General features: G+C 56.4%; 3 protein-coding genes across 9 annotated transcripts; 2 read left to right on the top strand and 1 right to left on the bottom strand.

The window, feature by feature from the left end:
• The first annotated feature begins 294 nt into the window (after window positions 1-294).
• On the top strand, window positions 295-78304 carry LOC105496715 (cilia and flagella associated protein 74). 3 transcript variants are annotated; one of them, XM_011767287.3, is made up of 39 exons: window positions 295-451; window positions 13999-14084; window positions 15934-16018; window positions 16202-16345; window positions 17801-17899; window positions 19155-19259; window positions 27971-28144; window positions 29102-29212; window positions 30198-30300; window positions 31126-31283; window positions 32648-32849; window positions 35116-35271; window positions 36556-36729; window positions 38724-38842; window positions 42566-42632; window positions 43391-43480; window positions 45864-46028; window positions 46790-46949; window positions 56502-56566; window positions 57119-57241; window positions 58978-59099; window positions 61037-61165; window positions 62475-62562; window positions 63151-63324; window positions 64385-64518; window positions 70743-71019; window positions 72001-72099; window positions 72860-72999; window positions 73555-73689; window positions 73821-73930; window positions 74075-74130; window positions 74240-74359; window positions 74648-74803; window positions 75475-75604; window positions 76335-76489; window positions 76765-76897; window positions 77119-77279; window positions 77541-77675; window positions 77875-78304. In XM_011767287.3, the coding sequence occupies exons 2-39, from the start codon at window positions 14018-14020 to the stop codon at window positions 77974-77976; spliced, it is 4923 nt and encodes a 1640-aa protein (XP_011765589.2). In that variant the 5' UTR covers window positions 295-451; window positions 13999-14017; the 3' UTR covers window positions 77977-78304. The 3 variants fall into 3 exon arrangements, with proteins under 3 accessions (XP_011765589.2, XP_070923987.1, XP_070923989.1); XM_071067886.1 differs by having other exon boundaries at window positions 77879-78304; XM_071067888.1 differs by lacking the exons at window positions 77119-77279; window positions 77875-78304 and having other exon boundaries at window positions 77541-77646.
• Window positions 78305-80954: 2650 nt separating this feature from the next.
• On the top strand, window positions 80955-82668 carry LOC105496716 (transmembrane protein 52). 3 transcript variants are annotated; one of them, XM_011767288.3, is made up of 5 exons: window positions 80955-81064; window positions 81154-81197; window positions 81308-81349; window positions 81811-81989; window positions 82080-82667. In XM_011767288.3, the coding sequence occupies exons 1-5, from the start codon at window positions 80999-81001 to the stop codon at window positions 82358-82360; spliced, it is 612 nt and encodes a 203-aa protein (XP_011765590.2). In that variant the 5' UTR covers window positions 80955-80998; the 3' UTR covers window positions 82361-82667. The 3 variants fall into 3 exon arrangements, with proteins under 3 accessions (XP_011765590.2, XP_011765591.2, XP_024653351.2); XM_024797583.2 differs by having other exon boundaries at window positions 80984-81057; window positions 81126-81197; window positions 82080-82668; XM_011767289.3 differs by lacking the exon at window positions 81308-81349 and having other exon boundaries at window positions 80959-81064.
• A 274-nt stretch (window positions 82669-82942) lies between these two features.
• Window positions 82943-85990, bottom strand: LOC105496718 (calmodulin like 6). 3 transcript variants are annotated; one of them, XM_071067893.1, is made up of 5 exons: window positions 84508-85990; window positions 83634-83808; window positions 83351-83495; window positions 83173-83273; window positions 82943-83100 (listed from the first exon to the last, which is right to left on the bottom strand). In XM_071067893.1, the coding sequence occupies exons 1-5, from the start codon at window positions 84508-84510 to the stop codon at window positions 83054-83056; spliced, it is 471 nt and encodes a 156-aa protein (XP_070923994.1). In that variant the 5' UTR covers window positions 84511-85990; the 3' UTR covers window positions 82943-83053. The 3 variants fall into 3 exon arrangements, with proteins under 3 accessions (XP_070923994.1, XP_070923990.1, XP_070923997.1); XM_071067889.1 differs by having other exon boundaries at window positions 83351-83510; XM_071067896.1 differs by having other exon boundaries at window positions 83052-83100; window positions 83173-83253; window positions 83351-83510.
• Between the last annotated feature and the right edge of the window lie 17648 nt (window positions 85991-103638).

The raw sequence follows: 103638 nt of genomic DNA on the forward strand, positions 1-103638 counted from the left end.
TCCAAACCATGGTCCTCTGAGCCACCGCGCCGGTGCTGAGCCCCTCCAGGCCCCCCAAGCCTGTCTGTCACCTCCAAGGCTGGGCCCTGGGCCAGGCCTGGACGTCTGGGACCCCGGAGACGTCCCCCCACCCGCGGCCTGTAGCCTGCCCCTTCAGCCGTGCCTCGGGGCCAGCGACCGCCCCGCTCCTGCCTGGAGAGCGGGCCCCGCCCCGCGCCGCGCCGCGCGGTGGGTGGTGGGTCGGACCAAGCCACCCGCTCCAGTCGGGGAGCAGCACGGGCGAGGCTCCCCCTCCGGCCACGATGGAGTCTTCCGTTACCATGGAGCTCCGCGCTCCAAACCCCGCCGCTGGCGCCGCGGACGGCCTTCGCCGAGGACCGCCTCCTCCCTGAGCAGCCCGGGGCTTCTGTGCCCCCGGACCCCGAGAACCTGGGACCCAGGCCAGCCAGAGGTGGGTGTGGGGGCGGATGCGTTTGACCCTGGGGCTGAGCTGGAAGCGTTTGACCCCCGCCCCCCAGGCAGAACTCCGTCCCATATTAAACCCCTTTCCCTGAAAGCTGTGCCAGAGAAATGACTGTTAATACTTCTAGTCCCTGGTTCGTTTCAGGGAACCCCGGCGCTGGCACAGCCTCGATTGAGGGGCCCGCACCTGACTTTGCAGCAGATGTTATAATAATGTATTATTATAACACATTTACAAAAACATTAAACAAAAATCAAGGGCCAGCCTGTCTGGTAAAAAGTTAAGACTCATGAGTGTCTGCCTAGCTAAAAAGGAGAGCATGGTCCATAGCCCCAAAGTCGTTTGGTTTTAGTATGTATAACCTGGTTTTGGAAGCTGATTTGCCTCTAGTTTTTTGTTCTCCTAAAGGAATACTCCTTTTATCTGCATAAGCCAAGTATTGAGGTAGTCAGCAGGCCTGCTCTAGGGCCCACAGTTCGAAAGAAATTGACTGACAGCGATTCTCTGGGTAAAGATGCATCAATGCGCATGTTCAACTTAGAGATTGGTTATAAAGCGAACATCAGTAGCTACTACCCAAGTTAAGAAATAGAACATCAGCACCCCAAAGTCACTCCCCCTTGCCGTTCACAGACCCACTCTTCTTGACCATGTCTGACTTTTTCTTCAGTTTTACTTACCTATGCATGCGTCCCTAAACAATATAGTTAACTTTCACTTATTTTAAACTATATAAACTTTATATATATATAAAATTTTAAAGATAATATATAATTTTCTTTAGTTTTACTTAACTATGCATGCGTCCCTAAAAAATATAGTTAACTTTCACTTATTTTAAACTTTATATAAACTTTATATAAAATTTTAAAGAATGTATGTGGTATTATATAAACAATATATAATATAAATGTAGTATACAAACTATATATAAAACCACATATAATTTTATGTAAGTTTCATAATATATACTAAACTTTATATAATACTACATATAGGCTGGGCGCGGTGGCTCCAGCCTGTAATCCCAGCACTTTGGGAGGCCGAGACGGGCGGATCATGAGGTCAGGAGATCGAGACCATCCTGGCTAACACGGTGAAACCCCGTCTCTACTAAAAATACAAAAAACTAGCCGGGCGAGGTGGCGGCGCCTGTAGTCCCAGCTACTCGGGAGGCTGAGGCAGGAGAATGGCGTAAACCCGGGAGGCGGAGCTTGCAGTGAGCTGAGATCCGGCCACTGCACTGCAGCCTGGGCGACAGAGCGAGACTCCGTCTCAAAAAAAAAAAAAAAAAAAACAAACTACATATATTCTTTAAAAATTTTTTTTTTTGAGACAGAGTCTCACTGTGTTGCCCGAGTTGGAGTACAGCGGGGCGATCTTGGCTCACTGCAACCTCTGCCTCCTGGGTTCAAGCGATTCTCCTGCCTCAGCCTCCCGAGTAGCTGGGCTTATGAGTGCCCGCCACCATGCCTGGCTAATTTTTGTACTTTTAGTAGAGACGGGGTTTCCACATGTTGGCCAGGCTGGTCTTGAACTCCTGATCTCAAGTGATCCACCCACCTCCGCCTCCCAAAGTGCAGGGATTACAGGCGACAAGCCACCATGCCCCGTTAACTTTCACTTATTTTAAACTTTATATAAATTTATTTATATAAAATTTTAAAGAATATATGCAGTATTATATAAATCTTGTATTATATAAAGTTATATAATATATGTATAAGGTTTATGTAATACCACATATACGTTTATATAAGTTTAATAATATATATAAACTTTACGTAATACCACATATATTCTTTAAAATTTTTGAAACAATCCCAAACTTGTATAAAAGTTGCAAGCTCAGCACAAAAAAATTTCTCGTAAAGTATTTGACAGTAAGTTGCTTTCTTTTTTTTTTTTTTTTTTTTCGAGACGGAGTCTCGCTCTCTCACCCAGGCTGGAGTGCAGTGGCCGGATCTCAGCTCACTGCAAGCTCTGCCTCCCGGGTTTACGCCATTCTCCTGCCTCAGCCTCCCGAGTAGCTGGGACTACAGGCACCCGCCACCTCGCCCGGCTAGTTTTTTTTGTATTTTTTTAGTAGAGACGGGGTTTCACCGTGTTAGCCAGGATGGTCTCGATCTCCTGACCTCGTGATCCGCCCGTCTCGGCCTCCCAAACTGCTGGGATTACAGGCTTGAGCCACCGCGCCCGGCCATAAGTTGCTTTCATGGTGCTCTGTCGCCCCCACCCTTGTCGAGTGTATTTTTCCACAAACAAGGACATTCTCCAACACAGCCACACAGGAGGACACAGGCCTGTTGCTGTGTTTACCCCACAGTCTGTCAAACATGCTTTGCCAGTTAATTGCATCAGGCCCCCAACGTGGAAGGATCCAGCCTGGAATCACTTTACACTGAATTCTCACCATACCTCTTTATTCCCCTTCGGTCCAGAACATTCCTTGGCCTTGCTTTGGCTGTCATGACCCTGACACCTTTGAAGGTCATGGGCCAATTACTTTGTAGAAAGTCCCTCCGTTTGGTTTCGTCTGCTGTGTCCTGGTGATTAGATTCCCACTGTGTGTCTCGGAAAGTCACAGAGGTAACGCCATAGCCTGTTCGTTCCATCCAGTCAGTGACTCACAGTGGTCACGCTGTCACGTTACTGGTGATGTTCACTTTGAGCTCTTCATCAAGGTGGTATCTGCCAGCATCTCCACTGGGAAGCTCTTTTTTCCTTCGTAATTAACAAGCATTTTGTTGGAGGTACTCGGAAGCTATGCAAATATGTCATCACTCCCAGGCTTGGCCTAGGAGGCTGTCACGGTGGACACCTTCCTCCCCTGCCTGGGCTCTGATACACTCTGCTGGACCACACCTGGGGCTGCCCTCTTCCCTGTCAGGCTCTGCCATCCAGCTCTGAGCCTCAGCCGCACACACCCCCACCCTCCTCACCCAGCCAGGCGCCCGCATCCAGCTCTGAGCCTCAGCCGCACACACCCCCACCCTCCTCACCCAGCCAGGCGCCCGCATCCAGCTCTGAGCCTCAGCCGCACACACCCCCACCCTCCTCACCCGGCCAGGTGCCCGCATACAGCTCTGAGCCTCAGTCATACACACCAGCACCCTCTTCACCCAGCCAGGCGCCCGCATACAGCTCTGAGCCTCAGTCGTACACACCAGCACCCTCCTCACCCAGCCAGGTGCCCGCATACAGCTCTGAGCCTCAGTCATACACACCAGCACCCTCCTCGCCCAGCCAGGTGCCCGCATACAGCTCTGAGCCTCAGTCATACACACCAGCACCCTCCTCACCCAGCCAGGCGCCCGCATACAGCTCTGAGCCTCAGTCGTACACACCAGCACCCTCCTCACCCAGCCAGGTGCCCGCATACAGCTCTGAGCCTCAGTCATACACACCAGCACCCTCCTCGCCCAGCCAGGTGCCCGCATACAGCTCTGAGCCTCAGTCGTACACACTGGCACCCTCCTCACCCAGTCAGGCTCCGACAGCCCAGCCTGGGCCACTGTGGATCCTGCTGCACCTGCCCCACCCAGGGAACCTACTGTGACAGTGAAGGGAAGGGGGAGAGGAGGAGTATCAGGCGTGCCTCTCTCTTTTTCTCCTCGGGGTTGTGTGAGAGATTCATTCACACAGTGGCACCACGGCCATCAGGGCTGTCTCTAAGCCTCAGGACCTGAGAATATGACCTTACTTGGACTTAACGGTGATGCCTGTAAGTAGCTAAGAGGAGGACATACTAGAATAGGGTGAGCACCTCATCCAGTATGACCGGTGTCCTTATAAAAAGGAGAAATTTGGACATAGACATGCACACAGAGAGAATGTCCTATGAAGATTGGAATTTTTCTGCCACAAGCCACAGAACTAACAGAAGCTACAAGACAGGCCTGAAACAGGCTCTTGCCTCGTGCCTTCAGAGGGAGCATGGCCCTGCCAGCAACTCGGTTTTAGACGATGGCTTCTAGAACTGTGAGATAACTTCTGCTGTCGAAGCCACCTAGGTTGTGGTACTTTGTTATGGTGACCCCAGGAAGCTAAGACAACGGGTGGGATTTTCTGTAGGGTGTGCTCCTGGGAGCGGAATCGCGGAGCTAGAGGGTGCCGTAGGCAGTCTGAGCTCCTCTTTCCCCAAAAACCCCACGTCCTGATCCTCCGAACCCGTGAGCATGTGAGGGGACATGGCACGCCCTTGACTAGGACTGTGAAGTGCCTGTTGAAGTCTTTTGCCCATTTTGGTGTGGGGCTGTCTGTCTTCTTCACTCATTCATGGATATTCCTTACGTGGTCTTGACAGTAAACCTCTGGGTTATGTGCTGTGATTGTCTTCTACTTTGTAGGTTTTCTTTAACTTTCCCTAGGATGTCATCTGAACAAAAGATTTGGTTTTGTTTGTTTGTTTGTTTGAGATAGAGTCTTGCTCTGTCGCCTGAGCTGGAGTGCAGTGGCACAATCTTGGCTCACTGTAACCTCCGCCTCCCAGGTTCAAGGGAGTCTCTTATCTCAGCCTCCCGAGTAGCTGGGGTTACAGCTGCACACCACCACGCCCGACTAATTTTTGTAATTTTTGTAGAGATGAGGTTTTGCCGTGTTGGCCAGGTGGTCTTGAACTCCTGACCTCAAGTGACCCACCTACCTCGGCCTCCCAAAGTGCTGGGATTACAGGTGTGAGCCACTGCGCCTGGCCTGAATGAAAGTTGTTTTTTGGTTTTTTTTTTTTTGGTTTTTTTTTTTGGTTTTTTTTTTTGGTTTTTTTTTGAGATGGAGTCTTGCTCTGTCGCCCAGGCTGCAGTGCAGTGACCGGATCGCAGCTCACTGCAAGCTCCGCCTCCCAGGTTTACGCCATTCTCCTGCCTCAGCCTCCCGGGTAGCTGGGACTACAGGCGCCCGCCACCTCGCCCAGCTAGTTTTTCGTATTTTCAGTAGAGACGGGGTTTCACCGTGTTAGCCAGGATGGTCTCGATCTCCTGACCTCGTGATCTGCCCGTCTCGGCCTCCCAAAGTGCTGGGATTACAGGCTTGAGCCACCGCGCCCGGCCTGTTTTTTTTTTTTTTGAGACGGAGTCTTGCTCTGTCGCCCAGGCTGGAGTACAGTGGCCGGATCTCAGCTCACTGCAAGCTCCGCCTCCCGCGTTCATGCCATTCTCCTGCCTCAGCCTCCTGAGTAGCTGGGACTACAGGTGCCCGCCACTTCGCCCGGCTAGGTTTTTTTTTTTTTTTGTATTTTTTAGTGGAGACGGGGTTTCACCATGTTAGCCAGGATGGTCTCGATCTCCTGACCTCGTGATCCGCCCGTCTCGGCCTCCCAAAGTGCTGGGATTACAGGCGTGAGCCACTGCGCCCAGCCCTGAATGAAAGTTTTTAATTGAAATGTGGGCAACTCTACCAACTTTTCCCTTTGTGCCTAATGTTTTTAGTGTCTTATTTAAGAAATTCTGAGGTAACAAGGCTCCATTCCTACCCCCCATTGACTCCTCGCTAACACACACACCGTAGCAGAAATTTGATTTTTCCCAAACGAGTCTCTAATCCACGTGGGACCGATCTTCAGGTGGGTGCCGACAAGGACGTCCATTCCGTGGCCACTGCTCAGCAACCCGGCTTCCATCCTGCATAGCGCTAGTACTTGAGGGCCGATTTCTGGCCTCTCTGATCTGTTCCTTTGGTCTGTTTGTCTTGGTCAAAGCACTCTACTGTCTTAATTTTACAGCTTTAGAATCCATCTTGATATCTGGTGGGGCACCCCTTCCCCCTTCAAAACTATGGTTCCATTGTTCTTCCATATACATTTTACAGTTCACCAGACGAGTATCTCTCTGGCATGCAGACACACACACACACATTTCTGTTGGGATTTGGATGGGGGTTTTAGGGAATCTGCAGAGCACTTTGGAAAGGACTGACTTCCTGACAACATTGGGTTTCTAGTGCTTGAACATGCAGCTGTTTATTTATTTATTTATTTTTATTTATTTTTTTGAGATGGAGTCTTGCTATGTCACCCAGGGTGGAGTGCAGTGGCGCGATCTCGGCTCACTGCAAGCTCCGCCTCCCGGGTTCAAGCGATCCTCCTGCCTCAGCCTCCCAAGTAGCTGGGACTACAGGCGCCCGCCACCACACCCGGCTCATTTTGTTTTTGTATTTTTAGTAGAGACGGGGTTTCACCGTGTTGGCCAGGATGGTCTTGATCTCCTGACCTCATGATCCACCCACCTCGGCCTCCGAAAGTGCTGGGATTACAGGCGTGAGCCATCACGCCCGGCCTATTTATACTTTCTTTTAGAAAAAACTTTTATTATGGAAAATTGCAAAGTCAAAAAAGCCCCAGGTGTCAGCCTCACAGCGTTCCTCTCCCAGTACCCCTCCCTACTTGTAGTTCTGGACCAGTGTGTTTCAAAGAAAATCCCAGGCGTGATATCATTTCTCCTGGAAAAACCTTTGTAGATGCCTCTGACAGATAGAAACTTGTTTTTAGCATAACCACAAAATCATCAACCCCAATACAATTAATAAGTTCTTGGTTTTTTGTTTTTTGTTTTTTGTTTTGAGACGAAGTCTCGCTCTGTCACCCAGGCTGGAGTGCAATGGCGTGATCTCGGGTCACTGCAACCTCTGCCTCCCAGATTCAAGCGATTCTCCTGCCTCAGCCTCCCAAGTAGCTGGGATTACAGCCACGCACCACCACACCCGGCTAATTTTTGCATTTTTAGTAGAGACGGGGTTTCACCATGTTGGCCAGGATGGTCTCGAACTCCTGACCTCAAGTGATCTGCCCGCCTCGGCCTCCCAAAGTGCTGGGATTACAGGTGTGAGCCACCACACCCGGCCCACATTAATAATTTCTTAATGGAAATAATGCCAGTTTGTGCTCATTTTCAGGAATTGTCTCAAAAATGTCTTTCACAGCTAGTTTGCTTGAATGGAGATTCGAACAAGATCCCCAGGTTGCATGTGGCCAACTTGTCTCTCGAGGCTCTTTTGACTTAAAGACCCCCCCCCTTCCTTATCTTCCCCCAGGCCATTTATTTGTTGAAGAAACGGGGTCATTTGTTCCATTTATTTTTATGTCCGTCTCCTTTAATGTTGCCTGAGGAGGCTCCTCATTTTCTCTGTGGAGGTCTGTGTGTCTTTTGTTGTATTTATTCTTGAGTACTAAATGGTTTTTTATGTAATTGTAAATGGTAGCTTTTCTAAATCTTATTTTCTCATTATTTCTTCTGATAAATAGAAATATACTTGGTTTTTATTATTGAAGTTGTACCTAGCAACATTACTAAGTTGTTTTAATTAAATAACTTATCTGTATATTTGTTTGGATTTTCTATGTATACAGTCATTTTATCTGAAATAATGACCATTTTTCCCTTCCATTCCTTATGCCTTTTATTTATTTATTTATTTATTTCTTTTTTTTTTTTTTTTTTTTGAGGCAAAGTCTTGCTCTGTTGCCCAGGCTGGAGTGTAGTGGCATGGTCTTGGCTCACTGCAACCTCCACCTCCTGAGTTTCAGTTTCAGCAATTCTCCTGCTTCAGCCTGCTGAATAGCTGGGATTACAGATGTCCCCCACCACACCCGGCTAATTTTTGTATTTTTAGTAGACCCGGGGTTTCACCATGTTGGTCAGGCTGGTCTCGAACTCCGGACCTCAAGTGATCCACCCGCCTTGGCCTCCAAAAGTGCTGGGATTACAGGCGTGAGCCACCGTACCCGGCCGATATTTCAGGAGCCCTTCTTTCTGTTATTGCCAGTCCACTTAGACACCCACATGAGATCACACACTTAATTTGATTTTTTTCTCTATTTTTTCATATGTTTAAAGTAGCACCCATAATGAATAATTTGATCAATGAATAATCTGATCAATCAACATTAAATGCAGATTTGAAGCTGCTGAGTCTTCCTGGTGAATTGAACATGCGATTATAATGTGTCCCCACTGCTGTTCCTGCTTTTTGCCTAAGTTTTTTGTCTGTTTCTAGACAACTCCAGTAACTTCCTATTTATGGTACTTGCATTTCTTTCTGACTTTTAAAATGCAATGCTTCTTAAGCTTGTGTTTTAGATGTCTGTTTCTCTCTTTTTTTTTTATTTTTTTTTATTTTTTGAGACGAAGTCTTGCTCTGTGGCCCAGGCTGGAGTGCAGTGGCACAATCTTGGCTCACTGCAAGCTCCGCCTCCTGGGTTCACGCCATTCTCCTGCCCCAGCCTCCCGAGTAGCTGGGACTACAGGCACCCGCCACCTCGCCCGGCTAATTTTTTGTATTTTTAGTAGAGACGGGGTTTCACCGTGTTAGCCAGGATGGTCTCGATCTCCTGACCTCGTGATCCTCCTGCATCGGCCTCCCAAAGTGCTGGGACTACAGGAGTGAACCACTACGCCTGGCCTGGATGTCTCTTTTAAATTGTAGAGAGTTTGGCCAGGTGCAGTAGTTCGCACCTGTAATCCCAGCACTTTGGAAGGCTGAGGTGGGCGGATCATCCGAGGTCAGGAGTTTGAAACCAGCCTGGCCAACATGATGAAACTCCGTCTCTACCAAAAATATAAAAATTAGCTGAGCGTGGTGGCCCGTGCCGGTAATCCCAGCTGCCCAGGAGGCTGAGGCACAAGAATTGCTTGAACCCAGGAGGCGGAGGTTGCAGTGAGCCAAGATCGCACCTCTGACCTCCAGCCTGGGTGGCAGAATGAGACTCTGCCTCAAAAAACAAAAACAAAAACAAAAAAAGTTAGTTTGATTTGTTTTTGTGGTTCTTGGTTTTGTTGTTGTTGTTGTTTAGTTTGTTTGTTTGTTTGTTTGAGACGAAGTCTCACTCTATCCCCGAGGCTGGAGTGCTGTGGCGCGATCTCGGCTCGCTGCAAGCTCTGCCTCCTGGGTTCACACCATTCTCCTGCCTTAGCCTCCTGAGTAGCTGGGACTACAGACACCCGCTACCACGCCCGGCTAATTTTTTGTATTTTTAGTAGAGATGAGGTTTTACCATGTTAGCCAGGATGGTCTCGATCTCCTGACCTCGTGATCCGCCCGCTTCAGCCTCCCAAAGTGCTGGGATTACAGGCATGAGCCACTGTGCCCAGCCTGTTCTTGGTTTTTAATGCAATTTGATAATATACTTCCCTTTAGCTTGGTTATTTAATCTATATTTTTACCTTTACTTAGGTTTTAACCTGAAAGTTTCTTATTTTGTTCGTTCTTCAACTTTTTTTTTTTTTTTTTTTGAGACTGAGTCTCATTTTGTTGCCCAGGCTGGAGTGCAGTGGCATGATTTCAGCTCACTGCAACCTCTACCTCCCGGGTTCAAATGATTCTCCTGCCTCAGCCTCCTAAGTAGCTGGGATTACAGGGACACGCCATCACGCCTGGCTAATTTTTGTATTTTCAGTAGAGATGGGGTTTCACTATGTTGGCCAGGCTGGTCTCAAACCTTAAGTGATCCACCCGCCTCGGCTTCCCAAAGTGCTAGGATTATAGGTGTGAGCCAGCTCACCTGGTTTGTTCTTCAACATTTTTACGAGAATTAAAGTACAGTCCTATCCAGCATTTCTGATGGTTTTCAGTGTGATGACGGCACACTGGCCGGCCACGTTACCGCGGTGGAACTTCCGCACTTTCCTGGGTCTCTCGGTTCCCGATCCCACTGCTCCCACCGGAGGAGCACCCGGAGCTACCCGTTCCTGAGCCTTTCACAGCTGTGTGGCAACGTGGGGTTTGTTCTCAGCTTCCCCTGCAGAGGGTCAGCCAGCGCCTCTGTCTGCAGGGACAGCCACCCTCATCCCTCCACCTCCCGCTTCTCTTTGCTCCTGTTTCTCCCACTGGCCCTTGCCCTGGTAGATTGATGTACTGAAAACAGTACATCTACCCCCTGTTGTTAGTGAGGACTCAGGAGAGATCAGAGGTGACTGCCTGTTGGAAGTGCTGTCTTTAACGGATGCTCAGTGTATGTGGTTTCGTGTGATCATCTGAAATGGAACTGTGTGTGCGCAAGGACACCTTCTATAAGACTGTCACCCACTGGGTGTCCAGCAAAACGAGGTCACGGAGGCCACAGGGAATTCACGAGCACCGAGCTGAATAGGTTTGGCCATTTTCTAAATATCTTCTGAAAACCCTGCCATTCAAAACTAGCAAGTTAATCAGTTCCTTCAAGGGGAAAAATATTGTTGGAATTTTACAAGATGCCTTAAAATTCTGCCTCTCCGGACTTTAAAATGCAATTATTTCTTTGTAAGTTTAAAAAATTGCTGGCATTGATATATTAATAATTCATCCAAGAAACATTGCTAGGCACTGAAATATTTTTAGTGAATTATTCTGAAGCAATTGCTAAGTTAAGCAATGAAAAACAGCCCTCTACAATTTTACAGTTTTAGCATCTCATACATAATGTCAACATTTATGTACATTTCACCTGGAATTACTCATTGCAATGTGAAATAGTAATGCTAATTCCCAATGGAAAATGTCTGTCTCTATGATAGATATGTTGACTTGTAAGCCTTTTTTTTTTTTTAAACAACTTTAGAGTCAGGATCTTGCTCTGTCACCCAGGCTGGGCTGCAGAGGTACAATCACGGCTCACTGCAGCCTTGACCTCCTGGGCTCAAGTGATCCTCCCACCGCAGCATACTGAATAGGTAGAACCACAGATATGCACCACCACGCCTGGCTACATTTTTTTACTCTTTTTTTTTTTTGAGACGGAGTCTCTCTCTGTCGCCCAGGCTGCTGAGATGCAGTGATGTGATCTCAACTCACTGCAAGCTCCGCCTCCTGGGTTCACACCATTCTCCTGCCTCAACCTCCCCAGTAGCTGGAACCACAGGCGCCCGCCACCACACTGGGCTAATTTTTTGTATTTTTAATAGAGATGGGGTTTCACCATGTTAGCTAGGATGGTCTCAATCTCCTGACCTTGTGATCCACCCACCTTGGCCTTCCGAAGTGCTGGGATTACAGGTGTGAGCCGCCGCCCCTGGGCGCTTTTTTTTTTTCTAGAGATGTAGGTCTTACTGTGTTGCCCAGGCTGGTCTCAAACTCCTGGCTTCAAGAGAGCCTCCCAGCGCAGGCTGCCATGTTGCTGGGATTACAGGCATGAGCCACTGTGCCCCGCTGATTTGTAAGCATTTGACATTAGCTCTTTTGTATATTAATCATGGTACATGCATGATGTGATTAATAGGTGTTAAAACCAATCACATATTTAAGGTATAATAGAAAATAGACACTGTCTGGGCGCAATGGCTCACGCCTCTAATTCCAACACTTGAGAAGGCCAAGGCAGGTGGATCACTTGATCCCAAAAGTTTGAGACCAGCCTGGGCAACACGGCGAAACCCTGTCTCTACAGAAAATACAAAAATCAGCTGGGTGTGGTGGTGCGTGCCTGTAGTCCCAGCTCCTTGGGAGGTTGAAGCAGGAGGATCGGTTGAGCCCAGGAGTTCGAGGCTGCAGTGAGCTGTGATCGCACTACTGCACTGCAGCCTGGGCAACAGAGTCAAACCCTGTCTCAAAAAAATAAAATAAAGTTAGACATTAAATTTGATTCTCACCAGAAAAAATAAGTAAAGAGTTTGTGATTTTGTGATTTTAACATTGTTTCTTTTTTTCTGAGACAGTTAGAATGCAGTGGCACAATCTCAGCTCACTGCAACCTCCACCTCCTGGGCTCAAGCAATTCTCCTGCCTCAGCCTCCCATGTAGCTGGGACTACAGGTGCCCGCCACCATACCTGGCTAGTTTTTGTATTTTTAGTAGATACGGGGTTTTACCATGTTGGCCAGGCTGGTCTCAAACTACTGACCTCAAGTGATCCACCCACCTCAGCCTCCCAAAGTGCTGGGATTATAGACAGGAGCCACTGCGCCCGGCCTGTTTCTTAAGTGAAATTATTTAGTTCCAACATACGGACACAGAAGATTCGGTACCAAGAGTTCCACACGAGCAAGCTCCTAACATCCCCAAAGTGATAACCAAAGTGTAATGATAATTTTGAAATTATTTAAGAATTGGTTTCGGTGCCAGATGTAGTGGCTCAAGCTTGTAATCTCAGCACTTTGGGATTGAGGTGGGCGAATTGTGGCTGAGACCAGGAGTTCAAGACTAGCCTGGGCAACAAAGAGAGACCCCCCCCCATCTCTACTACGAATTTAAAAATTACCTGGGCATGGTGGTATATGCATGTAGTCTTAGCTACTTGTGAAGCTGAGGCAGGAAGATTGCTCGAGCCCAGAAGTTTGAGGCTGCAGTGAACTATGATTGAGTCGCTGCACTACAGCCTGGGCAACAGAGTGAGACCCTGTCACAAAAGAAACAAGAAACTGCCCAACAGTATTCCCCAGTATCCCTTTACACTCCCACCAGCAACACGGGTGATGCCAGCCCCTCCACAGCCTTGCCAGTGCTTACTGTTGGCGTTTTGATCTCAGGCATTCTTTTTTTTTTTTTTTTTTTGAGACGGAGTCTCGCTCTGTCGCCCAGGCTGGAGTGCAGTGGCGCGATCTTCTTGGCTCACTGCAAGTTCTGCCTCCCAGGTTCACGCCATTCTCCTGCCTTAGCCTCCCGAGTAGCTGGGACCCCAGGCGCCCACCACCACGCCTGGCTAATTTTTTCTATTTTTTAGTAGAGACGGGGTTTCACCGTGTTAGTCAGGATGGTCTCAATCTCCTGACCTTGTGATCCGCCCGCCTCGGCCTCCCGAAGTGCTGGGATTACAGGCGTGAGCCACCGTGCCCGGCCGATCTCAGGCATTCTAATCAGTATGTAGTAGTATCTCGTTATGGCTTGATTCATATTTCCCTAAAGATGCTGATGTCACACGGAGTTTCACATGCATATTGGCCATTTGTATATCTCTTTTCTTATGGCTATTCCAAATCTTTTGACTTTTTTTTTTTTTTTCCTTGAGACAGATTCTCGCTCTTGTCCCCAGGCTGGAGTGCAGTGGCGCGATCTCAGCTCACTGCAACCTCTGCCTCCTGGGTTCAAGCCATTCTCCTGCCTCAGCCTCCCGAGTAGCTGGGATTATAGGCACCTGCCACCACACCAGGCTAATTTTGTATTTAATTATTTTAATTTTGTATTTGCTGGTGGGAGTGTAAAGGGATACTATGGAATACTGTTGGGCAGTTTCTTTTTTCTTTTGTGACGGGGTCTTACTCTGTTGCCCAGGCTGGAGTGCAGTGGTGCAATCACAGCTCACCGTGGCCTCAGCATGTTGGCCGGGCTGGTCTGGAACTCCTGACCTCAGGTGATCCACCTGCCTCGGCCTCCCGAAGTGCTGGGATTACAGGCATGAGCCACCACGCCTGGCCTCTTTTGACCTTTTAAACTGGAGTTTGGACTTTATGTGGTTGATAGGAGCTCTTCGTGTGTTCCAGATGTAAGACCTGCGTCAGAAATGTGTGTGCTGCAAATATTTTTTCCTAATCTGTGGTTTATTTTCTTAATGTCTTCTTTAAGAGAAAGTGTTAATTCATCGTTTTTTTAATCTACGGTTTTATTGATCTATACTTTATGGTCATCTTTTGTAGCTGATTTCTACCTCCCAGCATGGAGGACGACGGCAGCCTGCTCTCCGAGGACGGGCTTTTGGACGATGCCCCCCTTTTGGAAGACGGTAATAAAGTTTCTGTCACAGTAGCACAAGTTTCACCAACAAGAAAGACAAATGATACGCTTCGTAGTCACCCTTTAATTCCGTTTATTTGTGGGAGAGGGTATCTTTTACACTCACATTTTTCTCTCAAAGAGGGAGCTTATATTATTGTCTTTATTTGAAAGAAAGATAAATTGTGGCTGAGATGTTGAAGGCAGCAGACCGTAGTTTTCTAGTTTCCAACATCAGTATTGAGAAATCTGATGCCATTTTTATCCCAGTCCTTTGAATGTGACCTATTTTTGTTTTCTTTTCCTGGAAGCTTTTTTTAAAAAATCTCTGATGATCTGAAATTTTTCTGAGACGTGCGTTGATTTGGTTCTAGTTCTGGGCACAAGCAGGCCATCGCAATCTGGAAATGCATTTCCTTCCCACTCCCACCCCACTCCCCACCTCGTTTTGGGTTCTGTAGTGTGCTGAGTCAGCTGCCCGTCCCCTGGCGCTGGGTGGCCTTCTCCCCCCCGCCCCTCACCACCGTCTCCTTCTCCTGCCCCGCTTGCAACTGTGGCTTTCTGCCTTTTCCATCATTTTGACTGAGATTTAATGAAGGGAAGAAAAGCTGTGTTCCATTTGCCGTGTTTTGCCGGAAGTCCACTGTAATCTTCCGAGATAGTGACCTTCAGCCTCTTTTGTCTGCGAACCGCTTTACGTTCTTAAAAATTATTGAAGAGCCAGAGAGCATTTGTTTATGTTGCCTGTATCTTTCAATACTTACTGTATCAAAAATTAAAGCCAAAACCATTTTAATACTTAGCCACTTAAAATAGCAATAACAAACCTATGGTGGTAACGTAAGAGTCCGGTTTAACAGAAGACAGCTGGCGTCTCAGAGCTGTCTGTTGTGACGTCACCTGTCACACGCGGCCTCTGGAAAACGCCACTGTCCTCTCATGCGAAGACAGTGAGGAGACAAATGTCGTGCGAGTGTGATCATGAAGACAGTTTTCACCTCGCAGGCCCTGAAAGACACACAGGGATTCTCAGGGTTCCCTGGATTTTGCTTTGAGAACCATCAAGTTAGAGCTTGTCAAGATTTATCCTAAAACTGGCCGGGTGTGGTGGCCCACACCTGTCATCCCAGCACTTGGGGAGGCTGAGGCAGGTGGATCACTTGAGGTCAGGAGTTCAAGACCAGACTGGCCATGACGGGGAAAGCCTCCTCTACTAAAAATATAAAAGTTAGCCGGGTGTGGTGGGACACTCCTGTAGCCTCAGCTACTCAGGAGGCTGAGGTGGGAGGATCCCGTGAACCTGGGAGGTGAAGGCTTCGGATAGCCAAGATCGCACCACCGCACTCCAGCCTGGGCGACAGAGACTCCGTGTCAGGTTCACGACTACGCCGAACGTCATGTTGAGGTCCAAAGGGAGTGGGTAGATGAGCGGAGGGAACCCTCGGGGGGCCGTAGGCAGGTGAAAAAGGATTTTATTCAGCAGCAGCTCTCACCAGTGGCTTTCTCTCACACTGTCCGCTCTGTCCTGGCTGCTTAGTCCGGTGGCTCCCACACACACAGCTGCATGGCCGGCTCTCCCTTGACTTCAGGGTCAGCAACTTAACTCTTTCTCTGGGCACGAGCCAAGCAGTGCTGAGCCCGTGCTCCCCTACATCGGTCTGCAAAATGGACGTCCCTGACTCTCTCTCTCGGGGCGCCAGTGCCGCAATCCCACTGCGTCACCCAGGCTGTTTACCTGTGCCTTCTTGGCTGATTCCTTACACTCTGTCCCAAAAAAAGAACAAGATTTATCCTAAAACTTCAGACACAAATGTTTGATCTACTTTTTTTTTTTTTTAACCTCTTGCCTTGATTTCTAGAAAGAGATGAATTAGAGGATCCGGAGTTTGACATCGGATGTCCTCTGCAGGAAGCTGAGGATGACATGGACCCAGGACACAGCAGGTAACTCAGAGGGTGGGGGGTGAAGGGAACAGGGCGGCTGCCTCCTCCCTCCCACAGGCTGTAGCTCCCGCAGCTCCCTCCTGAAGCAGATCTGTCAGGCACCTACCCCGGCAGGCCACACGGAGGAATGAGTCCTGAGCCTGCGGCCAGGGTGGTGGTAGCTGGTGTCCTTTTCATCCTAAGCTCAGTGAAAGAACTAGATACTGATGCTGATAAATTGAAGAAGAAAACAGCTGAGGACAGAATGCAGGCATTTCACCTGCGACAGAACCTGAGCGCCCTGGATAAGATGCGTGAGGAGCAGGAGCTTTTCATTGAGAAGATGAGGTGAGCCGGGGCTGAGGCCACTGCACCTCCACCTCTTGCTGCGCCCCGGGCCGTGACGCGGGTGCAGCAGGGGTGGTCCTGTGCCTGTCATCACCCTGAGGGCCTGCAAGGGAGGGTCCCACAGGGTCTCCATGGAGGAGCAGTTCTGCAAGCCCCACTCAGGAGCTGGTGCCCAGCGCTCCCAGCCCCCTTCCCACAGAAAAGGCGGTAAAAAGCGGCCCCGCCGTCCCCAACGCCAACCAGAGCTGCCAACTGTCAACCTTTCACCGTAGCTTCTTTCTCTGTGTTCGTGTGTGTGTGTATTTTATATCTATGGGTTTTTTTGCTAAATTATTTTAAAGCAAATTACAGACGTGATACTTCACTCCTAAATATTTCAGTGTCTCCTAAAAAATAAAAGCATTCAGCTGAGAGTGGTGGCGCACGCCTGTGGTCCCAGTTACTTGGGAGGCTGAGGCCAGAGGATCGCTTGAGCCCAGGAGGTCAAGGCTGCAGCAAGCCTGGGCGACAGAGCAAGACCCTGTCTCTAAAAATAAAAAAACTAAAAGATAAATGTTCTTCTGCATAACTTGGTCACCTAACCTGGGTACTTCGCTCAGGGAAACTACGGTTTCCCTCCTCGGCTCCTGCAGCACCTGTGTGTCTTCCAAGTGACCTTCATGGCCGGCGCGGTGGCTCAGCCTGGAATCCCAGCACTTTGGGAGGCCGAGGCAGGTGGATCACCTGAGGTCAGGAGTTTGAGACCAGCCTGGCCAACATGGTGAAACCCCATCTCTACTAAAAATACAAAAATTAGCCGGGCGTGGTGGCGCATGCCTGTAATCCCAGCTACTTGGGATGCTGAGACAAGAGAATCACTTGAACCTGGGAGGCAGAGGTTGCAGTGAGCCGAGATCCCGCCACTGCACTCCAGCCCGGGTGACAAGCAAGGCTCTGTCTCGGGAGGAAAAAAAAAAAGTGACCTCCAGAGCTCATGCTCTGGGCTTTGCTCCACTGTATGTACCTGAGGCCAGAGTCTCCCCCAGGAGCTACCGTGTGAACTGGATTCTGACCCAGTCCATGCCCCGCTGGTGATCTGGGCCTGCCTGGCCCACACTCTGGAAGATGGTGGAGGAGCTCCAGCTCGTCCCCTCCCGTGGCCCCAGACCTCCCACCACGTGCCCTTCACAGGCAGGAGCACGCTTGTTTAGGGACTCAGGTTCCTTCCCGCTCCTGAACTGTCCTCGGCCCCAAGAGCATGTCACCTTCGGGTGGGAGCCACACAGTTGCCCCTGGGCAGAGTTTTCCAAAAATGGACGACAGGACCCTGCTTGTGTGGCTGGAAGGTGTTAGAGAGACCCCTGACCTGGGCAAGGGGGGCTCTGGGGGTCTGGCTCTGCCTCACCTGGCCCCACTGCCACTTTGGAGGCTGGAGTTTCAGGGAACCATCATCTGACCCTTGCTTCCCTGTTCCAGAGGGGAGCTGCGCGCCTGTCGGCAGAGGCGGGACCTGATCGGCAAGCAGCAGGAGGCTGTGGCAGCCGAGATCGCCACAGAGGCAGAGGCGGGCAACATGTAGGTGGCCCTCGACAGAGGGCAGGGAATTGGGCATGAGGTCAGAGCAGAGGCTCATTCGTTCACCCACAGTGGGGCGTGAAGCACCTGCTGCGTTCAGGCCAGTGAGAAGCCCCAGTGTGAGGCCACAACACACACACAGAAGCACGTGAGGTCGGCAACGCTGGGGCCTGCAGGGCGCCAGGGCTGGATCTCTGGGAGGCAGGACTGCGTGGATCAGCAGTTGGGGGAAGGCCCCTCGGGCCACTCTTGCCTGGGGCAGCAGGGCGGAGCAGCTGAGGGCGGGGTGAGAGGTGAGAGGCCCACATGGGTCCCACACTGCCAGGTGGGAGGGCCCGTGGACGCTGGAAACGCCAACACTCACCGACAGGCACTCCCAGAGCTGGCTCCACGGCTGCCGCTCCAGCCTCGCCTCACCCTCCGGGGACCGGGTGCCTGCAGGGCCTGCCGAGGTCAGCCCAGCCCTGGGAAGGCCCCAGCAGGTGCCCGTCCTGGCGGCGCTGGTGCAGCCGTGGGGAGCAGAGGGCCAGCAGCCAGGGGCAAGGGAACCAGCAGGTCCTCCCGGCCCTGGAGGATGAGGGGCTTCTGGTCACTGTGGGCTGGGGGGGCCTGAGGGTCAAGGAGCAGACGGGGCTGCCCAGGTCTCTGCGGGGTTTTGACCTGCCTCATTCCTGGACCGTGGCACCCAGGATCTAGGGGTGACCGCTGAACCTGGCCAGCTGCTCAAAGCCCACCCCTTGCATCCACACGGCCGGGACCTCCGGCCAGCATCACGCTGTGCCGCTCTCGTGGGCAACCACCCACTGCCAGGGAAGTGGTCTCCAGGAGTGCGGCTGGGCTGGTGCTGGATGTGCACTGTGTGGATGATGCCCAGGAGGGGAGCAGGAGGGAGGGAGGGGACTCAGGGCACCCCAACGCCAGGGCCTGGGGCTTGTCACGTGTGCTGGGTCCTTCCCAGGCCAGAGGCCTGGACGTCTGCTGCCCCCAGGGGCTTCATGCAGGGGCGACTGAGGGTCCAGGGCAGGCTCCCCAAGCCCTCACTCCTCCTGGGGCTGTGCCATGTGGGCACTGCCTGCCCAGCAGAAAGTGGGCACGTGGAGAGCCTGCCACCAGCCCCACACTCCACCAGCTAGGTAGCCCAGCACCAAGATTTCCCTCCTGAGGGAGAGGAGGCCAGGGGGTGCCAGGTGAACCTGGGTGGCCCCTGGGTGACTGAGGCCTGACACACGCCCGGCCTGTGCCTTCGCCCCTGCAGGGCCACTGTGGGCCGTCTCCAGGCCGTGTCCAGACGCCTGTTTGTGGAGCTGGAGAATGAGAGAGACCTGCAGTCGAGGACTGAGGCCGTGCTGAAGGAGAGCGAGTGAGTCAGTGTGGACTGGCAGCGGGGCCTTCCCACCTGGGGGTGGAGAGCAAGATCCGGGGGGTTGCACCTGACCGGGAAACTGCCGGGAAGTGGAAAGGGGACTCGGCGAATGCAGTGCAGTGGTTGGAAGGATCAGTCTTCACATCGCCTTTTTCCGTTTCTCTGGGTTTGTTTATGTTCCTAGGAACTCCAATATCAGGTTATTTTTCCTCTTTCCTTGTTTCTCATGCTTTGCGCTTCCACAGAACAGCGAGCTGGGTTTTCAGAACCCAGGAGAGAGACGCTGCCTCGTCCTAAACGCTTTCCTGTGGAGCTGGGTTGGATGCGTCGAGTTGCCTCTGGCGAGTTTGGCAAGAAGGGGTTTGGGAAGGTGCACGAATTGCTCAGAGCGACTGAGGGGACCCTGAGCTGGCCTCAAGTAGGACTCCCGAACCACATGGCCCCCAGCCCCGGGAGCTGCAGCCAGGTCCATGGCGTCCACAGCACTGACCCTGCACGTGCCCAGGATGACCTAAGCTTTCCAGCCTGGGCAGGGCAGGGGGCACAGAGAGGGCTGAGCGCAGGCCTCAGGCCACCCCGCCCACAGGAGTGCTCATGCCACCGGCCCTTGTGCAACCTAACATCTCGGTCCCACCCTAGTGAAGACACCACTGGGCTTTGACCCAGTCTCTGACCCGTGCTCGCTGTGATGTAGTCACGACCCAGTCTCTGACCCACACTTGCTGTGATGTAGTTTCTTTTTTTTTATTATTTTTTTTTTTATTTTTATTTTTTTGAGGCGGAGTCTCGTTCTGTCGCCCAGGCTGGAGTGCAGTGGCCGGATCTCAGCTCACTGCAAGCTCCGCCTCCTGGGTTTATGCCTTTCTCCTGCCTCAGCCTCCCGAGTAGCTGGGACTACAGGTGCTTGCCACTGCGCCCGGCTAGTTTTTTGTATTTTTTAGTAGAGACGGGGTTTCACTGTGTTAGCCAGGATGGTCTCGATCTCCTGACCTCGTGATCCACCCGTCTCGGCCTCCCAAAGTGCTGGGATTACAGGCTTGAGCCACTGCGCCCGGCCGCTGTGATGTAGTTTCTGACCCAGTCTCTGACCCGTGCTCGCTGTGATGTAGTCACGACCCAAGCTGGTGTCCAGTGCCCTGCGCCGTGGCCCCACCTGTGAGGGCAGCGGGAGGGGTGCAGGGGAGGACACTGAACCCAGCTGCAGCTGAGCGTGGAGGAGAGCACTGTCCGTGGTGGCTCTCCTTTGACGATGGCTCTGTCGTGCCCTTCTCACTGCTCAGCAGCACCTGTGCCAGGGCGGGGGCTTCACAGGGCTAATGAGCCCCAGAAGGCCTCACTTTACTAGGTTGCTGTGATTGTCCAGTTCTTTAAAAAAAAGAAAGAAAAAAGTTTTTGGTCTGGGCACAGTTAGTGGTTCATGCCTATAATCCCAACACTTTGGGAGGCCAAGGCAGGTCTATCACCTGAGGTCAGGAGTTCAAGACCAGCCTGGGCAACATGGCAAAACCCTGTCTCTACTAAAAATACACAAATTAACTGGGCTTGGTGGTGGGCGCCTGTAATCACAGCTACTCGGGAGGATGAGGCAGGAGAATCGCTGGAGCCCAGAGGCAGAGGTTGCAGTGAGCCAAGATTGCGCCATCACACTCTAGCCTGGGCAACAGAGTGAGCAAGACTCTGTCTTAAAAAAAAAAAAGGGCCGGGCGCGGTGGCTCACTCTTGTCATCCCGGCACTTTGGGAGGCCAAGGCGGGCAGATCACAAGGTCAGGAGATCGAGACCGTCCTGGCTAACACAGTGAAACCCCGTCTCTACTGAAAATACAAAAAATTAGCTGGGCATGGTGGCGGGCGCAGGTAGTCCCAGCTACCTCTCTCGGGAGGCTGAGGCAGGAGAATGGCATGAACCGGGAGGCGGAGCTTGCAGTGAGCCGAGATTGCGCCACTCACTCCAGCCTGGGCCACAGAGTGAGACTCTGTCTCAGAAAATAAATAAATAAATAAATAAATAAATAAATAAATAAAGTTTCATTTTGAAACAATTCCAAACTTACAGAAGAGCTGCAAAATGGCAGCAAGACCCCCTGTGCCCTGCGGCCCTGTGCCCGGAGCCGTGCCCGGAGCCGTCCCCAGAGCCCATGTGGGCGTTGTGTCCAGGGTGACCCCTCGCCCCGCCCCAGTCAGGGGGAGCCTCGGTACTTCTGTGACAGGCGGACCTTGCATTTCTGAGGATCGCAGACCAGGGGCTGTCCCGCACTGTGACTGTGCTTGATGCCTCTGGGGGTGATGACCAGTCCCCTGGGTGTCCTCTTGTGGGACACGTAATGGCTGCCAGACCCGCCGTGGGGCCACCGGCTTCTTCAGCGCAGCAACGCCGTTCCCTTGGAAACTGATGCGTAGCTTGTGGGGAGAAGCTTTGAGGCTGGGAAATCCTGCTCCATGTCCCTTTTCACACGAGCACGGCATCCCTCCGTGTTTCTTGCCAGAATTAATTCCTGCTGTGATGGCTTCTAAGGGGTGACTTTCCAGTTCCACCATCCCTTCTTATTAGTTGGCTTTCCACTGTTAGGAGAGCGTTCCCCCTCCGTGTTTGTCCGCCGTGTAGGCTGGGGGTGCTGTGTCCCTGGCAGGTCTGATCTGGCCCATCAGGATTTGTCCGGGTGCTGCAGCCGCCTCGCATCTGGCAGTGGCATCCTTCCGCATCCTGCGTTCATGTCTGTCGCTCTGTGGGCCACGGGTGTGTGCGAGGGGCAGCTTGGAGAGCACAGCCCCCGCTTCCAGTGTCGGCCCCGGGAGTCTTCCGTTGTGGCTCTGGGACAGGTGGTGGGCACGAGGCTGGCCGCTGCTTCGGGACCCAAACCACATTCTGGGAACAGCTCCTGAATTTCCCCAGCACACGTCCCTGCTGCCACACCATGCGCGTCATCCACAGCCACAGAACAAGCCACCCTAGCCCTTAGCCGCCTAAGGCAGCGGGCGTGAGGGTCTCGGTGCCTGAGGGTCTCAGTGCCTGAGGGTCTCGGTGCGTGAGGGTCTCGGTGCCTGAGGGTCTCGGTTCCGGAGGGTCTCAGTTCCGGAGGGTCTCAGTTCCGGAGGGTCTCGGTTCCTGAGGGTCGTGGTCTGGGTGGGGAATTGGGCTCGAGGTGTTCAGGCCAGCCCAAGACCCTGTGGAGGGGCTTCAGGCGTGAACAGCCAGGGGTCCCTGGAGTCATCTTGGAGACGGGATGCCACACGCATGTGTCTCACACGCAGCTCAACCAGGTCTAGCAGCTCTGCACGCGAGGGGGCCACTGGCTGGCAGAAGCGTCTGTTGGACTAGCCTCACGGGCACTTTCTGGCCAGCAGGTCCCAGGAACCGCCAAAGGAAGCCCTAGAAACGACCCTGCCTGCTCACACCACCTCCCGGTCCTTAGCGCCTGTGCTGGGCCTGTGCGTGTCCCATCCCTGTGCCTGGGGGGCTACTGCGAGGTGCCTGAATCTGTGCTGGTGGCTTAGATACACTCTCTCATTCGCCCGTCCTCCCCACATGGTAAGAGGGCGCCCACTGCGTGCCAGACACCATCCAAAGCCTTTGGGCCTCTCCCGTGAATGAGGCAGCAGAGGCCTGCCTGGTGGAGGCTGCTTTGGTGGGAGGCAGGCCGTGAGTTATCACACGCGTGTTCTGCGCAGCCTCGTCACGTGACACTTTCCCACGCCCAGCTCAGCACGAAGAGGAGGCTTTGTGTGCCCCCCGCTCGGCCACGTGGGACCCACAGCGGGGCCCTGGTGCTGCGGCCCGGCCTGCTCTGAGGCTTCTCTGACTGCACGCACGTCGCATCACTGCAGTGACAAATCCACAAACGTAACAGCTCAGCAGGACGCGGATTTATGAGCTTGCAGTTCTAGAGGTCATTGGCCCGACACGGGTCCTACTGGGCTAAAGTCAAGGTGTAGGCAGGGCTGGTTCCCCACGGAAGCCTCTGGGGAGAATCCATGTCCTCGCCTTTTCCAGCTCCAAAGCTGCCTGCGTTCCTCCTCCATCTTCAAAACCAGCCAGGTCCCACCTCTCCAGCCTCCAACCTTCATCATTACCTCCGTGGCTGACCACACTGAATCTTCAGATAAACTGGGACCTGAGTGGGGTCCCCATCTACTTCAGCCCTAGGGACCCCAAAATCAATTAACCGCTGCCCAAAACCGCTTCCACCCATCCACGCTGAGACGCACTGCCCTGCTGCCCACCCAGGAACCAGCACGACTCCCTCCCAGGCCCAGCAGCACCCCAGGGCAACAGGGAGCCCCTCAAAGGCAGCATCCCTGCCCGGGCCCCCGCACATTCCAGAGTGCACCTCGGTGCTTTCAAAGGGCACAGGACTCTTCTCACTGAGCCGCAATGAAGAGCATGTCTTCTATATGTGGTCACACTCGCCGTCACACTCGCCGTCACACTCGCCGTCACACTTGCCAACAGCTGGATGCAGCGGCTCACGCCTGTAATCCCAACACTTTGGGAGGCCAAGGTGGGCAGATCACTTGAGCCCAGGAGTTTGAGATCAGCCTGGGAACATGGTGAAACCCCATCTCTACAAAAGATGCCAAACTTAGCTGGGCGTGGTGGCGTGCACCTGTCATCCCAGCTACTCAAGAGGCTGAGGTGGGAGGATTGATTAAGCTCAGGAGGTCAAGGCTGCAGTGAGCTGAGACTGCGCCACTGCACTCCGGCCTGGGCGACAGAGCGAGACCCCATCTCAACAACAGCAACAACAAACCTTCCAACAGGCTGTCTCTCCAAACATTGGGAGTCCTTCTTCTGCATGACTTTCTGGCATCTAGCTTTCCACAGTGCAGGTCTCTCTTGGGTCCAGGTTTCCTCAACCCGCTGAGTGTGTGACGGGAGCTGCCTGTGGTGGGCAGGGTAGGCTGGTGGCACGTCCACATCAGACGCCCAGGCCGGCCTCGGACAGGCTGTTCCCTCTGTGGCCTGGCAGGGTTGGAATTCATTCCCACTCACCTTCTCCCAGGTCCTGCTGTGGAGATTGGCTGCTTTCTTCCCCTCTGGGATCCTTCTCCTCTCAGGTCAGACTTTGTTCCTGCCCCTGGGAGCATCCGGGCCACAGGGGATGGCAAGGGGGTCACGAGGAGATCTGGCAGCCCCTCAGGGAGGTGTTATGGGGCCCCCAGGCAGCAGAGCCTGCCTTCGAGGGAGGGGAAAGCTGCCTCCGTGTGGACGGATATGCAGAGGGGCTTGGCGGTTTGGGGCGCTCGCTCACATGTGTGCAGATACCCTCAAATGTCCACGCTCCCATTCTCAAAATCCCAGTCATTCCCAATCAGCCTCTGCTCTGCTCTGAAGGCCAGTGCCCCTGAAATCGGTGTGCTGGAACCCAACCCTAGTGTTCGTCAGTCTTTGTGTCACTGTGAAGAAATGCCTGATACTGGGTCATATAAAGAAAAGAGGTGGACAGGCGCGGTGGTTCACACCTGTAATCCCAGCACTTTGGGAGGCCGAGGCGGGCGGATCACGAGGTCAGGAGATCGAGACCATCCTGGCTAACACGGTGAAACCCCGTCTCTACTAAAAAAATACCAAAAATTAGCCGGGCGAGGTGGCGGGCGCCTGTAGTCCCAGCTACTCGGGAGGCTGAGGCCGGAGAATGGCGCAAACGCAGGAGGCAGAGCTTGCAGTGAGCCAAGATCACACACTGCACTCCAGCCTGGGCGACAGAGCTAGAGTCCGTCTCAAAAAAAAAAAAAGAGGTTTGGGCCAGACGCAGTGGCTCACACCTGTAATCCCAGCACTTTGGGAGGCTGAGGTGGGCGGATCACCTGAGATCAGGAGTTTGAGACCAGCCTGACCAACATGGTGAAGCCCTGTCTGTACTAAAAATACAAAAACTAGCCAGGCATGGTGGCGGGCGCCTGTAATCCCAGCTACTCAGGAGGCTGAGGCAGGAGAATCGCTTGAACCCACGAGGTGAAGGTTGCAGTGAGCTGACATCACACCACCGCACTGCAGCCTGGTGGACAGAGTGATACTCATCTTAAAAGAAAGAAATAAAAATAAGAAGAAAAGAGGTTTGATTGGTCAGGGTTCTGCAGGCCGTACAGGGAACGTGATGGCATCTGCTTCTGGGGAAGCCTCAGGAAGCCTCCAATCACGGTGGAGGGTGAAGGAACCGTGTCTCCCACGGTGGGAGGGGAAGCAAGAGGGTGGAGGTGCCACACACTTTCAAATAACCAGATCTCCCATGAACTCGCTCGTCACCAAGGAGGTGGCCCACCCCTTCATGAGGGAGCCGCCCCAGGACCCCAACACCTCCCACCAGGCCCACCTCCAACACCGGGGGGGTCCAGTTCAACACGAGACCTGCGGGGGACACACGAGACCTGTGGGGGACACACGTCCAAACCAAATCCGTCCAAACCGAATGGAGGTGACGGCAGGAAGAGGTGAGGTCTCTGGGAGATTCAGCCATGGGGGCTCTGCCCTCGTGGAGACGATTAGTGCCTCATAAAAGGGCTTGAGGGCTGGGCGCGGTGGCTCAAGCCTGTAATCCCAGCATTTTGGGAGGCCGAGGCGGGCGGATCACAAGGTCAGGAGATCGAGACCATCCTGGCGAACACGGTGAAACCCCGTCTCTACTAAAAAAGTACAAAAAAACTAGCCGGGCGAGGTGGCGGGCGCCTGTAGTCCCAGCTACTCGGGAGGCTGAGGCAGGAGAATGGCGGGAACCCAGGAGGCGGAGCTTGCAGTGAGCTGAGATCTGACCACTGTACTCCAGCCCGGGCAACAGAGGAGACTCCGTCTCAAAAAAAAAAAAAAAAAAGGGCTTGAGGGAGCCCTTCTGTCCCTCTGCCACGTGAGGACACAGACGGGCACCGCCTTCAAGGAACAGGCTTTCATAGGACGTCGAGGCTGCTGGCACCTTGACGATGGACTTCCCGGCCTCCAGGACTGGGAGGAATGAATTTCTGTGGTTTGCGAAGACCCAGTCATGGTGTTTTCCTACAGCAGCAGGAATGGGCGACGGCCACGTCTGAGACAACGTCTTGCCTCTTACCTAAGAGACCCCGCAAGCTGTTAGCTCACGTGGCCGCTGGAGCACTGATCACCGGGCAGGGGACGCGACATCCAGCAGAACATCATTTCCAGAGCTGGTGGGAGCATGAATCCTCAGAGTAAAGAATTTCATGAGTCATGCGAGGGAGGAATAGAAGTAACCCCACACGTGGAAGCTCCACAGAGTCCCCCTGAGTCGGGAAGCGACGAACGTACCGCGTGGCAGGACGCCAGCCGGAGATCCGGTGACCCATGATCCCTGGAAAGGAGCCAAATGTTTAAAATTACCCCAACAGATAACATGGTATGCCCAGTTCCTAAAATGCAGTGACACAACCGCGATGTTGACACCAAGAGGGCATACGACAGAGGGAAAGTAGAACCCAATCTCAGGAGGTAAATCAGAAAACCCTAAATAAAACCTTAAACATTGAAATCCAGCCATGTGTGAGACACGCACACACACCTCCCTTGCCAAGTTGGAGTTTAGATCCTAGGAGCCCCAAAAAAGGTTCAACATTAGAAATTCTTGACATTAACACGTTAAAAGAGAAAACCATTGAGTATCTCAATTCAACATATATTCATGATTTTTTTTCAAAAAGATGTAAAGCAGACTTTATTCACGGAGGGCCACGGTGGTGGGACCCCTGCCCCGGGCGTTGCAGTGGGGAGAGAGACTGGACTCCGCCCCACAGGAAAAGCTTTTAATGAAAGAGGAAGTGGAAATTAGCATGATCAAGGGTGTCTAGGAAAGAGCTGCGGCACACGTCGCGTGGAATATCAGAAATGCAGGGAGGATGCCGGCTAAACTCCTGTGTCTGACATTGTCCAGGGTTCCGATCCTCGTGTGGCCGGCCCCAGCCTGAGCCGCATCTCCGGGTGGCACCGTTCGCACGTGTCCAGGAGCGGCTCCTTGCATCCCTCCACTAGGCATCTCTGGCCAGGCCACCTCCCCAGCAGCTGCATGCTCTCACCTGGCCGCTGTTAGAAGCACACTGTCCACATCCTCAGAAGGAACTTTCCCGGCCTGAGCCCCCACGGCACACACACTCCTCCAACTAAAGATTCACCGGAAATTTCCCTGAGTTGTGCCAAGAACCAAGGGGCACCGTGTCATCTGGGGCCACCATAGATGCCATATCACTCACAGTCGAGGACAAATTCACCCAAGACCAGGGGACAGCAGGTCCCTGTCATCCAGGACATGTGGACCCAGCAGGGCTGGCCGAACCTGCTCCACAGCCCCCACCCCAGGCACATTTGAAGACTGAGGGGTGGTCTTGGGTGCTGGTCAGTTCACACCAGGGATCCTCCAGCCCAGCCAAAGAGTCACAGCTGTCCCTTCCCAAAGGCCTCCCTCAGGCTGGGCAGGGCCCGCCCCAGGCCCACCGCAGCCAACGGACACGGCCTCAGGCCGGCGGGTGGCACACGGGAGTGCAGGCCAGGCTCTGCTGAGTTGGATTGAACCGCTAGTGATTTTCCTGAGGTTGGAGGCAGGCAGGGCGGGCCTCAGTGTCTGGGCAACTCAGAGCGGAGATGGCCCCTAGAGGAGGGAGTGTTCGACGTCCGCCTGGAGGATTTGTCAGGAAACCCCCCCCAGGATGCTGGGAAACCCCCCCCCAGGATGACCGTGGGGCCGTCTCCAGCTGCTTTGCCTCCTGTTTGAAGGAACGCCATGTGGCACATTGAGATCCAGGAGGGGCGGCTCGAGGCCTTCCGGACAGCTGACCGTGAGGAGGCAGAGGCTGCGGGGCGGCGGCTCCAGGTGCGAGCAGCCCGGCAGCTGTGCAGGGAGCAGGAGGCCCTGGGGAAGATGGAGCGGAACCGGCTGCTGAGAATCCGGTAAGCGGCACCCAGGCCCACCCATGCCCGTCCCAGCAGCTCCTGTCAGTCCGTCCGCCCTCTCCCCAGGGGTCTCCTCACCCTCTGCATCTGTCCAGCTCCACCTCCACCCTCCCTGCCTCCTCCCAGCTTGCTCCTCTGCTGGACCCTTGAGTCCTTCCCAAGTGTCAGGCGCCCCCCTGCACCTGCCCAGAGCCCCAGCCCTCCCGAGATGCCACAGCCACGATACCGCCACTAAAGCCGGCCACTAAAGCCGCACTCCAGCGAGACTGCCCCTCCCCTTTCCCTCCGGCAGCCCCATCCTCTTCCCAGCCAGGCCATTCTCTGGGCTCCGTCCCCGCCTCTGGCTGCTCCTTTGCACCCCTCCCATGGCCCCCACCCCCCGCGGCCATGGAGCACTCAGGCCCGTTCCCCACACGTCCCCTGTCATGAGTCTCCTGCTCAGCCAGGGCCCAGCAACCTCCTAGGCCAGTCCCCAAGTGCTTCACAGGCCATCAGGCCAGCTGTCCCAACCTGCCGTGAGCCTCTCTCCTCGAGACCCCCTTCTGGCCTCCATCCCCTCCCCCATCTCGTTCCCTCCCTTCAGCTGCCCAGGCCACAAACCCCTGTGGAATCCAGGCCGTGGCTGCAGACACGAGGTCCCCAGCGCATGCCTCCTTCCTCCCCACAGCACTGCTGTGCCTGCGCCATCCTCTTCCCAGACCCCTGCCCGGCTGGGATTGAATCTTGCCTTTGGTGGTTCCCTGGCACTGGAGCCACAGTGGCGTGGAGAGTGTGACATCTGTGTGGCCCACGGCACCAGCTCTCCAGGGACCCTCGCTCCTCCCCAAGGGAGGCTGTGCAGGGCAGAGCTGAGCAAAAGGGCCCACGGTGTCTCTGGGACACGAGCTCCAGCTGTGCAGGGCTTGGGGGCAGGTGGGACGTGTGATGCCCTCTGATGGCCCCGCGTCCCCACAGGAAGTCCCTGCACACCCAGAAGGAGCTCGGGCTCAGGCACCAGAAGCTGCTGGAGGATGCCCGGAAGAACCACAAGGTCGCCGTGCGGTTCCTGAAGGCCTCCCTGGGAAGGTAGGGCCTCCCTTTGATGTCCTTAGGGAGAAACCCAAGAATACACGTCACTTGCTTTTGTCTTGACATTCCCTGATTTTATTATTTATTTACTTTTAAGATGGAAGCTTGCTGGAGTGCAGTGGCATGATCTTGGCTCACTGCTCTGCCTCCCAGGTTCAAGTGATTCTCCTGCCTTAGCCTCCTGAGTAGCTGGGACTACAGGCGCCTGCCACCATGCCCAGCTAATTTTTGTATTTTTAGTAGAGACGGAGTTTCACCATGTTGACCAGGCTGGTCTCGAACTCCCGACCTCAGGTGATCTGCCCGCCTCAGCCTCCCAAAGTGCTGGGATTACAGGCGTGAGCCACCGCACCCAGCCTCCTGGTTTTATTATTGAATCACCACCTTATCATCAAAAACCAATAAACATGTATTTTTAGTGTGAGGTGCTGTTTCTTTTCAGAAGAGGCCCATGAGACGCGCTGGGCACATTCCTGCTGTGTTCTCGTGGCCTGGCCCCCCAGGGCGTGTTCCTGCCGTGTTCTCGTGGCCTGGCCCTCCGGGGCGTGCTCCTGCCATGTCGTCATGGCCTGGCCCTCCGGGGCACGTTCCCGCCGTGTCCTCGTGGCCTGGCCCTCCAGGGCGTGTTTCCGCTGTGTCCTCGTGGCCTGGCCCTCCGGGGCATGTTCCTGCCGTGTCCTCGTGGCCTGGCTTCTACGCCAGCACCATTTGCCCATCCCACCTCTTGTGTTGTCCCCGTTAATCATGTTCCTGGTGGAAATGACAGCACCGAGGTTCCTTTAATTACACCCCACACGGCATCGCTGTGTCACTTCCTCGGTTAAAAGTGTGGCCGTTTGTGGTGGCGCACGCCTGTGATTCCAGTGCTTTGGGAGGCTGAGGCTGAGGCAGGAGGATCACTTGGGCCTGGGAGCTGTGATTGCACCACTGCTCGCCAGCCTGGATGACAGAGCCTCAAAAATGTTTAAATGTCCTTCCTCAGAATCCGAGAGCAAGAGAAGAAGGAGGAGATGAAGTGCCAGGAGCACATGAGGCGACGCATGGACGCGGTGGTGGCGCTGAAGGGCAGCATCTCCGCGAACCGGGTAAGCCCCCACAGCCCCACCCAGCCTCTCCCTCAGCCCCTGCCAGGGTCCGTCCCTGGGCCCCTGCTCCTTGGGTGCCAGGCCTGTGTCCTTGGGTGTCCAGGGTTGACCCACACACTTGGTGGCCCCTGGAGGCTTCCCAAGCCTGTGCCACAGATTTGCCCACGGGTTCTATGTGGGTCAGGGCCAGGCACTGGAGTCAGGCAGGAGCAGGCAGCCCAGCCCTGCTCCCATGGGGCCTGGTCTTGTTGGAAGAGACACATGGAGGGCCTGGGCGCCTCGAGGCCATGCCCTGGGCCCAAGGCTGGGGGTTCAGGCTGGGAAAATGGTGGGAAGGGTGGGAACAGAATCTGCAAAGGCTCAGAGGTGAGGGGCAGAGGCGGGCAGGTGACGTGCAGGGACAGCCCCAGCCCCATGCTTGGGTTGTGCAGGCAATTTGCCAGCTGTCTCCCGCGGGGTCTGCAGACGTCAATGTTGGTTTAAGGCCCAGTGTGTGAGCATGTGTGTGTGCACGTGTGTGCAGGTGTGAGCGTGTGTGTGCACGTGTCCAGGTGTGTGTGAGCATGTGTGTGCACATGTGTGTAGGTTTTCATGTATGAGCTTATGTGTATGCACATGTGTGCATGTGTGACCGTGTGTGTGCATGTGTGACCGTGTGTGTGCGTGTGTGAGCATGTGTGCACATGTGTCCAAGTGTGCCTGTGTGAGCACGTGTGTGCAGGTTTGCATGTATGAGCATAGGTGTGTGCGCATGTGTGCAGGTGTGGGCATGTGTGTGTTCCCGCGTGTGCTGACGCTGTCACCTCAATGCTCTCTATTTCCAAGGACACACTGCGGAAGTTCCAAGCATGGGGCCATGCCAAGGCAGAGCTGGCGGAGCAGAGGGTCCAGGCTGAGAAGAAGGCGATTCTGGCCCAGGGCGGGGATGCGTTCAGGCACCTTGTCCACCAGCGCCGGCGCCAGGAGCTGGAGGCCCAGAAGAGGTGAGGGTGGTGGCAGAGGTGCCACTGGGAGGCACCTGCCCAGTCAGTGGGTGCAGGGAGAGCCAAGGGGGCTCAGCTTTACATTAAGCAAAGCTGCTCTCTCTCCCAGGGCCCCCACTCAGGCGGCTGTGGGGCACGGGAACAGGGGCTCCAGGCCACCACCCTTGCCCTGCCTGGGCCTGACTCAGCCTGCCCAGCCCTGCCCCTACTCCAGTCCATGCCCAACCCTCGGCCCCTTCTCCCCTCTGAGACCCTGAAACCCCGGCCCCTCTCGAGAGCCTCCGGCTCCTGTTCTGACTTCTCAGGAGGAGGGACTGGCGGGCTCTTTCCTGGCCCACCCAGAAATCTCCAGGGAGCCTGTCCTGGGTTTTGCCCGAAGCTGCCTCATCCCGGGAGCCTGGCTCTTTCTCCCCATCCCAGTCCCCCCGTCCACGGCCCTGGCCAATCACTGCTGAGGATGTGCCTGGGCGGGGGCTCCTGGCCCTCTCGCTGGGCAAGGCATCCTCCTCTGGGTGCCACAGAGCCCTGAGTGCGTCCTCCCCACCCCTGAGTCACAATCAGAGTTCTCCACCACCCATCAGCCTGCCCACCTTGTGGGGGGGTCCTGGCAGCGACGCCTACACATCCCTTAGCCTGGCGCAGGCCTGGCATGTAGGAGGCACCGGGGAGGTGCAGCTGCAGTGAGTGGATGAACATCTTCAGCCCTGGGGCTACCCTCAGTGGCAGCCCCACGCCAGCCTAGAAACAAGGGCTGGGAAGAAGCCTCGGGGCGGCCAAGGCTGCTGGGGGACTGGGCTGCTAAGTGGGCAGGGCCAGGCTGGGCAGGGCTAGGCAGGGCTGGGCTTGCAGGGCTGGGCTTGGCAGGGCTGGACAGGACTGGGCTTGGAAGGGATGGGCTGGGCTGGGCAGGGCAGGGCTAAGCTGGGCAAGGCTGGGCTGGGCAGGGCTGGGCAGGACTAAGCTTGGCAGGGATGGGCTAGGGTGGGCCGGGCTGGGCTGTGCAGGGCTGGGCTGAGCGGGGCAGGGCAGGGCTCTGCAAGGCAGGGCTGGGCAGTGCTGGGCTGGGCAGGGCTGGGCAGGACTGGGCAGGACTGGGCTTGGCAGGGATGGGCTGGGCAGGGCTGGGCAGGGCTGGACAGGGCTGGGGTTTAAGCCTAGAACCTCCGGCTTGGCCTCTGCCCATCTGCTCCCCACTGGAGCTTGTATTTAGCCCCAGGACCAGGAAGTTCCCACCCCAAGAGCCCTGCTGGGCAGGATGGAGCCCCTAGGATGGCGCTAGGGAGGGGCTGCCGGGCGCCGTCTCACCTGGGGCAAGGTGGAGGCAAGGGACCTCTCACACTTGTCTGAGAAGTGACTCCACGCAGGGCCTTTGAGGAGGAGCAGAAGCTCAGAAAGCAGGAGATCGTCAGTCGGATTCTAAAAGAGGAGGCTGAGGAGGAAAAAAGAAAGAAACAGCGTCCCCCGACCAAGGCCACTCACCGGCCGACCCTGAGGGGCAAGACCTGGAACTACATCTCCGACTATTGCGAGGAGAAGACCACAGCCCCAGCCAACACGTACACACTGGTGAGCAAACGCCACACACCTGTGGAGGGCAGGTGGGGCCTCAGGGCTCAGGTGTGGTGAGACATCCTTTGAGGACCTCAGCACCACGGCCACCTGCAGGGGGTTGCTGAGCCCGCTGAGTGGCCGCCACTCAGCTCAGGGGCAAGGGGACAAGACCCACCACAGACCCACCACATGAGAGAGGCCCATGGCCGCAGCATCCCCAGCAAGGGTCCAGTGTCCTCCTGGCCTCACCCCCAGCAGTGTTGCTGCCCACCAGGCTGGGACCACCTTGCCTGGCCCTGTAGAGAGCTGGGTCAGCCGCCTTGCCAGGGAGATGTGCACAGCCGTTCAGACCACATGCCTGGGATCACCCTGCTACAAAGCCCTCCTGATAGCACCCAGGGGACAGCTTTCCTGTCACTCATTCATTCACTCAGTCATTCATTCACTCACTCATCCTTTATTCATTCATTCTTCATTCATTCACTTATTCAGTCATTCATTCACTCACTTATTCACTTATCCTTTACTCATTCATTCACTCGCTCATTCATTCACTCATTCACTCACTGATTCACTCATTCACTCATTCATTCATTCACTCTCTCATTCGCTCATTCATTCACTCACACATTCACTCATTCACTCACTCACTCACTCACATCCAGGGCCTGCTTGGTGTCCACTGCTGCTGCAGGCAACTGGCTTCAGTTGGGGGAATGTATTTCTAGTTTACCTTTCCCTAAAGGTGTGGGGTAGGGACGATGGTCCTCTCCTGAGTCTGGCACAGTGCTGCAGTCTCTGCCCTTGTGTACCCCAAAACCTGAAGGTCAGGGTCATTGCTCCAACAGGTGCCCTGCTGGGAAAGAGCAAGCCTTGGGCCGCCTCAGCTTTGGCCTCTGCAGGGTCTCTGTGGTGCCCCTCAGGGCACCAGAGAAGGTCCTTTCCTGCTCCCCAGGCTCCCAGTGCTCGGGCCGAGCCTCTGCCCCATCCACCCCTCACTGCCCGTCTCACGCCGGGGCCTTGGCACCTGCCGATGCCTCTGCCGGGAGCGCCCTGCTGCCCTCCTTGCTCCAGAGAAGCCTCCCCTGCCCCCAGGCCCCCCGTGAGCTGCTCCCGTGATTTTCTGCGGCACCACCTGTATCACTGTGCGGGTCACAGCAGACAGCAGTGCGCTGCCCCGTCCAGACTCCCTGTCTGTCGCTCCATAAGACGGTCCCCAGGAAGAGGAACCCTGTCCACCCGGCTGAGTGCTCCCTTCTCCGGCAGGCCTGGGACAGCGCCAGAGCAGATGGGCAAGGCCCAGTCCCCAAACTCATTCTGAGGAAACCACCACAGCCATCCCCCCGGGGTCAGCCTGGGGCTTTTCCCGGGCACGGCTTATATCCCCAGAAAGGAGAACCAGGCCAGGTGCGGTGGCTCACACCTGTAATCCCAGCACTTTGGGAGGCTAGGGTGAGTGGATCATGAGATCAAGAGTTCGAGACCAGCCTGGCCAACATAGTGAAACCCTGTCTCTACTAAAAATACAAAAAATTAGCCAGGTATGGTGGCGGGCGCCTGCAATCCCAGCTACTTGAGAGGCTGAGGTGGGAGAATCATGTGAACCCGGGAGATGGAAGTTGCAGTGAACTGAGATCACGCCACTGCACTCCAGCCCAGGTGACAGTGCAAGACTGCATCTCAAAAAAAAAAAAAAAATGAGAACAGATGAGTGCCTGAGGACCAGCGCCAGGGATTCCAGTCCATGAATTAGAACATTTTCCTATCAAAGGACGTTTTTTGCTTCTTTTTTTTTTTTTTTTTTTTTTTTTTTTTGAGACGGAGTCTCACTCTGTCGCCCAGGCTGGAGTGCAGTGGCCGGATCTCAGCTCACTGCAAGCTCCGCCTCCCGGGTTTACGCCATTCTCCTGCCTCAGCCTCCCGAGTAGCTGGGACTACAGGCGCCCGCCACCTCGCCCGGCTAGTTTTTTGTATTTCTTAATAGAGACGGGGTTTCACCGTGTTAGCCAGGATGGTTTCGATCTCCTGACCTCGTGATCCGCCCGTCTCGGCCTCCCAAAGTGCTGGGATTACAGGCTTGAGCCACCGCGCCCGGCCGAAATACTTATATTTCAAGTAGAAAAAGTTACAAAACCGTGTGCACCGCTGTCTCTATGCAGAGTACACGAGGCAGAAGAACAGGGGCAGGCAGCGGGCCGTACCAGCGGGAGCTGGGCCGAGTTTCTCTCCCCTGTTCTCTGCCATGAGCGTGTCTTCATGACGTTCCTCTCCCCGACTGCAGGACTACGAGGCTGCTGCAGGCCCCGGGCCCTCTCGGTTGGTGGACGTCATCTCCAGTGAGCTCATCCAGGGGGACGCCGGGGCCAGCTCAGAGGAGGAGACGTTAGCTGAGCCCGAGATCTCTGGGCTTTGGAACGAAGACTACAAGCCATACCAGGTACCAGCTCCTGCTCCTTTAGACGCCTGCAGATGGATCCCGGCCCTCTGTCGCCGGCTCCCCACCTCCCACACCTGCCCCGCCCACACCGGCTGCTCTGAGGCTTCTCCTGGCTGTGCCCGCCATCTCCTGTCACCCCCTCCTGCTCGTCGACGCCCCCCGCCTCCCTCTCCACACTCATGCCTTTCCCTCTTCACAGAGCCTGGAGGGCACCACACGTGCTCGATGACAGACAGCTCTGTCACCGTGGTGTAACGGGGTGGGACGGCGGGGCTCCGAGGCTGAAAGGCTGAGGGAATGACTCTGAGCTACTCCACGTACTGTTGGAGAAGCGTCTTTCTGGAAGAAATGTGCAAACTTTCATTGACGGCCTTTTGTAAGAAACGCGCCCCATCTGGCGCCGGGGTTCCTCCGCCTCTGAAAGAGCAGGTGCAGCAAGACACGGTCTCCGCAGCAGCGTGGCTCAGGCTGTGGTCCTGTCCCACATGGGAGGGCAACGCCCGCCGCCCGGTTTCTGTAAGCGTTGGCCACCTCTACTGTCAGGGCAAAGGCCACTTGGTTCTGCTGTTTCTGAGGATGCCGGGCTGACCAGGGTGGTGAACAAGACAGGCCAGGCGGAGCCACCACCCACACACTGGGGAACCCCAAGGGAGAAGGCTGCCTCTGGACAAGAGGAGGGTCCCAGGTGGCACCCCCCAGGAAGCCAGGGAGGAGGCCGCCCGGCTGCCGGGCACGGGCACCGGCACCAGCAGGGGCAGCCCAGAGCCAGGACCCAGGCAGAGTCCACGCAGCTTCCAAAGGGACAGTTCAGGGCTCTTCAGTTCTGATCTTCCTGGTTGCTGGTGTTGGCCAGGGAAGCGGCTTTTCATCTTGAGAAAGCCCAGTGTGTGCTGACACTGCCCGCTCGAGAAACTGCTTCCTGCAGAACCTTTCAGAACCTTCCTCTTGTCCTGATTTAGCAATCTGGAAAGTTCCCCTCCACATCTTTCCCAGAAATCCACCTGAATCCGGAGCCGTCTGCTTTTCTTTGTTTCCTGGTTTCCCTTTTTCGGAAGTGAGGGCTCCGCACCTTGTCAACGGAGCAGAAAGTCAGTCGGTCCATCGGGGTCTTTCTGAGCAACTCAGAGCAACTCCCGGGCCGTGGGGCTCTTCCCGGGGCTGGTGGAGGCTGGTGGGGCTGGGCCGTCCGTGCTCCGCTAACCGCTACCCTCGCCTCTGAGCTGCCACCAGCGCCGCCCGGGTGGAGCCGCTGACAGCCCCAGCCTCCGTCTCTGTGACCCCCAGGTGCCCAAGGAGGACGTGGACCGAAAGCCCGTGGGCGGGACGAAGATGGACAAGGACATCCTGGCGCGAACGGTGGAGAGACTGCGGAGCAGGGTGGTCCACAAGCAGGTGGTGCTGGGGCGTGAGTTCCAAGGTCGCCCCTTCAACAGCAAACCAGAGCTCCTGCACTTCAAGGTGAGCCCGAGCTGGGCCAGGAGGAGCAGGGGACAGGCAGCAGCACGGGACGGCGGGGGACAGGCAGCAGCACGGGACGGCGGGGGACAGGCGGCAGCGCGGGACAGGCGGGGGACAGGCGGGGGACAGGCGGCAGCGCGGGACAGGCGGGGGACAGGCGGGGGACAGGCGGCAGCGCGGGACGGCAGGGGACAGGCAGCAGCACGGGACAGCGGGGGACAGGCAGCAGCACGGGACGGCGGGGGACAGGCGGCAGCGCGGGACAGCGGGGGACAGGCGGGGGACAGGCGGCAGCACGGGACAGGCAGGGGACAGGCGGGGGACAGGCGGCAGCGCGGGACGGCGGGGGACAGGCGGCAGCGCGGGACGGCGGGGGACAGGCGGCAGCGCGGGACAGCGGGGGACAGGCGGCAGCGCGGGACGGCGGGGGACAGGCGGGGGACAGGCGGCAGCGCAGGACAGCAGGGGACAGGCAGGGGACAGGCAGCGCGGGACAGCAGGGGACAGGCAGCAGCGCGGGACGGCAGGGGACAGGCAGGGGACAGGCGGCAGCGCGGGACGGCAGGGGACAGGTGGCAGCGCGGGACAGGCAGGGGACAGGCGGCAGCGCGGGACAGGCAGGGGACAGGCGGCAGCGCGGGACAGGCGGGGGACAGGCGGCAGCGCGGGACAGGCGGGGGACAGGCGGCAGCGCGGGACGGCAGGGGACAGGCAGGGGACAGGCAGCAGCGCGGGACGGCAGGGGACAGGCAGGGGACAGGCGGCAGCGCGGGACGGCAGGGGACAGGTGGCAGCGCGGGACAGGCAGGGGACAGGCGGCAGAGCGGGACAGGCAGGGGACAGGTGGCAGAGCGGGACGGCAGGGGACAGGTGGCAGCGCGGGACAGGCAGGGGACAGGTGGCAGCGCGGGACAGGCAGGGGACAGGTGGCAGAGCGGGACGGCAGGGGACAGGCAGCAGCACGGGATGGCGGGGGACAGGCGGCAGCACGGGACAGCAGGGGAGCCCCGCTGCAGCCCGATCCCTGGCGCTTTTTGCTTTTTTTTTCTTTTTTGAGACAGACTCTCACTCTGTTGCCCAGGCTGGAGTGCAATGGCACAATCTCAGGTCACTGCAACCTCCGTCCACCTCCCAGGTTCAAGCGATTCTCCTGCCTCAGCCTCCCAAGTAGCTGGGATTATAGGCGCCTGCCACCACGCCCAGCTAATTTTTGTATTTTTAGTAGAGATGGGGTTTCACCATGTTGGCCAGGCTGGTCTCGAACTCCTGACCTCATGATCCATCCGCCTCAGCCTCCCAAAGTGCTGGGATTACAGGCGTGAGCCACTGCGCCCGGCCTGCCTTTTGCTTTTTAACGCTGGAAAACCCAGGGGCTTCCTCAGGAGGCACAGGCCCAGGTGTGGACCTTCTCTCCAAGGAGGTGGAGGGAGAGAGGGCCTCATCTCCATGGAGGGCTGGACGCCAGTCTGAAGGGCAAATCCTGAGCAATGGGAGTGCCATGGCCCCAAAAGCCCTGTGCCACTTGGGGCAGAGGGGGCCCCTGAGCCTCGGGACAGGGATGTAACAGGGACAAGGTGGGAACATGCGAGGCTGAGGTTGGTGCCTGGATGCCTCCGCCAAACTCTGCGAGACACAGCGGCCCGTGGGCTCCGGTATTTTACCCCAGTTCAGGTCCATCCATGGAGTCAGGGACCCACCTTGGAACCCACAGTGTCTGAGCATTCTCTCTCACTCCCACCCGCTGGGCCCCAGCAAGGTCCCATCCTGCCTCAAGTCGCGAAGGCTCTTATGAGACAGGTTCCACCCCATACCCTGTCCTTCGTGCACCCCCGGGGCCTTCTCGATTCTGGGAGAAACCTCGGACATTGTTCCCTGGGAACCTCTCCCTAGTTGGCAAATGCTCACCAGTGGTTACCCTGAAGCAAAGCTGCCTCGGTGCTCACAGCACAGCCCCCTCTGACCCGCTCTGAAGCTACTGCCTTGACCTTTCCCAGGACTTTGATATTGGCAAAGTGTACAAGAAAAAGATCACGTTGGTAAACACCACCTACACGATCAACTACTGCAAGCTGGTGGGCGTGGAGGAGCACCTCCGGGACTTCATCCACGTTGAGTAAGAGGACGGCTCAGGTGGGGACGGACGTGATGCAGGGACAGCAGGAGGTTCATAGCTCCCTTCGTGTTCAGAACGGCTGGAACAGGCTCTGTCTGGGCATAAGCCCTCAGATCCGATTTTCACAAAGATTTTGTAGAGGGGGCTCCTCTGTCTTCTTGTGTCAAAGTCATCTGAGACCAAGCCCATTTCCCTTCACGAATGGCTGGAGGTTTGCCTGGCTGCCCAAGTTTCCTTTTGTTTTTCTTTGTTTTGTTTTGTTGCCTTTTTTTTTTTTTTTTTCGAGATGGAGTCTTGTTCTATCGCCCAGGCTGGAGTGCAACGGCGTGGTCTCGGCTCACTGCAACCTCTACCTCCTGGATTCAAGAGATTCTCCTGCCTCAGCGTCCCCAGTAGCTGGGATTACAGGCACCTGCCACCACGCCCAACTAATTTTTATATTTTTAGTAGGGACGGGGTTTTACCATGTTGCCCAGGCTGTTCTTGAACTCCTGACCTCAGGCAATCCATCTGCCTCAGCCTCCCAAAGTACTGGGATTACAGGCATGAGCCACCATGCTTGGCCAGAGTTTCCTTTTGTATTGTTAGGTTTTGATGTTGACCATTCTGATAAGTTTTCCCTGACAGCCAGTGTTTTCAGTGTCAAGGTGAAAGCTGTCTTCATTTCAGCACTGCTTCCTTGAACTATGGTTGTGCTTTCACTCAAACAATGTTTCCATTTGCTTTCTTGCAGACCTCACGTAGGTGTGTGTTGGATCCTCCTTGCTGGTCTTTCCTGTCTACTGTTTTCCTTCTGGTTGCCTTTAATGCTTTCTGCTTTCCTTTTCTTTCTTTCCTTTTTTTTTTTTTTTTTTTTCTTTTCTGGTTTTGTTTGTTTGTTTTGTTTTGTTTTGTTTTTGACAGGGTCTTGCTCTGTCAACCAGACTGGAGTGCAGTGGCACGATCTCAGTTCACTGCAGCCTCAATTTCCCGGGCTCCAGCAATCCTCCCACGTCCATCAGCCTCCTGAGTAACTGGGACCACGGTTGTGTGCCACTATGCCTGGCTAATTTTTCTATTTTTTGTAGAGACAGGGTTTCACCGTGTTTCCCAGGCTGGTCTCAAACTCCTGCACTCAAGTGGTCCACCTGCCTCAGCCTCCCCACGTGCTGGGACTACAGGTGTGCACCTGTGGGGCCTGCTTTCTTCTTTTCTATTTTATTTTTCTTCATTTTTCCCTCCGACGGCCTTTTCTGTGTTTTCTGCAATGTTTCTCTTTTCTTCTGCTCCTTAACAACTTTTTTTTTTTTTTTTTTTTTTTTGAGATGGAGTTTTACTCTTGTTGCCCAGGCTGGAGTGCAGTGGTGCGATCTTGGCTCACTGCAACCTCCGCCTCCCGGGTTCAAGCGATTCTCCTGCCTCAGCCTCCTGAGTAGCTCGGATAACAGGTGCGCACCACCACGCCTGGCTAATTTTTTGTGTTTTTAGTAGAGACGGGGTTTCACCGTGTTGGCCAGGCTGGTCATGAACTCCTGACCTCAGGTGATCCAGCCGCCTCAGCCTCCCAAAGTGCTGGGATTCCAGGCGTGAGCCACAGCACCCGGCCTGACTGACTTTATTTTTAAGAAAGTTCTTTCTCTTCTACTTCCTGTTTCCTGCCAGTTTTCTCTTTGTGGACAGGTTTGTAGGTCCAGGATGGCTTTCAGATTCCCAGTTCAGGAGTCTCCACTCCTGGGAGCATTGTGAAGTGCAGCTTCTCAAATGAGGGTCAGCAAGGGCAGGATCCTAATTCCCCCCTTGCTGTCCAGGTTGCAGAGGGGCCTCCTCTTCTCCCACCAGGCGTCTTCCTGAGGCTGCCCCAGGGGCGAGGGGTGCATGGGCTCTGATGGCCCCTCCCTGACACCAGCACTGGCTCGCTAGGACTTGGTGTCTTCCCGTGGAGGCTGTGACGTTCTCTTTGGGGAGCTGATTTTAGGTCAGCCTTAGCATCTTTGTTCCCACCTCCTTCCTCGCTTCCCTGCAGTTTTTCAGATCCGTGTAGCGCTCTGTGAGGGCGGGCGTGGAGAGTGCATGCTGGGGGTCGGTGTTTGCTTTTCACCTTACGGTTACTTTTAAGTCTGGGGGTTCTGTGTCCTCTAGTCACGCTGAAGGCCTGGGATTTCTGCGGCCCACCTGTTTCTCTTATTGATCCATGTGGCTTCTGGGGGCCGCATGCAGAGGTGGGTTTAGGTGGTCGCTGTGCTCTCAGCCACCGAGGCACTCCTCCCCGTGCTGGGATGAGAACTTCTTATGGACAGGCTGAGGCCACCAGTCTCCTGACCTCTGTCTCTTGTTGCTGGAGTGAGAGGTGGCCTCGGTCCAGGTGCCGGGTTTTTGGAGGATGCCTGGCTTTCCTCCTGCTTGCTCCGAGATTCTCTCATCCTTAACGTCCTGCAGCTCCGCTGTGTGTCGGTGTGGGCTGATTTTTCTTAGACCTCATTGTACTCTTGAATCTGAAGATTCAGATCTATGAACAATTTTGGGAACTTCTCAGCCCCAGCCCCTGCGGCATTGCCCCTCCCCTATTCATTCTCCGGCTCTGCCCTCCTGCTCCTCCTTTTGAAACCTCCCCATCGGGTGGGAAATTTCTTGTCTCTTTTTCACATTGGGTGGTGCTCTAGGTGCCGCTCGGTTCACCCCTTGTCCCCTTAGTGCTGCTAATCAACGGTTGAGATTGCTTAGTGAGCTTCTTACTCAGCTGCCCTGTCTCTCATTTCTAAAAATGCCAAGCTCTGTTTTGGATGAGTCTGCATTTCTTGACAGTGTCTTGTTCTTTTCTCACGTCTGGAATTCTCTATTTCTGTCTCTAACCGTTTTATCCACACGTCCTCTAACTTCTCCACTCCACACTCGTGTCGTCTGAAGCGTCGAGCTCGGCCCCGCACTCTGCTGTGCTGGTGTGTGTGAGGCGCGCACATCCACCCTCGGATTCGCTGCTCTCCCCGGCGGCTCCGTCCCGGGCTCTGTGCTGTTGGCACCGAAGCGTTTCCCTCCCAATCGGAGGAGCTTCGGGTTTTGCTTCTCCTGGTGCCACAGGAACGTTGCCAGCCAGGGACACACTTTTACACTAAAACTGTAGCTTGCGCATTTCCAAACCAAGCACATTAGGTAAAATCCAACCTTGTGAAATCAGTCTGGCGTCAGGAATTCCTTGGGGAGATGCTCCCTCACCCTGATCTGGGCCAAGACAGACCAGCTCCCTCAAAGGGCCTGTGCAGTGGGGGCTGTTTTTCTGGTTCTTTCCCTGAAAGAGGCTGAGAGAGTCGAGGGTCCTGGCTGTCTCAGGGCTCCCAGTTCCAGCTCTCTTCCTGGCTCCTGCCCACAGGCCCCTGGCCCCATATTGGTATCAAAGCCCTAGAGCCCTGGTCCCAGGCCTGGCACCTGTGCCCAGGGGAACTGTGGCCCTCACCGAGCCACGGGGTCCCACTTCCTGGCAGTTGGCCTGGGGACTTGCCTCACGCCTTCATTGATTAACTCCCTCACTCCACAAATATTCGCACACACTGGAGCGTCCCCTGCCTGCCAGGTACCGGGGTCAGCAGAGAACACAGCAGACCCAGCTCTCCCCCAAGTGAAGGTGGCAGAGGTGCAGGGCTGGGGCGGGGAGGAGGCCGGGAGACCCAGCCTGACTGCGCTCCGGGTGGCGAGGCGAGTGTTCACCCTCTGCAGCTCTAACCCCCGTGTGCTATGGGTCATGTCCTGCAGCTTTGACCCCCCGGGCCCCCTGTCCGCCGGGATGTCCTGCGAAGTGCTTGTCACCTTCAAGCCCATGGTGAGTCAAAGGGGTCGTTCTCTCTCAAAGGAGAGGTGGCGGTGGGTGGAGCCCATGATCGGGCGTGGTGGTGCAGACCGTGATGGAGGAAGGATGCACTTGGCCTCTCAGTGAGGATCACGCAGGCCCGTTTTGCTGTTTTAGTCCCAAAAATACACTCGACGTATTCCTGAAATGTCGGGCAGAACCGCAGCGCAGCTCCTCTGCGTTAGTGGCCGAGGGCATGCACTCTCGGGTCTAAGTCGGGAGGGCTGGGATGTTCTAGGAAGCCCTGCCAGTGTGCGGCCCTCCTGAAATGCCCTCTGCGGACTCCTTCCCCTGGGGTCACCCGAGCTGGGCGGGTGGCAGGTGGCCCCGGCCCAGGCAGCCACAGCACGTGTAACGGGCTTAAGTTACAGAAGAGCCGGGAGTGGTGGCTGATGCCTGTAATCCCAGCGCTTCGGGGGGCCGAGGTGGGAGGGTCGCTTGAGCCCAGAAGCTCAAGACCAGCCTGGGCAACATGGCGAGACCCCGTCTCTACAAAAAATACAGTTAGCCAGGTGTGGTGGCGCATGTCTGTAATCCCAGCTAGTCGAGAGGCTGAGGTGGGAGGATTGCTTGGACCCCAGGTGCGAGTGGGTGGAGGGGGGTTGCAGTGAACCGAGAAGGTGCCACTGCACCCCAGCCTGGCCAGCAGAGCCAGACCCTGTCCAAAAAAAGAAAGAAAACACACAAAAGTTACAGAAGTTTATGGTGGTTGGGGTCATTTTATTTCTTAGATAAACAAAGATCTAGAAGGAAATATCTCATTTTTGGCTCAGACGGGCGAGTTTTCAGTTCCATTGAAATGTTCAACAAAGAAATGTTCGGTGAGTTCAAAGTGTCCGAGCCAGCATTTCTCGGGGCATCCTGGCTGGGAACTCCAGTGGGACGGCATCTCCTGGGAGGGGGTGCAGGTAGGGCAGGGACCAGGGGGAGGCTCCAATCTCCACCAGGGGCCGAGCCCCTTCTTCCAACAGCAGCTTAGGTGGGCCTGAGCCGGACCTTGGGTGGGGGTCTCGAACGTGGGGCACTCGGACCAGCACTGGAAAAATGAGACAAACCTTGCTCCGTGTGGATCCCAGACTGCAGGGCCCGTGCCTCAGAGGAACCCTTAACATCCATCTGAGAAGGCTCCAGTCCTTCCTACAGCTCTTGGAGGGGGGTCACCCTTGATTCTTTTTAATTAAGAAAAATTTCAAGCATAGTGGAAAACAGAACAGCAGAACGAGGCTCCAGGTGCCTACAACCCAGACCCCGCATCATCCTGGACCCCGCATCGTCCCAGACCCCACATTGTCGGCCTCGGACACCTTTGCTTGGTCCAGCAACTGCTGTATCTGTTGCTGATCCATTTCAAAGTACATTGGTAAAATGTCAACGCTCCACCCTCAGAAACGTCAGCATGCATCTCCAATAAACCAGAAACCCACACACCATTGTTCACCCCCCCTCGCCCACGCCTGCCGAGTAATCAGCTCGCACTGCACCTGCCACACAGCAAGCGGCTCCTGGCTCAGCTGCGAGTGTGAGGCCCCCTGCGGCCGGCCCTGTCCCGGCTGGACTCCAGCGCGGCAGCTACGGCAGCACGAGCATCTCCCAGAGGACGGTGGGGACATCATATCTCCTAAGAATTCACGGGCCAAGGCAAGTCCCACAGCCCAGGCCTGCGTCAGCGGGACAGGGAGAGGCCCATCCTTGCATTAGAGGAGGAACAAGCTGGGGCAGGTGAAGGGCAGAGGCCGCGCTGTGTCCCCCCACCCCCAGCAAGATCAGCAGACGCCCTCATGGTCGCCCGTGGTCCAGGCCACGCTGCCCCCAGCCACCTTTGATGAGCACCGTGTAACTTTCTCTGTCGTGTGCTTCCGCCTTCGCCGCGTGTCGCCGTGGGGAGGGGCTGCTGCAATCAGAGTCACTGATGGTGGTGGAGAGAGAAGTTTTTTCCTCTCAGTTTCTTCGTAGATTCGCCAACGTTTGCATATTTAGTGTGTTCCAGTCACTTTAGTCTCCCTTCCTCTCGGCACTCAAGTGGCCTTGCCATGGCCTTGGCAGCCGTGGCCCCGCTGGGGTTCATGCAGGAACTGCCACCGTCCTAGGGCGCCCGAGCAGCCCCTTGCCCTGTGGCTGCCGCCTTCTCCTCAGAGCAGTCGCGGTCCAGGCGGCAACTCCGCTGTGCGGGTTCTTGGTGAACCAAGACTCAGGCCCAGGACATGGAGCACCAGGGCTGGGGCAGCAGGAAGTCCCCGCCCCAGCGACGGCCGGGCTCCGGCTCTCTCCTGCTCAGCCTGGGAGCGCGGCAGGAGTCTGGTGCTGGCCGGCTCCACTCCGGATCAGCGTCACGGAGCACGTGCCCAGCATGGCCCTGGGTGTCCTGGCCAGAGCTGCCCCGGCCTCTCCCGCGTTTGGTCTCTGCAGTGTCAAGTGCTCCTCTGTGACAGGAGCACCGAGGCCCTCGGCTCCCCTGAGCAGGGGCTTCTCCCAGGGGAGCGTCCAGGCTGGGGACTGTAAAAACAGTAAAGCCCTGTCTGAACGAGGGGAGAGCAGGGCCCAGGCGGCTCAGGGGGAAGGAGGCGGCCTCCCCTGGCTGGACCCCGGCCACCCTCTGTGAACCACGTCCATTTGCGTCGGCGGCCCCTGGTCCTGCCCCTGGAGCAGGAGCACAGAGTGGGGGGCCCCTGGGCCTCCAAACTCAGAGCCCAGAAAAGCCTCCCGAGGAGGGGCCCCTGGGCAGAGCCGAGGTGTGGCCCAGGCCTGCCTCCTTAGCCAGCGCCAGAGCTTCTGTGGCCTGTGGCCCACGACGGGCATGGTGAGGCACCGCCACGGAGGGCGTGCTCCCGTTCTGGAAGGACACTCCCTGGGTCCCTGCATCCAGAGTCCGGCTGACCGCGCCCAGGAATGACGCCATCCACACTCAGGAGCTCCAGAGTCCCATGTCCGGCTCCTTGTCCAGGCCCTGCGTCCTCTCACCGAACCCTTGTTACTCCTCGGCAAGGGGGTTCCTGCCTTGATGTTCCTAAAACCAGACTCGCCTGCCGCACCTTGTCATGAGCAATACACGCCTGACTTCCGGGTTGAATTGTGTACCTGCTTGTGCGGTGCACAACACGCACAAATGCCCACGGCAGCCCTGCCTGGAGCCACGTGCAGCCCTCGCGCTGGGCACCCTGTGGGCCTGGCACGGTGGCCCTGGGTTCACTCTGTGTCCTCTGGCAGCTGTCCCTCGACAAGGAGCTCATTGACTTCGGCAGCTACGTGGTGGGAGAGACCACGTCTCGGACCATCACACTGACCAACGCTGGGGGCTTGGGCACGAGTTTCAAGTTCCTGCCAGCTTCAGAGCCCTGCGAGACGGACGACTCCCAGTCCATCCTGAAATTAGTGAGTGTGCCGTTCAGCCATGGGGGACTGGGGGGCCCTGCTCCCCAAATCCAGTCCCATGTGGGTGAACACGGGTGACAATATGAGGTTCTCAACAGTGGGCCTGGGAGGAGGGCAGTGTGGGGGCCTCCTCAAATCAGCCTAAGCAGAAGAGACCAGCTTCCACAGGACACCTGGTCACCTGGCCTCAGGGGCAGCGGCAGCAGGACACTCCCTTTCTCAGGCACATAGCAGCAGGGGCGCTGGCCAGCAGCTCCAGGCCTGAGCGCCCCAGGAGACCCAGCCTCCCCCCACACGTCTCTGAAGCCCCAGGCGTGGGGGCGGGAGGGCTGGACAGTCGCATTCCATGGCTGCAGCTGCACCGGTTCCAAGTGTGAGCACGTCTTGTCCTGTCCCGGGTATGGGTATCTCAGGGCTCAGGTGGAGAGTAGGCTCAGCCTCTAGCCAGCCAAGGAGGAAGGAGGATCGGACCAAGAGGAAGATGCAGCTCACACTCCCAGGCTGGGGCAGCACAGCCATGCCCACCCGGCCTAGAGCGAGGGAGGCTGAGGGGTGACCCTGAGCCTCTGGATGAGCTGCTGCTGTGATCCCACAACCAGGACGGGTGAGACGAGAGCAGGCAGCCGAGGAGGCAGCTGAGGGGCCACGCTGGAGCCAGGGCCCAGCCCCTGACACGGCCTGTCCTCGTGGGAGTCTGGGCAGCTGACTGGGGGAAGGAGGTGGGAAACCTCCCAAGCCAGGGTGTTGATTCTCCTCTCCAGAGCAGCATCCTGACCTACGAAGATAAAAGCTTGTATGACAAAGCTGCCACCAGCATATCTGAGCAGCAGCTAGAGGGCACAGAGTCCTCCCAGGCGGACATGCAGAGCCGGAAGGAGCTGGAGAAGCTGGACAAGGAGCAGGAGGAGGAGCAGCCCACAGGTGAGCCGGGTTGCCAGGCCAAGGCAGGGTGGGCGGGCAGCGAGGGCCCCAGGGCAGCATTCCAGGGGGCTGAGGGGCCCAGGGGAGGATTGGAAAGGAGAGAATTTCCCCAGGCCTTCGATGTTCAGTGACAGTTAAGCAAGAAAATATTCCTATGTACCACTAAGTGTTGTTTTTGGAGCACGCTGACAGGTGTGCTCACGTTGACACTAACAGAAGACTTGCAGGCCCCTCCAGCATCGGCCCAGCAGGCCCAGCACGGGCCACACGGGGTGGGGAAGAGGCTCTGCGGTGCCCCCTGGAGCGGCCGGGCTGCGGGGGCTTCTGTCTAGCTCCACAGCTGTGGCTGTTGTTAGATTTGCACCAGCGGGAAGAGGCGCCGAGAAAACAGGCGGGTCCTACCCTCCCCACGCCTCCCACCCTCCACCCCGCTGCCATCGGGAATCACTTGCGTCTCCTCTTTGCTTCTCTTGATCGTTTTCCCACATACACATCGAGATCCACAAGCCTCTGGGCTCCACCTGTCTGTCTTCGCGTGGTGCGAGTTCCGTGTGCCCTGCAGCGCAGGGTGGAGCTGGGCCAGTTCTCCACAGCCGGTGTGAGCCACACTTTCCGGCGTGAGCCGCACTTTTCCGGTGTGAGCCGCACTTCCGGTGTGAGCCGCACTTCCGGTGTGAGCTGCACTTTTCCGGTGTGAGCTGCACTTCCGGTGTGAGCCGCACTTCTGGTGTGAGCCACACTTCCTGTCCTCACCACTGCGTGGCATTTCCTTTCCTGAGACAGCCTCGGGTTCTAGATCCGTCGTCCTGCCAGCACACGCTTGGGAGCGTTTGTGGTACACACTGTTGCAAACGCGGCCACTCTGCACTTCCCCTCAGGCCTGTGTGTGAGTTCCCACAGGGCACGGGGCTGGGGTTCATGCCGGCATCACAGGGCATAGCCAGCCTCACTGGCATCAGCTAATATCAAAGTGAGTTCTTTTTCTATGGAGACAGGGTCTCACTCTGTCACCCAGGCTGGAGTGCAGTGGTGCAGTCACAGCTCACCGCAGCCTCGACTTCCTGGGCTCAAGCAGTCCTCCTGCCTCAGCTCCTGAGTAGCTGGGAGTACAGGCACACACCACCACACCTGGCTAGTTTTTGTATTTTTTGTAGAGACAGTGTTTCACCATGTTTCCCAGGCTGATCTTGAACTCCTGAACTCATGCTATCTGCCCACCTCAGCCTCCCAAAGTGCTGGATTACAGGCATGAGTCACCTCGCCCAGCCCACCGAGTTCTTTTTCAAAGTGGTTGTGTAAGTTTACACTCCCACCAACAGTGTACAAGACTGTGCTGTTCAGTGTGGCTGTCACTGCCATATCTGGTTTTTTTGTGTTTTTTTTGGTTTTTTTTTTTTTTTTGAGACGGAGTCTCGCTCTGCCGCCCAGGCTGGAGTGCAGTGGCGCGATCTCAGCTCACTGCAAGCTCCGCCTCCCGGGTTTACGCCATTCTCCTGCCTCAGCCTCCCAAGTAGCTGGGACTACAGGTGTCCGCCACCTCGCTCAGCTAGTTTCTTTTTGTATTTTTTAGTAGAGACGGGGTTTCACCGTGTTAGCCAGGATGGTTTTGATCTCCTGACCTCGTGATCCACCCGTCTCGGCCTCCCAAAGTGCTGGGATTACAGGCTTGAGCCACCGCGCCTGGCCGTCACTGCCATATCTGTCTGTTTAAACTTAAATTGATCCAAATTAAATAATAGTGAAAATTCAGGTCCTCCTCCACAAGGGCCACATTTCACATGCTCCACAGTGACCTGTGGGCAGCAGCTGCCCTACTGGACAGCCCGGAAGCCCAGCTCTGCCTGGTCACAGAGGGCCCTACAGGGCCACACTGGGCTTGAGGGCCTTGTGTCACGTCCTCAGGAGGGTGAGGTCAGACAGCCCGGGGCTGCCTGTCTGGAGGGTCTGCACCAGTCTGCCGTTGAGATGTTGCTTTGTGATTTCGCAGATCACCAATGAGATTACGTGTCTTTCCATGGGCCCATTTACAAGTTGTATTTTCTTTGGTGTGGCATCTCTGTTTAAGGCTTTCCCTCGTTCTTCTGTGGGGTTGTTTGTCTTCTTCTCATTCATTCATAGGAGCTCTTCATGCACCCGGATTCCAGCCCTCGTCCCTGAGGAATGTTGCAGGTGCTGCCTCGAGTCTGTGGCTGGGCCTTCCTCTCCCTTTATGATGTCTTTTCTCAAATCAAAGTTCTTCAGTCCAGTCTTTGCATATTTACCAATCGTTTCTATTGGAATTTGTTTTTTATGCTTTTTAGGCGATTTTTTCTCCTCCAGGGTCATAAAGACATAGGACATCGCTTTTGTGTTGAGGTGTACGATCCACCTCAAATTCACTCCTGCTTGTGGTGGAAGTCGGGGCTGAGGTTCATTTCTCCGGCGCGTGTTTGTGTATTCCACGGCACAAGTGGACTCTGCTATCCATTCGATCCATTCATTGTCCGTGCCAAAAATCAATTGACCAGCCAGGCACAGTGGCTCACACCTGTAATCCCAGTACTTTGGGAGGCCGAGGCAGGCAGATCACTTGAAGTCAAGAGTTTGAGACCAGCCTGGCCAACATGCTGAAACCCCGTTTCTACTAAAAATACAAAAAATTAGCCAGGCGTGGTGGCGGGCGCCTGTAATCCCAGCTACTTAGGTGGCTGGGGCAAGAGAATTGCTTGAACCTGGGAGGCGGAGGTTGCAGTGAGCCGAGATTGCGCCATTGCACTCCAGCCTCGTCTATGAGAGTGAAACGCTGTCTCAAAAAAAAAAGAAAAGAAAGTCAATTGACCATATAAGCATGAGCTTATACAGTTCTTCCCTCTTTTTTCTGATTAATTGATCCATTTAATTATTCTTATGCCAGAGCCATTGTCTTGGTTATCATGGACTCAGACAAAGCCTTGAAGCCAGGTGGTGTAAGTCACCCAACTTCATTATTTTCTTCACAATATTTGCGTTAGGGCCTCAGGATAGTTTAGGTCCTTTACATTTCCACATAAATTGTAGAATCAGCTTTTTTATTTCTACCAAAAAGCATAGCATGAATCTAATTGGCATAGCATTGAATCTATAGATCAATGTGGGGAGAATTGACATCTTAACAGTATTGAGGCTGGGCGCGGCAGTTCACACCTGTAATCCCAGCACTTTGGGAGGCCAAGGCAGGAGGATCACTTGAGCTCAGGAGTTTGAGACCAGCCTGGGAAACATAGGGAGACCCCATCTCTAATAAATTTTTTTTAATTAGCCAGGTGTGGTGATGCGCCTCTGTAGTCCCAGCTATTGGGGGACTAAGGCAGGAAGATGGCTTGAGCCCAGGAGGTCAAGGCGGCGGTGAGCTGTGATTGCACCACTGACTGCAGCCTGGGCAACAGAGAGACCCTGTCAAAAAAAAAAAAAAAAGAGTCTTTTAATTCATAACCATTATCTCCCCATTTAACTAGGTCTTTCTTTTCTTTTCTTTTCTTTTCTTTTTTTCTTCTCTCTCTCTCTCTCTCTCTTTTCCTTTTCTTTCTTTTTCTTTCTTTCATCAATATGTTATACAGTTTTGGTCTGTTTATCCAGTGACAGTCTTTGACTTTCTTTAGAACATTTAATCTATTTAAATGTGTTGTGATGATTGATACATGTGGATCCATTTCTACCATCTTATTTTGTGCTTTACATTGGTCTTACTTTTTTGTTTCTTTTCTTTTTTTTTTTTATTTTATTTTATATTCTGGCCTTTTATCCTCTCTCTTTATTTTCTTCTTTACTCATTACAATGACCCCTGGCCTTTGAATTGGCCTCAGAACTGCCAACACCTTGATCGGGCCCAGTGGCTCACGCCTGTAATCCCAGCACTTGGGGAGGCCAAGACGGGTGGATCACCTCAGCTCAGGAGTTCGAGACCACCCAGGGCAACATGGTGAAACCCCATCTCTACTAAAAATACAAAATATGAGCCAGGGGCCGGGCGCGGTGGCTCAAGCCTGTAATCCCAGCACTTTGGGAGGCCGAGACGGGCAGATCACGAGGTCAGGAGATTGAGACCATCCTGGCTAACACGGTGAAACCCCGTCTCTACTAAAAATTACAAAAAACTAGCCAGGCGAGGTGGCGGGTGCCTGTAGTCCCAGCTACTCGGGAGGCTGAGGCAGGAGAATGGCGTGAACCCAGGAGGCGGAGCTTGCAGTGAGCCGAGATCCGGCCACTGCACTCCAGCCTGGGTAACAGAGCAAGACTCCGTCTCAAAAAAAAAAAAAAAAAAAAATGAGCCAGGAAGGGTGGCAGGCGCCTGTAGTCTCAACTACTCTGGAGGCTGAGGCAGGAGAATCTCTTGAAGCCGGGAGGTGGAGGTTGCAGTGAGCCATGTTTCTCGTGGAATTCCCTGCATGCTGAGCCAAAGCTGTGCTCTTCTGAGGGAGGCTGCCTGTGCATTGGCCACTCACCAACACTCTTTCAGCCTGGACAGTATTCTCTGCAGTCTGCGTGAGACAGTTTGCATCACACAGGCTGGTCTCAAACTCCTGACCTCAAGTGACCCACCCATCTCAGCCTCCCAAAGTGCTAAGATTACAGGCGTAAGCCACCATGCCTGGCCATCAAGCATAGTATAGTATTTTCTATACTGTGGGAACGAACCATTGGAACACTTCATTAAAATGTGAATTATCCCAGAACTATCTATGGATGAATGCAGTTCCAACCAAAATTCCAGGAAGATTTTTTAATGGAAATTGACAAGCTGATTGTAACGTTCATATGGAAATCTAAAGGACCTGAAGTGACCAAAACAATTTTGAAAAAACAAATTTCAAGGACTTACACTACCTGATTTCAAGATTAATATAAAGTACAGTAACAAGACAGTGTGGTGTTGAACAGAGACAGAGACCCAATGGAACAAGATAATGGAAAAATAGACACACAATTATAGTCGACTGGTTTTGAACAGAGGTGCAAAGGTAATTGCTTGGAGAAAGAACAGTCTTTTCAACAAGTGAGGCCATAACAATTGGATAAACACAAGCCCCCTCATATAGTCTGGCTCTGTGTCCCCACCCAGGTTTCATCTCAAATTGTAATCCCGACGTGTGGAGAGAGGAAAGTGACTGAATTATGGGAGTGATTGCCCCATGCTGTTCTCATAATAGTGAGTGAATTCTCATGAGATCTGATGCTGTTTTAAATGCATTCTCACCCCTCTCTCTCCTGCCACCATGTGAGACGTGCCTGCTTCCCCTTCCAGCCCCCATGACTGTAAGTTTCCTGAGGCCTCGTCAGCCAGGTGGAACTGTGAGTCAATTAAACCTCTTTCCTTTATAAATTACGCAGTCTCGGGCAGTTCTTTAGAGCAGTATGAAACAGACTAATACGCCCCCCTCCAATTTAAATTTAACTCGTTCCTCATACTATAAACAAAAAATTATCAAAATAGATCATGTACCTAAAAGTTAAGCCTAAAAATATAAAACTCCCCCCCGGAAAAAACACAGGAGAGAACGTGTGGCCCTAGGTGAGGCAAAGGTTCTTCGTAGACATAACATTGAAACTATGGCCCATGGTTTAAAAATTGTAAACTGGACTTCACCAAAACCAAGAACATCTGCTCTTTGAAAGACACTATTGGCCGGGCGCGGTGGCTCAAGCCTGTAATCCCAGCACTTTGGGAGGCCGAGGCGGGTGGATCACGAGGTCAGGAGATCGAGACTATCCTGGCTAACACGGTGAAACCCCGTCTCTACTAAAAATACAAAAAAACTAGCCGGGCGTGGTGGCGGGCGCCTGTAGTCTCAGCTACTCGGGAGGCCGAGGCGGGAGAATGGCATGAACCCGGGAGGCAGAGCTTGCAGTGAGCCGAGATCACGCCACTGCACTCCAGCCTGGGAGACACAGCGAGACTCCGTCTCAAAAAAAAAAAAAAAAAAAAAAAAAAAAAAAGAAAGACACTATTAAGAGACCGCAGAGATAAGCCACAGACTGGCAGAAAGCATTAGCAAATCACAAATCTGATAAAGAATTTGTATTCAAACTATGTAACTTTCAAAATTTAACTGGAAAATAACCCAGTCAAAAAATGGGCAAAAGGCTGGGCGCGGTGGCTCACACCTGTAATCCCAGCACTTTGGGAGGCTGGGGTGGGCGGATCACCTGAGGTCAGGAGTTTGAGACCAGCCTGGCCAACGTGGCGAAACCCCGTCTCTACTAAAAATACAAAAACCAGCTGGACATGGAGGCAGGCGCCTGTAGTCCCGGCTACTCGGGAGGCTGAGGCAGGAGAATCGCTTGAACCTGGGAGGCGGAGTTTGCAGTGAGCCGAGACTGCACCATTGCACTCCAGCCTGGGCAACGAGAGTGAAACTCCATCTCAAAAAAAAAAAAAAAAAAAAAGGGCAAAAGACCTAAACAAATGCTGCACCAGAGAAGATATGTGGATGAGAAATTAGCACATGAAAAGATGCTCAGCATCATTAAACATGAGATGAAGAAAATGTCAATTAAAACCACAATGGGACACCACTACACACCTATATGAACAGCTAAATTATAAACAAAAAACAAAAAGTTTGACAATAGCAAGTGCCGGTGAGGAGCAGCTGGAACTCCAGTGCTGCCCCTGGGGATGCAGAATGGCACGGCCACCAGCGAAACGCTCAGCAGCAACGCCAGACACCCACCAATGCCACTCCTAGGTATCCGCCAAGAGAAGCGAAAACTTAAATTCACACAAAAACCTGTGTGTGAATGTTTGTGGAGAGCTTATTTGCAATTGGCAAAAACCTACGACCCTAATGTCCCACACCTGGGGAGCGGATAGAGAAACCGTGGGGTCCCTGCCATGCAGCGCCGCTGGGCAGCAAACAGACAAAACCTTTGACAGAGGCCGTGCCGTGGACCAGTCTCAAATGCATCGTGCTAAGGGGAAGAACTCAGACACAAAAGACTGTAAGCTCTGTGAGTCCATTTTTGTGACATTCTAGAAAAAGAATATTTTGGCTAAAAATGGCAAAACTATAGAGACAAAATAGATACCGGTTGCTGGGGCAGGGGAAGGGGTTGACTAGAAAGGGGCACGGGTGACACGGGCATGATGGGGCTGTTCAGTGTCTTGACTGCTGTGATGAGTGTACAACCACATGCATCTGTCAAAACTTGCAGAAAGTTCCACTAAGAAGAGTCCATTTTACTATATGCAACTTATTCCTTAAAAAAAAAAAAATAGAAAAAAATCACTCACCCAGAAACAACAGAAAATACTGCCATTGACTGGGCACGGTGGCTTACACCTGTAATCCCAGCACTTTGGGAGGCCAAGCAAATCACTTGAGGTCAGGAGTTTGAGACCAGCCTGGGCAACATGGCAAAACCCCATCTCTACTAAGAATACAAAAAAAATTGCCAGGCATGGTGGCACGCACCTGTAATTCCAGCTACTTGAGAGGCTGAGGCACTTGAATCGCTTGAACCCGGGAGGCTGAGGTTGTGGTGAGCTGAGATCGCACCATTGCACTCCAGTCTGAGCGAAGGAGGAAGACTGTCAAAGAAAGAAAGAAGAAGAAGGAAAGAAGGGAGGGAGGGAAAGAAAGGAAGGAGGGAGGGAAGGAGGGAAAGAAAGGAGGGAGGGTGGGAGGGAGGAAGGGAGGAAGGAAGGAAAGGAAGGAAGGGAGGGAGGGAGGGAGGAAGGGAGGAAGGAAGGAAGGAATTGCAGCAGTCTTGCACGGTTCAGACATGGGTGTTATTTGACATCAAAGATCAAATGAGGATGCTTAATACATTGAAAAGTACTGCATGGTGAGACTCCATCTCTACGAAGAAGAAAAATAGCCAGGCATGGTGACATGCATCTGTAGTCCCAGCTACTCAGGATGCTGAGCCGGGAGGATTGCTGGAGCCTGGGAAGGTGAAGCTGCAATGAGCCGTGATCACGCCACTGCATTGCAGCCTGGGTGACAGAGTAAGACCCTGCCAAAAAAAAAAAAAAAGAAGAAAGAAAAGAAAAGACTAGAATAAGGAGACCAGGCCATGGTAGCTCATGCCTGTAATCCCAATACTTTGGGAGGCCAACACAGGAGGATCGCTTAAGCCCAGATGTTTGAGATCAGCCTGGGCAACATAACAAGACCCTGTCTCTACCAAAATATATATATACACACATATATGTATATAAAAATTAGCCAAGCATGGTGGCATGCACCTGTGGTCACTTGAAACCAGGAGGCCGAGGCTGCAGGGAGCAGTGATTGCACCACTGCACTCCAGCCTGGGCAAAGAGTGAGACCTCGTCTCTAAAAACCAAAAAGCTGCTGGACCCAGAATCTGACCACCTGGGCTCAGGTCCAGGCTCTTATTGCCGTGGTGATCCTGAGGCAGCCAGAGTGGAGGGCAGCTGACCCAGCTGCACCCCTTCCACATTCAGAACCGGGGGCCCCTGGCTGGGCGTGGTGGCTCACACCTGCAATCCCATCACTTTGGGAGGCCAAGGTGGGCGGATCACAAGGTCAGTAGTTCGAGACCAACTTGGCCAGTACGCTGAAACCCCATCTCTACTAAAAATACAAAAATGAGCCAGGCATGTAGCAGGTGCCTGTAGTCCCAGCTACTTGGGAGGCTGAGGCAGGAGAACGGCATGAACCCGGGAGGCAGAGGCTGCAGTGGGTCAAGATCACACCATTGTACTCCAGCCTGGATGACAGACCGAGACTCCATCTCAAAAAAAAAAAAAAAAAAAAAAAAAAGGAACAGGGGTCCCTGCGGCCTTTACAGCTCCAGACCCCAGAAATAATGTGCACAGTGTTTTGAAGTCGTCACCCGGCTCCCGAAGAGCCCTGCCGTCCAGACGCCGAGCCCAGGGCAGGCTCTGGCAAGCCCATGGGGGCTCCCCATGATGACCTGGCCTGGCCGGCGGCTGCTCTGACCCCACCCGGCAGTGCGACAGAAGCCAAAGGAGAACGCCAACCTGCACGTGGCCTCTCGAATTGCATCGATTCAGGTGCAAAGTCAACAAAAAGTCCTGCTCGGACTTGCAAGGAAACAGCTCTGCTACCTGGGGCCTTGCTGACCAACTGCCGGCAGGTGCCCCCAGAACCCAGCGGCAGATGGAAACCAGGAGCCCGCCACGGGGACGTGATGACTCCAACACGCCAGTAGCAGGTACCCGTAGGGAACACGAACGCTACGTCTGTGGGAAGTTAGGTTACCAGATATGATGGTAAGAGAAGAAACATCCCCAAAAGATGACACTGTTTTAGAATTTTCTGGACTTAGCTGTCCTTCCCACTCCAGCCTCTAATACCCTCGCCCTGGGGCTGGCGGGCTGTGAGAAAATGGAGGTCCTTGGGAGAGGGCTTCCAAAGCCCTCCAGGCACCATGGGGACTGGCTGCACACCCTCTCTGGGCCTGGGTCCCCCAAGGGGCCACTACAGCCAGAAAGGACAGAGCCCAGGATATGGGTTTGGAGGTGGTGACCACGTCCCGAGGGGCCCTGGGCCACACGCCTTCACCCTGCCAACCCTCACCTCTGGATCCCCTTTTTCTTCCAGAACCGGAGAGATTAACCACAGCGATACCTTCCAGCGAAGAGCAGACGGAGATCACACTGGGGGAGGTCAGCCAGCTCAGGCCCTAAAACAGCTGCCACGATCCGAGACAGCGCCCACCTTCCCCCAGCCCCAGCCGCACCCCAACCCACTGGCCCTCACCGCCAGGTGGCCCTTGCCTTTGACCAGAGATGGGCTGGACGGTGTCCACCGGGCACTTGCAGCCTCCAGGCCTCTTGTAATCTCAGCTGGCGTGGGGCCACCGCCTCCACAAGCCGGGGCTGTGCAGGACCCACAGGTTGTTTCCTGGATATGGGGTATTGGTGAGACGTGGGGTGGACGCTGGCCGTGGCCTCCCTGGCCGGGGCACGGCCCTGAGCTCATGAGCAGGGGAGAATGTGGAGGAGTTCAGGCTGCCTCCAACTCCCCTGGCTGGGATCCCACAACAGTAAGTCCTCCAAGGGCTGGGCCAGGCCCAGGACATCTGTGGCCAAGTGGCCACCCAGGGACATGGGTCCCGCTACCTTCCATCCTTGCAGCAGCGCACCATTGTGAGGGTTGGGAAGGGATCCTGAAAGCCATGAAGCCTGGCAGACCCCATGGCATCTCTTCCTGTGCAGATAACAGAGGGGGAAATTGGCCCCTTCAGCTCCATCAAGGTGCCCATCATCTTCACCCCGGTCGTCCCAGGAAACGTCCAAGCCAGGTTCAAGGTCATGTTTAAGAACCCCCAGTGCCCAATGGTGAGTATTCCTGCTGCCATGCCACACGCACGCCCTGGCCCCTGCCTCCACAGCCTTGTGCAGCAGCTGCCCTTGGCCACAAGGTCGCCATTTGCCCATGCAGGGATGGCCAGTTAGTGGCACAGATGGTGACACCACAGTTTACAACACACACACATGCACACTGGCATACACAGGCAGACATGCTTCTATGAGACACACACGCATGCCCCTGCAAAAACATGCATGTATACACACGCACACATGCAGAGCCCCGCACACACATGCACACATGCAGAGCCCCCCGCAGATACATGTACACACTCGCACACAAAGGGCCCCCGTGCACACGCACACACACACAGAGCCATTGTTCTTTTTTCTTTTTTTTTTTTTGAGTCAGGATCTCATTCTGTCACCCAGGCTGGAATGCAGTGGCAGGATCACAGCTCACTTCAGCCTCTTATCCCTGGGCTCAAGTGATCCTCTTGCCTCAGCCTCTCGAGTAGCTGGGATTACAGCTGCACACCACCACACCTGGCTAACTTCTGTATTTTTCATACAGATGGGGTTTCGCCATGTTGGCCAGGCTGGTCTCGATCTCCTGACCTCAAGTGATCCACCCACCTCGGCCTCCCAAAGTGCTGGGATGATAGGAGTGAACCACCGCGCCCAGCCCCAGGCGACAACTTTCTGTGCTTAAAAATTCCTCTGCACCCCCTCTGCACCCCCATGGGCTGGAGCGGTTGCCTGTCCCAGGCTGTGGCTCCTCGCATCCTCCAAAGTGTTCAGAGTCCTCGGCTCACCCCACAGCACCAGGACAGTACCACTGCCTAGGCGGCTTTGTGCTGGGCTGCTGCACTTCCCCAGCCCGGGGCTTGCAGGCCCTCCCAAAACCTGACTCATTCCCTCCAACCTCCTGAGGCCCCAGGAGTCAGTGCCCGGGGAGAAGCACTATCTCGGCTCACTGCAACCTCTGCCTCTGGGGTTCAAGCGATTCTCCCGCCTCAGCCTCCCACATAGTTGGGACCACAGGCACACATCACCACGCCTGGCTAATTTTTGTATTTTTTGTAGGGACGGGGGTCTCACCATGCTGCCCAGGCTGGTCTCAAACTTGTGGGCTCAAGCAATCCTCCAAGCCTGGCCTCCAAAGTGCTGGAATTACAAGTGTGAGCCACCGTGCTTGGCCATAGAAAGGTTTTTTTAAACACCTAAATGTTAATGAGTATGAAGCTGAGTGGTAGGTACTTGGCGATCCAGTATTCTGTTCTGGTAATAGATGAACATTTAAAAAGAATATTTGGCTGGATGCAGTGGCTGATGCCTTTAATCCCTGCACTTTGGGAGACTGAGGTGGGTGGATCCCTGAGGTCAGGAGTTCAAGACCAGCCTGGCCAACGTGGCGAAACCCCGTCTTTACTAAAAATGCAAACATTAGCCTGGCATGGTGGCGGGTGCCTGTAATCCCAGCTACTCGGGAGGCTGAGGCAGGAGAATTGCTTGAACACGGGAGGCGGAGGTTGCAGTGAGCAGAGATCACACCACTGCACTCCAGCCTGGGTGACAGGGTGAGACTCCATCTCAAAGAAAAGAACATTTTAAATGACATGATATGAAAAGTGCCACAGCCATCCCAAAGAGTTAGAAAACTCAAGCCCATGAAACGTTCCTCCTGGGAGCTGTGTCAGTGTTCACCAACATCGCCTGCTTTGCCCAAAGAACTCCTGTTGCTGAGCTCACGTGTCCATATCCAGCTGCATTTCAGGGTCATGGGCGTGGCCATCGATGTGCCGGTCTGGGTGCCAAAGCCCAGCGTGGACCTGAAGATCTGTATGTACGACCGGCTCTACCAGGACTCCGTGCTTGTGCACACACGGTGAGCCCCCCCCCATCCACGCACACGGGGTGACTCTTGCACACACGGCGAGCCCCTGCCCGTCCACGCAGACGGGGTGACTCTTGCACACACGGCGAGCCCCCCCCGTCCACGCACACGGGGTGACTCTTGCACACATGGTGAGCCCCGGCCCGTCCATGCACACGGGGGCACACAGGGTGACTCTTGCACACATGGCAAGCCCCCCCGTCCATGCACACAGGGTGACTTGCACACACGGCGAGCCCCCCCGTCCATGCACACAGGGTGACTTGCACACACGGTGAGCGCCTGCCCGCCTGTGCACAGGCAGTGAGCCCCCCAGTGGCCAGCGGGGACACGGCAGCTGGGGCTGCCACAGCTGCTGTCCAGGCCCTGAACGTCACCCTGTGTGGCAAGGGGGGTGCTTAGCACCGTGGTTGGGGAGAGGGACCTTGGTGAGGGTGATCCAGGGTCATCTGGGAGGCGCCAGTGTCATCACAGGAGGCGTCATGGGGAGGCAGGAGGGTCAGAGTCAGGCCAATCTGAAGACACCGCACTGCACATTCCCAGCCCGTGCCGGGCCCACAGGAGTCGGACCGCAGGAGGGCAGGCGCTGCGAGAGCCGTTCCTACCCAGGTCACCGGGCGGGAGGTGCCTGTGCCTGGGGCCAGTGCCTGGGGCCTCGGCATCCGCACACCCTGCTCACGGTGGAGTCTGCCGTGACCCGGGATCCAGCTGCGTGAGTTAGCGTGGCTGCGGTGAAGTCTGCGGTGACCCAGGAGCTGTGTGAGTTAGCGTGGCCACGGTGGAGTCTGCTCACCTCCGGCATCCATCCTACCACAGCTTCTCTATGGCCTTGGAAACGTGACAGAAAGGGCCCGGGCGTGTCTGTCAGGCACTGTGGGCTGGGTGGGGCTCAGCTCCGTGGATGGTCTCCGGCTGTGGTTGTGCGTACCTCAGTGTAGCCGTGTACTCGTTTGTATGGACTCTGGCCCCACAAGGGAACCAGAAGACAGAGCAGCATCTGCCGGACAGGGAGGGCGCGGTCTCTGAGCACCCGGGCACCCACCTCGCACGGGGCCCCAGCAGTAGGGGTGCAGAGGCCGGTGTGCCCAGACGCACTGTGGGTGGTCTCTGGGTAGTGGTTAGAGGTCAGAGGCAGGTCTGTGCTGGACGGAGACGGGGCTGACACAGCACGGGTGACTCGCGTGGAAGCACAGGAGGAAGGAGAGATTTCTCACTGCTACACCCTCCGGGTCCCCCGTCGTGGATTGCCCGGGGCAGCGGTGGTGAGGCGGCCACACCACCGTGTTCAGCAGAGGCCCAAAGACGGGCAGGGGAGGGGGGCTTGCTTCACTGTGGGAACAGGGCGGCTCCCGGTGGTCCTGAGGAGGCTGTTGGCTTGAGGGAGCTGGAGATGGAGACCAGACAGACGCAGCCTCCCAGGTGACTGGTGGGTACCTTGGCTCTCTCAGGCGCATCTTGGGTTGGAGGCTGCAGTCATCACCGAGGCCTGTGGCTGTCCCAGGCCCCCCACGTGCCCTGTGCTTGAGCTGCAGGATGTGGGGATGCCCTGGGCAGGAGGCGGGCAGAGGCCTGGAGGGAGGGGTTCCACCCCTCATGTCCCCTCCAGGGCCCCGCACCCGGGGGCTGCCTGGCAGCTGCTCTTCCCGGAAAGCGTCCGGTTCCCGAGAGCCCATTAGGACCATGCTTCCGTTTCGATGTGGTTATTTTTAAGAATCCCTCATCAGATTTCATTTCAGATAAAACAGCCCTTACAAAGCAGGGCTTTGAAGACTCTGATTGTCGAGGTGCACGTGCATGCTTGGAGTGGGTGGGCTCTGAGCACCTGTCGGGGGCTTGCGCGTTAGAAATGTTTTAATGACTCCAGGCATTGAGCACGCACACAGTCACGGCTGTGGTGCCTGACCCAGTGCCCTGCGACGCGCCCACAGGTCGAAAGCTGCCCTGCGCCTGAAGTTCGAGGTGTGCAAGGAGCTGAGGGCCCACCTGGAGCTCCTGCCTGAGACAGGCTACATCCAGGCACAGTCGTCCTACTCCGTGCAGCTCAAGTTCCTGCCTCGGTAGGTGCCAGGACGCCAGGGCCGGGGCAGGAGGACGTGGGAGGACGTGGGCTCCGAGGCGTCCCTCTCCACTGGCCACTCCTCTGATCTCACTGCTGCTGGGATCATCACCCTGCAGGGATGTGTTCTGGGGCCGAGGCCATGACACTGGGGGCCAGTCACAGCTGGGTCGGTGGTCCGTTTTGGTTGCTTTTGTTTAAGATGTGAGCCAAGTTGAAGTTCATTTTTTTGTACAGAGGTTTCCAGTTATTCCAGCCTCGTTGAAAAGATCAGGAGGCTGTGCGTCCCCCAAGCACGGCCTGCGGCTCTCACTGCCACTGAGGGTCTGCTGCCTGCCGGGATAAGGTGGCCCAGGATACGGCTCTGGCTTGTTGCGGGCACCCTGCTGTCTGTGCGCTCGCACGCTGTCTTCCCTGTCTTCATCCCTTTCCCATAACTCCCTGGGGTTCTGTTTTGAGATCAGTGCACGCCTGACATTTGCTCCTTTACCTGTGTCTTGAGGGTGTGCCTGTCACCCAGTCGTCCCTTGTCCTCTCCAATCCAAGGCTCTTTCCAGGCCTCCTGGGTGCATCCCCTGGTCTCTGCTTTTGCCAGGTGGACTTTGGTTACTGCACTTCAGCGTTTGTTGTGCTTTGGAGGCTGGACGTCCTATGTCTGATCCCAGCTCCCCAGAGCTGCCCTCAGCATCCGGGCCAGGACCGAGGTCCAGACAAAGGATGCTCAGTGGAGCTTGGTGAGGGAGGTGGGCGCAGCAGGCACGACCTGGCGGGACTTGGAGGGGAACAGGTTGGAGCTGAGCTTTAAATCGACTGTTTCCTGGACTTGCCCCTGCTGGCCACCTGTCACAGGGAAGCTGATGTTTTTCTTTCTTATTTGTACTTTTCCTGATATTTCTATAACAACACTAACTTATGTAATCAGAGATCAAACTCTGATTAAAGTGAAAATGCATTTTCAAAGGGCTTTTTAAGATTCCTTTATGATGCAAACTCCATATTAATTTGAACCTTGGCTATTGAATTTTTTTCTGTTTATTTAAACACAGCTTTTGAGCCACAGTCAGTTGTGTTGCTCCTGGGAGTGCTGGCTACTTAGACTCAGACATGCCAGAGCCCTCGCGGGCCCACAGGGGCCACGCGCTCGCGGGTTCTGTGCGCGAGTGGGAGGTCGGCACGAGGCGTATCCCAGCACCAATGTTTCAGAGGTGCCGTACCTCTCAGAGATGTAGAAGCACCACTGACAGTGGGTCTTACCGTCATTTCACAAAATGGAAAGAGGAAAGCACGTTCGCCTCGTCTGCCTCTTTCAGACACTCCCTCCCGGAGGATGCGGGGAGGTATTTTGACAAGGAGACGCGAGTCCTGGAAGCCCCGATGACCATATGGGTGGCTGACCAGGTCTGTGGCCCCGATGACCATGTGGGTGGCTGACCAGGTCTGTGGCCCCGATGACCATGTGGGTGGCTGACCAGGTCTGTGTTGGGGCACTTTCCAGGGATGCTGGGCGCTCCTGGGGAACAGTGGCTTTCCTGGGAGGCCAGGCGAGGGCCCCCAAAAGGGCCCATCCTCACTTGCCTTCCAGTGAGGCATCTAGCGGCCAGAGGGGCTTGCCTGCTGGGAGGGTGCTCATGGGCCAGAGAGAGGCCTCCGAGGCCTGCCCAGGCCAGTAGGGCTGTGTCCCAGGCACCCTCACCTGCATGTGCACACGAGGGCTGCCCACACAGCTGCACACGTCTACGCACCCATGTGTGCCACACACAGGGACACATGCACCCCACTCCACCTGCAGCTGGCTCTCAGCTGCCACCCCCCCATGTCAGGGAGTGGTCACCAGGAAGTGGGTGTTATTAAAAGATGGCCTCATCGTGTCCTGGAAACCGTGGACCGTGGCCACAAGGCAGTAGCAGTGGTCGCGCCTCAGAGTTTGGGGAGCACTTGGTAAGTCTCCAAGCAGCTGCGAGAGCGACTGCGCCCTTTGTGCCTCAGAACAAGCCAGTGGAATTCACCGTGCATGCCATTGTCACCACCTCGGACCTGGAGCTCAGTCCCTCGGAGGTGGATTTTGGCTACTGCACCATCTACGAGGCCATCAGGACAGAAATCCGCCTCCACAACCACTCGCTCCTGCCCCAGGAGTTTGGGTTCGTCAAGCTTCCCAAGGTACCTCCTGCGGCCAGGCCTGGGGCAAGAGGGGCGAGGCTGGGAAGCCCTGGGGATGGGATGCAGTGGCCACTGCTCCAGGGTGCCCACGCGTGGGCGTGTGGCCCAACTTCCGTCTCTCAGCTGTACCCCTACGCCTAGACCTCCCCACCCTGCACACCAGCCCTGGGCGTGCAGCCCAACTTCTGCCTGTCAGCTGCACCCCTACCCTTGGTCCCATCCACGTCCTGCCCTCCAGATCCTGCTCTCTGCTCTTCCTTCTGGAACTTTCCCCTGCTGGGGCCACACAAGGTAGCTAGGACGAGGCCCAAGCCTGGGCACCCCTCACCTTTCCCTGGGCTGCCCTGCTACCAACACCACCGTCCTCACTCTCCCCCCGTCTCTCACACACACACACGCACACACATGCACATGCTCACAATCGCTCACGCACTCATACACATGTGCTCACACTCACATACTTGCTGACACTCATTCACACTGCCACACTCACGATCACACTAATCTCTCACTCACACACACACTTGCTCACACACAATCACACTAATCTCTTACACTCGCTCACACACAATCACACTAATCTCTTACACTCACACACACAATCACACTAATCTCTCACACACACACTTGCTCACACACAATCACACTAATCTCTTACACTCACACTTGCTCACACACAATCACACTAATCTCTTACACTCGCTCACACACAATCACACTAATCTCTTACACTCACACACACTTGTTCACACACACACTGTTTCACTCACACACACTTGCTCACACACACACTAATCTCTTACACTCACATCTGCTCTCACACAGTCATATTAATCTCTTACACTCACACTCGCTCACACACGATCACACTAATCTCACTCTCACACACAATCACACTAATCTGTCACACTCAGACTCACACTCGCTCACAATCACACTAATCTCTTACACACACGATCACACTAATCTCTCACACTCACTCTCACACTCACAGCCCTGCTGCACGTGTGTCCACGTGGTCTCCCCATGACATTCCCTCAGAGCACTCTTCCATTTCTAGTTTGTGGATGTGCAGCCCAACGATGGGTTTGGGACGATCCTGCCCCTGGAAACGCTGCAGTTTGAGGTGATCTTCCAGCCCACCAAGGCCGAGGAACACAGCTTCAAGCTGACCTGCAAGTCTGAGATCAACCGGTGAGCCTGCCAGGGAGAGGGGACGCAGTGGGCCTGGAGCACCTGCTCGGGAGGGGCCACCTTCCCAGCAGCACCACATCCCTGCCTCTGGCCCCACCTGCCTGGCTGACCACAGGGCTGCGCTGGGCAGCACTGCCGTCCGGCAGGAACCTCAAACCTGGGTGCAGACAGGCCTGGGACCTGGGCAGCCTTGAGTTCTGGGCCCGCTCAGCCGTGTGTGCGTGTGTGTGTGTCGTGGGTGTGCATGTATGTGAGCGTGTGTGAGGACAGGCGAGTGTGCCTGTGTGAGTGTATGAACATGTGTGCACATACAGGCGTATCACTGTAGTAGGTGTGAGTGCATATGGGTGTGTGCAAGAGTGCATGTTTGTCAGTGTGAGACTGTGTGTGAGCATGTGGGATTGTATGTGTGTGAGCATATGTGATTGCATGAATGTGTGAGTGCAGGTATGTAAGCGTATGGGGGGTGAGTGTGTGTGTGAGTACATGTACATGGGTGTGTGAACTTGCATGAGTGTGAGCACATGTGAGTGAGCGTGTGTGTGAGTGAGCATGTATGTGTGTGAGCGTATGTATGTGGGTGTGTAAGGTTAGTGCGTGTATGTGTGAGCATGCATGTGAGTGAGTATGTTTCTATGTGGGTGGACCTGTGTCCAGAGGTGGACCTGGTGTAAAGACCTGCATGCTCTGACATCTTGTGCGATCAGCCAGTCTCTGCACCTCCCTGAGCCTGAGAGTGGGATAAGGAGGTGGTAGAGGGAGAGGTGAAACTGGACCCGAAGCAGTGGCCGTGGTCCTGCGTGGGTTCTCGTTGCTGCTGGGACCATCAGTCTCCAGGGATGTGTTCTGGGGCAGAGGCCAAGACACTGGGGGGCAGTCACAGCTGGGTCTGTGGTCCATTTGATCGCTTTGTTTCAGATGTGAGCCGAGTTGAGGTTCATTTTTTTGCACAGAGGCTTCCAATTATTCCAGCCTCGTTGTCAAAAAGATTCCATTCTGCCCAGAATTCCTCTGTGCCTTCGTCAAACAATCACCCACATTTGGGTCCTACTGACCTGGGCCATTGGGGCCTCCCTCCATCTCTGTGGGTCCTTGAAATGTATTTATCGAAGAAGCCAGGCAGGTTTGTTCTGTGGAGTTGCCACAGGTAGGATGCTGTCCCGTGGTGTCAGTTCACGTGTTCCTCTGTTTTGTGTTGCGAGTTCACTGGCAGCAGGACCTCCGGGCTAGTCAGGCAGCCAGACCACTTCAAAAGCCACATTGGCTCCTTCTCCGGGGTGCGTTAACGCCCAGTCGTCTCTCCCTCAGCCGCCTTTGGTGCTCAGTGCTTTGCACCTTCCATCCGTAATCACGGCCCTGTGACTCTGACCTATTGATGTCGCAGTTTCCAGCCCTGTGTCACTTTCTGAACTCTTTGAGGCGCACGTGGAGTCATTAGGCTGCAGCGTTTGATTCCTTCACAACGCCGCTTCGCAGCGTGCTTCACCGTTTACATAAATTCCACTCCTCATTCTCTCTCATCTCACAGCAATGTCACCTGTGATTCGACCTTTTTCTACTGCTCATTTTCAAGTGCAATTATTTCTTTCTGAACGTTTACATTTTATTTATTGATTGATTTTTTTTTTTTTTTTTTTTTTTTTTTTGAGACAGGGTCTTGCTCTGTCACCCAGGCTTGAGTGCAGTGGTGCAATCACGGCTCACTGCAGCCTCCACCTCCCCGGTTCAAGCAATCCTCCCACCTCAGCCTCCTGAGTGTGGCTAGGACTACAGGAACACACCACCATGCCTGTCTAATTTTTATATTTTTTGTATATTTGAGACGGGGTCTCACTGTGTTGCCCAAGCTGGTCTTGAATTTATAGCCTCAAGTGATCCTCCCACTTCAGCCTCCAAATGTGCTGGGATGACAGGGGTAAGCCACTGCGCCCGGCTCTCCTCCTCACTCTCAGAAAGGAGCCCAGTTCGGGCCAGGTGCAGTGGTTCATGCCTGTAATCCCAGCACTTTTGGCACCTGTAGTCCCAGTTACTTGGGAGGCTGAGGCAGGAGAATGGCGTGAACCCGGGAGGTGGGGCTTGCAGTGAGCCGAGATGGCGCCACAGCACTCCAGCCTGGGCAACAGAGCGAGACTCCATCTCAAAAAAAAATAAAAAATAAAAAGATAAAATAAAATAAAAGGAGCCCAGTTCAGAGAGCTTTTTTTTTTTTTCTTTTTTTTTTTGAGACAGAGTCTCGCTCTGTCACCAGGCTGGAGTGCAGTGTCATGATCTCGGCTCACTGCAAACTTTGCCTCCCGGGTTCAGGTGATTCTCCTGCCTCAGCCTCCCGAGCAGCTGGGGCTATAGGTGTGCACCACCACGCCCAGCTAATTTTTGTATTTTTAGTAGAGACAGGATTTCACTGTGCTAGCCAGGATGGTCTCAGTCTCTTGACGTCGTGATCCACCGGCCTCAGCCTCCCAAAGTGCTGGGATTACAGGCGTGAGCCACCGCGCCCTGCCTAAGAGAGGCTTTTCTACCTCCCTGGCTCCAGAGCACCCCCTGCAGTTCGTGTGTGTGTGACGTGCTGAAAAAAATAGAAGACCCCAACTTTCTTAGCCCTGCGTCCTCTGCTCTCTTCCTCCCTTCCATTTTCAGATAATCCACAAACTCAGAAAGTCAACTCAGAAAGTCAGCATCGTGTACCCTCCACCCAAAATACAGACCTTAGACTTTTATCCTACTTGCCTCCGATTTCTCTTCGTTGTTACAGAAACAAACATTCTTCCTCAAGTCGGAGGTGGATTCGTTCTCCCTCCCTCCCCAGAGCCCATCACTGTCGGGAATGCCAGGGGCCGCATTTTCATTCCATACCTGTGTACCTATAACCTAACACACACACGCACACACACACACACGTGTTTGCAAGCGTAAACGCTTCTACCCTTGCACAGATGTAGGGTGACCACCATGCTGGTGTGCCTGGCACTGAGGGGTTTCTCAGGCCACAGGACTTTGAGTGCTGAAGCTAGGAGAACCCCAAACAGATCGGGACCCCAGGTCGGCGCCTCAGGCCCCCGCTGCTGGTCTGGATTTTGCTTGTTTCCCCTCAGCCTGGGTATTTTTGTGACTGAGCCTCATGGACACCACCAGGGGTTCCCTTTGGGACCCGTTAGGTTGGAGGCCTGTGGGCTGTCAGAGCAGCACCTCCTGGGAAGCTTCTCGTTGTAATGCAGATATCAGAAAAGAGGGTTTGAAAATCAACCATCTAAGCTTCCTTTTCAAGCATTAGGAAAAGAACACAGGAAATTAACCCAAAGAGAGTAGAAGAAAAGACCTAATAAAGCTAAGAGTGGAAGTCAATGCAATGGAAATGAAATGGTCGACAGAGAAAAATAACAAACTAAAAGTCTTTCTTGTACAATTTAATAAAATTCATTACCCCTAGCAAGACCAATCAGGATAAAAAGAGAAAACACAAACCATCAGTATCAGGAGTGAAAGGGAACATCACTGCAGACCTAACAGATATAAAAACGATACGAAGAGAACATGATGAACAGCTTTGCACCAGGGAACATGACAATTTTGAGGAAATGGACAAATTTCTCAAAATACACAACTGACACAAAAAAATATAGACATATCTGAATAGTCGGGCCAGGCGCAGTGGCTCATGCCTGTAATCCCAGCACTTTGGGAGGCCAAGGTGGGTGGATCACTTGAGATCAAGAGTTCAAGACCAGTCTGGCCAACATGGCAAAACCCCATCTCTACTAAAATTACAAAAATTAGCCAGGCATGGTGGTAGGTGCCTGTAATCCCAGTTACTTGGGAGGCTGAGGCAGGAGAATCACTTAAACCTGAGAGGCGGAGGTTGCAGTGAGCTGAGATCGCGCCACTGCACTCCAGCCTGGGCGACAGAGCGAGATTCCTTCTCAAAAAAAAAAAGAGAGAAAAATCGACTACTATTAATAATCAATGATATATCCACTAAAAAATAATTTTATTGAGCACTGGGCGCCACGGCCGTAATCCCAGCACTTTGGGAGGCTGAAACAGAAGTATAGCTTGAGTGCAGGAATTTGAGACCAGCAACATCTCATCACTACATTTTTATTTCCTTTCTTTTTTTTTTTTTTTTTTTTTTTGAGACGGAGTCTCGCTCTGTTGCCCAGGCTGGAGTGCAGTGGCGTGATCTCGGCTCACTGCAAGCTCCGCCTTCCGGGTTCACGCCATTCTCCTTCCTCAGCCTCCTAAGTAGCTGGGACTATAGGCGCCCGCCACCACGCCTGGCTAATTTTTTTGTATTTTTAGTAGAGACAGGGTTTCACCGTGTTAGCCAGGATGGTCTTGATCTCCTGACCTCATGATCCGCCTGCCTTGGCCTCCCAAACTGCTGGGATTACAGGCGTGAGCCACCACACTCGGCCTAAATTTTTCTTAATTTTTTAAAGATTTTTTTAAATTTTTTATTTCCTTTTTTTTTTTTTTTTTTTTTTTTTGAGACAGAGTCTCACTGTGTCGCCCAGACCGGAGTGCAGTGGCACAATGTCGGCTCACCGCAACCTCCACCGCCTCCCAGTTTCAAGCGATTCTCCTGCCTCAGCCTCCCAAGTAGCTGGGATTATAGGCACTGGCCACCACGCCCAGCTCATTTTTGCATTTTTTTCAGTAGAGATGGGCTTTCACCACGTTGGCCAGGCTGCTGGTCTTCGAACTCCTGACTGCAGGTGATCCACCCGCCTTGGCCTCCCAAAGTGCTGGGATTATAGGGATTATAGGCATGAGCCAGTGCGCCCAGCCAATTTTTTTAAGAAAAAAAAATTTTTTTTTTGAGACAGAGACAGTCTTTGCTCTGTTACCCAGGCTGGAGTGCAGTGGCGTGATCTCGGCTCAATGCAAGCTCCGCCTTCAGGGTTCACACCATTCTCCTTCCTCAGCCTCCCAAGTAGCTGGGACTATAGGCGCCCGCCACTATGCCCAGCTAATTTTTTTTTTTTTTTTTGGAGATAGAGTCTCGCTCTGTCACCCAGACTGGAGTGCAGTGGCGCAATCTCAGCTCACTGCAAGCTCCGCCTCCCAGGTTGACGCCATTCTCCTGCCTCAGCCTCCCAAGTAGCTGGGACTACAGGCGCCCGCCACTACGCCCGGCTAATTTTTTTGTATTTTTAGTAGAGACGGGGTTTCACCGTTTTAGCCAGGATGGTCTTGTTCTCCTGACCTCGTGATCCGCCCGTCTCGGCCTCCCAAAGTGCTGGGATTACAGGCATGAGCCACCACGCCTGGCGTTTTTTGTATTTTTAGTAGAGACGGGGTTTCACCATGTTAGCCAGGATGGTCTCGATCTCCTGACCTCGTGATCCGCCCGTCTTGGCCTCCCAAAGTGCTGGGATTACAGGCGTGAGTCACTACGCCTGGCCTTTAAAGACTTTTTTGAAACATTTAGAGCCTGTGGTCACAGGACATAAAAATATGCATTTGAATATTACTACATATGAATGAAGGCTTTCTGTTACAGACAGATGTGATAGCAGTATTGTCCTTTATAGCATAAAATACATACGATTAGGACAAAAACCAAAGGGGAAAGTACAGCGGAAATAGACATTCAAGGAAAACATGAAATGTGAAATTTCCAAAGGTTAAAATAACCAGGTCCTGGCCTCTTTTTAATGGATGGTGGCAGGAATCAACTTGTTCATAACAGGCCTCGTAGACACCTGTGCTTACATTTAGAGAAAGAGATCCGTTTTTAAAACGTTTTTAAAATGTCAATAAATATTTAACAAAATAAGCTAGAAATTTCCTTTGCAACTTCCTTTGCAACTATCTAAACTTGTGATTAAATTTTTAGCTACCCATGACACAGTGGCACGCATCTGTAGTCCCAGCTACTCAGGAGGCTGAGGCAGGAGGAGCCCTTGAACCCAGGAGTTCGAGGCTACAGCGAGCTGTCATGCCACCACTGCAGTCCAGCCTAGGGCAACAGAGCGAGACTCCATCTCTATTTATAAATGAATACATATGTTTCAAAATTTTTAGCTACCCACCTAAAATGTGCACAAAGATACGCTGTATTTTCGAAATCTGTTAGCGGCACAGTGACCTCACGGGCAGTAGGGACGTGCATGCCCCTGTGAGCCTCACCCAGGGCTTGTCCTCCACCCAGCGGCCCCCGCACCTGACACAGAGGGACACAGACACCCTGCACGGCTGAGGGCCTCCCATGCTGCTGCTTGCAGGTGCTTCAAGCTGTCTTGCCGGGCTGTGGGCGTCCACCCACCCCTAGAGCTGTCCCACTACCAGATCAAGTTTGCGGCCACGGCCCTGTATGACACCTCCGTGGCCACAGTGTATGTCATCAACTCTCACCTGAGCATGAGCTCACGGACCCACTCCAAGCCCCGCACTGGCTCAGAGGACACCTCTCCCGTGGGGCCCACGTCTTTCGAGTTCCTGCTGCCCCCAGACTCGCCTATCACTATCTCGCCCTCGGTGGGGACCGTGTGGCCAGGAAAGGTGGGTGTGGGCCTCACACGCCGGCTGGGAGGCAGGGGCTCCACGCCACCTGCATTTGTCCCCAGGGTGTCTGCCTTTGCCCACCTTTAACCACAGGGTTTCAACCTGGAGAACAGGGGCACAAGTCAACCTGGCCCTCATCAGACCCAAGCAGGGCCGAGGAAGGCTCCATGGCCAATATGCATGGGGCCCAGGGCCCCCCACGCCGGGGGGGTGGTCACAGTACCCTTGGTCCAGCCTGACCCGGATCCATGGCCAATGTGCATGGGGCCCAGGGCCCCCCATGCCGGGGGGGCGGTCACAGTACCCTCAGTCCAGCCTGACCCCGAGAGGCAGGAGCTCCCTAGGCTGCTGGCCTGGCCGGCACCCATCCAGGGCTTCCAGGTTGAGACTGGGGAAGGCTGTGTAGTCCCTTGCACCAGCGGACCTCACAGGCAGAAGGGGAGTGGGGGGACAGAGGGCGTCGGCCACTCCCACCCAGCACTCCACCTGTCCTGCAGAGCAGAAAGCTCTGGGCCTGGCAGGGCCTTCAGGTGACCCTGAGGGCTGCTGAAGGCCTAAGTGAGGAAGGGCACGTGGGGGACAGCTGGCTCACATGGGATTGCAGTGAATGCAGTGATTCAAAATGTAGGACTCGCCCATAAAACTCAAGGACGGAAAGGGCAGGCTCAGCTGTCACTGCTGCCCCATGGACAGGGGACCGGGTCCCGGCCTGCCCAGGACTCTACTCTCAACACCTCCAATCACAGGACCCCCACCCTTCATGGCCAGAGGGCTTGGTGCTCACGCCTGCAGCCCACCCCCGCTTCCTGGGGGACAGAGGCCAGGGAGGGCCATCCCGAAGGGGCACACAGGCTGAAATCTCAAGGGGGAGGTGACCTTGAGAAGAGTCAACGGGCGGAGGAAGGTAGAGTGCCAGCAGGGGCTCCTGGGGGGCGGAGAGAAGTGGCAGCCCCTGTGCCCACGCCTGTCTCTCCTCAGAGGTGCCTGGTCCAGGTGGCCTTCCGGCCCGTGCTGCCTGAGAAGCTGATCCGCCAGGAAGCCCTCCCACTCCTGAACAAAGAAATGGAGACCAAATCCGTGCGTGGGGCCTGGGAAGGAGGGGCGTGGGTAGGGGAAGGGCCTGTCGCAGGAACAAACTCCACCACCCTCGAGTCCCTGGGGGCCCCCTGCCGTGTGCCAGGAGCGCAGGGTAGACCTTTCCCAAGCACTGCTGCATCTGAGAGGTTAAAACGCTTGCTCACTGAGACCCTCCCTCCTCTCCTGAGGGCACTGCCAGGCGGGAGCAGGGAAGGGTGGGCTCTGGAGGTGGGGGCAGTAGGGGCTGCGACCCAGGGGTGCGGCGGATGCAATGCCGGGCCCCTCCCACAACCTGGAGGCCCCCAGAGGCGCACCTGAAACATGGAGGGTCCTGCAGAATGTGCCTGGCGAGCGCCGGCCCTGGAGGCGGCCTCGAGAGCTCCTGCCCGCCACACTCCAGATGCGCCCTCCCTGGCCCGGCCCGGGTTCCTCCTGGGCGTGCACGCGAGGGGAAGCGCTTGCCTTCAGCCTTTGGCAGTGAAGACGGGGGGGACCCCAGTTCTGGCTGCCTCCTCACTCCTTTGTGCCTCGGTTTATCCTCTGGTGAAGCAGACGCTGCAGTCTGTGGGCAGCTCTGTGGGGGTCCGTGTGCCCCTCTGCACGGGCTACAGTCTTCCTAGGGAGCCGGTCGGTTTTCTGGTCCCCATTCAATCCAACTGGGGCTCCCACGGTTCCTGCACTGGCCGCAGAGGAGCCACAGGGTGCAGCTGGGTGCCTCTGGGGCCCTGCACAGCCCCACAGCCAGTCTCTTCCCCCACAGTTCCGAAAGGATATGGCCTCCCAGAGGAAGGACATGCACAGACTGTCATTCTCCGCTCTTCGAATGCAGAACCGCGACAAGCTGTTCAAAGTCTCTGTCCCCCACGTCCTGGAACTGCGGAAGCGGGAGCTGAACCCCAGGTGGGTCCAGGAGGGGCTGCCCCACCTGCTTCCCTCCAGGCCCCTCTGGTGGGACCCACTGTGGCCCCTGTGGAGAGTCCCCTCCCCCCACAGACTGCCCAGAATGACCCATGTGGCTGGAAGGACTGACGGCTTCAGACACAGCTGGATGCAGGTGCTGCCTTCCTGGGACCTGCCCACCCCATTCCCCCAGGCCTGACACCCCTGCCCATAGCCTCACTCCACGGGTGGGAAGTGAAGCCACCGCCCCCCACTCAGCCCCCTTGGGTGCAGAATGAGCCCTGGGAAAGCTCTGATGGGCGCCTGTGGCCCCAGAAAGGAACATGGCTGTCTATCCAGGGCCCAAAGGCACCTACCCCAAACCCCAGCCCCCAGCCACCAGCTGACGAGGACCTGAAGTGCGTGACAAGGCCCCCACAGGAGCCAGCTTGTCAGACACAACTGCGACAGCCACAGCCTGGAACCCCGGGACCCTGAGGCAGAGCCACAGGGGTCCGGCCTAGGCCGATGGTGGGTGGGGGGAGGCGGGAGTGCACACCTCCGACTTCCTTTCAGTTCCGACGAGTACCAGGCCGCCCGAGCCACCCTGGTCAGAGCGTTCCAGGCGAAGTTTGACACATTTGTAGTTCCCTGTGTTGTTGCCAGTGGTGACATCAAAGACAGGAAAGGGTCAGAACCGCCAAGCTTCAGGTGTGAGGCGCCGTGGCCAGAATGGGGCGTGGTCAGCCGCAAACGCGCCGTCCTCTGCTACTGCCCAACCCTGGGGCCTGGGCGGGCAGGGGGCCACCCACCCTGCCCTCAGCATGCCCTTCCCGTCCCAGCCCCCACAACACCCTGTACCTGGAGCTGTGGTGCCCGACGGTGGCGCCGTCTGTTGTGGTGACGTCCCACAAAGGCAAGACCATCTTTAACTTCGGCGACGTCGCCGTGGGTGAGACGCTCAGCCCCACGCACACCTCCACCCGGTGCCCAGGCACACCCACGCCTCCCCCAGCCCCACGGCCCACGCCTGACAGGGGTGCTCCCTGGGGCCTGGGGCTGGGGCTGTGGCCTGACGCTCCCTGCCCCATTTCAGGGCACCGCAGTATCAAGAAGGTCTCCATCCAGAACGTCTGTCCCGAGGATCTGGCCGTGTCCTTGTCCACCCAGCCCAGGCGGCCTGCGGGGTGGGAGTGGGGGCCGGGGAGGGTGTGGTGGAGCCTGCAGACACCCGTGTCCCCTCCTTGACATGGACCCTCAGCTGGACTTCTCCCTGCTGAACCCCAACGGCCCCTTCGTCCTGCTGAACCACTCCAGCCTGCTACGCGCGGGTGAGACCCAGGTCCTGGTGCTGTCCTTCTCTCCCCACGAGAGCATCCTGGTGAGTCCCAGGCCCACCCCGGCCACACTGCGGCCCAAGGCTCCCCACACCGCAGGACAAAGGCGCTGGCCGGGGCGGGCATCGCCTGTGCTCAGGCCCGGAGCTGACCACGCCTGGGTCTGTGGGCAGCCTGGCCCAGGCCCTCACGCCAGCCGGCAAGTGAGCGGAGCTGATGGAGCCCCAGCGCTGTCTCAGCTCCGGCACTGAGAACCCACTGCCCCTGAGGCAGAGCTCCCCTCGTGGCTCCAGCAGACATCTGTTCCTGACAGAGGGATGTGGTCTCTTTAGGCTCAAGAAACACTGGACATCATTACCAAGAGAGGCACGCTCACCCTCACCCTCGTGGGCACTGGCGTGGCGTCCATGATCACGTGCTCCATTGAAGGCAGCATCCTCAACATGGGCTATGTGATCGCCGGAGAGTCTGTGTCCTCAGGCTTCAAGGTGAAGCACACATGCTGGCTCCAGCCTCCCAGGAGGGTTTCCACCAGGCAGGACTCAGGCCAGCTGTGAAAGTGACCCGTGGGTCGGGGAGCCTGTGGGGACACAGGTAGCCCCCTCTACACAGCTGCCGCCTCTGCCGCCCTCTCCTGCAGGACCCGGGCCTCTTTCTGGGGAGACTACAGATGTCCCCTGGTCACCCCACCTCCCTGTCCTCCTTGTCCCTCCTCCTCAGCCCCTGCACAGAGCTCCCCCAACCACCCCCTGCCCTGCTGCTTGAACTCACTCCTTTGGAGCTCAACTCAGCCACCCGGGGGCGAGGGTTTGCGGCCCTCTGGGCGAGCTGCACTGCCCCGTGTGCCCTCATGCCTTTGCACCAGCATGTGCCCATGAGCGAGACTCAGGTGCCCTGGAGGACAGGTGGCACCCCAGAGCTGTCCACGCGCCCCAGGCAGGGAAGCCAAGCCCCGGCCTGGCAAAGGCTGATGAGAGGCTGGAAAAAGGGACGTTGGCACACAGCTCAGTAAACCGCCACGTGTGCCAGCGTCGTCAGGCCACCGGGGTCCCCACCTGGGTGTGGCCTCATAGCAGCAGCCAAGTCCTGGGCACTGACCATAGGAAGGAGGCAGCCAGGCTGGGGCTGGCGGGCGGTGACAGTGGCCTGCTCTCTGCAGCTGCAGAACAACTCCCTGCTCCCCATCAAGTTCTCCATGCTCCTGGACAGTCTCTCCAGCGCCCGGGGCCGGGGCCAGCAGCAGCTGCCGCAGTTCCTCAGCTCTCCCTCCCAGAGGACGGAGGTGGTTGGTGAGCGGGGTGAAGGGTGGGTGGAGCGGGGGAGTGGCAGCGAGTGGAGGGGGTGGGCAGTGAGCTGGGGGGGTGGTTGGTGAGATGGGGGGGTGGTTGGTGAGATGGGGGGTGGTCGGAGAACTGGGGGGTGGGTGGTGAGCTGGAGGGTGGGCGGTTGGTGAGATGGGGGGTGGTTGGTGAGATGGGGGGGTGGTCGGTGAGATGGGGGGTGGTCGGAGAACTGGGGGGGTGGGTGGTGAGCTGGGGGGGTGGGCGGTGAGCTGGGGGGGCGGGCGGTGAGCTGGGGGGGCGGCGGTGAGATGGGGGGTGGGCGGTGAGCTGGGGGGGTGGGTGGTGAGCTGGGGGGGTGGGCGGTGAGATGGGGGGGTGGGCGGTGAGATGGGGGGTGGTTGGTGAGATGGGGGGTGGGCGGTGAGATGGGGGGTTGGGTGGTGAGCTGGGGGGGTGGGCGGTGAGCTGGGGGGGTGGGCGGTGAGATGGGGGGTGGTTGGTGAGCTGGGGGTGGGCAGTGAGCTGGGGGGGTGGTTGGTGAGATGGGGGGTGGGTGGTGAGATGGGGGGCACTTGGATCCATGGGGGTTCGGGGGGTGCAAGGCCATGGGGGGCACCCGGCAGGACAGGGGCTCTGTGGGGGGTGGGCAGGGTGCAGAGCTCTATGGAGCAGGGCTTGGAGGGCAAACAGTGATTGCAGGTGGGGAAGGCCAAACTGCACCCCACGCTACCCGCAGGGACGCAGAATCTCAACGGCCAGAGCGTGTTCAGCGTGGCCCCTGTCAAGGGCGTCATGGATCCCGGGAAGACGCAGGACTTCACTGTCACCTTCAGCCCCGACCACGAGAGCCTCTACTTCTCCGACCGGCTCCAGGTGGTGCTCTTTGAAAAGGTGCGGCTCTGGCTCTGCAAGTTCAGCTGGGCCCGGCCCTGGCCCCAACCAGAGCCTTGCCTTTCGCTGCACTGCCCCACTTTGGAGACCCGGAGGGTACCATGGCTGGGGGACTCAGCACCATACTGAGGGTCATGGGTCGAGAGACCAGAGTCCAGGGCCCCACGGGGCCCCCAGGCCGTCCCTGCCTCCTTCTCTGAGCCAGCCCAGCTCTCACCAGCAGGGCCCCTGCTGCGGAGCTTTGGGGACAAGGCCACTCCACTTCTTGTCCCCAGAAAATCTCCCACCAGATCCTGCTGAAAGGGGCCGCCCGTGAGCACATGATGTTCGTGGAGGGCGGGGACCCCCTGGACGTGCCCGTGGAGTCTCTGACGGTGATCCCCGTATTTGACCCCAAGCACAGAGAGGGTGAGCCCCTCCCCGGGGAGGGAACAGACACGGGGCCTCCTGGTGCCCCTACCCTGTGGACGGGGGCCCTGAGACCCAGCAGAGTGGGGCAGGGATTCCCAGTCTTCTACCCCTGAGCCTGGCAGGAGAGCCACTGCTAACCAGAGTTCAGGAGTCCCGCTGCAGCCCCACCCCATGCCTCAGCCTGACCCTGAGCAGCTCCCCTGGCCACACCCCTCCAGCCAGCTCCCGGCCAGGCCCTCCCTCTCCAGAGGCCGAGGAGCTGAGGCCCATCCTGGTGGCCCTGGACTACATCCAGTTCGACACAGACACGCCAGCCCCACCTGCCACCCGAGAGCTGCAGGTGGGCTGTATCCGGACCACCCAACCATCTCCAAAGAAGGTGCCCACAGCATTGCCCCTGGGGACATTAGGCAGCCCCCTCTGCCTCCCCTGCCCTGGGCAGCCCCCCTCCTGGCCTTGCCCCTCACTGGGATTGTCCCCACAGCCGGGCTTGTCTGGGACTTCCTGTGGCAGGTGTGGGGTGGGCAGCCTGCTGGTCAGAGCTGGGAGGGTGAGTGGAGCTGGGCACCCTCAGCTCTAGTCCCACTGCTGCTGGGAGCGGTGCCTGGTCGCCAGCCTACAGGAGCCCCATACCCCACAGACCGTTGAGTTCAGCCTCGACAGTGTCACATCCCTGCAGCACAAGGGTTTCTCCATTGAGCCCTCCCGGGGCTCCGTGGAGCGCGGCCAGACGAAGACCATCACTATCTCCTGGGTCCCGCCTGCGGACTTTGATGTAGGTGCCTTCGGGTTCCAGGCCAGCGAGCCCTGGGAACGCCAAAGTCTGGGTGGGCTGTACCCCTGCCCAATCCCAGGGGAGGAGGTGGCCGCGGAGGACCCAGGGGAGTCAGGTGGGCAGGGCAGCGGGAAGACAGCAGACCTCCCCCGGGTGCCCACTGGCTAAAGGCCTCTTCTCCCCTCCCCTCCTGTTCCAGCCAGACCACCCACTCATGGTGTCGGCCCTGCTGCAGCTAAGGGGGGATGTGAAGGAGACCTACAAGGTCATCTTTGTAGCCCAGGTGGTGACTGGCCCCTAAGCCTCTGCACAGAGCACCCTCGGGCCCTCCTGCCCACCCTCAAAGCCCTCCCCAGGCTGAGGGCCAGGCCATACTACCCTAGGGCCTGGGACCTGGCCATCCTCTGCCAGGCAGATTTCAATAGGCCACCCTCCACATGGTGCCACGGCCACTTCCTGCTGCCCTGGACCCAGCAAGCCCAGGTACATCCAAGAGCGCCCACTCTTGAGATCCCAGACTCAGAACCAGCGAGAAGGCCAGGCCAGCCCACAGCCGTCCTAGCCAGAGCCCCTCAGAGCCCCCAGGAGAGTCCCCCACAGCCTGTCAATAAACTTTTTGTAGGCCAACACTTGCAGCCTGCAGTGTGGGTGACAGAGCACTGAATGAGAAGTGGGGATAGAGCCCTGGGGATGCAGCCCCTCCCCTCACAGCCATGAAACCCGCTTTGCCTGGCAAGGGCCTCCTGGAGCGGGGCCATCCTGCAGGACACCTGTGGGGAGGCCACCCTGATGCAAATTCGAGGAAGGCCCCCAAGCCTGGTGCCCTGAGCAGCAGGCAGGCAGTCCAGAGGGCAGGGGTGCAGCCGGAGCTGAGGCTGACCCAGAGCCGAGAGGCCATGGGCAGTGGGGAGGGCAGGGCTCCAAAGCCCAGGGCAGGCCCCGGGAACCTCCAGACTTTTCCCAAGTCCCAGGACCCCAGATGACCCCAAGCAAAGGTGAGCAGATGGTGGGAACCCGGCCTACTTATGCCCTCCCCTCCGCCCAGCAGGGGCCAGGTGAGGCCCAGCTCCTGCACTTAAGTCTCTACTTTTAATCTGAGAGAAGTCTGGGCTCGGCTTTCTGGGCTCTGACCCACCCTTCAACAGAGAAGGCCCCTCACAGCCCGTGAGATGCTCCTGGAGCTCAGAGTGGTGCCTCCACCCCAACCCTGCCCTCTGGAGTCTGGCTTGTTGGACACTGTCCCCACAGAGCCCACCCAGCCTGGCCCTCCTGTCACAGTGCAGCACAGCCACTGTGCCACCCCAACCAGCAGCCACCAGGAGAGCGTATGCAGCCTTCCCTGGCCTGGCAGGGGGGAGCAGGTGGTGCTTCGGGGAGCTTTCCTGGGCATAGGCCTCAGGGACGCTGGTCTTGAGCTGCCTGCCCTCACCCCCAGCCCCCCAGGGCCCACAGTGCCTAGGAACTTGCCATTGCCCCAAACTTCAAGCCAGTGACATTGACCCTGCAGTGGCATTTTGCAGGATTTCTGTCCAATGCGTCCCTTGCTGCCCTTCCTGGGGCTGACCCACCATGGCTCAAGCTTGCGCCACACCAGATGGGAGGGGAAGGCAGGTTCCACCAGGTTCAAGCCGGCCCCAGCCGCAGGAGGAGGTGCTCCTGGAGGGCACTGTTTCCTGAGGAGGCCCCTGTCTTCTAAACTCTGACCCGACTCTCCTGCTGGCAGGCCCCTGGTACTGAGTGGTGAGGCCTGCCCAGGTCCTGTGTGGGGGCCGCACCCTCACCTTCCGGAACTTGGGGCTGTGGTCTCAGGCCGTGCGGTGCACATGCACTCCCATTCCCACTCCCGTGCTGGGCCTCCACAACCAGCGCGGTCAACGAACGTGGCGGGAAGAATGGCCAGAGGCCCGGAGAGCTGGGCAGGCAGGAAGGGCCCTTGAGGACCATGGCACAGGCCCTGGGAGGTGAAAGGCAACTTCAGGCAGAGCCCGAAAATGGAAGGAGTGATGCAGTGAAGGGGCAGGTATGGGCAGAAGAGCCACACAGAGGAGGCCCTGCCCTCCAGGGTCACTGCCTTTGTAGGGGTGGGGCACACTGAGCAGCGCCCACATGTGGAACAGTTCTGAGCAAGGGGTGTGTGCTCCTCCTGCAGTAAGATGGACCCTGCCCTTTGCTGTGTGACCACCTCCCTTAGCCTGACCGCCCGGCGGATGGTGTGCTGCTGGTCGCACGGGGAGCAGAGAGCAGCAAGAGCCTAACAGGGCCCCTGGCCTGGTGCCAGAGGGATAAGGGTCAGGGGTCCCCCTGGAAGAAATGGCCCCCGCCTGCCCCTGCACGGGGAGCAGCAGACATTGCAGGCTGAGGAAAGGGTGCTGGGCTCCCTGTGGCCTTCGGGAATGGAGGCCGCATTCCCCAGGTGGGGCATGGCCCCCAAGGCCAAGTGCTTTGGGAAAGTGGTCTGCACCCAGAGCCTCAAGGGCCCAGAGCCAGGGCCAGGCTCCAGCCCCCTGGGCCAGCCCCCAGGCAGCGCCTGCAGCTCAGGTTCACAATCAGTGTGCAAACACCACGTTCGGGACGCCCAGCATCTTGGTGGCGTGACCCTCCAGTTCACCTGGAGCCTGCCTGCAAGACTGGACCCGAGGGACCACACCCAAGGCAGCCACGACTTTCCAGGCCAGCTCCCGAGGGTTCCCGGGCCACGCCCAGATCAGCGCCAGAGCAGGCCACGCTCGGCCGGCCGGGGTGAAGGCGCCATGCCCGGGCTGAGGGCGAGACCTACCGTCGCCTCGCGACTCTGGGCCAGGTGGAGCTGCGAAGCAGGGCTTGGGGCGGACAAACCCTCTGAACACGTAGGGCTTGGCCCAGTGGGAGGGGATTGCGTTGAGCGGTGTCTGGTGGGCGCGGCTTATGGCGGGCGTGGAGCCAGTGGGTGGGGTTTGCATTGAGCCGAGGTCCAGCGAGTGGGGGCGTCTCGTGGGCGAGGCCTCCTGTGGGCGGGGCCTGCGGCGAAAGAGGCTTGCTCTGGGCGGGGACCTGCGGGTGGGGTTTACGCTGCGTGGAGCGTCCTGTGGGCGTGTGCCCCTGTGGGCGGGGCCTGCGAGGAACGGGGCTTGCACTGGGCGGTGCCCGGCGGGCGGGGTTTACCCTGTGTGGGGCGTCCAGTAGGCGTGTGCGCCTGTGGGAGGGGCCTGCGGCGAGCGAGGCCTGGTGGGCGCGGTTTACGCTGAACGGGAGTTCTGTGGGCGTGTCATGTGGTGGGTGTGTCCTGTGGTGGGCGGGGCTCCATAAAGCCGCGCCGCCAGGCTCTGCTCCAACCTCCGCAGAGCATGGGCCGGGGGTCGCTGGCCGCCCGCGGGCTCCGGCTGCTGCTGCCGCTCTTGCCGCTGCCGCAGGTGGGTCGGGCCGCGTTCTCGGTTTGGCCACCGCGGGGCGGGTCCGTGCTCGGACCACGCCCCTCCCGGGCTCACCCCTGTCCCCACAGGTGGCGCTGGGCTTCGCGGACGGCAGCTGCGACCCCTCGGACCAGTAAGTCAGGGGGGAGGGAGCCGGGGCCTGGCCCCGCCCTGTGGGGAGGTGCGGGCGGTGAGGTCGGCCGGCCCATGCCCCGCCTGCTCCAGGTGCCGCCGTCCCCGCAGGTGTCTGCCCCAGGCCCGCTGGAGCAGCCTGTGGCACGTGGGGTAAGTGGAGCCCGCGGCGGAGCCGTGCGTCCGACGGTTCTGGGGCGGGGGTCACCGGGGCCAGACCTGCCCGGCCCTAACCTCCCCAGGCCGCCTCCGCTGTCGTCCAGTCCCGGTCGCTGGCGGAAAGTGACCTCGAGCAAGCAGGACCTTCCCTCCCACCCCTCCCACCTGGCCTCCGCGGGAAGCCCCTACGATCCTGCTCAGCAGTGGGGCAGTCGCTGAGGACAGCGAGTCCTGGGAGTGAGCCCAAGGCCACCCCTGGCCAGCCCAGGAGAGACAGCCAGGGCAGGCCCAGCAGCCGGAGGCCAGGCTTTGGCCACGGCAGTCTCCAACGTGCAGAGGCATTGTCTGCTTTTTATCCTGTTAACCTGTCTTCCGTGGTTGTGCCACGACATTCCCCAGGGTGCAGGTGCCCGGTGGCCGAGGGTCAGTCCAGTGGGAAGGCCTTGCTCTTCTAGGCTCATCCTGCTGGCGGTCCTCCTGTTGCTGCTGTGCGGGGTCACAGCCGGCTGTGTCCGGTTCTGCTGCCTCCGGAAGCAGGTGCAGGCCCAGCCACATCTGCCACCAGCACGGCAGTCCTGCGACCTGGCGGTCATCCCTATGGACAGCGACAGCCCTGTACACAGCACTGTGACCTGTGAGTGCCTAGGGGCACTCGAGTTGGGGGTGGAGATGGCGGGGGTAAATGCCAAGCCCGCCTCCACGAACCCACTCTGGTTTCCTGCAGCCTACAGCTCCGTGCAGTACCCACTGGGCATGCAGTTACCCGTACCCTTTGGGGAGCTGGACCCGGACTCCATGGCTCCTCCTGCCTACAGTCTGTACGCCCCGGAGCCTCCACCCTCCTACGATGAAGCTGTCAAGATGGCCAAGCCCAAAGAGGAAGGGCCAGCACTCTCCCAGAAACCCAGTCCTCTCCTTAGGGCCTCAGGCCTAGAGACCACTCCAATGCCCCAGGAGTCGGGGCCCAATACCCAACTACCACCTTGTAGCCCTGGTGCCCCTTGAAGGAGGTAGGACAATGGACCAGAGCTTCGAGAACTAGTGCTTGGAGCCAAGGGCCCCCAGCCCACCCCACCATCCCACACATTGCTGTGGCCCCAGCCTTGGTGTCATTTTACACCAGCCCCATGGCGTCACCCCCTAGGCAGGCTGCTGCTTTCAGCCTCAGCCCCTGGCCCAGTCCCAGCAGGCCCTCAGCCTGGAAGAGGCCCCTTGGGCCTGAGCCTCAGGTGGGCGCTCAGGGCCAGCTGTGACGTCTGCATCTTATTGGAGAGAGAATAAAGTTTGTATTTAAGTGATCTCTGCCTATGTGGGAAGGACTCTGGGACTCCAGGGCTATGGGAGGAACCCTCGGGCAGCCAACCCCCAGTGCAAGCAGGCAGGGCGAGCGCATGGTCCCTGGCCTGTACCCCGTCCAGGCTTCAGGCTGGCATTCCTAGCCCTGAGCTGGGCAATGGGTGGTGTCAGGTGTCCTGGCAGAAATGACTGGGGTTATGTTTCTGTGGCTTGGCCAGGAAAACTCTTTTCCTTCTCCAGCCCCATGCCTTTGCCCGTTGCCCCCCAACCCTGGCTGGGACAGTGAGGCACACGCAAGTCAGGCTAGAACATTTATTTTGCACAGAGCTGGGGGAGTGGGTGGCAGGGGGCAGTGGCAGTGGCCTTCCCGGGCAGGCCTCCCATGACTGTAGCAGCTGCGCCCTACTGGATCAGCTTGAAGGACTCCCCGGTCATCATGGCCACAAACTCTGGGGACAGAGGGGCAGGTCAGCAACTTGCCCTGGCCCAGCCACTGGCTCCCAGGGCTCCAGCCCACTCACCCTCATAGTCGATGGTCCCGTCCCCGTCCTTGTCAGCCTCCTTCATCATCTGCTCCGCCTCCACCTCGTTGAGGGGCTCCCCTGCATTCATGAGCACGTACCTGTGGGGCCTGGCGCTGAGCCACTCCATCGGCCCTGCCCGTGCCCGCCCACCGCCTGCCCCCTGCCCGGGCCCTACTTGAGTGTGTTCCAATCAATGTAGCCCTTGCCCTCTTTGTCGAAGACGCGGAATGCCGCCCTCAGCTCGCTCTCCTGGTTCTGGGCCTTCTCATGGTAAACTCCCATTAGTGCCAGGAAACCATCGCAGTTGAAGAACCCTTTGTCTGCAAGGAGCACAGCTGGGGCGCAAGGGACGGGGGCACAGCACTCCCCATGGGCTCTGCCTCTTCCCCCATAGGCACCGAGACCTGACCCAGGGCCGCTCCCCGAGGCTACCCACCCCACTCCAGCCACAAGCTCACTGTCTCTGTCCACGTCCTTGGCCATCGAGGCCAGCTCGCTCTTGGTGGGGTTGATACCCAGCAGGCTCATGAGCCGCTCCAGCTCCCCCGTCTTCACCTCCCCGTTGCCCTCTTCATCAAACATCTCAAAGACTCCCTTGTACTCCTTGATCTGCTCAGCCGACAGGCGCTCTGTCTGCAGGGGACACCCACACCGGCCTGACCAGGAGTCCCTTCTGCCCCTGTGTCCAGGGAAGGATCGGAGATACCCCTGCACCCATCCCTCCGTTGGCAGCCTTTCAAGGTGAGTGGTAAGAGAGGAGGCCCCCAGCGCAGAGCAGTCTTCCCGGACAAGGGGTCACACGCCAGGGGTTTGCAGGGCCAGCAGGGCTCTGCCAGGCAGCTCACAGGGGCAAAGGCCAGACAGGCAGGGGCCAGCATTCGAGGGAACAGCGGGAGCTGCAGGGCCAGGCGGGCCAGGCTGCAGTCCTGGAGCCTGGCAATGGACACTAGGTGAGACAGGTAAAGGAAGCTGAGAGCAGGGTGGGGAGGTTCCCAGCCCTGGCCTGGGCTTCCAGCCCAGGATTGGGATACAGCCCAGGAAGCAGAGTCCTAGGCTCCAGCCTGTGTGGCATTCTGGAGGGAGAGTCCAGCACCGGGCCACACCTGCCTGCCACCACTGCTGCTGCCCATCTGGGAGCCAGCTTCCAGAAAGGGCTGCTCCACCCTGGCCCCGGAACAAGGGCTCTGTTGGTGGCAGCAGGGCTTGGTCACTTCTTCCACCTCAGCCTCTTCCTGCCCAGGCTCCCTGGTAGGTCCTCGCACCTCCAGATTCCAGCTCAACCTACCCAACCAGCCCGCTAGAGACTCCATCGGGCACAGGGAGCAGCCTTACCATGTCGGTGGTTATCTGACAGGATTCTGCAGGGTGGTGGCACCAGGGCTGCTGTGGGCAGAACGCTGGGGCAGTGGTGGCAGCTGAGTTTTAGCTGGGCCTGGCTGCCTGGGGTCCCCAGGGTCCAGATTCCAAGAGCCTTTTATGGGTGGGAAATCCTGCTGGCCCTATTTTGGGACAGGCTCTCAGCCTTATCCACAGGGCCCCTTCCCGGCCCGCTTTGGCCTGGGCTTCCCCCAACCCTGAAGATGGGCACCGAAGGCCGAGTGCAGGGGCCAGGAAAGGGCTGAGACGTGGCGGGGCCCTCAGGAAAGGGCTGAGACGTGGCGGGGCCCTCAGGAAAGGGCTGAGATGTGGCGGGACCCTCACACACACTGTTCCCCTTGCTGTTCCCTCTTCACCGGACCAAGCTCTGAGTCTACCTTTCCAGAGGTGTGGCCCTCCAGCAGGTCTTCACGGGACCCTGGTCCCATGCTGTCATCACTTACCAGTGAGATTTCTTGTTGAAGGCCCATCCTGGCCAGCTGGTGCCCAGTGGCTCGGAGACTGGCCACCCTCCCATCCTGGTGGACTCAACATTAGCCCCGTGCCAGTATGTCACAAACTCTCCGGACAGGTCGAATGAACAAATGCATTAGGCACCTCTTGACCACCTTGTACAGGAGGGGCTGAGGGTCCACCATTCAGGGAGAAGACAGCAGGACATGGGCTGGGGGTGAAGGGGGAAAGGGGGCAAGACAGACAGGGCCTGGGGGCTGGGCTGCCCGCTGGAAGTCGGGCACAGTTGGGGGCTATTTTGGGGTTTCTCAAGGAAACCTGACCTCCCTTCCACTCAGAACAGCAAAGCTGGCTCCCGAGGGGGCCTGGTGCCCAGGCTGGTCAGTATCAACACGCCACAGTGGAGCACACGCCTGCACACGTGTGTTCCCTCCTCAGACCCGCACTGACCCCTCCCTGTCTGGGTCTAATTACCCACCAGACTCCCAAAGCCAGGGTCCAGCTCCTCCCTGCCCCACCCAGGCAGGGGTGTGAGGTTTGCAGTGGCAGGGCAGGGTCCTCAGGGTCACACTCACACCTGCCCCCCAACTGGCCCCTTGGCGGCATGAAGACTCTGAGCAGGTGGGGCACTCAGTGTCCCCCGCCAGCCCAGCCCTCTGCCTGCCAAAAAACCTGAAGCTGGCCGGGCGCGGTGGCTCAAGCCTGTAATCCCAGCACTTTGGGAGGCCGAGACGGGCGGATCACGAGGCCAGGAGATCGAGAGACGATCCCGGCTAACACGGTGAAACCCCGTCTCTACTAAAAATACAAAAAAACTAGCCGGGCGAGGTGGCGGGCGCCTGTAGTCCCAGCTACTCGGGAGGCTGAGGCAGGAGAACGGCGTAAACCCGGGAGGCAGAGCTTGCAGTGAGCTGAGATCCGGCCACTGCACTCCAGCCTGGGTGACAGAGCAAGACTCCGTCTCAAAAAAAAAAAAAAAAAAAAAAAAAAAAAAAAAAAAAACCTGAAGCTACAGGATGCCTCCCACTGAGACCCAGGCCAGCTGCTGAGACTGCAAGATTGATGCTGAGGAGGGCAGGCCAACGGCCTGGGACACCTCCAGCCAAACAGGGCCGGGGCTGGAGGGAAGCAGCCCTGGGTCTGGTGGGGCCAAGGGAGGCCCTGACCTTCATCCTGGCTACTCCCTGGCCTCAGCTTTCCCCTGGGCTGGGGAGGGGACAATTCATGCACTGAGCACCTTCCCCCAGGGGCACAGAATGCAGGAGCCGCAGCACCCAGGCCAGGGCCCATCCTGGGTTCTGGTCCGGGGTCCCGAGGTGCTGGCCAGCTGGGTACAAAGACACAGAGAACTGCACTGGCCTCGTGGCCCTGGACAAGCCCCCACCCTGACAACTCTCACAGCCAGTGGACAGCAGGCTCTGCCTCCTCCATTCCCAGGCCTCTAGCGTCTGACATTCCTGGGCCACAGTCCTGAAGGTTCCAGACATCCTGGTGGGCTTACGAGTGAAACTCAAAGCTGTTGGAGCCCGACTTAAAGCAGAGGGCACACCCACCCCCAGCCCTGCCCTGGCCCTGACAAAGGTGGGGAGGAGCAACATGGTCACAACCACCGTCAACCCCTCTCCTCTCCATATAGGCTTCTACCCATACCCAGGCCCAGTACAAGCAGCAGTCCAGGTCCTTGCCCTCTGTCCCACTCTCCTCGTGCTGACCAGCCTCTGTGTGGCCTTTGGACATGCCCTGTACCTGTACCCCTAAGACCTGAGAGTCATCCAATCTTTATTTTCCATCTTGTGTCTCTTCTGATCACCGAAGGGGTATTCTCCATAACAAAAATAAAAATAATACAAAAAAATAAAAAAACAGAAAAAGAGGCTGGACTTGGTGGCTCACGCCTGTAATCCCAGCACTTTGGGAGGCTGAGGCAGGCAGATCACCGAGGTCAGGAGATCGAGACCATCCTGGCTAACACGGTGAAACCCCAACTGTACTAAAAAAAAAAAATACAAAAAAATTAGCCAGGCATGGTGGCGGACGCCTGTAGTCCCAGCTTCTCAGGAGGCTGACGCAGGAGAATGGCGAGAACCCGGGAGGCAGAGCTTGCAGTGAGCTGAGATCCGGCCACTGTGCTCCAGCCTGGGCGACAGAGTGAGACTCCATCTCAAAAAGAAAAAAAAAAAAAGAAAACAGAAAAAGAGAAAAACCCTGTAACAACTAGAAAACTGCCTCAGCCACGTTCAGGTACAAGTGCAGTTGTGTTAATGGCTGTACCCGGTTATGTAGCAGATCTCTAGAACCTTTCATCTTGCAAAACGGACCCTCTGCACCCATTAAACAGCAGCTCCCCTCTTCCACCTCCCCCAGCCTATGGCAATCACTACTCTACTTTCTGTTTTTTTTTTGTTGTTGTTGTTGTTGTTTTGTTTTTTATTTGAGACGGAGTCTCCCTCTGTCACCCAGCTGAGATTGCACCACTGCACTCCAGCCTGGGCGACAGAGTAAGACTCCGTACACACACAAAAAAAAGATTTTGACTCTGTAGACCTCCTAGGAGTGGAATCATCCAGTGTTTGTGTTTCTGTGGCCGAATTAATGTCCTCCAGCTTCATTTGTGGTGTAGCATATGACAGAATAGGCTGCTGCTTCTACTTTTTTTTTTGAGGTGGAACCTCGCTTTGTCTCCAGGCTGGAGTGCAATGGCATGATCTCAGCTTACTGCAACCTCCGCCTCCCGGGTTCACGAAATTCTCCTGCCTCAGCCTCCCGAGTAGCTGGGACTACAGGTGGGTGCCACCACACCTGGCTAATTTTTTATACTTTTAGTAGAGACAGCGTTTCACTGTGTTAGCCAGGATGGTCTCTATCTCCTGACCTCATGATCCTCCCACCTGGGCCTCCCAAAATGCTGGGATTACAGGTGTGAGCCACCGTGCTCGGCCTGGAACAGGCATCTTTTTTAAGGCTGAGTGAAATGTTTTTTTTGGGATGGACCACGCTCGGTTTCATCTGCTGATGAACACTTAGGTGCTCCTACCTCTTGGCTGTTGGAACTGCTACTGCAATGAACACGGGTGGGCATGAAGGTGTTTCATAGATGTGATTAGTATTTAAATCAGTAGACCAGGCATGGTTGCTCACGCCTGTAATCTCCGCACTTTGGGAGGCCGAGGTGGGCAGATCACGAGGTCAGGAGATCGAGACGATCCTGGCTAACACAGTGAAACCCTGTCTCTACTAAAAATACCAAAAAACTTAGCCAGGCATGGTGGTGGGCGCCTGTAGTCCCAGCTACTCAGGAGGCTGAGGCAGGAGAATGGCATAAACCCAGGAGGCGGAGCTTGCAGTGAGCCGAGATCGTGCCACTGCCCTCCAGCCTGGGCGACAGAGCGAGACTCCCATCTCAAAAAATAAAAAAAAGTATTTAAATCAGTAGACTTTGGGTAAAGCACATGACCCCCCATAATGTAGGGGGGCCTCATCCATTTCGTTGAGGGCCTTAAGAGAAAAGACTGAGGTCCTCCAAGGAAGAAGGAATTCTGTCTCCGGACGGCTGCAACGCCAGCTCCACCCTGGAGGCTGCCCACAGTGCAATCGCACGGGCCAACTCCTCAACATCTCTCTTGTGTGTGTATATGAGAGATGTGTACATACAGACACACACACATATACACATCCCCCTGCTTCTGCCACAGAGGGCCACCGCAGACATCACCACTGCCACTGGGGGTCCCCAGTGGGAAGACACCGAGAGACCCCGCCCCACTCTGGGGCAGCAGCCTCGGCTGCAAACCCACCTCACCTGAGCCACACAGACACAAGGTGGTCATTGTGTCCACAGGCAGGACTCTGATGGTCCCTGCAGGTGGTCTGGGGCCCCTTCTATCTGGTTCTGCTTCCCCCTTCCTGTCGCAGGGGCTGACCCCTAAGAGGGAGCTCCTAGCCCAAACTCCATCTCGGGGTCAGCTTCTGGGGAACCCAAGCTGTGACATGATGGGATGTTGGCGGTGGACACCCCGCCGCCAAGCTGCAACCAGGCACCAGTGCGGGACGAAGACACACGCTCCCACATAGTCACCTGTTACACTCACTGGTGGTGAGTTGGAAGGGCAGGGGGTGGACCAGGTAACTGCCGCCAATCGAGGCTACAAATGGCAGAAGGAGAGAAAGGAGCACTTGAAAGCCAGGGGTGAGCCCAAGTGTGAGTGTCGGGGGCCCACTGTGGTTCAGGCAGCGTCTCTGCCCTCCACTCTGCAGTGGGAAGGCAACGAATCGGAGGCCCAAGCCCAGGACTTAAGTCAGAGCGGGCAGGGCCCTGGTGGGGACATCCAGGCAGGTGTCCCCTGACGTTTGATCCCGAGGTTGCTCTGAAGCTTCTGCGTCTGCAGGTTTGCTCACCACTCCATAGGAAGAGCTGACACTCCCACCCCCAATGCTGGAAGGACCCAAACCAGGGGCAACACTAGTTTCCCCGAGCCCCACCTGCCCTGGTAGCATGAGGTTGGCACTGAAGGCAGAGCTGCAGCAGAACCAAGCTGCAGTCGAGTGGGCCTGGTGCTGCCATGACACCTGGGGGGTGCGGACCCACAGGGCTCCCTTGGGCCTGGAGCGCGGGATCCGTAGGAAGAGGACTCCACGGCTCCTGGCTTCTCCTGCTGTTCCCTTCCCTCTGCAGCTTCTGCCTGAGGCCTCCTCGGCAGCGCACTGGGCCGGCCACAGCATTGGCCGAAGCATTGGACCGAACACCCGAGACGTGGCCCCCTGCACAGTCACCTGCTCAGCCCTGGGCTGGCCCCTTCCCACCCTCATCACCTCCAGCTCCCCCACGGTGGCTTCCTGGAATTCCCCCAAAAATCTGTCCCTTTGAGTCCCTGTCTCAGGATCTGCTTATGGGAGCCTGGCCTGGGCAAGGGTGAAAAAACAAAGTGAAGCCCAAACTCTGGACCCCCAGACCACACAAGGAGGAGGGGATGTGAACAGCAGAGCCCTGCACTCCCAGCACTGCACAGGAGATGGCTAGAGACAATGCCTTGGGCTTAAAATGCAACGTGAAACCTCTACGGTAGCCATTAAAACGACTGAAACTGTATAACCTCCACACCTGCAGAAGAAAAATAATGATGAAAATGTAACAAATCTAACAGAACACAGGAGGGGAGAAAGAAGCATAAATAGAAAGTAGAAAGTCACATTATAAAAGAACATTCAGGGCCAGGCGTGGTGGCTCACACCTACAATCCCAGCACTGCCAGAGGCTGAGGTGGGAAGATGGCTTGAGCCCAGGAGACCAGCCTGGGCAACATAGCGAAACCCTGTCTCTACAAAAACACAGCCGGGCACAGTGGCGCATGCCTGTAATCCCAGCACTGTGGGAGGCTGAGGTGGGCAGATCACAAGGTCAGGAGATGGAGACCATCCTGGCTAACACGATGAAACCCCGTCTCTACTAAAAATACAAACAAACAAACAAAAAATAGCCGGGCGTGGTGGCGGCGCCTGTAGTTCCAGCTACCTGGGAGGCTGAGGCAGAATTGCTTGAACCCGCAGGGCAGAGCTTGCAGTGAGCTCAGATCGTGCCACTGCACTCCAGCCTGGGTGACACAGAGACACTACGTCTCAAAAGAAAAAAAAAAAAAAATCAGCCGGGCGTGGTCAGTGGTCCCAGCTACTCAAGAGGCTGAGGTGAGATGGTCACTTGAGCCAGGGAGGTGGAGGCTGCAGTGAACTATGACTGTGCCACTGGACTCCGACCTGGGTGACAAAGCCAGACCCTGTCTCAAAAACAACAACAAAACAAACAAACAAAAAAAAACAGAGAAAAGAGCTCAAAGAGTTGAAAGTGGTTGTTTATGGGAGAGGGCAGGCCGGCGGATGGGCTGCGGGTTAGCAGCCCTGAAAACCATGGATTATTTTGGAAAATGAACGCTTGTCTTGAAACAAAGGAGCGCCCCTCCGCCGCCCGGGATCTTCCGGGACCAGCGCGCAGAGCTGCCCTGGACCGGCAGCGAGGGCGGCGGCGCCAGGGCTTCTCCCTCCATCCGCGGTACTCAGCCGGGTTCCGTAAAGCCGGGCTGTGCCTCAACTTCCCTATGCGAAGTGGGGGAGGAGGAGCGAAGCCCAGCTCGCCCTGAGGTGGGGCCTAGCGCTGCACTAGAGGCTTCCCGCTGGGTTTTTTTTTTTTTTTTTTTGAGACAGAGTCTTGCCCTGTCGCCCAGGCTGGAGTGCAGTGGCGTGATCTCAGCTCACCGCAAGCTCTGCCTCTTGGGTTCAAACGATTCTCCTGTCTCAGCCTCCCGAGTAGCTGGGATTACAGGCGCCCACCACCACGCCTGGCTAATTTTTGTATTTTCGGTAGAGACGGGGGTTTCACCATGTTGGCCAGGCTGGTCTCGAACTCCTGACCTCTGGTGATCCGCCCGCCTCGGCCTCCCAAAGTGCTGGGATTACAGGCATGAGCCACCGCGCGCGGCCGTTTCTTGCTTCTTGCTTGACGTTTACGTGGCACAGCCCGTGGGAGCCTGTGCTCGCCAGCGCCTTGCGTCCTGACGGCGGCGGGGAAAGTGGGCGGAGCCCCGGTCACCCGGCCCCGCCCCGTCATCCGGCCCCGCCCCGTCAGTTCCTCCCCTCCACGGCCCGCCTTGTCGCCCGCCCCGCCCTGTCTCCGCCCCGCCCCACCTAGAAGCTCCGCCCCCGGCCGTTAGCTCCGCGCTCTCCCACCAGACGGCGCTCGCAGGCCGCGCGGAGTCGGGGCGGTCCCGGGGCCTGGGCGTCTCGGGTCACCCGGCTTGGAGTGGGAGCTGGGCCGGCCGGGGTAGCAGTCCGAGGCCGGTCGTGGGGATTTCGAGTGCTGCGAACCCGGCACCGCCCTCCGTCCTCGTTCACACCCGGCCCTGTGCGTTTCCCTTCCGGGCTCCCACAGTCGCCGGGGACTAACGGAGGCGCCGGCTGCGGCCCCGCGGGGCGCCCCGACCGCGGCTCCCGAGAGGCCCCTTGCCAGCAGCCGCCCTCGCCGCGGAGGGCCCGGCCCGGCTCCCTGCTCCACCTCGGGGCGCAATGGCAGCCAGGTTCCGGGGCTCCTCCGTCCGTGTCCTCTTCAGCCTCGTTCGAATGTGACGGCAGCTGGGTCATGTTGTCCAAACGTACCAGAAGCCCCAGATCCTCCAGGCAGCCCGGGCCCCAGCGCGCCCGGTGGCCCAGGAGCCCCTGCACCCCCGCAGCCGCGCTGTCCCGCCTCCTTCCAGCTCCCAGAGGGAACCGCAAATGGGGACGTGCGGGCCTGGGGGCAACACCCAGGCTGAGGCGGGCAGGCCCTGGGCGCGGGTGGGCATGGATCTGGCCTTAGCAGGGCCCCAGGAGTCAGGTTGACTCAGCCGCTCACTCCCTCCACCCTCTGCAGGGATGGGCGCTTCCTCCCCATGGTCACTCCCAGAGGTCCCAGCTCAGTGCTGGACCAAGGCCTGACACCTGGTCCCCAGGGGCTGCTGGAGAGGCCGCAGGGCAGGACAGACAGACCCTTCGAAGTCTGACGGGGGCCGGGCCCGGTAGCTCACTCCTGTAATCCCAATACTTTGGGAGGCGGAGGCAGGCGGATCACTTGAGGTCAGGAGTTGAAGACCAGCCTGGCCAACATGGCGAATCCCCCACCCCCAACTCTACAAAAAAATACAAAAATTAGCCGGGCGTGGTGGCACGTGCCTGTAATCCCAGTAACTTGGGAGGCTGAGGAAGGAGAATTGCTTGGGGTGATTGAGAGGCGAGGTTGCAGTGAGCCCATGTCGCACTGGCCACTGCACTCTAGCCCGAGCAACACAGGGAGACTCCATCAAAAAAAAAGAAAGAAAGAAAGAAAGTCTGATGGGCAGGCTGGGCCCACCCCCAGGGGACTGCAGGGCAGGCCTACAGGCCTGGGCAGAGCTCCAGGAGGCGTGCAGCAGCGCCCAGCCTGTCTCAGACGTGCGTCAGCCACAGGCTCCAGGGGCCACGTGCCTGGCCACAGGCCACACCTGCTGATTTCCAAAACACCCAGCACCTGCAGGCCCAGTCGCCCCAGGAGGGGCAGCACCCCTGCTCGAGGACTCCTGGTTCCACCCAAATCCCTGCTGCTTGGAGTCATCCATGCCCTCAGACCTCCCAGACCACCGCCTTGGTCTGTGCCCCCTCCAGGACCTCACTGGTCCCCACACCACACCCCACCCCTTATTGCCTCCTTCAAGCAAACCTTGCATCAGCTCCCAGGGGACACACGCTGGAGCCTCAGGACAACATTCTAGACAACAACCTCAGGCCCCAGGGGCAGTCCCAGGAGAAGGCCTTGCCTTTGGGGTGAGTCCTGCCTAGGAGTCAAGGGGCTGAGACCCTGGGGGTTCTGCATGGAGCCCTGGGCCTGAGATGCTTCTAAATGTTTGGGTGGATGGCCCTGCCCAAGGGCCACAGCTGCCCCCTCCTGCCCCAGGGCACATGCTGTGGTGCCGGCCTCCACTTCAGAAGGTGTCAAGGCTGCACTTGAGTCCCAGGCATGAGTCCCAGGGAGACTCCACTACCCTGATGGGCTGGGCTGACACTGTACATTCTGGATTCCCCGAGGCCAAGGCCTGTTATCTCCAGGCCTTGGAGATGGGGGCTAGTGGAGCCCAGGCCTGGGGGCAACACCCAGTCTGAGACCAGCAGCCCTGCCTCTCACGCCCACCCCCAGAAAGCTTTAGCCACTCCCAAGGGCTGGCCAAGCTGGCCTGGGTGGACATTGCCCATCTTCCCCACACCCAGGACAGCACTCCCAGGAGCCCGTCCTGCGGGGATATTGGCAGCCCCAGGACGGTCCTCAGCTACACATGTCCCCACTGTGTGCCCTGCTGGCCTGTGGCTCTGCAGGCCCCTGAGACACCCTCTCCATGCCTGCCTCTCCACCCAAACATTTAGAAGCATCTCAGGCTAAAAAGGTCCAAACACCAGCACATTCTCTCCCTCCTCTGACCATAATAGCCAACCCCAGCTCTGATGCCCAGTTGCTTAGATAAACACCCAGGTGTCAGCCTCGACTCCCCCACTGTCCTCGTCCCTGTACCACCAGCAAATCTGTTACTCAGGAATACCTGGCCCTGCCCACCCTTCACAGCCCATCTGCACTCTTCTCTGGTCACCCTGGCCCTGTGGGATGGTCTCCTCTCAGCCACCAGAGGGGGTCATGTCCCTGCTCAGAGCCCTGCTGCTTCCCATCACGCTGTTGCCTGCCCTTGGTGAGCTGACCCCACTGGTCAGCGTGTTAGGCCGGAAGGACTAAGGCACCACCCTGACATCCAAGCACCACAGTGTGGCCTCCCCTAGGAATTTATCTCTTTTCAAAAAGCAGGTGATGAATGCTAATGGCCTTTTTGGCAGGAATGGAAAAGCTGATCCTCACATTCATGTGGAATTGCAAGGGTACTGAATAATCAGAACAATCTTGAAAACAAAGAACAAGTCCAGGCACAGTGGCTCACTCTTGTCATCCCATCACGGTGAGAGGTCGAAGTGGGAGGATCTCTTGAGCCCAGGAGTTCGAGACCAGCCTGGGCACCATAGGGATACGCTGTGTCTACAAACAAAACGTTAAAAAAAATTAGCCGGGTATGGCAGGGCACAGTGGCTCACGCCTGTAATCCCAGCACTTTGGGAGGCCGAGGGGAGTGGATCACAAGGTCAGGAGATTGAGACCATCCTGGCTAACATGCTGAAACCCTGTCTCTACTAAAAATACAAAAAATTAGCCGGACGTCGTGGCGGGCCCCTGTAGTCGCAGCTACTCGGGAGGCTGAGGCAGGAGAATGGCGTGAACCCGGGAGGCAGAGCTTGCAGCGAGTGGAGATCGCGCCACTGCACTCCAGCCTGGGCGACAGAGTGAGACTCCGTCTCATTCAAAAAAAAAAAAAAAGCTGTTTGTGTCACGAAGCGGGTGGATCACCTGAGGTCAGCAATCTGAGACCAGTCTGGCCAACACAGTGAAAACCTGTCTCTACTAAAAAAAAAAAAAAAAAAATTAGCCAGGCGTGGTGGCAAGCACCTGTAATCCCAGCTACTTGGGAGGCTGAGGCAGGAGAATCGCTTGCACCCAGGACGTGGAGGTTGCAGCGAGCTGAGATCACGCCATTGCACTCCAGCCTGGGCAACAGAGCGAGACTCTGTCTCAAAAAAAAAAAAAGAAGCAGCAGCTATCTGTATATTCAGGATATTAGGCTCTTACCAGATACATGATTTGCAAAGATTCCCATAAGCTGTCTTTTCACTCTCTTGATAGTGTCCTTTTTTTTTTTTTTTTTTTTTTGAGACGGAGTCTTGCTCTGTCCCCCTGGCTGGAGTGCAGTGGCACTATCTCGGCTCACTGCAAGCTCCGCCTCCCGGGATCATGCCAATCTCCTGCCTCAGGCTCTCGAGTAGCTGGGACTACAGGCGCCGCTACCGCGCCCAGCTAATTTTTTTTTTTTTTTTGTATTTTTAGTAGAGACGGGGTTTCACCGTGTTAGCCAGGATGGTCTTGATCACCTGACCTTGTGATCCGCCCGCCTCGGCCTCCCTAAGTGCTGGGATTACAGGCTTGAGCCACCGCGCCCAGTCCAGATAGCTTTTTTTTTTTTTTTTTTTGAGACGGAGTCTTGCTGTGTCTCCCAGGCTGGAGTGCAGTGGCGTGACCTCGGCTCACTGCAAGCTCCGCCTCCCGGGTTCACGCCATTCTCCCGCCTCAGCCTCCCAAGTAGCTGAGACTACAGGCGCCCGCCACCACGCCCGGCTAGTTTTTTGTATTTTTAGTAGAGACGGGGTTTCACCATGTTAGCCAGGATAGTCTCGATCTCCTGACCTTGTGATCCACCCACCTCGGCCTCCCAAAGTGCTGGGATTACAGGCTTGAGCCACCGCGCCCGGCCCAGATAGCTTTTTAAAACAACAACAATCAACCCTATTCAAAAAATGGGCAAATCCTCAAATAGGCATTTCTCTGAAGGTGATGTGCGATGGCAAATAAGCACATGAAAAGATCCTCAAGGTCGTTAAGCATTAGGGAAGTGTGATAAAAACCACAAGGAGATAGCACTTCACACTCACTTGGAAGAGATTTTATTTATTTATTTTTGGAGACAGAGGCTCACTCTGTCGCCCAGGCTGGAGTGCAGTGGCGCGATCTTGGCTCACTGCAACTGCCACCTCCTCCCGGGTTCAAGCGATTCTCCTGCCTCGGCCTCCCGAGTAGCTGGGACTACAGGCACACGCTGCCACGCCCGGCTAATTTTTTATATTTTAGTAGAGTTGGGGTTTTACCATGTTGCCCAGGCTGATCTCGAACTCCTGAGCTCAGGCAATCCGCCTACCTCAGCCTCCCAAAGTACTAGGATTACAGGCGTGAGCCACTGTGCCCGGCCAAGAATAGATTTTTTTTTTAAAAGGAAAATAAATATTGATCAGCATGTGGGGAAATTGGAAACCTCATGCACTGCAGGGGGGAATGTAAAATGTCAAAGCTGCCGTGGGACACAGTCATCAGTAACTTAACCATAAAACTACAAGGCCAGGCGCAGGGGCTCACGCCTGTAATCTCAGCGCTTTGGGAGGTCGAGGTGCGCAGATCACCTGAGGTCAGGAGTTCAAGACCAGCCTGGCCAACATGGCAAAACCCCATCTCAATGAAAAATAAAAATTGTCTGCATGTGGTGTTGCACACCTGTAATCCCAACTACTCGGGAGGCTGAGACAGGAGAATCGCTTGAACCCAGGAGGTGGAGGTTGCAGTGAGCCCCTGGGCAAGAGAGCAAGACTCCATCTCAAAAAAATCAAAAAAAGTTACCATGTTACCCATCAACTCTGCTCCTAGGTATATACCCCAAATAATTTAAAACAGATGTTCAAACAAAAGAATGTGTATGGCCAAGTGTGGTGTCTCACGCCTGTAATTCTCACACCTGCAATCCCAGCACTTTGGGAGGCCAAGGTGGGCGGATCACCTGAGGTCAGGAGTTCAAGACCACTCTGGCCAACATGGTGAAACCCTGTCTCTACTAAAAATACAAAAATTAGCTGGGCATGGTGGTGGGTGCCTGTAATCCCAACTACTCAGGAGGCTGAGGCTATTCAGGAGGCTGAATAGCTTAAATCCAGAAGGCAGAGTTTGCAGTGAGCCGAGATCACACCACTGCACTCCAGCCTGGGCAATAGAGTGAGACTCTGTCTCGGAAAAAAAAAAAGAATGTGTATAACAGCATTGTTTATAATAGCTAAAAGACCAGCCTGGGCAATAGGATGGGACCCCATCTCTACAAAAAAAAACATTTGTTTTAATTAGCCAGGCATGGTGGCAGGCACCTCTATTCCCAGCTACTTGGGAGGCGGAGGCAGGAGGATCACTTGAGCCAAGGAGGTTGAGGCTGCAGCGAGCCATGATTGCATCACTGCACTCCAATCCGACCACAGTGCGAGACCCTGTCTCTGTTTATTTATTTTATATTATTTATTTATTTATTTATTTATTTTTAGACAGAGTTTCGTTCTTGTTGCCCAGGCTGGAGTGCAATGGCGCAGTCTTGGCTCACTGTAACCTCTGTCTCCCAGGTTCAAGTGATTCTCCTGCCTCAGCCTCCTGAGTAGCTGGGACTACAGGTGTGTGCCATCATGCCCGGCTAATTTTTATATTTTCAGTAGAGGTGGGGTTTTGCCATGTTGGCCAGGCTGGCCTTGAATTCCTGACCTCAGGTGATCTGCCCGCCTTGACTTCCCAAAGTTCTGGATTACAGGGGTGAGTCACTGTGCCTGGCCCCCATTTTTGTATTTTTAGGACAGGTGGGGTTTCGCCACGTTGGCCAGGCTGGTCTCAAACTCCTGACCTCAGGTGATCCGCCCACCTCGGCCTCCCGAAGTGCTGGGATTACAGGCATGAGCCACCCACTGCGTCTGGCTTTTTTTTTTTTTTTTTTTTGAGATGAAGTCTCTCACTATCGCCCGGGCTGGAGTGCAATGCTCACTGCACCTCTGCCTCCTGGGTTCACGCAATTCTCCTGCCTTAGCCTCCCAAGTAGCTGAGATTATAGGCACACACCACCACACCCAGCTATTTGTTTTTGTATTTTTAGTGGAAACGGGAGTTCACTATGTTGGCCAGACTGGTCTTGAACTCCTGACCTCGTGATCTGCCCGCCTCGGCCTCCCAAAGTGCTGGGATTACAGGCGTGAGCCGCCGCGCCCAGCCTTTACCACTTTTTTTTTTTTTTTTTTTTTTAAAGTAGCTCATGAGGCAGAACCCAATGTAGGGGAGCCAGCAAGTCGTGGGGAGGAGTCCTTGCCGGGGTCATCGGGAGTCCCCGCTGGGGCCCCTGCCTTCTGGTGAATGGGCCAGTCAGCAGGTCCAGGTCCCCGCCAAGGGCATGAGGCTTGTGGAGGAAGTCCCTTGTGGAGACCTCTGGGCCCTGAGCTGGGTGGGGGTGGGGACAGCAGATGGGACCCTGGCACCCAGAAAGAAAGACTGAGCCCCTGACCTCTTCACAGGGCGGGTCAGTGTGGTGGGGTCTTCTGTTGGAGAGGACGGCCCCCGAGGCACCGTGGTGACCCGGTGCAGCCCGGTGTGGTCTTGTGTTGGAGAGGACGGCCCCCGAGGCACTGTGGTGACCCGGTGCAGCCTGGTGTGGCGTGGGAAGAGCTCCACCCTGCCAGCGGCTGCACCGTAGGAGGGCAGCTCCAGCCTGGGAGGACTCCTGGCCCTTCCCCTCTGTGTGCCTCTGTATCCTGAGAGAGCCTTGACCAGGTCCCCTGCTTCCAGGGAAGGCTACTCATGGCCACCCACTGCTGGATAGGGCCACTGCTGGATAGGGCCCTACCGGTGTCTGCCTGTCAGTGACCTCCAGTTGCATCCTTGGGACAGAAGGGCAGCTCCAGGGCACACAGGTTGGACTCTGGGTCCATCTCTGGGCTGCCCCTTACCTGGCAGGGCCAAAGAGGGCAGTGGGCAAGGGGCTCGGGAAGGCTCTGCCCTCTGCAGCCCCTTAACCGGGCACCTCTAGGGGCCTTGCTCTCAGGAAAACCTTGGTGGCTGGACCAGCCACCCACTGGCTGAGGCCACAGGTGTGAACTGTGGCCAGTGTAGGAGGAGCCCAGTCCTGGGTGCCGCCCTAGGAAGATGAATCCCCTGAGCAGCCTAAGCTTCTCCCTCAAGCAGGGCCCTGGCAGGGGAGGCGAAGGGAGCTGGAGGCCAGGGCTGGTCCAGCAACCCCCGAATTCCCTGGATCCCTAGGTTCCCACCCACTCACCTCTGCTCCCACTCTGGGCACTGGAATGGGGTAGAAGCCTCCGTCATCCGTCATCCGGCACTGGCCAGTGTGGCTCACCTGTGCTGTCACCCACTCCCCAGCCCCAGGGACCCCACCCCAAGCACGTCTAGGCAGGTGGGTGACACCTCAGGTCAGGAGGCTTGGCCAGGCCAGGGAGGACATTGAGGGACCAAGAAAGAGTCTTCCTTTTTTTTTTTTTTTTGAGACAGGATCTGGCTCTGTCACCCAGGCTGGCGTGCAGTGGCTCAACCACAGCTCACTGCAGACTCCTCAACTTCCCAGGCTCAAGCGATCCTCCCACCTCAGCCTCCTGAGTAGCTAGGACTACAGGCACATGCCACCATGCCCAGCTAATTTTTGTATTTTTTGCGGGGCATGCTGGCTCACACCTGTAATCCCAGCAGTTTGGCCAAGGTGGGTGGATTACTTGAGGTCAGGAGTTCGAGACCAGCCTGGACAACGTGGTGAAATCCTGTCTCTACTAAAAATACAAAAATTAGCCAGGTGTAGTGGCACATGCCTGTAATCTCAGCTACTCAGGAGGCTGAGGCAGGAGAATTGCTTGAACCTGGGAGGTGAAGGTTGCAATGAGCTGAGATTGCGCCACTGCATTCCAGCCTGGGCAACAAGAATGAAACTCAGTCTCAAAAAAAAAAAAAAAAAAAATTGGTTTCATTTTTTGTAGAGATGGAGTTTCACTATATTGCCCAGGCTGGTTTCAAACTCCTGGGCTCAAGCAATCTGCCTGCCTCTGCCTCCCAAGGTACTGGGATTACAGGCGTGAGCCACCGCGCCCCAGAAGAGGTCTTGAGGGTTCAGAGCCCCAAGGCCCAGCTGGGGTGGCTGCCTCCAAGATGGCCCTCCTCACCCTCCAGGCCCTGCCCACTGGGTTCCCTCTCTCAGACCCCCACTTTCTGGGCACTGAGGGTCTTGCGTCCCCGTTTCTGTCTGCTCATGTCTCAGATGCCTACGTAGGCCACCTTGCTCTCTTGTCTGTGTGTAGGTGTTGGGGGGTGGGTGTGGGCCGCTCTGACTGTCTGTCTCTCTGGGTCACTGCGCCACCTTCTCCCTTCATCTCACCAGGATGTGTGCAGGGCATTGTGCCCGCCACACTCTCAGCCTGAGGATGCTGGTGGCCTGTGGGAGGCCAAGGAGACCCCAGAGAACAGCTGCAGCCTTCCTGCCAAGGGGGCCGCCCAGCCCCGGCAGGAAATGGGGCTGGGGGCTGGGTGGTTGGGAGCTCTGACTGTCCCTCCGAGTCACAGAGGACTTGCAGATGGTGGCGTTGTGCTCCCACGATGACCCCCACCCCAGAAGATGCCCTGGAGCACGCCGTGGGGCCAGAGGGAGAGTGGAGGCCTGAGCCTGCTCCACCCCCGTGGGCTCTGCCCACAGCCTCCGGGTTCAGGCTGGGTCAGGCCAAGGGTGGGGCCGCCTGACCTCAGTGAGGGGTGGCCAGGCCCCTGGGCTTGAGTTTCTGTCACCTGTCCCTTCCCAGGGCAGACTGGGCACTTTGAGGAGCCACTGTCTCAGAGCTGCCCAGGCTGACCCTGCCCGGGTCACACCCCCACTCTCACCAGGGTCAGGCCCAGGGCTCCCTGAAACTGCAGCCAGAGCTACAGCATGGGTCCAACCAACTGTCCCATGTCCTTGACCTCACCATGGGTGAAAGCAACCATCTAAATGTCCTTGATGTCACCAACCAACAGAAGCTTTGGGTATAAGTAGGCCAGCTGTTGCTTAGCTGCTGGTTTTTAGCCATGAGGTAGTAGGTGGGGACACCTATGCATTTTCCCCATGTCCAGCAACCTCCGCTCCCCCTGGTGACAACCCTGCCTTTGTGTTGAGAGCCACTAACTACCGTTGGAGCCACAGGAAATCTGAGTGAAGCCTGTCAGAGTCTTCCTGGGGTCAACATCCAGATAGCCAAGTCTTCTGAGCAGCCCAACTGCTGAGGTGGGGATGACGGGGCAGTGGGGCCCTACCCAGCAGAGAAAGGAGGAGGTGCCATATGGGGACACAGAGCCATGGGTGGGTGGGCAGGGGGAGAGCCCGACAGCCTCACCTGGATCCAGCTAGGCCTGAGGCTCAGCTGTCTACTCATGACTCGTATTCACTGAGCTAGTCAATTGCCTCTTTTCATGCAAGCCGGCTTCAGCTTCTACCGCTTGCTACAGTGACTCCTGACTGACCCAGCTCGCATGTGTGTGCATATGTGTTTATACCAAGCTTATGTGTGTGCACATGCATGTATACTAGCTGGTGTGCATGCAAACGTGTGTATACCCAGCTCATGTGTGTTTGCACATATGTATGTATACCTAGTTTGAGTGTGTCCATGTGTGTATACCCAGCTTGGTTGTACATGCATACCCAGCTCGTGTGTGTGCATACATGCATGTATACTCAACTCGAGTGTGTCTGTACACATGCACATATACCATCTGGTGTGCATGTACATGTGAGTATACCGTTTGGGTGTGCATGTACATGTGTGTATATCCAACTCATGTGTGTGCATGCACATTTACCAGCTCCAGTGCTTTTGCACACATGCATGTATACCCAGTTTGGGTGTTTGCACATGCTCAATTCATGTGTGCATGTACATGGGGGTATACCCAGCTCTTGTGTGTGCACATGCATGTACACCAGCTGATGAGCATGTACATGCACATATACCCAGCTCATAGGTGCATGCACATGTGTATATACCCATGCTGGGTGTATATGTACATGCATGTATACCCAGCTCGTGTTTGTCCACATGCATGTATACCTAGCTTGGGTGTGTGTATACACCCAGCTCGTGTATGTACATGTGTGCATATCCAGCTTGTGTGTGCACGTGTATATACAAAGCTCATGTGTGTTTGTTCACATGCACATATACCCACCTTGGGTGTGCACACACATGTGCATATACCCAGCTCCCATGTGTGCACACATGCATATATACTCAGATTGTGAATGTATGTGCACATGCACACATACCCGTCTGTGCACAGCTTCTGGGTCTACAGGCAGGGGACGATGCTGTTTCCATTCATGGTTGCATCTTTCACTGTTAGGGAGGTTTGTGGAGTTTTTCTTTGTTTTTGAGACAAGGTCTCCCTCTATCACCCAGGTTTGAGTGCTGTGGCGTGATGATGGCTCACTGCAGCCTCAACCTCCCCGGCCCAAGCCATCCTCCCACCTCAGCCTCCTGAGTGGGTGGTACCATAAGCACAAGATATCATGCCTGGCGAATTTTTTTATTTTTAGCAGAGATGGATTCTCATTATGTTGGTCTCAAACTCCTGGTCTGAAGCAATCCTCCGGCCTCAGTCTCCTAAAGAGCTGGGATTATAGGCATGAACCATGGCACCCAGCCAAGAGGTTTGCTTTTTTTTTTTTTTTTTTTGAGACGGAGTTTCACTCTTGTTGCCCAGGCTGGAGTGCAATGGCGCAATGTCGGCTCACTACAACCTCCGCCTCCCCGGTTCGAGCGATTCTCCTGCCTCAGTCTTCCAAGTAGCTGGGATTACAGGCATGCACCACCACGCCCAGCTAATTTTGTATTTTTAGTAGAGATGGGGTTTCTCCATGTTGGTCAGGCTGGTCTCAAACTCCCGACCTCAGGTGATCCGTCCGCTTCGGCCTCCCAAAGTGCTGAGACTGCAGGCGTGAGCCACCACGCATGGCCGAGGTTTGTATTTTAAACAAAAGGTCTGTTACTCCTTGAATGGGGACGACATTGAAAAGTCCCTTGGCCGGGTGTGCTGGCTCACACCTGTAATCCCAGCACTTTGGGAGGCCGGGGTTGGGGGGGGGGGTGGATCACGAGGTCAGGAGTTCGAGAACAGCCTGACCAACATGGTGAAACTCCATCTCTACTAAAAATAAACAAAAAACAAAACAAAACAAAAACCGAAAAGTAGCTGAGTGTGGTGGCAGGTGCCTGTAATTCCAGCTACTCAGGAGGCTGAGGCAGGAGAATCACTTGAACCCGCGAGGCAGAGATTGCAGTGAGCTGAGATTGCGCCACTGCACTCCAGCCTGGGTAACGCAGCGAGACTCCGTCAAAAAAAAAAAAAAAAAAAAAAAAAAGAAGAAAAGGAAAGAAAAGAAAAAGCCCCTCGTTGACTGGGCATGGTGGTTCACACCTGTAATCCTAGCACTTTGGGAGGCCAAGGTGGGCAGATCACGAGGCCAGGAGTTTGAGACCAGCCTGGCCAGTATACATGGTATACCCACATGTACATGCACACATGAATTGAGCATGTGCAAACATCCAAACTGGGTATACATGCGTGTACATGCACAGTAGATGGTACACATGCATGTGTGCAAACACACTGGAGCTGGTAAATGTGCA

Source organism: Macaca nemestrina, chromosome 1, assembly GCF_043159975.1.
Source record: "Macaca nemestrina isolate mMacNem1 chromosome 1, mMacNem.hap1, whole genome shotgun sequence".
Taxonomy (NCBI): Eukaryota; Metazoa; Chordata; class Mammalia; order Primates; family Cercopithecidae; genus Macaca; species Macaca nemestrina.

Coding starts and splice junctions, on each gene's coding strand:
- LOC105496718 (XM_071067889.1), bottom strand. Junction 83,274..83,350: donor ATTGATTGGAACACACTCAA/GTAGGGCCCGGG, acceptor CAGGCCCCACAG/GTACGTGCTCATGAATGCAG. Junction 83,101..83,172: donor CGGGACCATCGACTATGAGG/GTGAGTGGGCTG, acceptor CTCTGTCCCCAG/AGTTTGTGGCCATGATGACC.
- LOC105496715 (XM_011767287.3), top strand. CDS start 14,018: ATGGAGGACGACGGCAGCCTGCTCTCCGAGGACGGGCTTTTGGACGAT. Junction 36,730..38,723: donor CAGAGCTCCTGCACTTCAAG/GTGAGCCCGAGC, acceptor GACCTTTCCCAG/GACTTTGATATTGGCAAAGT. Junction 76,490..76,764: donor AGGTGGTGCTCTTTGAAAAG/GTGCGGCTCTGG, acceptor TCTTGTCCCCAG/AAAATCTCCCACCAGATCCT.
- LOC105496716 (XM_024797583.2), top strand. CDS start 80,999: ATGGGCCGGGGGTCGCTGGCCGCCCGCGGGCTCCGGCTGCTGCTGCCG. Junction 81,198..81,307: donor AGCTGCGACCCCTCGGACCA/GTAAGTCAGGGG, acceptor CCGTCCCCGCAG/GTGTCTGCCCCAGGCCCGCT. Junction 81,350..81,810: donor AGCAGCCTGTGGCACGTGGG/GTAAGTGGAGCC, acceptor TTGCTCTTCTAG/GCTCATCCTGCTGGCGGTCC.